The sequence below is a fragment of the Cheilinus undulatus genome, linkage group 17 (assembly GCF_018320785.1).
Source record: "Cheilinus undulatus linkage group 17, ASM1832078v1, whole genome shotgun sequence".
NCBI classification, from domain to species: domain Eukaryota; kingdom Metazoa; phylum Chordata; class Actinopteri; order Labriformes; family Labridae; genus Cheilinus; species Cheilinus undulatus.
The window spans coordinates 27225843-27370021 of record NC_054881.1 but is presented as its reverse complement, the minus strand read 5'-3'; the positions used below and the strand labels follow the sequence as shown (position 1 = coordinate 27370021).

Below are 144179 nucleotides of genomic sequence, written 5' to 3'. Positions count from 1 at the left end.
ACTGAGACATGTGAGATTAAATGTTCTTGTTATTTGTCAGAAATATTTCTTTAATGGTAGTAATTTTATACTAACACAAAAACACTAACTGTTAATGAATTTTTTAATCTGAATTAAAATATAAACAATAATCATTTCTAATTCTCACTCAGACAGATCTTCAACAAAGTATGCTGAATATTTCTCCATTCTCCTTAAGAAACGTCTGTCATCACTTATGGTGTAAATTTCGTTATATGGGTAAAATCAAGCTAAATTTTACTTTATTCAGATGAAATCTCCTGGACTCCTTAGTTACTCATTTATCTGTTAAAGCCTTGTATCTATCTGTTTCTGTTTCTCGCTGCCTCCATGAACCATATTTAAAATTTTACTGTCCCTATTGTCTTTTATGTCCGTTCATTATCAATAAGCGGCTATGCAGAGATTCCAACATTAATTTGTTCCCTGTAAACATATGATATTAAGGGAAAATTAACCAAATCATATTATAACATTGCGCACATCCATGGCTCACGTGGGCAACACAGAGACACACACAGCTGGAGTGCACACATAAAACAGAGCTGACGCTGATCCTCCATGGTCAGAGGGGAGCTTTAATGCAGGAGACGAAAGTTTAGGTATTTTGAAACTTTTGCCCTCAACAGACTGAAGTCTAAAGTCTGCAGTCTACCAGCATTTTAGCGTGCGTTTTAGAGTAGTGTGTGCGTGAGCGTTACAGTTGTGTGTCATATGCAGCATGAACGAAGATAAGGAAGAGAGGAGAGCGGCTTTGGTGCGCACAAACCTTCAAAGTAAGGGGCAAAAAATAAGAGCGACAAGAGATCATGATGGAAAAATTAAAAACCGAAGATTGTGCACGAGTCCTAAATCATGAGTCCAAGTCAAGTCTCGAGTCTTTTGCGCATGAGTTCAAGTCAAGTCTCAAGTCACTGATGTGTGCGACTTAGGTCCGTCCAAGCTGCAGACTCTTGTGCCCATCTCTGCCTTAAAGTAAAAAATTTAAATTTATATAAAAGATTCACCTAGTGAGATGAATTTGAGGTCACAACAGAAAAGTATGAGAGCATGCAGGAAAATATTTAGCTTGCATAAATCCTCACTTTTATGAAATATCCACACACTCTTGGTCTGACTGTGAAGCCACCAAATAAAAAAAAAAAAACAATAATAAGACTGATATTTACACGAATAGAATGTCAGCTGCAAACTTGCAATTCAACATTTATTCACATGTCTAGATCACATTTTCCTTGTTACTTGGCATTCAGCTAACTATACTGAACTTCTGCAAGATTCATAATGTGCAAGTATCCATCAAAAATGTTGTCTGGGATCAGGGACCATGATGTTTTGTATGTTTTATCCATATGAGGAGAAAATTGCCGGTGGGACTACAATTTCACATCCTGGTGGGGGTCTTCATTTGAGCTTAGCCCTCTTATTTAGATCTTGGGAAGTGCTGTGTCACCCTTAAATATTAATGTCTCATCTACATGCAATATACCTCTCTTTTGAGACAACTGACTCTACTATGTCAGAGAGGAGGGAAAGTGACAGTATTGCAGCAATTGCAGTGACAGCAACAAGGACAGAAAGTAAGTGCAAAATGTTCCTCTACAAGCAGATACCTTTATGTCACTGTGTCACTGCTGAAAGTCTAAAGGATGTTTCCAACCAGTATATAAATCATGTCCATTTGAGGGACAGTTATATGAGAAAATGGGCACGTGTTAAGTCCAATTTATCCTCCATTTGCTGCATGAAAATGGGTCCATAATAAAATGCAGATGTCACCTCATGTCAGTGACATTGAAGTTTGAGCTCATGTATGAAACACTGGATCCATATTTCATATATTCATCAGTGCTGAATGCATTAAACATTTAACTGACCTTATTTCCATATTATGGCTTATGCACTCACCTCCTAATTATCTGACCAATTTACTTCTTACCAGCTCTGTTCTCTTCTCCTTGTCACTCTCAGTTTTTTTCTCCCCTCCTGCCTTTTTCAGCCTTTTTTCCCTTTTATTCCAATGTCCTTCCCTTTCTGTCCTTCTCAACAGGAGCTTCGTGAAAAATTTTCCATTATAGGATGTTGACTCAACCCTCTCAATGGTCACATTCATACTTTATCCTATGTCATCACTGTTAAACTATCCATTTCAACACACCTGTTTGAAAAAAAAAGAAAAAATGTAGATCTGTAAACTAAAGCATTTTCTTTTTTTCTCTTGGCCTTATGCGCTATTTTTGATGCAGATATTGCATAGGTATAATAGGAATAATACACACAGGTATAATAAATTGAATGCACCACTGAGTATCTATCCATCTATGTGGAATAGAAGAGGTTTAACCTGCCTGACTGTTAATAGTATAAATTAGACTTAATTTCACTGAATACACAGAATTGAAACCCAGCTCTACAGGTCCTTTCTTTGGGGACCAAAGCCCTCAATAAGCCTGAATGATGCTGAAGTGGCTCTGCTAAAGCTAGGTCTAGAAGACAGTGGGGAGAATAAGGGTTGACGACAAACCATGCCAGATTGTTTTTATTGACTTTTCTACACTTCGTAATTGCATATAGCCCTGTGTTCTTAGAAGCTCATATCTAACATTGACATGGACTTTAATACTGTCTGTTGACTGGGGGATTTTTTTTTTAACAATGACACCCTTGCCAGTGCTCTTTGGTCCTCTGTTGCATTGCCACAGGACAGTGTACCTCCTTCCCTACCTTCATCCTTGTACTGGGCTGCTGTAGACTGTTATGATGTGTTTTCTGTGATATTTATGAAGTTATGATATTGCATGTTTGAATTTTTCTACTAAATTAACAGTTAGGGTAAGGGGTTTCAGTAAAGAGAAACTAGGTGATAGTGGTTCATGTAAACCCCTCATTTGCCTTTGGGATGATGTAATCCTTTCTTAAATTTGGTATTAAACATTTCAGTTTTCCTTTGATACCAGCTTTTCTCTATAATATATTCCATTGTGCCCTTGTTGTACAGCTGTGTTTCCAACCTTTTCTCCTGTATGACAGATTCTGTGCATAAACTCAGCCCCCGTTTTTATCACTCATAGTGCAGGAGGTTGCACAAGCTCTCTTGTGTGTGACCAACAGATTTCCATGACCAGAGCACCTGCAGCACTGTTGTGAAAGTGGTCGGATTAGGAGGATTAAATTATCAGTGCGTGTGATAGCAGCTGGCATCAATCAGAGCCAATCAGATCAACCATACTTTCATCCCTTTTTAAATGCAGTGCACACCTTGCTGGACCGACAGATTGGTAATGTAGAGGAAAGGCCAGCACAGACTCTCTGTCGAAGGAATCAGTCACAAACACCAACTATTTGTACTCAGGAGTTTATTTGTAGAGAAACAAAGTGATGTCTATAGTGCCTATAAAAAGTGTTCACCCCTTGGATGTTTTACCCTTTTACTGTTTTTTTTAAACCAATCATGGTCAATAGAATTTGGCTTTTTTGACAAAAAAAGCACAAAAAAAAAAAAACCTCTTTAAAAAACAGATTTCAACAAAGCAATGTTAATTAAATAAATATATGTAATAAAAAAAGTTACACTAAATATTAACCTTTTAAAGTGACTGACCTAATTCAACAGAGGCCCAGCCAATTAGTGTTAAAAGTCTTACATCTGATGCACTGGGGATCACCTGAGTCCAGTGAATGTGTCTCAAGCAAGCGGCAACCTCCGGTCCTGAAAATGAAGCAAATGCGGAAGTGCAAAAAATTGCAATACAGTGAGTGCCCAGTTGAGGCTGGCTGCAGGAACACTGGAAGTCCCGTCTGAACACCTGTTGCGGTGTTTCACGCTAGAAGTAAACTGGTTTACAGCCTGGCTCAAAAAACCAAACGTGTCTCATTAGCTAATGTTTTCATGTGTTCTCACTGTAGGGGGGGGTGAATTTTTTGTACCACAGTCGTTTAAATTATATTTAGAAGAAACCTCACTGCGGACTGATTGGCACATCTCATTTGATTAACAGATAGCTCGACAGGCAAAAGCTACATTTCTGTCAACTAGAATGCTAGCTAGCTAGCTGACAGGAAATCGAGCTTAGTGGGTGAGCCATTAGGTTGATCCAAAGTTCAGTTGAGACCGCGATTTCAATATGGAAGCCTCTGTGGATTGGCTTCCAAAGCAGTTAAAGCAGACGGCTGACTCCACACAGGGTTTGTCCAATTCCTTCTACAGTCTATGGTCTCAAGTTATTGTAGTATAAAGACACCTTTGTCTTGTCACCTTTGTCCAGTCAATGGTTTATCAGTATTCCTGACTACCATTGCTCCATGAAGACAAAAGACCACTCCAAGTAACTCAGAGAAAAGGTTATTGAAAAGTTTTAAGTCAGGGGATGGATACATGAATTCCAAGGCACTGAACATCCCCATCAGTTAAATTCATCATCAAGAAATGGAAGAAATATGGCACATGTATAAATCTGATCAGGCCGTCCTCACAAATTGAATGACTGCGCAAGATGGAGACTAACAAGAGAGGCCACCAAGACATCTATGACTACTCTGATACAAGCTTCACCAGCTGAGATGGGAGAGACTCTGCATACGACAACTGTTGCCTGTGTTCTTCACCAGTCAAAGCTTATGGGAGAGAGGCAAAGAGAAAGCCACCGTTAAATAAAACTCATATCAAATCTCTGCTAGAGTGTGCCAAACGGCATGTGGGAGACTATGATAAGATAAGATAAGATAAATCTTTATTGTCCCTGAGGGGCTTTGGTTTGCAACAGAAGTTCAAACAATCCATATACAACATCAAAATACATAAATATATACATGTTCTACATAACTCTCATGGATTTCGTCATGACAGATAGGCAGTGCAAAAAGTCCAACAATGTTTTATTTTGAAGATCACTTACCCCGTCTCTGTTTCAGGTTGGTGTCCTGTCCCTTCCCCCGTCATGTGCACACCTGCTCCTGACTGTGCCTTCCCTCACCTGTGTCCAATCACTCCCCATTACCTCGTGCATTTTACCTCTTGTCTCACTCTGTCTCGTCGCCAGTTCATTGAACATTATTGTCACGTACCAGCACTCTTTCATAGTTCCGTAGTCTTGTCAGTTCTGACCCTGTTTGTTTTCGACCCTGCCTTTTGCCTCACGTTTTGGATACCTCTGCCTGTCTGACTGTTCTCCTGTGTACCAAACCTGACTGTGATTAAACTACATTTTTTGGAACCGCCTTTTGCCTTGAGTTGTGCATTTGGGTCCTGTCTCTGGTTTAGTTCATGACAGAGGATGATGAGGGTCTCCCAGGATGGCCTGCGCCTTCTGAGTGGCCCATACATGAAAAACATGACCAAGATCATTCACGTCAACAACAACAATCTTTCTGCAGAGTTAAACGATATCTGCAGAAGTGGAAGAAAGTGGAAGAAAGTTCTTTGATCTAATGACCAAAATGTTGCATTTTGGTCATCAGACAAAATGCTGTGTTGGAGGACACCAAGCACTGTACCATCATCACAGACACACCATCCTTACTGTGATGCATGGTGGTGGCAGCATCATGCTGTGGTTATGCTTCTTGGCTCCCGACCCTGGCAGGCTTGTATAGGTAAAGGGTAAAATGAATGCATCAAGTTATAGGAAAATCCTGGAGGACAATCTTATACAGTCTGTCAAGAGAACTACAGCTTGGAAGAAGACTTATTTTTCAGCAAGACATTAACCTGAAGCCTACAGAGAAAGCTACACAGAAATGGTTTCAAGACGATGAGATAAATGCTCTGGAGTGACTGAGTCAAAGCCCAGACCTCAGTCTAACAGAGAATTTGTGGCTGGACTTGGAAAAGGCTGTTCACATCTAACCCCCATGTAATTGATGAGTTAATTTATTAAATCAATAAATAGGTAAAACATACAAGGACATGAACACTTTTTATAGGCACTGTACATTGGATATTTCTTACAAAGCTGATGCTTGGTAACTGCTGCTCAAAAGCACTGTGCCATTTATGTCAAAATTTGTGAAATTAAAAATAAATACATCTTGTCAAAATTTTAAATCTTCAGAATCAAACAGCATTTATTGACTGTGACTTCGTAGTTTTACATATTTTGACTCTTATAAAAAATACCTCTTACATATTTTATAAAAGAGCATGCTTGTTTGATGTAAGAGGGTCCAACTGCCCTTGCATCTAAACGTCATCTTCTGATTAACTGAAAAACCTTTTTATACATATCTTATCCACATTCTGGCTAGAGTAATGCCACTGGAAGCCACAAGAGCAGAAAGAAATCTTTTAACAAAATGACCCCTTTGCTGGCACAAGGTCATTGCAGTTTCTCCCCACTGCAATGAAAATACATGTCTGAATAGATGTATTTTCATGCACATCCCAGATGGAAAAATCATCCATGTGCTATTTCTGTTTTTTTTTTTTTAAATATTAAAACAACTAAAATAGCCAAGGGTTGATTATTTCCATCTGTTCTTGCCTTTGTGTTTTCCTGAATACATCAGAGGGGTCCTGTGTACATTGGGAGCAGGTGACCTCAGTGTGCACCTCCATTCTGTTGATAGAAGAGCTTGCATCTTGCAGGTTGGGGGGGGTCAAATCCCACTTGACTTGAGCTTGATTACACAGCACTGTGGTACACAGAAATACTGGTTTATAGAAGTAGGTTATGACCCCATAAGATGTAAGGTCAGTAATCTCAGTTTGTGGGGTCCAACCATTTAATTACAATGCATTACTTCATAAAAAGATACCCAAATCCCTTTCACACCTTTTACCTCATACAATAGGAAAAAACATTTCTAAGAGGATTGCTTTTGCAGCTTTTTAGTTGCTTTTGAATAATACTGTAATGGTGAACAATTCATGTATATTATTTGCAGTGGTAATAGAGGAGTAAAATAATCTGCATAGTAAGTGTAAAAAAGAAGCAGTCAGTACTAAAACACACTAGAGAGAAACCCACAGTGCCACCACTATAATCATGTTCTTACCCATGTGATGTTAATATTCATTATCTTCACTCCACGTCTGCTCACTGTGATATTCAGTTCACGAGTCAACCTTGCCTCCGGAGGTTGACATTACACTAAAGAGTTACCAGTAACTAATGAGGGACTCAGACAGCAGCTCACCATAGATTAGAGCCAAGGGTAACTAGAAAGGACACATGGTGATGACATCAAAAAGCCCTCTCATGTCCTTCTGGCTCCCTGTCCCCAACAGTCTACCACCCTTGAGCACAACACACACACTAACACGCTTGAAAACCTGTGCACACACAGGTAGAAGATTATACTTTAAAGGAAAAACTTGCATGCAAAACACAAAACAATCCCCCTATGCCTCCATGTTCCCCATTTCCTCTGCAAATGTTTCTAACTCAAACTATCTCAGCTGTTCTATTACTTCCAACCATACACATGCTATCTGACACTGATGTAATCTCATGTAACATTTGATCTCTGTTCATTTGTATTTGATCCGGTTAAATATGCATGCTTTAATGGGATGTGTAAGAACTTTAACACTGCTGAGTGTGCATTCTCAAAACAATTTAGCCTGGGTGTCTGTTCTCATGCCTTAATGTGGCAGTGTAGAGCCTGATTAAAATAGTACATAATAATTAGACAAGGTATTATTTTAGCTGAGATGTTTTTGCATTTATTTCCATGAAAACAAATTGCTATTGCTAATTGCACTATTGGAGTGTTGTTGCTCTACTATATCTACTAGTATATTATTTGCCATACAGTCATGGACGAAAATGTTGGCACCCCTGGAATTTTCCAGAAAATACACCGTTTCTCCCAGAAATTGTTGCAATTACAAATGTTTTTGGCATACACATGTTTATTGCCTTTATGTGCATTAGAGCAATAGAAAAAATTCGAAGAAAAAAGCCAAAATTGACATAATTTTACACAAAACTCAAAAAATGGGCCGGACAAAATTGTTGGCACTCTTTTAAAACTGTGGATAAATCATTTTATTTCCAGCATGTGATGCTCATTTAAGCTCACCTGTGCCAATTAACAGGTGCTGGCAATCTAGAAATCACACTTGAAGCCAGTTAGAATGTCTAAAAGTTGACTCAACCTTTGTGTTGTGTGCCTGTGTGTGTCACACCAAGCATGGAGAAGAGAAAGAGGAGCCAAGAACTGTCTGAGGACTTGAGAAGCAAAATTGTGGAAAAATATGAACAATCTCAAGGTTACAAGACCATCTCCAGAGATCTAGAAATTCCTTTGTCCACTGTGTGTAATATAATCAAGAAGTTTATAACCCATGGAACTGTGGCTAATCTTCCTGGACGTGGACGAAAGAGAAAAATTGACAAAAGAATGCAATGCAGAATAGTTAGAATGGTGGATAAACATCCTCAGTCAACTTCCACACAAATTCAGGCTGTCCTGCAGACTCAGGGTGCAAAAGCGTCAGCTCGAACGTTAAGCGCTATGGCAGGAGACCAAGGAGAACCCCAGTGCTGACAAAGAAACATAAAGAAGCCAGACTGGAGTTTGCAAAAATGTACCTGAGTAAGCCTCAATCCTTCTGGGAGAACATTTTGTGGACAGATGAGACTAAGGTAGAGCTTTTTGGAAAAGCACGTCATTCTACTGTTTACAGAAAACGGAATGAGGCCTACAAAGAAAAGAACACAGTACCTACAGTCAAACATGGTGGAGGTTCAAGGATGTTTTGGGGTTGTTTTGCTGCCTCTGGCACAGGGTGCCTTGACTGTGTGCAAGGAATCATGAAATCTGGAGACTATCAAAAAATTCTGGGCTGCAATGTAGGGCCTAGTGTCAGAAAGCTGGGTCTGCGTCAGAGGTCATGGGTGTTCCAGCAGGACAATGACCCCAAACATACTTCAAAAAGCACTAAGAAATGGTTGGAGACAAAGCACTGGAGAGTTCTGAAGTGGTCAGCAATGAGTCAGGATCTAAATCTCATTGAACACCTATGAAGAGATCTAAAAATTGCTGTTGCAAGAAGGAACCCTTCAAATCTGAGAGACCTGGAGCAGTTTGCAAAAGAAGAGTGGTCCAAAATTCCAGTTGAGAGGTGTAAGAAACTTGTTGATGGTTATAGGAAGCGATTGGTTTCAGTTATTATTTCCCAAGGGTGTGCAACCAAATATTAAGTTGAGGGTGCCAACAATTTTATCTGGCCGTTTTTTTGAGTTTTGTGTAAAATTATGTCAATGTTGTCTTTTTCCTTCGGATTTTTTGTCTTGTTCCAATGCACATAAAGGCAATAAACACATGTATACCAAAACATTTGTTGATGGCAACAATTTCTGGGAAAAATTATGTATTTTCTGGAAAATTCCAGGGGTGCCAACATTTTCGTCCATGACTGTATAGAAATATAATTTCAACAAACTGGTTGGAATGTGACTCATGGTGAGAGTTTAAAAACACTTTAATTCTTCTTTCTCTGTGTAGATCAGTGATGAGAAATTATAAAGGTTATCAATAACCTCACTTGCCTCACAACAGCAATGCCAGGCAAAATGAAAACAATCAAATATTTCAAAAATCAGTTTAAACTTATCTTTTCCCCCATATGTGAAATGTTGGGAAATTCCATCGGCACTTGTTGGTTATTTTAGGCACTGAAGTATTCTCTTATATCACTTTCCCACTAAAATTAGCGTGTCAAAGCAGGTTTTTTAAACGCGGGTAAACCCATTAACAATCAGCAAGTGACTCCTCTCCCATTGCCAGCAGACCCGGGTCTGATCGCCAGCAGACGAGCTTCGTGGCTGTTTTTTTCCTCTGGTGCGTCAAGCTGATGTCATCACGTCGGAGACATCATCATCAGCTCGCCGAAACACAGTTAAAGCCCAGTTCAGACCAAAGATTCACGAAGCAAGACGGTTCTAGAATGAGTCGCAGCAGTCTGAACTGAGCATTGCAGCTCAAATGAAGCCATCTGATGGAGCCGCCAGCAATTCAGCCTGTAAGTCGTAGAGAGCAGGTTTAAGAACGCAGCAAGCAGAGAAATGTGAAAAGGGAAATATAAATCTCATTTTGGAAGGCTATATACACCCATTGCAGCACGGCAACGAAATTTCACGGCACATATAGACACTGCAATGCTTCTCTAGCTCAGTCTTTCTATAACAAAGATATCCACTGAGAATAATAATGTTAATAATAATAATTAAATAATTAATAATAATGTTCTACTGACATATTCAGCTTACCCAGCTTTGAATTTCTCGTGGATTATCCAGTAAAGCGCAGCGCTTCCTACTTATGAGTGCAGCCAAATAAAGTTAAGGAGAACCTTTTCTAAACAATGTTTCTATTTCAGTTTTTCACATCTATCTGCTTCTTGGAAATATTAGGCAAACAGCAATCTTTTTAATGATTTAAAACAGAAACTTCAGCCTGCCAAACTCCTGTCTCCTCCATCAGCTGTCATTCAGCTTAACAGCTGATGGAGGAGACAGCAGAGTTTTCAGAATGAGCTATAAGGGTGAAAACTAAAAAAAAAAGAATATATAGTCATTTCCAAGGAGCAGACATGATAAAGGGAAATAGAAACAACTTTTTAGAAAAGTCTCTCATGCTCCAGCTGTGTTTTTACACAGAGGCGCTGCGCTTCCTGTGATAAACTACGAGAAATCCAAGGCTGTAGAAGCCTGACTTGTTCACGAAAAAATAATAGCTTTCAGCAGATACCTTCGTTAAGACAAGAGTGAGCCAGAAAAGCATTTCTGGGTTTATATGTGCCGTTAAACTGCACTGCTGTGCTTCGAAACCTCTGCCTATTCTGTCTCCTCCAGCAGCAGCGCGCATCAGGCTTTAATGTGCAGCAGATGAGCTGAAGTTTCTGTGTATTAACAAACAAAAAAAGAGGATTGATGTGATCATTTCCAAGAGGCAAATAATACAATAAATAAATAAATATAAGGTTAATAGATTATATCTTTTGAAAAGGATCTCTCTTTCCAGCTGTGCACAGACAGGACGCACGGCACTTTATGAGCTAATCTATGAGAATTTAACAGGCCGAATGAGCTAAATCTGTCCTTGGGGAAAAAAAAATTCTCAGCGGATATGTTCATTATGACATGGACATTTTTGTGTTTATATGCGCCATTAAACTGCGCTGCCATACTGTGAAACTTCTGCCTTTAAACTCCTTGCCTCCTCCATTACATCGGGCTTTAATGAAAAAGTAAAATAATAAAAGTTCTGTGCAACAACAACAAGAAGGATCTATGAGATCACTACAGGCAAGTAATATAAACATATTACTTGTATTAATATAAACATATAGGCACGTTACGCCAAAGTCATCCCGCGTTCACCTAGGTATGACGTTCCCACTGGAGCCGATCGGAGGCAAGCCGATATAAACCCGTGTCCATTGCAGGGTCAGTCGACGCGGGTCTGAATGCTGAATAGAGCCTTTCCCACTGCTGACAGGAGCCGATTGTTAGCGGGTTAAACAGGTTTTTCGGCCAGTGGGAAAGGGGTATTACTTTTAATAAGTAACTGAACTTGCAACAGGACGGAGCTCGACATTGAAGAACAACATTGAAATAATATTTAAGGCCAACCTTAATCTGTTTAAAAGCACACTTAGCATTACCTCACATTCCGAGATCCTATATGATAATAGCTGACTGTTATTTATCATATTAACCCTGGGAGGGAGAGAGGGAGGAAAGCATGTATGTGTCACAGACAGAGAGAAGAAGGAGACAGACTTCATTTGATCCTCTTTTCTAATGTTGCTCATTTTATTTAAGTGTAAAAACAATCTTTGACTATAAATGCCTTCCATTTTGTACACCTCATAAACATAATGTTTTTAGACTTAAAGCATTTTTGTGAGGTATGAAGAAAGTGCCTGTGGAGACATAAGCTCTGCTCATTGAGATTGTGCGTACACGCCAGCAATTGCTTGCATAATGTGTTTTTTAAACACCTGGTGGTAATACTGTATACTCCAGAAAAATTTGGAGAGGGTATAATGCATTAAAAACATGAATACTGCCCAATCCTAAAGAGAAACCTTTGATATGTATTGGAAGCAGCAACAGCAAAGGCTCAGTTCCTCCTGTTTTTATTCTCTTGTCCCAGGACTTCCAAAAGCAGGTGAATAGTTGACCTGAGTGATCTAGCTGGCCTGGTAGTGTAGGAGGTCAACAAAACTGGAATCAATTTAAAGTCCTAAAAACAATATAAAAAGTATAAAATCAATCCTACAAATACAAGTAGCCAATAGATAGGCTCATATTGGTGTTGAACTATTACATTTTCTTTTTCCAGTGAGATATGCAATGACATTTTGTAGAAGACTGATTGAGAGCCCCCTGAAGTTAACATCCTGTGCATTTAAAACCAGACTGAAACCTCTAATTAATTTAGTCGTCTTCAAGACATGGGTATAGCTAAGTGAGAACTACTAGTTTTGAATAAAGGAAGCTTAGACATGGTCTGAATTTGGACAAGGCAGATATTGTTGCTATGCTAAATAACATCTGGGCTAATCACTACACCAGTGGCAGCCATTACTACCAGTTTTCAGTAGAACTAAATCTCACCTGTAGCGCTCTTGCTCTCCTCAAATGATAACTGATTGATCAGATCCATTCTCAGATCTGACACGGTTGTTTCCAGTGGTGGGTAGAGTACACAGTTACAGTACTCAAGTAGAAGTACTCTTACTTAACAATAATAATTACTCAAGTAGAAGTAAAAGTACTCATAAAAATAAGTACTTGTGTAAGAGTAAATAAGTACCTCATTAAAGAACTACTCAAGTAGTGAGTAACATCAATTTGTGAAATTTATTAATAACGATTGCATTATAACATTTTGTTCAGGGGGAGTAATGTAAACTGCACATTGTCATAAATAAAGTGACATAACTTGCTAAAATAATTACACGAAATAAAAAAATGTAACTCAATACTCAAAGCAGCAGTCAAGTTATGTTTATCTTAATTATGAGATGAAAAATTCAATACAATGAGAAAAAAACGGACTCTCTCATTATAGCTATCTTATATCTACATGATGATTTTAATCTTGCATACATGAATTTGTACCTTGCAGTTCTTACTTTATAATCACATTATTTTATCATGTATTTATGATTTTTGACTATTTATGAATTTTCCTTATTTCCACTTTTGGCCCTTTTTTAATTTAATTTTTATTTTTGCACCAATTTATGAATTTTCATCCTGATTGTCACTCAACAAATTTGGCCAGCCAAACTGAAACTTATTAAAACCAAAGACAACTTTAGCCCACTAGCCCCATGTTATAACCATGTCAGGTATAATCACTGATGTAAGAGAAATTCCGCACGCACATGATAATAATATCACCTATGACTTAACTTTAAAAAAATGCCGTGTAAAATCACATTTATGGCAGAATTGCACAGGTGGTTGGACACGTGACGTAATTTATCACTGACACAACTCTGTCTTTGCAGTCTGCAAGTTAAAACAGAGATCCTAACTTTTACGTTTAGCTAATTAGCCGTGCAGTTAGCTTGTTTAGCTTACTTGCCATAACATGCCTTCTTAGATTTGATGTGCTATTTTTGAAGCTTGACATAGACATAGAAGGTAGCGCATAATGTGGCTGTTGTTCCTCGTCGCTTGAAAGGCAGAGTCTTGATGTTGGGCCAGGGATGAACATGCTCCTCTGAAGGAGACGCAGGTATTACATCTTCAGCAATTATCCCCAACTGTTAAGGGGGAAGGGTCACTCCTCTGTTTACTCTGTGGTGCTGAAGATTTTACCTCACGCTGCTGTTAGAGCTCAGCTGAGTGCAAAAAAATACTTAATGAAAATAAATTATAGACAAGTAAAAGAGGCGACCAGTATTGCTGGATGTAACAGAGTAAAAGTAGAGTTTTTCATCACAAATGTAACGGAGTAGGAGTTAAAAGTATTCTGCTTAAAAATATTCTCAGAAGTAGGATTAGAAAAAAAAAAAACTACTCAAGTACATGTAATGGAGTAAATGCAACACGTTACTATCCCCCTCTGGTTGTTTCAGATTGGAGCGTTGCAAGATGGATTTGCCTGATGACACACAATGAAGTCTGGCCAACCCATCTACTTTGCAAGGTTATGGAAATAATTTACTTTACTTATTTTTTATTTTTTTTAACAAAAATTGAAAAACAATGAACCTTCTGTTGGTTTTTATAAAATGGGTCCAAAAGGCTTTTTTTAGGTTTTGATATGATGCCTGCCAAATTTCACAAAAGTAGGAGCAGCGTGCTGTCAGGGCTGAATGGTTTATTTTTATAGGGGGCATCACTGAGCCATTTTGCCCACCCACTTACATAACACAAATGATCCTTCTAATTTCATGACTGGGAGCATTTCTAAATGCATACCTTGGAGCATAAATATATTCATTTACCCAGGATTCAGACAGTGTTTTAGCACAGTGTTTCTCAACCATGTTTCCTTGGAGCCCGATACATGTACCTAAGAAACACGGAGCCCCCACCAGAACACAAGAGAGAAGAAAATGTAACATATTCCTGTCAAAAATCAACATAGATTCTAACTGTTTCACTGATAAATCTCTAAAAAGACATATGCATGTTTTTTTTTAATCAAAAGACTTCAGTGTAAACCACTAAATAATTGCTTTATCATGATTTTCGTCAATATTTACTAATCTAATTTTGGCAGCCTGAGAGCAGACAAAGCCTAGTGCCCCTCCTAAGATTTTTGGCGCACCCCCTGGGGGGTCCCAGACCCCAGGTTGGGAACCAGTGTTTTAGCATATCTAGTCCTCAACAGGGCAATAGCTTCCAAAATATCAATGCAAGTGGAATGAAAAATTTAAGTACACTAATCTGCACTGGGGCCATAGTCATCACAAAGGGTGGAGGGCACACAGTCTATAAAATGAAAATAAAAACAGTAAGCGGTCCAAGAGTTTATCATACGCAGACAGAATGCAGGAAAGCAGATACCTGCCAACAGAAAAAAAAAAAAAGGCTAGTGATCAGAAATTAGTGCATCACAGATTTTGGTTTTGAAAACACATAAGTGAAAGGCAGTACAAGGTCCAGTGTGTGTCTGTTAATGTGTCAGGCCTGTGACTGAATGAATGAGATTAAATGAGTCAATAATATTCAAAAAGTCTTTTGACAAATGTTTGGATTCCAAGCATACAAAAAATATTAAATTCACAAACAAGTTTTAAAATGGTCATATTTAAACAAAACACTAACAAGGACATCTGATAATTATTTCATTAAGTCCTTGTTGAATTTAGGGGAACAGAACAGTACCACACACAGCAACAAGAGGGGAAAAGTGCATCTCAACATCTGAAGCTCAAAGCTTGAGTAAATGTTGAATGAAGTCTGTTGGCAGTGGAACGTGGGTTATATATATATATATATATATATATATATATATAAATTTGAGCCGGCTCACTGGGCTTCTCTGAGAAGTCAGAAATTAACTAAGCAAAACGTTCAACCACTAAAACAAATTTTTCTTTTCAGGAATGCAAGTAAATAACTATTCATTTGACATATTAATCAAGAAGTATTAATGTGCTTTACAATTTTTCAGTTTTTTTGTAAATCGGTAAATTTGAAAATTCATGGATAATAATAATAATTACATTTAAGCATTAAAAATATCATTTGGGTTAAGCAGCTTCTACGTATTGGTGTTCTAACCATTGAAGAAACATAAAAAATGATTTTGGTAATTACCAATGCTGTTAATTTAGGGCAGCTGTGGTATAAACCTTACTTTGGTTAGGGTTAGGGTGGTCTAATAAATTTGTTAAGCACTATATATATATATATATATATATTTATATAAAGATGCTTTCCCTCCACCCTTTGCACCACCTTTGGTCCTGGGGAGCTAAAAAATACACATCCTGGAGGAAGAAGTTCAGTTAAGGGGGTGTACTTGCCATAATAAAGCCAGGTCTCTTCACTAACACAAAATTCAAATCATGAGAAGTAAAGAGGTCATTTAGCAAGAAATTCTAGAGTATGACCTTGAATTTCAGGGCTGTGCAAAAGCTGAGCTCTGCACATGCTGACACTGATGCTTCACTAGTGGCAGAAACTTGTAGTAATCCACATCCCATCTGCAACCTTGCATTTGGTTAGGTGAAGATAGCATCATTGCACCAGATCCACCTAGCTGCATCCAAATACAGTCATCACTGTAGTATTAACATCATGACTGATCCAAAAGTTAGATGTAAACCACTGTTTAACAGCCAGATGATGGAAAACGTAAAGCGTGAATCTTAAATTAGTGAGCATGTGTGGACTTGTTTAGAGACTCTTCTTTCTAATTACATTAGTATTTTTCCCAGTGATTGTATTACCTCCTCTTCAATGATACATTAAAAAGACTTACATTTTTATATATTCTCTTAGAGCTTACAGCAAATCATACTAGTTTGGTGAGGCATTGCCTATTCAAATGGAGTTATATGCAAAGTGAGAGGTTGAGCATAGCATCAGTGGTGATTTTGGGCTGGCTCCCCTCCAAAATGATTCATTGGTCCACAGCCTTTCCATCAGACAAGAAATGCTGACATTGAAAAACTGCTGATCCCAAGCATAAGTTGAAACCAGAGCAGGACACATGTCTGGTTATCTGTTAATTGTCATTTTGTGGGTGTTTTAAACATGGATGTACATCTGAAAAACACATTTTGAAGCATTTATCTTCTGTTGACAAACTTAGAGTTTACCACCTCCCATCCTTCAGAGAACTTGACAAACAACCTGCCAAAATATTGTGTGCGCTTTTATTATAACCTTTCAAAACAACCTATGAATCTTTCCTCTGTGCAATGTTGCCTGGACATGCCAAAAAACCTGCTATTAGATAAATAAATATATTAAATATAACAAATAAATAAAAGAAGGACCATGTACAATGTTATAAAACTGAATAAGCATATTAATTTATCATTTGAGTTGTTGGCTATTTAAATATAACTGTGAGGATCTGATGAGTGTGATTTCATTATTGAACCCAGAATGCAAACAGGACAACCAGGAAGCAGTTAAAGAGGTTTTATTGAGGGGAGACTGGAAGTGGGGTGTTGGAGGGGGGAATCCACCGGTGAGAGGGCTCCAGCCGTGAGGTGAGGGCTTGAATGGCTGTGAATGACTGTGAGAGGCTCCAGATGTGAGGTGATGCTTAAGAGGCTGCGAGAGACTGTGAGAGGCTCCAGACATGAGGTGAGGGCCTAAGAGGCTGTGAGAGTGCGGCAGTGTGGCAGAGATTGGGCTGTGCTAGTGGCTCATGGAGGCACTGGAAGGAATGGAGGAGAAGGCAAGGTTAGACACACGTAAGTTTGTGGAGATCAATCACTAGAAAATTACTCAAAGCAACGCAAGGCACAGAGAGTCAGCCGAATACCACTGCCGGTGCAGACAGAGGACAGAGCTTAAATGCAGCGTGGTGATTAAGGTGATGAGCTGCAGGTGTGCCGGAGCTGAAAGAGCCAGCGCAGGAGGAGACACCCAATCTCTGTAAAGAGAATCAGAAGGCTTATGCACAGGAAGCGGTTACACATGAAGTTGCAAAAAAAAAAAAAAAAACTCAAAACCTCAATCACCACAAAAACCTTAGTATGAACACTATTTTGTAAACTTAGTTCCCACTGTAGAGTGATATAAACAATTACATCATCTATTGGGATCTAGATTTTAGGAAAAGTAATAACATAATGATGTAAAACATGTTTCTTACTGACAGGCTAAAGGCTCGTTTTTGCTTCCTGACCATAAGAGAACAGATCAGTGCATTTCAAACGATAAAACCACCATCACTTACATACTCTTGCACCTTTTTCAAACTGGCAGCACCTTTTGCTGCATACAAATGCTGCATGTGTCATCCGCTCCAACATGCAACTTCATGACCTTCATACAAGGCACAAGTGTGCTGCAGGTTTCCTGCATCTCCCTGTCACAGTCTGTCTGTCTTCATAAGTTTAACCACAATAAATCTTCTCACAAGTGACAATTGACCATATTACCAAACTGAGCTGGGAAGAATCCACAATAAAAGCATTCTGAAAGAATAAGGTGATTTTCTCGAAGCAAATGCTAAACCTGGCTTTTACTGTGAAAAGCATAAACCAAAGTGCACTGTGTTTATCTCCTTAAATGTTGTGATGGGGTGGAAACAAAAAGCTTCACTATTAGTATTGGAAGTTTATAGAAAAATCATTATCAAACAGACATATTTAAGCTTGTTACCTTCATCAGGTTAATCAAGAACAAACTGCAAACATATTCTAACAATGTGGACATAAATATGAGCTACAAGGTAAATATGACTCTATCATTTTCCTGTCTATTGTTGCAGAGAATCATGTGCGGCGCATCTTGAAAATAGGCAAGGCTTCTACTCTCTAGATTCTCTGCACGTGAGACAAAGCACTCACAAAGGAAGTCTGAAAACCCTGACTTGTTAACATGCAAAGGAAATGAAAGTCAAGCTGTGTCACAGTCAAGATGTGAGTCTCAAGCGCTGTCTGAAACAGGCTTTACACATCTGCTACGTTGGGGTAGATGTTAAAAATTTAATCCACTGGAGGTCCCTGTGTTTTTGCTGCTCCATCCTTCTTTCACCCAGCTCTTCTTTGCAGTTGTGTGTCTCTGTGCTCAGGTGAGCTAACGTTAGAGGGTGTTCATTAACTATTCAGACCCACTTTAATTTTTTCAGTTTTGTTATGATGCAGCCTGATGCTACATTCAAAAGAAATAGTTTAATTTTGGTGAAAAAGTGAAAAAAGAATTTTTTAAAGTTTTGCAAATTTATTAAGAATAAAAAAACTAAAATATTACACTAACAAAAGTATTCAGACCCTTTGCAAAATCACTTTGGACAGGTTCCTTCCATTTCTCTGGATCTTTGCCGAGATGTTTCTACACCTTGACTAGAGTCCACCAGTGGTAAATTAAAGTGATTGGACATGAGTTTAAAGCATTTAAACGAGGACAACTCAACATTTACTCTTCTTTTGCCATTTTAAATGCTGGTCCGATGAGATTCTGGTTTTGAATAATAAGCACTGAAAGTCCCTGTTCCTCATTGTACATCACAAAGAAGAATACTGTTAATATTATTATACTGTATTGTTTTTCAGTGAACGTGTTTATTTGAATTTCATTTTGACAAGTGCCTTCTTTTCTGGGATTCCCTTTAAGTTTTATGTGAATCATTATGTCATAAGTAGATGAATTATTCATAATCCTCCTTTAATCTGCATTTATTGACTGTCCATACAAATTTTCAAAGATCTGACATATCTGGTATGGTTTTTATACTAAAAGGCACTAAATAAGCCCTTCTTTTAAATAGATATGGCAGTCATTTCCATTAACCCACTTGTGTCTAAGACACATACAAGTCAACAGCATGCTTGTTCTCTGATACCACACAGCTACATCGTCTATAGCCATATAACAGGATATCAAAAGACTACACGTAGCAGCCGCCCAAGATAGTGTTTTATATCCACAATTAATAAAAGCTACTAAAAGCAGTGCTTTCTCCACACTGTGTGATTTCCAATAAAAGCTGACACTGAACACAGTCTTGCCAACTAGCTTGGCCCATAGCCACAGTACGTAGACATACTCACACCTACACAATTACACACACACTGATAGCGTTGACACATTCTTAGATCTATGGCCTGTCCCTGCACAACCTCCCGTGGTGCTAAAGAGCAGAAATAGAGCCGTTTTCACATCATAAAACCAGCAGTGTAACTGCACTGTGCTTCCAGGACTGATATTATTAAGCTGTGACATAATGAAAAACCCTCAGTGCACATTTAAAACACTGCCGGTATAACCAAACAGTACAAGAAAAATGTAATATATACATGGCAAGTATCATCAACACAGGTATTGTGCACCTTCACTCCAGTAATAATAAAAATTGCACCTGGTCAGTTCAATCTGAATAGACTCAAAGGTTATGACTGCAGCAATCTGAGAAAGTAAAGAAAGACAAATCTCTTTTTAAACAATTTTTAAAGTATAAAAGGAAAAGGGACACATATGATGAAGTTGGATTGGCAGGAAGGTGGGCAAGAAGAGACACCCAGGCTCTGAACAGCTGAGTAAAGAGGAGGAAGACAGAGAGATCTGTGGACAGGAACACTGAAAATAAAACCATGCAGGCAAAGACAGACAGACAGAGATAGATGCTCCAGGACAGAAACAAAAGTAGGTGGACACCCGCGTGGAGTCAGCATGCCAACAGAAAAACGCCGAATTGCCATTTTCATGGCAGGCTATCAGGATGGCTCATAGCAGGGGAAGGAAGAGAATGTGGCAGAGTAGAGATGGTGACAGACAGAGAAAAATGAAAACAGGATTAAGATCATACTGGGTTAAAAGAATGTGAGGTTATTGTTGTACTGAACTTACAGAGATGCACAAGATCCTTGCTTGTGTTGTACTAATTCTCCAATGCATCTGATAAATGAAATTGTGACAAATAAATACAAGTACTTTTTAATGCAAAACATGTCACATGTGAGCATCAGTGTTTAATGGGATTTGAGAAAAAAAAAATTAATTTAAATGAGCTGGCAGAAATATTTCTGCGTAAATTTGGGCAGGAAAATTCACCACTTGTGTCCACACTTAGCAGCTTAACAGGAAAAAGGGAAATGTTTTACAAGTTTTGTGCATGCGTGACAGCACTATTATTCTAAACACTATTACATTATTTATTTGGCAACAACATTTTCAGAAAATCACCCTCTTTTTCTACACTGTGTAATATTTTAATTGTATCATCAAGTGATTTATTCTGTAATGAACCAGTTTTGATTGCATACTTTTTTAAGTCCCTTTGGCACTCGAAGAAACACAAGAAGAAGAATCTATGTAGTGTCATGCGTTTTTTCAAACACTGAATGGCCAGATAGCTGTTTGTTTTGTAATAAATAATCCTGCAATTTTTCCCCCTCCAAATTGGTGTATTGTGACCTACAATCCTTTTCCACCACTATGCCAAAATCACAGCACAGCTCAGGGTCAATTCAGGGCTTGATTAAGAGAGTGAAGCAAAATAAATAAAGGACAACACAGGGAGGGGAAATGATAAACTGCAAACCCATGAAATTTTATTGTATAGAGGTAAAGAACAACTGTTGTGACAGGAGCACCAAAGGTCATAAGATGCCTTTTTTTATAGTGGACATTACTCATTTTCACATCTTTCACTGGAAGAAGAAAAAGTTTTTGAAGGCTGAATTCAATTTGCTACTTTTTTTTTTTGTTATTTCATAAAAACACCTATGCTTTTCCTTCTATGACAATATGTCTGCAGTGATAAAAAGGCCTTTCATACATCTTACTGATGAATTTATATGTTGGATGTCTTCGCCACAAGTGCAGGATATAATCACCATTTTCTCTATTTTAAATGGTCTTCAAAGCAGTCTGGGAGGTTGTTGTGAGCCTCAAAGTATTCAGCCACCGACTTGGCAGACAAAATATTTGACATAACAGTTCCTTGATCTTTCAGATGTTGCATCAGCAATGCCAGATTCAGGCAGAATGGATGTAAAGGCTTGCGTAATCATATAACCAACAATGTCACCCTTTTGAGGCGCAGAAAAGTTACAGAAAATGTTGAACATTTGGATTGTGCTGTTCCCACCTGGACAGCTCTGACTTGTAAATTGTAGAGTATCCATGTTTGTGCTAACAAGGACGGCATTAGTGATAAGTGTGTGGTCCCGCATGTTTGGCAACAAAATGCCACTGATGACACTAATTTAAGAATCATTTTCAGCTGGCTTGACATTTAATTGTTTTACATTTTATCTGTTACCAATGATGTTATTGTTCCTCAGTGCTTTTTTAGACAGCTGGCTTAAAAGCTGTCGTCTGGAAATTAAGTAGATAAGGTTTTTTGACACATGGGTTAATAGCTTGCCCACAAGATTAGAAACTCAAATAAGAACATGAGGAGGCGTGTAATCTATGTCATGCAGGGTAGTGAGACTACAAGGGTCACTGTCAAGTAATGTGAGCCAGGGCAAATGTTACAATGATTCTGACAGCATACGGAAGTGAAGATGGTTTGGCTCTTTTTAATGAACACATTTAAACTGACATTTCAACTGACAGTTTCCCCAACTCATGAGCTTGTCTGGACTTGATTAGCGCAATGCTTTTTGATGGGACTGGCCAACAGTTTACATACGCTGAGTTGACAAGTTATTGTCATTTGTTGGAGCAGACATATCTAATGATAAATTCAAAAAGACAGGACTAGCTCAAATAACTCTGCCCTTGGAAAAATATCAGGATGCTGTTTGTTTTCCAAGTAAGACTTTGCATCTTTAAATGCAACCCTCTTAGAGCTGCTAAAACTTGTGATAAATTCTTAATATCCTGATTTTAACCAGGGGGTTTCAGTGTCATCTTTGTCACATGGATTACTACGTTAAAATTCACTGATGTTTACACTAACAAAGAGGAAACAGGATTCCACAGGCACCTCTCTGCATTTTTGACAGTACTATTAATTGTCCCACAGGACATTTGCATGGTTAAATACCTTTTCTGTTAATAGGATCATTTTAATGATTTCATGTGCATATTGTTACCAGTACCACCTCAAATGTAAATGGCAAATAAATTGAGCTTGAACAGTGTTTATGGTCTTCTGATTACTCAAAATGCTTTTTATAACACAGGTTACACCCATTCTACACACACTGATGGCTAAAGCCATTATACAAATCCATAAATTCACATGCCACCTATGCAGCAGTGGGAGATATTAAGGATCAAGTGTCTTGCCCAAGGACACATCCACATACAACTGCAGGAGCTGGGGATTGAACCCCAGCAACTCACTTTGAGGCACGGCTGCCAAACTCATGAGAAAAGTTCTTTTGTCATCTGTCTTATTTGCCAGAGGAAGATCTTGTAGCTCATAAAGTTGTCCTCTTTCATTAAAATCATACACGGGAAGCTGAACAGCAGATCCAGTGTGCAGCTAGTGATTTTCTTGTCCTGGATGTCCTATTAATCTTGTAAATTACAATCATTAGCCTTAACACATTGTTATATTTTTAAAATTCTGGATCATTTTGCCAGTCTAGATTCCCATTTGGCTGACCTAAACTTTACAGCTTGCAGATGAACCTCTCCTAATCTGATCTTTCAGTTATCAATGAGGATCTAAAGTATTCCCAGGTTAGCTTCGATTTCTAATCTTTCCAGAGAGTTCGAGGTTTACCCTGGGCTGGCAAAACTGTTGTACTTGTCCAGCAAAACCTTCAAAGGGAGGTGTCCTGCAGGCATCCTAGTCAAATGCCTAAAACCATTTCTCAAGGATTATTTGGAATAAAAGGAGAAGCAGTTCTGCTTCAAGCAACCTCCAAATAAATGAGCACTTCTAACAACACATTATGTACTTTAAAAACAGAAACCATTTTAATCAAGAGTCATGGCAAATTAAGTTGTGTAGTCTTTTAAGTAGTGACTGATAATTAGTTTCATTCTCAATTTACTCTGTAGTGCAGACATTTGTTTTTTCAGGCATTGTTGCACACTGACTGAATACCAACGAGTGGCAATGCTAAACAAGAACAGGTACAAAGGTAGTCATCTAAAGGTGGGCAAGGTTTCAGCATTTGGGCAAGCATTTGACATATTGCATAGTGGTCCACTTAGATGTATTTTAAAAAATAGATGCTTAAAATACATACAGGTTAATTAGTTATATCTCATAGGCCTCGCATATAATGCATGGTCGTAGATAAGAGGGTGGTGTTATCTCTGCAGTTCTGTAGATAGTAAAAAATGGTATGCTGTGTATGAGTGGTGGGGACAAAACTTCTCTTTTTCATAGTCTCACTAGGGCACTGAGGAGTTCTACAAGAGCTGGTTGGCTGTCTAACAGGTTACCACCTGAGGGTGGAAAAAGTTGTCTTCAATTTAATATGCTGGCACACTGTGCCAAAAGGAAGCATTCAGAACAGATGGCTGGCTTGGTGGGCAGGGACAGTGGCAATTCTTCCATTTCCCTTTCAACAGCCTGATGCAATGCATTTCATTTATATGGTTGACACTCTTTCAGCCACTTGAGAGTGAGGGAGCAGCCCACAAAGCAGAAATTTTACCAGGTGCATTTTTACCTCAGTGAAATGGAGAACAAGAAGTTCTGACTTTAAAATTTTACCATGATTATTAGCAAGGCTTTTAATTCCTCTAAAATAGTGGATTTATTTTGTGACTTCCTGTAGTTTGTAGTGTCTTGTTTGAAATCTCCTGTTCTTTCACAGTTGTTACATCTAACTATTACCAGAATTATCAGCTTTTCAAAGTCATGAAGCCCACGAGTCATAGATGTACACTGACATGGATGTTATCGTCTGTCTTTCATTGTAGCCAAAAACCAAAAAGGAATGTCTAGGCCATCACTTCATTTCCCCTTTGTTCTTCATTGTCCACAACCCTAGGGTAATCTGCACATGTGCATGCACATATCTGTATTAGGTCAATGTTTTTCTGTTTCATTTGGTCTCATTTTTAAAAAAGTTTCCTGAATAAAATCTGATGAACAGAAAAAAAGGCACTGGGCACTGCAGGGCTCCAAAAGTCTAAGTTATTTATTGCACCAAAGTAGTGGCGTTTTGAGCACTGCTGCTCTTCATCAGACTTAAGTGACAAGTGTTTAGCACCTCGTTATGTAGAGGTGAAGGTAATCACATGAACAGTCTACAGATTCTTTAGCTCAATGCAGATGTAGTGTCTAGAGACGAGCTTCTTGTTAGATTGTGCAAATGTAGAATAGGTGAGACAAACCTGCTAGTGAACCTGGACGTTTGTCTGTGCCTGCACAAGGTGTAGACTTCTTTCTTTCATTTTTAACATCCTTTGAAAAGAAATCCAACATAACTCAGGCATTTTATTTTCATTTCAATGTATTTGACTTTAAATAGCCTAAATTGAAAAAAATGTTCAATTGAAAACATTCAAGTTGATTTTCTCCCTCCCATTATGCATGACAGCATGACATGGGTAACCCTCCCCTTTCCTTTCAGCCTCTCTCTTTGATCCCTCAATTGTCTGCTTATCTCCTTTTCATCCCTACATTTCTCTTCTGTCCTCTTTTATCGCTCTCTCTCTTTGGCTCTCCTCCTCAGTAGGAAAACATTCAGATGGGACATATCTCAAGTAGCATTTTCTATAAACATTCCTCCTTTTCTCTGTCCTATATGCATGTCTCCACCTCCTTTTTTATTTACTTCACACCCTGTTGAAGAGCTGTAATTTTTCTGGCCTCTTTTCATGGCCAGTTTTACTGCAGTTTATGGCTGCTTGAATAAAATGAATCATCAACTTGAAGAGCTACAGTAAACTACCTGACATCCTCCAACAAAGCACAGCACTTGATAGAAATCCAGTTACTTCTTTATATGGACCCAAAGTCATTCCCCAATGCTGCAACAAATCAGGTCTCATCCATTTGCAATAAATGAGTAATATGATTAAAAAAGAAATAAACTTTTTAGTCTGAATGTAGATTTTTTTTTAAATTGTAATTCCATATATGCATTTAACCATGATACACATCTCAAGAAATTCAGGCCTCAAGAAATTTAACTTTGCAGTTGCATTTCATTCACTGCTGCAGCTCTGTTTACTAAAGGGAGTCAGTCAGACTTATAGCATCCTGTGTGGTTGATGCCACAAGCAAAGCAGCAAACATTAACTTATGGAAACATATGTTAATTAATTTACACACAATGCGCTCATCGGAAAACCAACATTTGTACATATACACTGCTTTCCACATTATTAAGCAAATTACATTTTTCTTTCATTTTCCTAAATATTAAAGAGGTAAACACTTTAACATTTTTTTTTTCAACTGTACACTGGAGTATCTGACTGAACTATGATAAAACACATCAGTGTTGGTGTTATAGCTGAAATCTGCACCAAACTTATAAAAATCTGGATTTTACATCTGTTAATTAGCTCAAACAGACATCTGCCTTGAAAAATCTTTTCTGAAAAGGTGGGGCTTATGTGATGTAGAAACCAATTATTGGTAGGTTTCTACATCACAAACTCTATATGAAAGGTAGAGCGTTACCGCCTCTAACTGACTTCACCATTCAGAGACCACGCCCATCCTCTCCTGCACCTTCACTGTCTCGGCTCTGAGACCTCCGGCTTTAGTAACGCCGCTGCTGGAGTGAATAGACCGAACAGATAGTGCTCAGCAGACAACTGGACTCGAGTCATAGGGACTTGGACTCGAGTCAACTCAAGTTGCTAATTTGACGACTTGCAACTTGACTCGGACTTGGGAGGTAGAAACTCGAGACTCGACTCGGACTTGGGAGACAATGACTCCAGACTCGACTCGACTTGAGACAACATGAGTCGGAAAAATTGTAGCATATGTTTTTTTTCATTGTATGTTTTTTCACATGGATATCATTCTAGTATGACCAGAGCGGTCTGTGTGCACGCCGCACTCTCTAGCAGGTTCAGGCAGGCTCCCTTTTTTTTTTTTTTTTCATGTAAGTGAGAAGCACTGGCAGGCTGACAGCATGCATGCACTGTGATTGTAGCATGTCTTGCTCAGGCATTGTATGAAGAGCCAGACAAGAGACAAATGAAGCTCTTACCTCTTAGGTTCACTTTATTGACGCTCCATTCACTGTACACTCGGTCCGTCACCTATTATTGTCCCACACCTGACACGGTACACACATACGTTCCTACTACATATCCGCTTCTGTTACAGTGATGGTCTGTGGGCGCTGTGCACGCGGGTGTAACAAAGGCAACTGCTGCGCCTGCTGCTAGTTCGACTTCAGTGCCCAAAGTTATTCACTTTGCTTATAAAGACTTCCATTCTGATGGAAAACGTAGACATGCCAAATGCAAGACTTGCAACGCTACAATTAGCAAAAAAGAGGGCACCACGTCCAACTTTATCCGCCACTTGAGGACGCATGAAGCCAAGTAAGTGAAACCTGCAAACGTTAGCCAGGTAGCTAACATTACCTTAACTGCCCGACCTGTGGCCAATATGTAGCTAGCTAAGTTAACATTAGTAAAAGTGCGTGTGCGTGTGTTGGAATAGTCGGAATAGTCTGCATGCTCTTTTTGACATTGACTTTAGGAAGATAAGGTTTCTCTCTTCAAGATATAAACTTGAGTGCTTTTTGGGTGGGCTGGGGAACAATGGTGAGGGACTTGACTTGACATAACCTTGTGACTCGACTTGACTTGACTTGCCCACAACAGGAAAAACTTGGAACTTGCTTGAGACTTGGACCAAATGACTTGACACTCGCTTGGGACTCGGATCGGACGGACTTGGGCAATTGTCTGGTGCTCAGAACCACCATGGTCCACCACGACACTATAGCCTGCATCAGGGGGACTCTAGAGGGAAAAACTCCTCCACTTTTAAAGATCGCTATGTGGCAGCAGTGCTGTGGGACTCTGTCTGTGTCTCTCTCTGACAAGGGGACATCCTTGTCACTCCCGCCTCATCTGGAAAACCCCGTCCTTTTCCCCTCCCTCCTCTCAAAACCAAACTGCTCACTTTCTGTGCATTTTATGAATTACAGAGGTGGGTGGACTTAGCTCTGAGCCAGGGGTTCACTTACACTTTAATGCAAATGACAGAATATTTTTCAAGTCATCAGCTATTAGAGCATAATTCGAATGTTTTTGGACAAACGTCATAATGATAACCATTATTTTTTTTTAAATAAAAACCTCTAAAATGCACTGTTCCACATTATTAAGCAGGCCACAGGTTTCAAGCAATATGGGAAAGAAAAAGGATCTCTCTGCTGCGAAAAGCCTCAAATAGTGCAACGCCTTGGACAAGGAATGAAAACATTCGATATTTCTTGAAAAATTAATCATGATCATCGTACTGTGAAGAAATTTGTGGCTGAACACAGACAGATTTGTGCAGATAAAGGCATAATGAGGAAGGTTTCTGACAGATAAATTCATCAGATTAAGAGAGGAGTTGCTAAATTGCCATTACAAAGCAGCAAACAGGTATTTGAAGCTGCCTGTGCCTCTGGAGTCCCACCAACCTCAAGGTGTATGATCCTCCAGAGGCTTGCAGTCGTGCATAATCCTACTATTCGGCTGCCCTATCCAGTGCTCACAAGCAGAAACAGTTGCAGTGGGCCCAGAAATACATGAAGACTCATTTTCAAATGGTTTTGTTGACTGATGAGTGCCGTGCAACCCTGGATGGTCCAGATGGAGGAGTAGTTGATGGTTGGTGGATGGCCACCATGTCCCAACAAGGCTGTGACGTCAGTTAGGAGGTGGTGGAGTCCTGTTTTGGGCGGTAATCATGAGGATAGAGCTGGTAGGCCCCTTTAGGGTCCCAAAGGTGTGAAAACGATCTCGGCAAAGTATATAGAGTTTCTGACTGACCACTTTCTTCCATGGTACAAAAAGAAGAGCAGTGCCTTCTGTAGTAAAATTTTCTTCATGCATGACAATGCTCCATCTCATGCTGCAAGGAATACCTCTGTGTCATTGGCTGCTATGGGCATAAAAGAAGAGAAACTCATGGTGTGGCCCCATCCTGCCCTGACCTCAACCCTGTTGAGAACCTCTAGAGCATCTCAAGCTAAAGATCTATGAGGGTAGAAGGAAGTGCACATCAAAACTGCAGCTCTGGGAGGCTATTCTGACATCCTGCAAAGAAATTCAAGCAGAAACTATCCAAAAACTCACAAGTTCAATGGATGCAAGAATTGTGAAGGTGACATCAAAGAAAGGCTCCTATGTTAACATGGAACTTTGCCTGTTAAGATATTTTTGATTGAAATAGCTTTTGATTTCAGTAAATATGACCTCCTAATTCTGCAAATTCAATGAATTACCATTTTTAGTTCTTTACAACCTATAAAATCTTTCAAAACTCTGTTTTGCATAATCATGTGGAACATTAAAAAATAATGATTATCATTATGAAGTTTGTTCAAAAACATTTGAATTATACTCTAATGGCTGATGACTTGAAAAATATTCTGTCATTTGCATTAATATTTAGGAAACTAAGAGAAAAATGTCATTTGCTTAATAATGTGGAAAGCAGTGTAAAGTTCCACAATATCAGCATCCATTTAGAGAAACACAAAGTTGGCGTGTGCCTGAGTACCGGCACTGCAGTGACAAAACACTCAAGCAGCGGGCAAAACTTTCTGCCGATGAGCTCCAATTAGCTGCAGAGTTCTGACTGCTCCTCATCTGCAGCATTACCTGCCTCTCAGGAAACTGTGGGTCAATTTAAAAGTTCCAGGTGCACTCACATTAGAGACATCCCCTTCCAGTTGATTTATGGCTTTTCTTTACTAAATAAAAATCAAATATTTACCTCTTTGATTGCTACGTCATAAAAATGGCAATAATGAAAGAAATATGTAACTCATTAATTTATTTGACACTTCTGCAAATACATATCATCAGTTCTGCATCTATGAATGTGATACATAGTAGGCCAAGCTGTTTTGCCATCAAGGAGTTGATGGCATAACAGCTTGGATTTAAAATCATTTATGCCCAATTACCAGAAAATGATCTTATGGTTGTTTCAGAAAATCATTATTTAAAGAAACCATTTCACAGAGGTCATTCTGACTGCTCACTGTGCTGGCATCAGGACAGGCACAGGGTGAATATCAACTACTGTCACTATCACAGAGAAGGACTTAGGGCTGGACATGCCAGACTTAAAATATGCTTCAGGTCACATCCAGAGCCAGCTCCATAGCTCAAATCTTTTAGAGGATTCACATCAACACTTGGAAACCCTACACTCAGAGAACTAAGATTTCCCTTTATCACCATAGATGGACACAGCAAAACTGAACATTGGATTCTATGAATAATAATATTCAATATTCAAAAATAATAATATTAATGTCAAGGACTTCCTTTATACAGCATCATTGTATATCTGGAAGTCAGCGTCTATTCAAAACAGTGGTTTTCAAAAGTCTGGTGTCCAGGACCCACCATGACCTCCTCCAGAGAAATCTTGACTCAAATTTCTGAAAATGTCAATCCCTCAAATGTATTCAATGAAAAATGTTAAAATTGGGACCATGAATGGCAAATAAAGCATATCAAACAAAGAAATATTGAAACAAACATGCTAAAAACAAATTATTACAGAAGAGCGTGCATACATGCAACTAATATACTAAGTTTTCCAGACACAGCAAGAAAATTTGAAAACTTCTTGAGGTCTTTCCTTGTAATCATGGAAAACCAGCTGTGTTATTCAAAGAAAAGGAGACAAATAAGTAGAAATCACAAAAAAGGCATGTCCACTTGGGGCTTCTGTACATTGCAGAGTTTTTTTTTTTTTGTTTTTTTTTTAACTGAAACACCATGATTGACCCTTTCTTTAATTCTATCATCTATCTTCACTCCTAAAAAGATGGTTCCATCTTTTTAGGAGTGGGATTGTGTTGTATAAGGGTCATGGCCATTTAGAGAAACCAGCTGGAGTACCAGCATGGAGGCTAGGCTATTCATTAAGGCAATTTTACCACCTATTTAGCTAATTTGAAGAAGTGACAACATAAACAATGATGGGGTCCAACATTTAGAAAGAGACAACAAATGCAACCAAACTCAAAATGAATGATTTTGATAGTGACAATGATTTGCCATTTTGATTAGAGCGGATATTTTATGACCTAGACTGCAAAGAGGAAGAACGGCTGAGATTAAAAGAAGACCCAATATGCCAAAACAGAGAGTGTAGAAACTTCAGGCACTTGGAGGGCAGAGATGAGCTACCTAATGTGCATGGGGGTCGTGGAGTCTTTGATTCCAGGGAGCTGTATATGGTCAGAACAGTTATTCAGAACCTTATCTGGATTCAACCATCCAAAACTCTTTGCCAAACTGACTGGCAGTGTTTTATGGGCCATCTTTTATTTTATGAATTTCTCTTGAACAATAGAAGAGCTGGATGGAATCATACCTTCAACCGAAGTTTTCGACTGAAGTTTGATGGAATAAAATCCACTCTCTTTCCCTGCAGTTCTGCCTTTTTAAGATCCACACATAATACAATTGAATAGGCAAATATCTGTGACCATGTTAACATAAAAAGTCTTCACTTTCCTCCAAACCTCATGCTTCAGACTTACTTCTAATATCTTGACCTTAAAACAACCTTTACCTTGCAGCAATCTTTATGAGAACTTACCAGGGAGTGTTGTGGAAACTTTATGGACCCAGAAAACAAAGATGCCTCCTCATCTGTCCCTGCATCCCTGTCTCTTCTTTCAGCATAGACAACTCCCTTACCAACTCAGCATCAGTTTATTCTGTTAGGGGTACAGGCACTGAAAAATAGATGAACGACAGTTTTAACACTCAGAAATTCTGTGTATGTGCATGTGAATGTGGGTGCGTGTGTGTGGGTGCATGTGTATCACCTTTTATAAGAAGGAAATGTGTTTGATGCTGTGTGGTGTAATCAATAGTACAGGGATTTCAACAATATGAAAAAGTTCTTTAAAAAGTGTTAATCATATTGCAGAGCTCCAAAGAAAATCTATATATTGCTGGTGATGGTCCAAGTCCTCCTCTCTCCAAAATCACCACTTTACAGTGAATGACAAAACAGCTAGATTTTCAGATATAATTTAATACTGAATAGCCATTGACAGTATATTTTTTACACTTTAATTGCTTTGAATTAAACCCACTGACAGATGTAAAGGGTGACCGATTGCACTGACTTATCAAAGTAAAAAATGATAATGAAAAATGGACATACAAGGTATTGGCCAGAAGCCTGTGATGTATATGGATGCAACCAGGTATCTGAGAGATCAGGTTGTAAAAAACCTTTCCAGCACCAAGACCTCCAGCAAAACTTAGTGGCAACAGAGACTGAGTTTTCAGTGAGTTAAGTAAGGTGTGTACTAAACACAGCCAGTTTCCATGCCAGAACTCCAAGATGTACACGACGACTAACCCAAAAGACCAAGAAAAGTCAACTCCAATATGCTCAAAATCATAAGCCACAGAGGTTTTGGGATTCTCTTCTGTAGCGTGATGAATCAAAACTGGAACTTTTTGGCACAATGGATGGTGTGCCTGGAGGAAGAAGAATAGAGCATACACTGAAAAGAATACTGTGCCCACAAATAAGCAGGTTATACTCTGGGGCTGCTTGGCATCCTCTGGCAATGAAAACCTGCAGCGTGTGGAAGGCAATGTGGATTCATTGAAGTATCAGGAAATCCTAGGAGAAAATGTCATACCATCTGTAAGGAATCTGGAGCTTAGGTGTCATTGGACCTTCCAACAGGACAATGATCTCCTGAGTTGAAACCCACAGAAAATCTCCAAAGGGATTTGAAGAATGAGGTTACAACATGCAGACTAAAGAATATCACTGAACTGGAGGCCAGTGCATATTAGGAGAGGGCTAAGATTCCTCAGGAATGCTGCCAGAAGCTGGCGTCTGGCTTTGCATCTTGTTTGAAGCAGGTCATAGAAGCTTAAGGGTGCTCTGCTTAGAACTAAAGATGCTTACCATGAAGGGGTTGAATAATTTTGGGACTGGAGAAGTCACTTTAAGTTTTACTTTAAGTTGTATTTGGGGAAATCATTTGAGGCATGACTTGTGTTGGAGCTATTTAAAATTTCTTTGGATCGACTGGATCTGCAAAAAGCAGAAAGTCTGTTAATTTTCCCAATAAACCCGATTTGCAATGAGGGTTGGACTTATTAGAGCCTGAGCACCGACCTTGGAGCGAGGACCCTATTGTATCTGTAGGTGTTATTTTTTTGGCCCTTTGCGGGTTAGAAAGTGACAGGACCAATCAGCGTCGAGGGGCAGTACTTTCGGGCGTGGCAGAGTCATGATGCAAGCAAGCAGCAACAAGAGGCAGGTGCAATTATTACAGAAGACATTAGCGTGGATGCTATTAAAGCACCAGTTTCATTAGAACTTGACTACATTTTATCGTTAAAAGAAGAACAAAGAACAGCATTGAGTTTTTTTTCAAAAATGACAAAAGTCGTGTACTGACATGTCTACAGTCGCTATGGTTCACATGCAGTTCTGTATGGAGTTTACTCCTTCGGTAAGGGCGCAGCTTGGTAGGGGCTACGTCACGTTTTTTGTTGCTCTGATTGGACCGTAAAGATGGGACAGACAGAACGTTCATCCAATCACCCTTAAAGTTTTTTTTTTTTTTTTTTAATGCTTTGCCCTTTCCCATTCGCCACCAAAAGTGTTTTTCCAGATGGATGTGTAAAACACATCCATGTGGCGTGCCAGGTTAGTGCTGCCATGATCACTTCTACGTATTAACATATTCCTTTGTCATACTGCCACCTACTGTTTAGGGTCAGTGCTACCTCATGCACAATGTGCACTGTTTTCTTAATTTTTACCTCCGCCAAAGGAGGTTATGTTATCGGGTGAGTTTGTTCGTTTGTTGGTGTGTTTGTTAGTTTGTTTGTTAGCAACATAACTCAAAACGTTGTGGACGGATTTTGATGAAATTTTCAGGAAATATCAGAAATGGCATAAGGAAGAAGTGATTAGATTTTAGGAGTGATCCGGATCACCATCTGGATCCAGGAATTTTTTTAAAGGATTCTGTACTATTGGGAGATAGGGCTAATGGCGGAGGTCTGCGCTCTCCGAGTGCTTTTCTACGTAATTTAATGACATGCTTGGAAGGATCTATATGGTCTCTGCCATGCTGCAGCACACTGCACCTGTTTGCTTACACCTGACCATTCCCACATACTCACGGTTGCAACACACCTTGATATGTGCCAGGGTGTGAAGGCCCCCCAGTGCTGCTTAAAGCCCTAGTTTTGATTGCAACTGGAAATACATGTAATTTATTATTTGAGTTCACTCCTTAACCACCAGCATCAAGAACTTAACTTGCACTGGACCACTCCTTGAGGAAGGTTATCAAAGAGGCTTAAGCAAATGAAAATCAATGAAAAGGGGCACAAAATACATGTTAGTCTTTGAGAATTCTTCATAAAATCCTTTATAACAAGCTATGGCATTAGCTGAGTAATAACAAGGACAAAATTGAAACACAAAGGCATGAATGCCAGACAGATGATGAACAAGGGAAAGAACAAAAAGAAGTGACAGAGCATCTCACATATCATTGAAGACAAAAGGAAAGTAGAAGTCAACAGGGGAGCAGTGGAGTGTTATCAGGCATTCCCAGCCTCAGCAAACATAATGTAGCAGTACAGCAACAGACAACATGCTAGAATTCACATTTGCATTGAATGAGAGGCCTGCGCCAAGACCTGCTGGCAGAACATAGACCCACATGAGAAGAAGCAGAAACACTCCACTTCTGTTTCTTTGTAACCCTTGGCTTTGTTTGAAAGAAATTTAAATATTACCATAATTCACCTTCTTCTTATTTTTTGTCTTGTCTCCAGTGTATATTTTCCCATTCACTGTCATGTCCCCTTATATGATACTTTTGTCAAAAGCACAGATTGACAAAGATCTAAAGCTATTGCACTCAATAAACTTGTGTAAGTAACCGTTTATGGATTGAAGTTTTATGAAGTAGCTGCACTTGCTTTTCGACAAGCTGATACCCATGCTGTTATGTCCTTGCAGATGAGAGGTGAAGGCAGGAGGGAGGGCAGGGTGTTGAAGTGAGGCAGAGGGGATAAACCTGATAATACTTGTTTTAACGATGATGAAGACCTGCACATGATTTAATGAAAATCTTTGAAGCACTGACACTATGACAAAAGTATAACAGACATTATTTTCTCTACCCTCCATTGCAAAAGAAAGCATTTATTTTCACACTGTGATGTGTAAATAGAATGAGGGACATAGCAGCAACTTCCAGAAATGTGTGGAAAAATCATGGTTTTACTGACTTATCTTTACTTTACTGTATGGAACCATACAGCCCTGGAGTCATTTGAGGTCAGATTAAATCAACATCTAAACAGTACGTTTCTAAGAAAATAAACCCCCTAAAACAGGCCTTTTTTCTTTTGGTGTAAGCATGTAATGGGCTAAGTGAAGGAGAACAGTCATTCATCCTATCAGAATTTTCCATCGCTCCTGTCTCCAAGCTGGATCTTGCTTTACTTGTAGCTCTGTAATTTGTGTGCACTCTACAAAATTTCAGAGGGCCTGGACATCATTCACTGAGAGTGCATTTTTGAATGACAGTAAAATTAACCACTCACAGTGCCCCACCCCCTACATGGATGGGCTTTTTTGGGGGGATTGTTTTTAAATGAAAAGTTGTAATTCATTTGCAAATGAAAACATACATATGGCCTTAAATTTGAGTACAAACAGGTTTATGAGAAACATTTTAACTCGTGGAATTACATGTGATGCTTGTGGACTTTGTTTTCAAGTATTGTGATCATCAAAAAGTAATTTATTTAGAATCTATGAGGCTGCTGTGCCAATTTATTTTATATCTTCATTTGATTTTTATCTGCATTGCTGAAGGTGGACTTGTGTATGAGCACCATACTTTTTGTTACACAACTATAATTGTGGCATATAATAGGAGAGCACAGTGTGCTGGTGGGGCAATGCAGAGGGTCTATGTCTAAGAGCCACAGTTTGCTACTGCCTCTTGAGGTAGTTCAGAATCACAGTCAGAATCAGGATTGAGCTTTATTGCTAACTACATTTACACATATGGGGAATTCGACATTTTGTTTTTTGGTGCAAAAACAAATAGCAGAAGAATAAAAATAGTACAATGCTATAAACAACTGACAGGGAACATGAATTGAAAGATATAAAAACAAAAATAGAAATATATTAAAGTTATAATGTACTTTTAAACCTGAAGATAGCCAAAGTGCTAATGAACCAAAGTGACATCTTTACCTCCTCCATCTTTACTGACCACTTACACAACACATAATTCATGGTTAATCACTACAGATACTACACATTCACATTCAAATTGTAAGATAATAAAATATCCCTTTTCCTAAAAAACAAAATATGATGTTTTATAGTCCAATAAAAATGAGTCTGTACTCATATGACCAAACACTGGTTTAAGAAGAATTGTGGCTTCTGTTTTAGCTTTATTTGTAGTCTGAGTAGAACATTAATATATCAGCAGTTGTATGCAGGAAAGACAGTCAGTAGGAGCATAAACATGTAGATCACAATCTGTCGTAATTAAATTCAGGCTCCAATCAGCGGTAATCTGATGATGATATATTTATCCCTATGAACAGGTATCTTCATGCAAGTGCATTTAACATTCTGTTCTAGATCAATGATATCAACTTGAGTGACAAATATGCTCTGGGTGAGTCCGTGTCTTGAAAGCCAATCAGCATTTACTTTCCCAGACTGCATCAAAAATCAAAGCTCCAGCCCCCTTCAACAAGCATTTTTTGAGTTGTCTCCTGTTTTTGTGGATAGACTTGACAAAGTTAATATTTTTACTCCACAAATCTGCACCATGATGTTATTTTTTGGCTCATTTAAGACCTGTTTGTTGTGAGTAAATCACAGGAAGATCCATTTCTTTTTTTAAGTTTAAAGTAAAGCCTCTGTTTAACCTATTCATGCAGGTTAAAGTGAGACTCAGCAGAAACAGATGAATGGTTGTTTCTACCTGGATGCACTGAACAAAGAAATTAAGTGTACTTGTCAGATGTGTGCAGAGGTACAAATAGCATCTCTTTTGATCTGAACACATGGTTGCTTCCCATGTTGACTGAAAACAATGCAAATCAGAGAAAAGGAATTCTTATCCAAAGGTAATTTATGGCTGGAATTTCTGTGAAGTTGGCCACCATTCCAAGAGGCATATTGGTAGTTGGTGTGGTCCAAGATTGATCCATTAATAGCAACAACAAAAACTCCTTTTGTAGAGAAAGCAGATATCAATAGAGAAAAAAGTAACAACCGTCTGGAAATAAGTAATTGTGATAGACTGCTATTCTTTTCCAAGGCCAGTAAATTTAGAAAACTGAGAACCACTTGATGCCACATCAAGGCCCCTTCGAGGTTCATTTAGCTCAGAAGTGAGAGCAGAATACAGTTCTACAGAGTAGAAAAAGAGCTGGGAGCTTATCAAAATTTATTTCATGACTGCCTGAGCTCTCTTGGGTTGTCTTCTATGCTATGGATCAACAGGCTTTCAAAGCAAATGAATAGAAGAGGGAGTATGACTGAGAGAAATCAGAGGGAACAGAAAAATCTACAGTAGAGGAAGAAATAGTGTCCACACTAACATTTTCTCAAGCTGTACTGTGTGTGCAAAGCTAACAGTGACACATAGTTCTGCAAAGCAGACCGTCTCTAAAGTCAGGTGCCAGAAGAGAGTTCATGAAATTTATAGAATGAACCTTTGTGTAGTTTTATCTGACATGGCCCGCTGGTAACCTTTCAAAGCAGATGGATAAGCCCGTTTCCGTGTTTCTCTCTGGGAAACCCATCTTGCAAAGCTCCCGTCTGAACCGTTTGGGTTGATTAGAAAGTGGAAGGACCAATCAGCAATGAGGGGCAGTACTTTCGGGTACTTTCTGGTAACCTTGCAAAGCAGATGGATACGCCCGTTTCCGTGTTTCTCTCTGGCAAACCCACCTTGCAAAGCTCCCATCTGAAACGTTTGGGTCGGTTAGAAAGTGGAAGGACCAATCAGCAATGAGGGGCAGTACTTTCGGGCACGGCAGAGTCATGATGTAAGCAAGCAGCAACAAGAGGCTGGTGCTGTTCACTCTGTCCACAAAGAGAGGACAGCTCTTAAGTTCATTGAATACATTTTTTTAAACATTTGCTTTAAATATCAATAAATTTATATGAATATAGATTAACTCTATCATGCACTATATAAATATGATTTATTAAGAGATTAAAATGTGTAGTGTGCAATAAATCAGGAGATCACAAACGTTCAATGCGTTTGCTTTACTTCCTGTTCACTCATTTCCTCCCTGGGGTGCTGAGCTCCTGCACCCACAGCATTCCATAGACTACAGTTAAAAGCTGTGTGTGCGCATTCAATCCTCTCCAGTACAAGAGATAGGAGCTCTGTGGATGCAACATGACTGCGCTCCTGAAAGGATTACCACTCACCACTCGCCAGACACCAACAGGTGGCACCAGAGAAATACACTCTGTAATTTTAAAATCACAGAGGAAGTCATATGCCATTGCGGCTTTCTGCCAGAAATTGTGCCTGAGTTGGTCATTAAGCTCATGGAGAAATGCTAGGAAGACAGTTAGCAAAATGCAATAAGAAAACTCAGCTGAATGTTTAAGAATAAGGTCTCTTGAGAGGAGGACATTGGAGGAGAAACTAAATTAAATAACTTGGACCTGACCTGCCAGATATCAGGATGAAGCAACAAAGCTGTGACAGAGGGAGAAAGTACACTGATGACATATTAGACTAATAATAACAAGTAAGTAAATCAACCAATAAATAATATTTTTGTGTGTTTTAACATTTTTGCAGCATCCAGGTCTGGCATTTAAATTTTTTTCCTCAACCAGTCACCATTGAAGCAGTGACTACTTGAACCTTATGTCTTTTATAAATGTTTGTATTGAAAATAAACATTCAATTACCACTTTAACATAATATTGTCATGTATTGAGTTGACTTGTGATAATGTGTGATAAGTTAAAATTTTTAGTTGACTGTGATAAGAGTTAGCTACTTGTGGCTGCTGATGACCCTTATTATAGCCATCTTATTTTAATATTTGTTCAACAACCAAACAAATGCAGATGTTAAAAAATGGCATATTAATTTAATGTAACTCATGATGTAGTAATATCTGTTGATATACCTTACATACATCATATAAAACTGTGATTTTGTTGTAGCCCCCCCCCCCCGTAGAAAAATGCACCGGCCGCCACTAGTTCTGACGTGTCTATATTTGCCATGGTCCGCGTTATTATTCCTCAGTAGCTGCACACACGCACCTCAGTCATGGCTAGGTCACATGTTTTGTTGCTCTGATTGGACGGTAAAGATTTGACAGACAGAACGTTCATCCAATCACGCTACGAGTTTTTTTTTTTCCAAAGGCTCTGCCCTTTCCCAAACGCTGTATATCAAAGGTTTTCCAGATGGATGTATGAAGCAAATCCATCTGGTGTGTCAAGTTAGCCCGCTGGCATTTATCTGTTATTCAGTAAGAAAACATAAGTCTCTTTTGTTGTAACTAAAATCATATTTCACAGCTAATAGATATAACTTAGTACAATTTATTATTATTATTACTAGTAGTAGAAGCAGTAGTATTAGTGGCATTCATTCTAGATAAACAGAATGATTTATATCTGACATTTACATTAAACTGCAATTTCTTCTGTGATGTTTTTTAGACTTTTTTTTAAATTAACATATACTGTAGAACAGAAATAACGAGATGTGAAATCTTTAATGGATTATGCTGCCAAAGTGTCATCATAGTTCGAGCAGTTGAAATGATGGATTAGCTCCATCACTAGAATTTCAAACTAGGTTCACACACACATGCCGACACACACTTGCAGCCACAATGTATACTATATACACTTCAGAAAAATACTTACTTGAAAGCTGCAGATGCACACATGGCAACAAATACGCACAGTTTAAATCAGATGATCCAGAAAACACTCACACATGCACACACAGAACCTTGGCTGGTGGTTAATTGCTGCCTTATTAAGTCTCTCTAAGTTTGTGATGAGTCTATTTCTGAAATAGACTCAGTGGGACAATCAAAGAGTGATGGAGTAGAGGCAGAAAATAAACCCCACCTTCTACTTCTTCATTGCCTGGTCTGTCCTTTACCAATGATGACTACATGTATGTATGTTTTTCTATATGTATGTATGTATGTATGTATGTATATATGTATGTATGTATGTATGTATGTATGTATGTATGCATGGATGAATGACAAATGGAAACTAACACAACCAAATCAGAGGAGATTAGCACAGTGAAAGAGGGAGGTGTAAATGATGTGAGGATGAAGGGAGGGAGATTTATGATGAGGGGAGGGTTTACAGTAGAAGATAGTAATGGGTAGTAGAAGAGAAATGGCAGCATAAATTTCACAGATGTGTGAAGACAGACAACCAGAGTGACACACAGAAATGTGGATTCAAAAAAGCAGCTGTAAGAGAGAAGCAGATCATTTCAGGCCAGCTTGTAGTGTAATACCTCGGCGAGGGGGCCCCCCTGCAGAGCCAGTAATCCCCTGCCTCGACAAAACAGAAAATAGAGAAAAAGTTTTAGAAATGAACTAAATGCTGACTCCAGTGCCTCTTGGAAATAAGAAAGTCCAACATATTATTGGATTATTTAGCAGATTTCAGAGAGAGACAGGTCGATACTGAGGGTTTTGTTCAGTGAACATTGCACACTCTGACCTGCTTACTGGGATTGTGTTTGACTATTTTCAGCAAAGGCCACTTGCCAGAAATACAAGGAAGCTGCATGTATAATCTGCTCAGCAGTACAGATGCATTCAGGGCACACATGCTGTATGTATGTTGAGCAATAGCTTTTGTTCTATAGGTAAGTCATTTCATGTATTACACTTTCTAACTTCATAAAGAAATTTAACATTCAACACAATATCTAAAGAACAATAAAGATGCAAATCAGTGACACCGCAGCCTCCAGCTGGTAACCTGATTAGATTCTAGCCCACTTTTTTGCAAATATAAATGATTAATTAAAGGAAGCATTTTGTTGAAAACACTGTATCTTATAATTGCTTTGAATGCAGAATATGTAAGGACAACTTGACAGGGAAGTTTCCTTTTTTAAAAAAAATACTTCATCCCCCATTTGCATAACTGGGTACATTCAGTACCATCTATCATTATAATAGTGTGACATTAGTCAGCTAAAGGGCCTCTTGTCTGCTTTTATATGTCCTGTAGATATTTAATACCATTCGTAAAGTGACTGCTTCCCTAATTACATTTAGTTGAAGGAGAGGTTAATGTAGGAAATCCACAGTGTGGTTTGGTTAAACTGGCTCCAGGGCCTATTGAAGATTACTGTTTCCTTATGGATGAAAAGTATTTCCTCCAAAACAGTTTCTTGTCAGTACATCCTCATGAAGTATTGATGTTTTGTTGAGTCTCCTAAGAAGACTGTGTCCAGCCTCCCTAAGTACATGTTTCTTGCATGCAGAACAACTACTGCAAACCACTGTGGCTATACCAAGGTGAGTGGTTGCTGTAAGACTGTGCAGTCCTTAACGAAATCTTGTAACCATTAAGGTTCAAACACTTGGATGAGAAACTGAATGACCTCACTTTATAGAAACGAAACCACAACATCAACAATAATAATAACAATGATAACAATGTGACAGCTTTAAATATGTGCATGCCGCTGCCCTGGTCATGTACCTTTAACATTTAATACTTGTAGCTATGATAAAATTTTACTCTGTAAGAGTAATTTACAATTTCTCCCTCTTCTTACTTTATCTGTACATGAATAAAAAAGAGCAGTTTGATAAATGTGGTTGAAATTGCCCATCTGTCATCTACTAAGTGACGACGGAAAATCTTACTCTGAAGACAGAGGTCAACCGCCGCTAGGATGACCATTTGATAAACAGGCTTATCACACTGTGGCTTGTCCATGTACTTTGTTGACAGATTCTTTAAAGGCAATAATGGCTGTAGAGACATTGTTTGGTTCATGACCCTTTTTTAAAAATTGGCAAACTGCAATCAAAAGATTCAGAAACACTCTGTGTCCCTGGATCTAAGTTTTTAGTGAAAAGATTCAACAGATTTCCCTACATTGTAATAACTGCTTTGAACATCAGTGACTAAAACAAAAAAAAAAAATGTCTGTGAGAGCAGAATATCTTCATATCCAGAATTCCGTTCACTGAGAGGTCAGTGGCTTCTGTCATTTTAGATCAAGATATCTTAATTTTAACTTTTAAAATTTTAAAACAACATATCATTCAATTCATTGTTTCAGGGTGGGAAATTGGCATTCGCCACCAGCTTAATGCAGGTTTTTTTGAGACATGTTGGGTGAATTTGCTAAACCTACCAACCACTGGGGCAGGTAAATAAAAGTAGCATAACAGTGATTTTCCTACAGTAAATAAAAGAAACTGAATTCTGCCTTTCTGCTTATTCATACTGACTTTATGAGCTGAGCCAAGCAGACCTGCATGCTCACAGACCAGAGAGCCCATATACACCTAGCACAAAAAGTAAGAAAATTTGTGATCAGTAGGTTATTTCCTTGTTGTAATAATATTTCTTGGCAATAATTCTTATACCAAAAGCCTGGAAAGCCTGTTGATTGCACATTTGTCAGGCACATGCATGTGTGGGATAAACAGCAGAGTTGAGTGAGTGGGTTGCACCCATGAAAAATTGCCAAACAACTTATTCTGCCATTGACTCTTGTTTGGTGATGTGGATTGGATAATTGAAGTCAATTGAGATAAGGAATATTGGTTGTTTATAATTATTCAATTAAGAAACAGGAGCAGTCTGTGTGGCATGTGAAAGAACCATACACTGCCAAAACAGCCTGCCACCTCCTCCTCATGCTGGTCACCAGCCTGGTCACACACTGCTGTGGGATGGCATCCCATTCTTCAATCAGCATTTGTCGCAAGTCAGCCACTGTGGTTGTGTTGGTCACTCTGGCATGAACAGAACACCCATGCTGATCCTGCAAGTGGAGGAGATCAGGACTGCTGGTAGGCCACTCCATCCTCTCAACTCCCAAATTCTGGAGGGAGTCTCTGATAAGCCCCACTCTGTGGGGGCAAGCGTTGTCATCTTGGTAGATTGAGCTCGGTCCCAGACTGAAGATATGGGATTGCAAAATCTCATCTCAATATCTCTCTGCATTGAGATTGCTGCCAATGATGAAAGGCCTAATTTTTCAGAGAGGGCGATGCCACCCCACAGCTTCACACTACCTCCACCAAAAGACATTAACTCTGTGCAGCAATTGGCATTGCATTCTCCACGTATTCTCCACACTTTGACCCTATAATCCAGCTGCTGTGGGAAGAATCTGGACTCATCACTGAACATAATGTTTCTCAACATTTTCAGGTTCCAATGCATGTTGCTGACACCAGCACAAACAGGCCTGACGGTGAAGGGCAGTCATGGCAGGCCTTCTGGCAGCCCTATGATTTCACAGTCTAGCTGCATGCAGTTTGTCCTGGTTTTTCTCAGCCAGCTGTCTGCCATATCGTCCTGTAAACCTTGACCACAAATCTGTAGAAGACAGCCTAAGGTTCTCAAGTGCTGACAGGGAGAGGAGAAGAAACGGTCTTCTTGAGGTGCTGTCTTCTTGGAACACCCACTCTTGCAGCCTGTCTCCAACATCCCCTGTAATATGGAACTCTGCCTTCATTTTGGAAATGGTACTAGGGCTCAATCTGAATAATGCCACAACTTGGTTTTGACCAGCTTAAGGTTTCCCTATTGTACAGGCCTTATCCAGATCAGTTAAAGGGATACCTCAACATTTTGGCAAATTCTTCCATTACCATAATTCCTATAGTCTTAGTAATAGGTTTGTTACCTTCAGTTGTCGGTGCAAGCTGTTTTTAGATCGCAGCTGCCAAGTTCAGACCTGCTGTGCCAACTCAATGTAAGCAGACGGTATTCCGGCTTTCCCTCATCAAACTCATCAAATACACAATCCAACAACTCCAGAACGCTCTTGTGGACAAGTTGTGACCTGTACATTCACCACGCTGTGGTGATTGCATTACACGTTACAATTAACTTTCTTAAAAATGTAATGAGTTACATTACTTAGTTACTCACAGCAAAATTAGCTAGTTACATTACTTTTGCATTACCCTGTGTCACCTGAGATTTTCTGTAACTTAAAATACAATGCTGAACCTTACATATTGGCGCATTAGTGTGATATAATGTAATGGCACTATTTTATGCAGTAAAAGGAGTAACGATACATGAGTGATGTCAACACAAAAAGTGATGTTACAAGAGAGAACCTAGTGCGTCAGTAAGGCTCCCGAGCCGCACGCAGCTCTTTTGCCTTTGTAAGTGTCTCTCTGCTTCAAGTGGTTTATTGAGATATTTTTGTTCATTTTATCTGTTTTATCTGTATTTCCAATCACTTTTAACTTTTTAAGAATATCTTACCAACTTAAATGTATGTCATGTCGTGCGTCTATGGCGCAGCACATAATGGTGCTTTACTGTCTTGGAAACAAAGGTCAGGACGTGGTCATATCACAAGTGACACCTGAAGCGGGAATGTTGAGTGGTCAGTTTTTAATATCTGTTGTCTGGTTTAACACAACAAGAGGGACAAAACTAAGACAGGTTCAAATTTAACAGCATCAGTCAGGTGGGAAAGAGAGAAAGGAGGCCAAGAGATCAATAATGGGCAGTTTGAACCAGATACACGGGCAAGCACACATTTTATTGTTGTTCTCCACTCTGCTGCTGTGAAGTCTTCATTATTATTCATTATATTGATGAATTTGATGATGATTTAAGTGTTCTGGTGAGTAATAAATGTAAGGTATAGTGTATGATTGGGCATTTGTGTTGTAAAAGAGGAGATTGTTGATGTTTGTTTTGTGTTAATGTGGTGTTGTCCATGGTGCTAAATGACAGCTGTCACTTAGAGAGAAGGAGGGAGAAAGGCTGTAAAACAGCTCATTCCACTCTCGTGGATATTCTGAGTGATTAGCATGATTGTTCAGGTGTGTCCATCTGATTGTATTGTAGGTGCAGTCTATGACCCAATGATCATGCATACTGTTGTTTACTGAACGAGCAAAAACCTGTCTTTCCTACCGCATTCCTGTATGTGACGTACCTTTGGCTGATGTTGAAAATCGAGCTTTGGCTGCCTGGTGGGTGCCGGAATCATGCCGTTATCTTGAGCAGCACTCAGTCTACGGGGGTCTTTTCTGGCTTTGTTTAAGTTAGCTGCCTTTGCAGGTGTCTGGACAGTATTGATGCAGAGTTCACGGCAGCAGAAAGTTGTTTCTGGCCTAGTCACAGTTTACACTTCACTGTCACATTCTTGTCCTTTATGTAAACCAAATCCAGAGTAGTGTTCATATTTCCATGTGTCTAAAAATGTCCTTCTTTGAACCGCTTTGCCATTTCTCTCTTCCTCCTCAATGAACTCGTGCTAATGCGTCCCTCATCTGACCCTGCTTGCGCACATGCGCATTGTTGATGAGCATTTGTTTGAAAACAGATTGCTACCTATTTCTATTGCTACCATTCACAACAGTGATGGACGATAAACAGAGCAAGTATTTGGTGAGTTAAGTTTGATCAGTTTAATCCAAGCAGCATGAACAAAACAGTGATGTTATATAGGCTCAGGTTGCTCTGATGTGGCCTCCAGCTCTTCTGCAATTGGTCTTGTTTCTCTCGTATTCCTCTTCACAGTACCCCAAAGATTCTCTATGTGGTTCAAATCAGGCGAGTTTGCTGTCCAATCAAGCACAGGGATACCATGGTCCTTAAACCAGATATTGGCCCTTTTGGCCATGTGGGCAGTTGCCAAGTCCTGCTGGAAAATTAAATCAGCCTCTCCATAAAGCTGGTCAGAAGAGGGAAGCATAAAGTGCACTTAAACTTCCTTCAGACAGCTGTGCTGAGCTTGAACCTGATAAAACACAATGGACCAACACCAGCAGGTACATGGCTTGCCAAACCATCACTGACTGGAAACTTTACACTGGACCACAAGCAACTTGGTTTCTATGCCTCTTAATCCAGACTCTGGGACCTCGATTTCCTAATGAAATGCACAATTTACTTTTATCTGAAAAGATGACTTTGGACCACTGGGCAACAGTCCAGACCTTTTTGTCCTTAGCCCAGGTAAAATGCTTCTGACGTTGTCTCTGGTTCAAGAGTGGCTTGAACTTTCATTTTGTTTGGATACAGTACTCTGTGAACAACCAGCGTCTTTTGCAATGACCTTTTGTCACTTACCATCCTTGTGCAGGGTGTCAAAGATCATTTTCTAGAAATCTGTCAAGTCAGCAGTTTTCCCCATGATTGTGTAGCCTACTGACCCAGACTGAGAGACCATTTAAAGGCTCAGGAAACCTTTGCAGGTGTTTTGAGTTAACTAGTTAATTAGAGTGTGACTAACCTGACAACCTAGTTGGATTTGTTTTACACATCCATCAGGAAAACCTTCAATACTAAGCATTTGGGAAAGGGCACAGCCTTTGAAAAAAAACTGTGTGATTGGATGAATGTTCTGTCTGTCTTTATGGGCCAATCAGAGCAACAAAACATGTGACCTAGCCACGACAGAGGGGCGCGTGCGCAGCTACCGAGGAATAATACAAACCATGGCAAATATAGACATGTCAGTACATGACTTTTGTCGTTTTTGAAAAGAAAACAACTCAGTGCTGTTCTTCGTTCCTCTTTTAACAAACAAATGTCGACAAGTTCTAATAAAACTGGTGCTTCAGCTCCATGCTGATGTCTTCCGCCATAACTGCACCAACCTCTTGTTGCTGCTTTCTTATGTCGCGACTCCGCCGCTCTTCAAAGGACTGCCCCTCGTCACTGATTGGTCCTGTCACTTTCTAACCAGGCCCAAGTGGTTCAGACGGGAGCTTTGCAAGATGGATTTGCCAGTGAGAAACTCGGAAACGATCGTATCCATCTGATTTGCAAGGTTAGAGTGTGACACCATGAGTCTCCAATATTGAACTTTTTCTACAATATTCAAATTTTCGGAGATACTGAATTTTAGTTTTTTTATTAGCCTCAAGCCATAATCAGCAAAATTTAAAGAAATAAACACTTTAATTATATCAGTCTGTGTGTAATGAATCTATATATGAGTTTCACTTTTTGAATCAAATTACTGAAATAAAGCAACTTTTTGATTATATTCCAATTTTTTAGACACACCTGTATAAGCACATAAGAATAAAATGGTTATCTGCCTTTCAGTTAAGGTTTAGTTGCAGTTAAATCTGCATTTGCTCTTGGAGTCTTTGTTTGGCATAGTCCTTAAAGTAGCTTGTCAGCTGAGTAAAACTAGTACAACAACAACAACAACAACAACAACAAACTTGACAACTGAAATACTTTCATTTCAAACAGGTTTCACCGACCCTGAATCATTTCTTAGTGGTAGGAAACTTCCCAGTCTTTTCAGAGCAGGAAGCAGAAGCCTGGCGGTTACCAAAGGCCTGAGCGTGGTTGTTCTCCTTTTGTCCGTGATTATGCTGCAATTTAAATGATGTTTGGTTGAATTGCATGTTTGATTAATTGTTTCTCTTTTATTTTTTTATTCATCCATATCAATGTAGATTTTAAATGGAAACTGAAGTTTGTTTGGCCAAAGAAGAATATAGGCAAAGAATTGAGTTTATGGTCACCTTACAGAGACCTAAGACTATGAGTAAATCCCTGTTTGTAGTCTACTTCTAACCCTATGAAGAAGAAGAAGAACAAGAAGAAGAAGAAGAGGAGGAGGAGGAGGAAGAGGAAGACCCCTTAAATGAGAGAGGTCTGAAGTTTTGTATCATGCATTAATTTTATACAACAGGAATAAACTAATTTAAGTTAACTGATGCAGTGTTTGCATGATCAAATTTACATGACAATTTTTCAATTTATTTACATTTGTTACACAGAAAATCATCTACCCATCATCCATCAGCCAAAGTTATATTCAATATTCATTTGTGAAGGTTAGAACAGAGTTGTTGTGAACAGGGAGCAAAGATAGAGTAATTAGCAATGTGGTTCCTAATCCAACTGGAGGGAAGAAATGGAACCCAGGGCAGGCAGTACAGGAAGCAGAGGCAGCTCTAAGACATGCTGAGATTGTAGGAAATGTGCAGATTGGCCGGGGAGGCCTAGGGCTTGGCTCAGGCAAACTGGTGTGGAACAAAGCAGGAGGCTGGTAGTGGAGCAGGTGTGCAGACAGGAGAAAGTAGTGAGGTGTATGAAGGATGTGGCTCAGGCTAAGCAGGGACAGTAGATTAACTGGGAGGGTGTAGAGAAGAGGAAGAACCTGAGTTAGAGTATGGAGTATGGAGGATAGGGGGGTCAAATTCCTGTGAGGGGCTAACCATGATGTCCACTATCACCCCAGAAAGTAAAACACTGGGTTGACAGACACCCATCATGCCCATTTTGTTTAGGGGCAGCAACTTTGAGGCACATTTTGATAGGCTGTAAGATCAGTTTGTTTGCATGAAGACATGACAGGGTTTTGAAAAGTCTATTGGCAAGAATCAGGGAAAGAGGGCGGTTCAGTTTGTATGGGAGGGAGAGAAAGTTAGAGGAGGATAGTTTTTAGGTAGGCACAAGTCAGGACACCTAAAGGGTGCTAAGGACTGGGAGATACAAGTAGAAATGGGAGGGAAACTTGTTGTGCTACAGGAGATAGTTTGCACGAGTCTGAGGCCTGCAGATTTAGAAGCTGAAGCTGAACAGTGAGGATGGAAAGTTAGGACTCATCCAGTAGAAGTGGGGTGTAGAGGGTTTGTAGCAAGGTCAGCTGTTTCATTACTTAGCTGGGAGTGCAGGGACAGAATTTGCAAAAGACAGTTACGCCTAATTTCCACATAAGTATGTGATTGATGTCCGTATATATGTAAATATACAGGTAATATGCCCTGGGGTCCAACACAAGGAACTGCACTTTTTAATGCAAAAAACTACAGGGATAAAACAGGACTAATATAGCATATCAAGAAATAATTGCAGAAGTTGGTCAACCAGGAAAGCAGCATTTATTTCATATATGGCCATGTAAACGGCCAAATGGGCTAAGCTAAGCTAACCTGTTTAGTCATTCAAATGTTCATTTAATGTTAAATAACCCTTTTTTAATCTAAAATCCCTTCCAACTATTCACTTAAATGTTTAAATATATCTGACACTACCAAAATGATCTTACTCATCTTATAGGGATACTTCAACATTTTGGCAAATTCGCCCATTGCCATAATTCCTATAGTCTTAGTAATAGGTTTGTGACCTTCAGTTGTCGGTGCAAGCTATTTTTAGATCGCAGCTGCCGAGTTCGGACCTGCTGTGCCAACTCAATGTAAGCAGACGGTATTCCGGCTTTCCTTAATCAAACTCATCAAATACACAATCCAACAACTCCAAAACGCTCTTGTGGACAAGTTGTAACCTGTACATTCACCATGCTATGAAATAATCATGGAACATTACGAGACAGAGATGTTTTAAAGCTAAATGCAAAGCTGGAACTACACCCCAGACACGGCTGATGTACTGTGTCACTCCGCCCAGTGGTTTACTCAAGAAATAGTTCTTAGAAATAGTATTTGCTTCATGCATCATAATGTTACATAATTAAACGTTATTATTTCATGGTGTGGTGAATGTGCAGGTCACAACTTGTCCACAAGAGCGTTTTGGAGTTGTTGGATTGCGTATTTGATGAGTTTGATTAAGGAAAGCCGGGACAGAACTGGGCAGTGCCGATCTAAAAATAGCTTGTACCTACAACTAAAGGTAACAAACCTATTACTAAGACTATAGGAATTATGAACTGACTTCAGGTTGACTTATCTCTGTCAAGTCAAACAAATACTTTTTTAACAGTAATCAATGAATAAAAAATGTCAAAGGTAAAATTGTTGATTTTTTTTTGTAACCATGACAATACAGTTCTTAACTGAGTTTAAAGGTTTATGTTTGTCAGAGAAGGCTTTTTAAACCATAGCCCTTTGCTAGCTATGCTATGCTAAGCTTATATAACACAGACCTCTCAGTTAGCTTGATGTTTTTGGTTAAAAATTGCTGTGTAACATCAGTGCATGCTTTCCTTAGTTCAGAGGGTACAGGGTAGCCTGTGACAGACATCATCTAGAAGTTCAGAGGACCAGCATTTTTGAAGATAAGCTGTCTCACACTAGTTACCTTCATTGATAGTTTATCAGTTACAAGAGATTGTGTCTGTAACATTAGGTAGTGATGCTGGTTACTTTACATAAGACAAACTGTAAAGAAAACATTGCTGTGTCTGATCCTTAAGTTGGACTGGAATAACAGCTTCCAGGGTTGAGATCATGTTAACGTGCGACCCATCGCTGCCGTCTGACAGCCAAGAGGAGACTTGTGTCTTTTAACCAGGAAAAAGGATCTTCATTTAGTTTACAATGGAACTGTTTCCATGATGCAAATATATATTTAGCACATTATTGTGCAACACACACCCTGTGGCATTTTTTGTATTGGTCATCAAGTAGTCCAATGAGACCACACTGTCCTTTATTCACGCACACATACACACACAGACACAGACAAACAAAACATAAAGACTGCTTTAGTTTGACATTTCCCTTACCCCTAAGGATTTCAGTTGGTTCAAACTTTGGCCAAAGAATGCACTCTACATTATCAGGAAATGTCTAGAACCACTGCTGTTAATGTTGGCTTAATATTCTATCTATATGTAGTTGGGTTTATTGTATACATTTTTCTATTTGAGATAAAGGGCTATACTTGTGATATTATTCAATAAATAGTCAAATCTGGTGTTTAGTGGAACATTAAAGTCAACAAAGAGACTCTGAAATGCTCATATGTCATGGCTTATATCTTGTGTTTTCCTTTTTTTCCTTTTTTATGAATAATGTTCAAATTTGCCAGAAAATCCTTTCAGGGTATTATACAAAACTCAAATGTTCTTTTCTAAGATCAAAGTCACATGTATTTAAAAAAGTGCTAGTTCTATGTTATCGGGAAATCGAACCTTGGGGACAAACAATGACAAAGGCACACATGGATTTGGTGAAAAGGATGCTGTGAAATTGGTTGTTCTGGTTCTCTCTAGGGGTTGGATGTTGGACAGCTGTTATTTCTTTTCGGCCTAGAAAGACGGTAAATGGATAAAAGGTTTCCACCATGAATGCAGTTTGTATTCAGTCTCTGCTGTGAACAAACACTTTCAGCTGTTTTGTCAGAGCAGTCCTTAACTCAGCTCAGATGACAGTGATGGATGACTCATCTGACAGTGCCTTCATTGCACAGTAGATTACTACCTTCTGTGTGGTATTTGAAAACTTCATTTACTTAAGTGCATATTAAAGTGGAATAAAGAGTTAACACAAAACCCCTCTCTCCTACCTGCTGACTGACACTTGAACAGCTCACACATCTGTAAATGTCACTTGTCTTTCCCCTTGTGTTGAACTGATCTTGCACATGGCAGTGGTGCAGCGCAAGTTTAGTTTCACTTAGACATCCAAAGATAATTTATTCAGGAAGTATTCCTTGTAAAGTAGTTTTATGATGTCAAAGATGTTCTTGATGTGCTCCATCATAACTAACATGTCCTAGTTGTATTTAAGCTGAGTTTTTGCTGGAAGGTTATGCTCTGTTTTGTAATGTATCTGTACATTTCTGTATTCAAATAAGATGAATGCCTTCCAAAAATGCACAAGTCGCCTTGTTTATAAGTCATATAAAAAACTTTCAAAGTCTATAAGTTGAATATTAATTTTTGCCCTCAGTATCCATTGCATCTTTCAGACTGAATTCAAACGCCATTGCCAGATGTGTTATACACCATGTTCATGTGGAATGCAGCACTCACTTTTGGGTCATTAGAATGAGGCAATTCAGTTGCCTTCCAGCCAGCTTTCCTAGCTTACATGCAGCTTATCCAAAAAGCTCACTCCTGTTTGGCTGCATAAAAGCACTTCTGTGGGACAGAATAAATCTATCTATTTTATGTTTTAAGCTCGGAGTCATTCACCCTGGAGATTTAGATTGCTGAGCAAGCACAATAACACAATTGGAGTAAGATACCATAAATTCCTTAACCACTCAAATCTATTGATTCAGGAATTTGTCTAAAAACATGTCTAAGCCTGTCTGGGAGGTTTTGTATGTGTGTGTGCATGCTAAATACAGATTTCATTCTTTTTTAGAGAAATTAATAGTACAGCCCTGATTTTGCCTCCCTCACATAAAAGGCAGGGGAGCAATCCTGGCATTGTCCTGATTTTCTATATTGCACAGATGCATTTCTGCAGGCAAAAATCCCTCTCTATATTAACCTTGGTATTTATACTCTTTGTCAAAAGCTCTTTTATAAATCTCCAAGAGATGCAATGTAGTTTCTGCTCAGTTTGAGTTTACCCATCAATTAAATATTTCTGGATATGGCTCCATAATCTCAGACAGCTGCGCTGGTTTAAGCTGATAGGTTAGTGCTTATTGTCAATGACAGTCTGTCTGGAAAAACATCCTCCCATTAAAACAGAAAGGTACTCTGTGCTGGTCACATACAGCAGTAGAAAAAAATTCTCTAGCACGCACACTGCACATGAACACACTGATGCTGTTGATAGAGCACTTGGAAGTCCCAATAACTTGGTCACATATGCCATAACATCTGTCGACTCAGACTCCCTCTCACAAGTAGATAAATTAACAAAACCATGTGGGAATAAAATTCTAATCTTAAACCAATTTAGGGGGGAAAAAAACAGTCTTTTTATGTACTTTGTAGTTAAAAAGTAATTTAAAAATGCATCAAGAAAACCAGATTTTATTTAGGGTCATGAGAAAACACCACTAAAATTGAAAAGATAAAAAATGTGTTTTGTTTTCCTTTTCATGTGAAAATGTTTTGGATCCTGACTTTGATAAGACAGTCTGTTGCCCTTAGGCCCCAGTCTCTGAGGAGGGCTAAAAGCTTAGGATCTTATTGTGTGAATTACTCATTTGTTACTTTCAGCTAAAATGAACAAAATCATTGTTTTGGTTTTGCATTTGTATTAGTTTTGTGCTTACATTAGCATTTATAGATGCATTTCTACTTGATTAAACTGCCACAAAGTCATTAAGGCACACACAGTGCATAAAAAGTAAGAAGAAATTCAGTCAAGCTCAATGGATACCAAAAGCTCATTTTCAGTCATTTCAAGTCCCAAATGCCAGATAATGTTGCACTAGTATAAAAAAAAAAACCTTAAATACTAATTAAACAGAATATTTTTAAAAGGCTGATCCTTTCCTCACCTAGAATGACTCATTAAACAAGTATTTCATCATGTTTGAGTGTTTTAATTTTAGAGAGAAATAAACAGTTTACACTTTTTTGATATGTATAAGCTTTATTTGTAGAAAAACACAATGTGACTTTATCAAATATAAGACAGGTGTATCCTTGTTATTGCCCAACTCAATATTTGAACAACAATGATCCATCATCTTTGCTCCTCTTAAAAACACAGAATGCTGCTTTTGGTTTCACCCTTCCTAAAATCCTCTGTACTTAGACCCCCTCCTCTTAAAGGGATTGACCTATACATACCTACATATCTCTGGGCCATATACCAGACACAGTGTCTAAAACACTTAGCCTGTGCTCTGCATTCTGACCTTTCTTTTCAGACAGGCTGTGCCCCTGTCCTGATTGGTTTGCTCTTGGTGTACTGACCTTCACATTTAGTTTATGGTCATTTAGAAAAAGAAATCTCCTTCAAAGAATTACAGATAGAAACTTCTCCCCCCCAATATCTTCTCTCAGCTTTCAGATATTGGTTGAAAACCTGAAACACCAGACAGACTATTTCACATATCCATTGCATGGGATATATTTCACACCCCTCTGGGCAACAGCCCATAGTCAGCAAAGGGCAGAAACTTTCAAACAAGACTAGGTAAAAACCTAGTTTATGGCTGACCGCAAATGTGTGTTCTGGCGGAGTGACTTTGTCATGATTGTTAGTAGTTTATTATTTTTAGCCAAAGGTATAGTAAGTGGTTACCGAAATGTAAAAAGCTACGTGTTGCCCTTCTGTGTGTGTGGAGATGAAACCTGAGCAGCGTCATCCCCCCTCCTGCTTTCTTCTACTGCATCTGATTGGTTAAACACAGACACACATCAACTCAGCTGCAGGAAGAGAACAGAGGGGAAAATGCGCTCTCTGTATTCTTTGCTATTACTGCGCGAATGGAAGACAACACTACAGGAAAAGAGCAAAGAGCTCTCCTCTGCACAAGACAAGCTGTCGGTGTGGCTCGTTGCCCTGATTTCAACAAGAACAGCACCTAGGTCGGAGTAAACAGCAGCGGTCCTACTGCATCATCCAAGCTAACAGCTAACGCCGGAGTAAAACGGGACAAGCTCACCACCATGATCGGAAAGCCATGCCGAAACAGACCGGAAGTGGAGAGAGAACATTGTTTTCTTTCACAGAAAGCTTTCAGTGTTGCTGTCTTTGCTTGTTTTAATAAAGAAATGTCCAGTTTCGACAAAGTGCTGCGGTGATTAATTCAGAGCTAATTGCTCCTCGAGCAGCCGTTGTCCACAAGCATTTACACAAGTTACCTTTTCCCCCTCAACTATCACGTAGTCATGCCAAAGCAGGTCAGCAGAGGAGTGAAAAACATTTTTCCCAACATGAAAAGCTTATAGGGTTGTTTTATTCTTTGTCATACAGAAATGTGGCCCAGTTCTGGTTAAACAGAGGCTAAAATTATATCTGAGAATTTAGAGCAGTGGAGGCAGCCATTACAGGACTTTAAGCACAAGTAAACTCTGCCCATAGACCAACTTTGTATGTATGGTTGTAGTTAACACAGTGGAAGCAGCCATCATTGCCAGCATTCAGATATTGTCATGACCTCAGCGGTCAGCCAAAAATGGAGGAATGATTGGTCAAACATTCTGTCTCATGCATTATGGGCCAATAAGAGAAACAAAATCTACAATGCAGTAGGCATGTACAGCTGGGTTGTAAACTATAATACCAGCTCAGCAGGCAGCTGTTCAGCTGCTATCATTGTTCACCATCAGTGGAGCTAGTTGGTAAATTTAATACTTACCAAAGCTTGTCAGGAGAAGAGTAAAAATATGTCTTTATAAAGAAAAGGATTTGAGTTCTATTTTTATAAAGAAATGTCCAGTTCTGATAAAACTACTGCTACAGCTACATCTGATCTTTTCACCATTTGCCATTCATTCTCAGACCAGAAAACAGACTGAAGCTTGAAACTTTTTATGATGACAGACATGGAATCTCACCAATCCATCACCTTTGCCAGGCTACTTAAAATGATCTGCCTGAACTTTAGCAGTTTATTTTTAATCACTACTTTTACTGCTTATTATGGTCAATAATAATAATAAAACTACAACCAAAAGGAAAAAAGGCAACACCCAGTCTTTATAAATGTAATTTAAGCTTATTTTCAAAGCTCACTTGACAACTTAAGCATAGCCAGATGAAAGATTACCACTTAACAGACTCAATTCAAGGATGAAAGGCTTCACTGAATCATTGAACAGCATTAGAATATCAGAACAATAGAAGATTTATGTGTTAATAGCATAGACAGCATTGGAAATTTCAAGCTGAGCAGTGAGCTGCCCCCCTCCCCTGCACAACTGTCTGTCATGACAAGCAATCCATCATTCTCACCAAGCATCACCTGGGGTTCACCATGGCTAATACACCCCATCATCGCCCCCCTCTCCGTGCACCTACCTATAAAATATATCACAGCTATTTGCAACAATACTTCACAACTTGTCCCCTATTCTAAATTCTATTCAGACACAATTTATTAACATTCAAGAGCTGGAATTTCATACTTGGAAATTTTACTGTAAAACTAGAGTGAAGAAATACAGAGATTTCTACTTCACCTTGGAGAAGTTGTATTATCATATATTTCAAGAAATAATATGCAGAATTTTTTTCACAGGGTGATGGTCTAGTTTAAAGATTCATATTTATTTTACTCCAAACCCTGTCTGTGCTGTGTGGGATCCAACTTACTGCTTTAAAATAATATTCTTGCTTTGCAACCTTAACATCAATGTATTGCATTGAATATCTTTTATTTTTTTAATTGCTTGCTCACTCTGACATTAAAAAAAAATACTGAAGTACCTTTCTAAACTTAACAGATTGCTGTCATGCTGGCATTGTTAAAAAAAATCCCTCATCCCCAGCTAGTTCAGAATGCATCAGTGAGGCGTCCTGTTAAACAGATGATTTCAAAATCCTTAAAACATTTAAAGCATGTCTGGACTGCATTTAATCAGTCAAGTCAATCAATCAGTCAGTCAATCCATCCAATATTAAAATGTTATTATAAATGTTATGTTACTTTGACAAAGTATGAAAAAAGATTAATTTCTCAGACAGGCATGGTCATTTTTTGTTACCATACAACATTACCCATCAGTACTGTTTTCATTAATTTGTTTTCTTAATCTGAATTTTATTCATATTAGTATTCTATTGATATGTAGAGCTTTGGGCTTTTTGTACTGTCAGCAAGAGATTAGCATCACAGAGATGATAGCTTCTGGTCTGTGTCAATATTAGCATTCTCTTGTCTCTGCCAGTGTCATCTGCTGGATAAATGAAAACGCACATGAGCTGGTGTAATAAGCATCTCATTGAGATGAGTGAGGGGTATTGATTATGTATTGCTGCTGTTTGTAGAAGCAATTACCTAACACAGTATGGATCACAGTGTGGCATGGAGGATGAGAGTGCAAATTTTGAATGCTTTCCTTGAATGCATTACAAATGTTTGAAATGGCAGATTAGCCATGGTATAGGGACACCAGGACACTAAACACTCTCTAACAAAGGAGCAGTCAACTGTTGCAGAGGCAAAATTTGTCTGCTCCCTTCTTTTGAATCTGTGCAGCGAAGTGGTGACACAAATGTCATGAGAAGTGAAATGGGTAGCTCAACTAAAGCTCTTCTCGCTTTATGAACAGAAAATGACGGTTCATACACAAAAATAGACAGCACATAAAAGAAAAGACGAATTGACAACAACTGATCTTACTCTGTCCTTAAACCATTTTAGAGCTTTCAAACAAATAAAATGTTTATCATGTGATTAAATGCTGAATTTCAACAGCTAAACACAATTAAGTGCAGCTTAAATCACATGTTCAAACACATTTTCAACTATTTTGCTTTCAAAGAAGTTTTAAGGTCCATATTGACAATAGTGAAGCAATTCTAACAGTGCATGATTTGGGAATTAATGCAATGACATGTGTCTTACATTCTTGAGTTATGTTTTACTATTTGCATTAATGCTGCACAGCTATATCTGTGGTAGGAAACCACTAAGTTGGATCAGGCAGCTTGCAGAGGCTTTTTTTTTTTTAGAGACAGTGTTTATCACTGTTATACACATTGGTGTATACTCTAAATGTATCAATTCTTTTATTGGCCAAATTTCAAGTCAAGTTTTGGTCATGAGAAACATCTCTAAGTTTTCAAAATTAAGTTTCAAAATTGTGAAAAATGAGGTAGTAATATTTGCTCTAGGATGGCGTTGGAGTGTTGGTTGAGTGAACCAAAGCCACACCCACTTGTGAGAAATACAGTCCTCTAAAATTGAAAAAAAAAAAAAGAACAAAATAGGAAACAATCAGGTTTATGTGATGACAGGCAGACAGTTTATGGCTAAAAAGTCTCAGTTTCATTTTCTCATCCCATTTTTTTAACTTTTCCGGTAGGCTATATCTTATATTGGAGTCTTATTTTGACAGACTTGGCAGGAACAGAACTTGTCTATCATCATCATACTTTACTAAACTTTAGCTTTGCAACGCTAACAGACAGGAGGGATTCAACTGTGGCCGCTTGCAGAGAGACAGTCACAGCCTGCTTCTTTTAGTCATCCAGGACTAAAGACAAGTGAAATGTGGATTAAAACACACCTTCAGCCAGTAAGATGTTTTTCCTGCTGCATCTGGTTCAAGTAAAAAATAGGCAAGCACTCCAGCAATTAGCCTACCTTCTGAACTTAAGGGAACTTCGTTTAGATTGTTGCTGCCTAGCTCTGAAGTAGAGAAATTTGTTTACTCTTTTATGACACAAATTTTTTAATAACCTGTACACCAGTGTGGCTGACAGATTTTGGAAATTTACCTCACAATAAAAACAACACAGCATGTAGCTGGCTGTTAATTTTCAATGAATACAGTGATATCAGCTAACAACAGACTGAGATGAACTACCCTGTTTTATACTGTTGTAGTTTTAGGGGGGAGGGGTAAGTCCCCATAGCAGCTGGTGACAGGGAGGACTGCCATATTTGCCGTGCCCAGATTTAACCAAGTCAGGAAAGAGTTGAACAACTTCGTACCTCTAAATTCAATTTTCAGTCACACCTAGATCTCAATGTTTTTCCATGTTTACAGCAACCTTATTCCAACATTTCTAATGTGTTAAGACACAATTTTTAGATTTCACTTAAAGTGAAATGAGCCATTCCAAGGATCAGTGGTGTCCTTATTTTTCATCACTGTTATAGCAGGAAGATGCTGAGTTGAGTACAGTACAGCTTCTTCCCCTTTTACAGCATCTTAACCACAGTGCACAAAACAGTGTGCAATTAAGGCAGAAAAATAACTCAACAATTTTGTATACTACCACAACATTTTCCAGGTGAAAATTTGTTGTTATATTGTGTATAATTACAAAAAGTATTTAAATGTTAATTAACTAATTGTTGAATAAAAGATAATCAATTTCATAGCTTCATAAAGTTTGATGTAGTTACAGGGGCTAACAAAGACAATGAAGTAAAAATGTCTTTAAACTTAGAACTGCATCACAAGGACGAGCACAGCAGGCAAATAGATTGAGCTCCTGATAGAATGAAATAGTAAATGTCTAAAATTGTTTAAAAGAACAACAACTTTACAATGCCCTTTACGACCTTCTCTTCCAGAATAGCAGCTGAAGTGCTTTGGAAGACATTTCTGTTCTTAAAGGGAGGGGGATGGGCTAAGCAGCTCGCTCCTAAAGCAAAGTTTTGTGTCTCAGGTAGAGTGAAATCTGAGAGGGCAGAGAAGACTGTGAGGGCAAGAAATGGGTCGCAGCACAATTGCCCTGCCCAAACCTCATTCTACTCTAACAGACAATCTTTGACTCCACTCAGACTCTCACACATCCTCGCAGTGTAAATGAATGTGAGGAAATGAATCATTGGGCTCATTTCTGTCTTGCTCAAATCTTCCACTTGCCTCTGCAGCAGTCAAATCAAAGAGCTTTAAACCAGCTCCTGCAGTCTTTTAAACTTTCCTCAAACTGCCTGCTAGGAGGTGATACTAATGTCTTTGAATATGTCTCAAAAATACCACAGATTAACACTTGCTTACTTGAGTATTTTTCTAAAATACTGAATTTCTTATCATAACTGGGACTATCTTGTGCCGTTTCAAAGGTATCTTACTCCATTTCTGATCAACAATTAAATCTGTGTGCAAATTTGGCTAACAATTTTGAGTGAGTGTATCTTAGTTTTGCTTGCAAGAATGTCATTGGTTTCTGCTTAAGGGACATTGCTCTGTTTGAATAATTTGGCTTTAGGCCAGTGTGTATGAATTTCATCTGTAGAAACTGTCTTTTTGTTTTGCTTCTTTGCCTGAAATAACACTTTGATAACAGGGGAGTGGGGGAATCGGGGTTGGTGGATCTAACAGAAAAAAAAATAATTAGAGATGTAAATAAGTAAGTAAAAGGATGAATGAATGAATAAATAAACCTATAAATAAATAAATACAGCTCTTTGCCTGTCTGGTGCCCTGTTTTCCTTTGGGTGACCATCAAGGGTATTGTTCTTTTCTCCTAAATCTGTTTTGTATAATCTGGAGCAATGGTCCAAAGAGAGACTGTCACTAACTTCCTGTCTATGAGATAAAAAAGGGTTTTAAAGACTGGACTGCTGTAATTTAATGTTGATAAGAAAACAGCATAAGAGTTCAAGAGCAATCTTGCTTGCACTCCTGCTTCTCACCTGAAATCAGTCTCCAAATTCTGATGTCCTAACTTTTTTCAATTTCAAATGCTACATTACTCATTATATTTATTGTATATTACATATTGATTTGTCACTGATCTTCTTTAAGGGCAGTATAAAAGAGAACTTTTTTAAAGAGTTTATTACTTCTGCATCATACTACATGTCTCTTTTTGTGATATGTGTATGAAATTTGACAGTTTTCTGCCTTTTTAAAATCCTGTGGCCACATATCAATAATTAAAAACTGCTGTTGTTTAAAGACTGAATATAAATCCTCCTTTTTGTTCCAGTGTTTTATTTGTAGCATATGTGAAAATACTTTAACATTTTTTGAAGTTTACCATAAAAAGTACCACCCAAAAACCCAGTTAAATGACACTTGATTCTGTAAACATTCAAACAAGTTTCCTTGAAATTTCCATTATTTTTTTGTACAAGTTTGAACGATCCCCCCACCCCCATTCCCAAAAAATTACACATCCTCCAAATGTCCTTGGAAATACCTGAAAACCTCCAAGCAATTTTCCCCCAACATCCAATTCCCATGAAAGTGACAAAATAATTTCAAAGCCAATTTTCCTAAAACTTCCACGAAACTCCAAAATATACAAACATATCCCCCAAATTTGAAAATACAAGCAAATTCCCCTAACATATCCAAACAGCATGTTTTCCAAATTTTCAGCCAGTTACTTTCTGGACATTCCAGAAGGCTATCTCTAAGATTCTTAGAACAGAAATTATCACTATATATGCCTGGAAAGCCACAGTGTAATAATAATCTTATGTGTACATGCAGGATCTTTGGAGGTTAAGGCCAGATCCTCATACAGCTTTTATTTCTACAGGATGAACTTCACAGCTCACTGCATGCCAATACCAAATTATGGATTTTTGACAAATGGCAGAAATCTCTTTTTGTTTGTACCATGACCTGCCTTGCTTGACTTAATATCTAATATCTTTAAGACTAACAAAGGTAGGAGAACAGTAAAATATGTGTTTGTGTTTAACACAGTACAAGATTTTAATAAATTTATGTTGATAAAAACAATGATAGAGTTATTCCTCTGAACAATAGCTGCATTTGATGAAAACAGAAAGTAAAAAACAATTTTAAAGTTAAGGCAGCAGCTGGAAGCTGGAACAGCAGGCTACTGAGGGGATTGAATAATTAAAATGGAACTTTGCTTTGCTGGTTCGAGTGAAACAAGGCTTTCATGCAAACAGGAGTTTAACAGGTGTTATTGTTCAGTCAGACTAGAACAGAACATTATTGTTCGTTTCTACTAAAGTTACAAAGTTAAACCTGTCACAAAAATGATACACAACTCCTTCTTACACAGTACCCTAAAAAAAGACAATTTCGTAAGACTGTTTATTCAAATACTAGGAAACATTTTGTAAGTCTGTTTGACTTTGAGTTTAATGAGTATTTTGAGGATTGTTTTCTTTTCCCTCAATTCATGTGTTTATGTTAATCACTTTGACTTTGTTAAGCTTGGATCAGCTGTGTATCAAACAGGTGCTTTAGATGCTGTGTCTGACAGGTGCTCTAACCTTGATGTATGTTTTTGTGTCATCAGGCTTCATCTGCTGCTGGTGCGAGAATTGAACCATGGAGGAATTTGCTTGGCAGGTGTAAGGGTCATTGACTCTGCAGGGTCACTATATTGCAAGATGACAAACTGAGAGACATGCAGCCGGGTAAGGAGGCAGAGCGACAGACTAGCAGACAGTTACGCAATGATGCTGACAGAGGAAGAGGACAGAAAGGTTTAAAGATCAGCAAGGAGGCAGGCAGGTGAAGCAAATGATCAGCAAATCAGACAACCAAAGCAGACACACTGGGACATGGATGGTTATACAACAAGACAAGGGGTCAGAGGGATATTTAGACAGGAACAAAAGAGAGGGTTGACCTATAGGTGTTCCAACTTGGCAGGCAGAAAGAATGTAAAATCAGATGTGCCTGCACCCAGGGAGAAAGGAAGACAATGGGCAGATGGAAACACAGACAGGTACATCTAAAGTTAGATAAAGAAAAGGAGGTTGGATAGACTTGACAGCTCAGGGAAACTAAAGCTAAGAGGGAAAGTGCTTTGGAAAAAGTTTCTTAGTATCTCTTACATTTGTCTTTGATTTTATAGGAGGCTTCATTCATCTTCAATTGGAAAAAATATCACAAAATGAGCTTCAACTTAACTGTGACAGTAGAGAATGAGCTGAGAATTCTCTGTGTGCATTGATATGTTAAGATGTTGTCCTGAGAACAGTTTAAGCTGTGTGCCTTCTTTAGCTGCAGTCACTTACAGAGAGTAGACATTGGAATTCCATCATTAACCATGATTATGCTTTACGCTTCATCTTTTCTGTTATGCTGAAGAACAAACTGAAGAGGCAGTCCACTATTGGTTTTTGTATCCATGCATATTGCATTCTGAAAAACTGATGTTTTGGTCCTTCAAGCTGCTCAAGCACATTTTGATGTAATAAAAAGGTGCTGATATAAAGAACTATTGCATTTGCACCTCATGGTCTATGCACGAGAAGCTGCTTTTTAAGCATACTTATTAGGTATGCATAATGTCAACTTAAAAAGGCTAAAATAATATTAAGCAAAAATTATAAAATGTCTGACTAACCTCCTTTAGTAAAACAAAAAGAGTATTTCCTCCCTAGTTTCCCTAATGAATGTTCACACAGTCCTCAAAAAGTATGAATATCATATATGAAAGCCAGCAGGGAAATACTGTAACAAGAGTATGATGGTGAAAATAACTAACACTGTGAACTAAGCTCATTTCCTATGACAGAGGTAATCTTCACCATTTGTATTATTAAACTTTTTTCTTTTTTTTTTTATCAAGAGTTGAAATTAGAACGCTGTGACTGTGAGGCTTTTTTGAAAGTCCTATGCCTGATATCTCATTCCTCTGCACAGTGCAAAATTTAATAGCAAAAAAATGGAATTGGTTTTTCAGTGCAACAACAGCTATCATGGCTCTGCCAAGATGGACTCTTAAATCTCACCTTGAATGTTATGCTCAGTGCAATTTTCTGCTCTTTTGTTTCATCTTCTCCAGTAAAATATCTCTTGCCAGTACAGTATTTGTAATGCCCTGTAAGAGGCTGCAGCTGAAGCAGCTCTTGCATCGTCTGTCATTCCACACATTCTGTCCTCATTTACCTATTCTGCTTTTCTCATGTCCTTAAACATTCATTTCTCCAAGCTTCTTTCTTTGACATAGACATTTGTTCTTCCTCTCTCCCTTTTCATCAGCCCCCCACCCCCACCCCCCAGCAGTCCCTCCATTCCCATAAGCCTCTATGCTCCTCTTACCTCTCCATCACCTCTGCTTCTCTCCCAAGCTTCCCCACCAGTCCCCTCTGGTCACCACCCCCTCCTTCACCCCCTTCCTCATGTCAAATCTTCCTCTCTCTCTCTCTCTCTCTCTTCCTTCATGTCTATGCTCCTTTGAGGTCATGCTGTATCTGATCAATCAGCGTCATTGATCTACCAATATCCTGGTAGGCGAGCCTCTAATTTCAAGACAGACCATTAGCCAATCATTAATCTAGATCAGACAATTAACCAATCATCAATCTGGGCTGCTATTTAAACTGAAGCGTATGATTGGGTCAATAGTGACCTCTGGCCTATGGGTTACCACAGCAACATGAGGCCCATCAGTTAAACATGCCCCCTTCAGCAGCTGTTAACGATCTAATCAGGTGTCTTTAGATATGAGTAACTGAAACAATCTCATTAAGTGCAGGTGGCTGTCTGCTTTTCTACAAACCAGCGATGCACGTACACGCACATGGACCCACACACAATTCACAATTCAGGCCATATTTAAAAAAAAACAAATGAGTGAATGCAGAGAAATTACACCATGCTGACCCTGACAGGCTGACAGTAAAAGGAAAGTCCCTGTGAAAACATGAAGATGTGACATTTAACCCTTTTTCAGTAAGCCAGAAACCAAACAGTTGAGTTGCCTTGTATGCTTTTAAAACTAGCAGGTTGCCTGCAACACAGAAACACTGCAGTAGGAACACCTGTGTGATTCTACAGACTCCAAATAAAAGCTTTTTGTGAAATGCAGAGCTTTGCTTTGACTACGACAGAGATGTTGATTCATCTCTTTGATTGTTTTCTAAGCCAGGATGCTGTATTTGATTGCATTAAACTAACAGGCTTTAAGGTGTTATATGCAAACATAATTCCATCAGAGACTACTTGTATGATTATGCAACCAGCAGTACAGGTAAAAAAGGGAACAAAATTTAGAATGGAAACCTGTCTGAAATAATAGAAAAACGTATTCTAAGATCTATCTATCTATCTATCTATCTATCTATTTATCTATCTATCTATCTAAGATGTACAAATTACCCATTGATAACCTCTGTCCCTGACACTGCTGAAGGGGATGGGGGTAGGGGGTGGTTGGGTAAAGTGAGGACAGGGTTAAATCTCTTTGGAACGTGCGCAGAAGACCGCACTGTGGTGCTGGAGGTCTCGCCGGTACAAGTGTCTTTACATGGGTTGACTCGAGCCAAGCAGCGCGCGCGCCCTGAAAAGGTTCTTACCAGCTTGTTTAACCAGAGGAAAAACATTTTGTCCTCTTTTTTCATCTCGTGTACAGAGAAGGAGTGTGTTGACTTTGGTCTTGGTCTCTGGATGATAATGGAATAATTTTCCTTCGAAGGCATCAGATGTTTCAGAGGTGGATTTCCCTATTTTGGAATGTGTTTGATGCGCATTAACCCTTTTTTCCCGACACTCTCTCTTTGCACACTCTGCTTCATTTTTGCTGCCACTGGAATATGTGGATTTTTCACTGTTTGATTCGGAGACCTATTTAGCAACCACGATGCTTGAATGATGAAAATCTTTTGAGATGAAAAACAGCACTTTTCAGGATCATTTTTTGCTTGTGCGCGGCTCGTGCCAAATTTCGCGCCTCAGCAGCCTGTTGTCTCTGTCCGCGGAGGAACGCACAACTTTGCCGCGAGCTGGAGCAGGAGCTGAAGCGGGGGCTGCAGCCTGTCTGAGTGGTGCACCGTCAGGGCCACACGCAGGGGACGAGGAGGGGGACCAACGGGGCGGCCCCGGTGTTCGGCCGTTCTGTGGTTGGACGGGGCATCCGGTGCAGCTGTGGAGCACGGAAGGTGAAGACGGTGGTGATGATGATGAATGGCCTGGCAGCTCGAGCTGGCACTTGGATCTCGCCATCAGTTTGTTTATTTTTGTGCGCTCTTGTCTTTCTCCCGCCGTGCGCTCGCTCGCACCCACAGCCGTGCCAGGTGTTGAAACGGATCGGCCACACGGTTCGTGTTGGAGCTTTGCACGTTCAGCCTCGCTTGCTCTCTGCCACAACTGGAAACGGTTCTGATGATTGGGATGCAGATCGAGGTTTGATAGGGAGCGGAGTGGAGTTGGAAAAGCAGATTAAAACAAGTGCCAGTGCGCCTGGATATGGAAGTCTCAGAACTAGGGGGGCAGTTAATAGCCAGCGGGGGGCCAGTAGGAATAAGAACCAGGCACGGCTGCGGGAGGAGAATACTTCAAAGGAGAACCGCGTGTTCGTACCCCGGGACTCGGCCCTTCTCGCTGTCGAGGCACTCAATCGGGTCGGGTTGCTGCCATACAATTTGTCCCTGGAACTTGTCATGGCCGTGGGGTCTGGGCTCGGCGAACTACCCGCGTTCTCTTCTTCTTCTTCTGCGGGCAGCCCCGAGGAGGAGGACCCCTTGTCCTTTGTGGAGAGCGTGTGTCACACCGTCGTCGTGCAGGGGGTTTCCGCCATGATCGCCTTTCCACGGAATCGGGACGAGTTAGTCAAGTTGGAGTTCGTTTCTCTCGCGCTGCAGGTGCCTGTCGTCAGCGTTGTGCAGAGGGAGTTTACGCGCCAAAGTCAGGTAAAGAGCGAGAAAGACCGACAGAAAGTAGTCATAACTCAGTCGAGCTTGAAGTTCCCTTAACTGCTGTTAACTGCAGTACTTCATATAGTTGAGTCTGGGTCTTGCTGTAACAGATGTCATAGAAAAATACATCGAGATCTGATGAAAACGAGCTCATGTGACCTGATTGACATAGCGCCAGTGGCTCCAATTTCTAACAAAAGCCGCAGTACTTCCAAGTTATTGATCTTTTCCCCACGTGATTAGGCTTTCCTTGAGTTACGGGCCAGAAAATCTGCTTGGCCCAGAGTTTACAGACAGCTTCAAGTAAGGAACTGTGAGAAAGTCTCTGTCCATGGTGCTGAACTCTTATGTACACAGTGGGGGGCTGTTTGCAAAGAAGTGCACATGTATTCTTCTTTCCATAGACAAAGAAAAAGTGCAGACTAATTAAAAATATGTAGACACAGCACCACATGACCTTTACAGATACAGATACATGCTTTGTTTAGATTTACCCCCAGAATGTATACACAAGTAGAATTTAAGCTGTATGGTCAAATAAAGCACGGTTTTATGTGCGAAAAAAAAAACAGAAAAACATGGACACACACGTATAAAAATACATGCACACACACGCAATTGAAGCTAAAAAGCTAAAACCAAGTTGTGCTGACATCGGCTTTATTGATTTGTACAAATCTTGGCCAACTGTTATATCTGTACAAGGAAAAACTGATTATTTAAGAGCTTATTTGGAAAAAAAATTGCACAACATATTTAGCATTTGGCCTATTCCAGAGATGAAAGCACACTGAATGACTCACAGGATGTTAATCATACTGAAAATACCTAAGGCACTGCACCACTCTGATAAATAGTTCAAAATGATGATCACACCTGCTCTGTGTTACTTAGCTTTTGGCCCTAGGAATGGATAAAAAGTCAATAAATATTCACTTACTCAGAATTTGTATTGACTTGTTTGTTTTTTTTAAGCCAGCTATTAACGGTGAAGAACCCTTCACCAAGTCAAGAAATTGTGTTTGCTTACTCCCGCTCACCAAAGAATAAGCACAAGTCATCAAATGGTTTGGTGAGATCTTAGTCTTGGCGTGCTCCAAATGGACCTATCTAACTTTTTCACACTGATGTATGGTTCTCAAAATCAGTATTCTGCATGAATTCATATGAAATGTTAGAAAACTACATCTGGTTTTCTTGGTTATGGAAAGATTGGTTTTCTGTTTGATGGAAATCAACCTTGAAGGCTGGCAGAAGACCTGACGCTTATTCAATCAGCTTAGAGCTGAAAAGCTGCTTTTGTGACAAAGACACCAACTGAAGATTATCTTTAGAGTTTGCAGCTGGAAGGAGAGTGTAAGAAAACAAGTTAACAGTGTAAACACTCTAAATTAATCACTGGCATGGTCTCCAGCAATACCCAGTCTCTGAAAGGACACCTGCTGAGAGTGTTTGTGAGTGTTAAGTATTTTTGGCTGAGGAAAAAGAGAGGGGATTCAGAGAGAGAGAGAGAGAGAGGAAGAGAGAAGGAAAGATACCTGTGTGTACATGTGGAAATGTCTCATACAATTAAGTAGCAACACTGACAGAGACACATAGACAAATGATTTAGGGCAGCTGTATACTGTAAACCTTTTTAATTAGGTGGCACTTACAGGGCAGGTTCCGCATATAAATAGCTACTGACTAACAGTTGTAGTGTGTGTTTTTGACTTTGCACACATAACTATCCTTGTTGGAGCAAAGAGCATCACTGTTTTTTTCAACACACACAACAGAGACACACACATCTGAACCATTAGTTAGAGTGAAGGGCTCTGGGACGTTTGCCACCTACTGAGCTATAGTAATGTCTGTGTGTATGTATGTGTGTGTGAGGTAATATCTAATTTCCTGCTCTGTGAACAAGGAAGTATTTTACTGTATAGAGTAAGCAGGTGTTTAAAGTCAAAGTGTTGCAAAAACAGAAGTCGGTAAAGCAGATATTCCAGCAGACAAAGACTGACTGATTAATAGACAGATGAATGAATGAGGAGAAAGAGAGAGGCAGCGAAAATGAGTCAGAGAAGGACAGCCTTACAGACAAATTATACAGTTCTTGTTTGTGACTTTTAAAAATGGCTTAACTCCCTTCTGACGCAAACTAGTTTTGCCAGCAAATCCCAATTGATGTCTGGGAGTAATTTCTCCGGAACAGAATTTAAACTGTGGAAGCTTTTTGAATGTATTTACAGCATCTCATTACTAATTTGATGGCTTTTTTTTTTTTTTTTTTTTTTTTTGACTTGGCCTTGCAATATTAGGTATGGTAACTAACCTGAAATGCCAGTCAGACTGTTTGACATCATGTGGGAAACCTCCCATACAAAGTCATTTGGTAAGGGCAGGACTTTTCAAAGAAATCTTGGAAACAATTCATATGTGACATTTATAATGGACCAAGGGGACAAGACAAAATGAGGCATTTTGCACAGCTCTGCTAATCTGAAGCTTGCCATAGTTTATGAACAGAGGAGCTTGTTGGTGGATAAAACTCATGCCAAGGCCGGTTGGGAGAAAAGCAACATATTTGCCAAGAGAAGCTTTCAGTGTGGGTCTTTGCTCTTGTTTTAATGAAGCAATGTGCCCCTATTCTTACACCAGTACCCCTAAAATAAGGCTACATCTGAGCCAGTCACTCCACCAGCAGCCATTGTTTATACTGGCTCACAGTACAACTTCTAAACCTAGCGCTTATCTGTTGCGATCTCATGCCAAAGCAGGTTAAGAGAAGAGAAAAAAAAACATCTTATGTCACGAAAAGCTTTAAGTGCTGTTCCTTGCTCTTTGATAAAGAAATGTGGGCCAGTTCTGATAAAACTGCCACTCCACCATAGAAACACCCAAGTAAAATGCTACAGCAATCTCTTAGATCTCTCTTAGAACAGCTAAACCCCGCCTGTAGCTACCTCCTCTCCTCAAATGACGCTAATTGATCGTGTCCATTTTCAGACCTAGCACAGTCATTTCAGATTGGAGCTCTGCAAGATGGATCTGCCTGATGACAGACATGGAGTCTGGCCAGTCCATCTGCTTTGCAAGGTTGTATGGTAACAAATTATGGACTAAGCTTTGATGACCCAAATGCCCAGTTTGTTATGTCAGGAAAATAATGCATGACAAAATGCAGCATAGGGACCAAACAATTTACAATTGTTTTGTTTTGTCTTATTTGTTATTTTGTTTTGTATTTTTTTGTTTGTTTTTTATGCTTCATACTTTGGTTGTTAACATGTTAGAAATAAAAAAAAAACACAAACCATAAAACAAACAATAAATTGACCCCATTATAAAGAGTCTATGTGATATTCTGCTGTCTTTGATCAGTTGTCTTTAATCAGACTAACTGCCTCAAATTGAAATCTATCCCATGCTTGCTCACAACACTAGACCTTGTAAGAAATTAAGATACAGGAGCTTACTGAGATGTTGAAGCACTTATGCAAATAGCTATTCCTACTTAATCCAATTATGTACAAATGTATGCTCTTAGCATCAAAACATGTAGATATTTTTGTTAAGTTGAAGGGCATATATACAATCCTATGAGTAAAAATCTTATGTAGAGAGTGCAGTCTAGGGTATATACTATGTTGAATAGATAAAGATGGAAATTTAAAAAGATGAAAAATGATCAGGGGATAATTCTTTAGTCAAAATTAAGATGACCAGCCCCTGCAGACAGAGTCAGACAGTTCTTGATTAATTTTTGGGCATTTTTTTAAATAGAATTGTTGTGCTTGACTGAATTACCATTCAGTCCTACACAATGACTGGTTTAAAGCCAGGGAGTGTGAGGAAGGGAGCTGGCTGGTGGAGTTGATGCCATGACCGATCCACTTGCCAAAGCACACATTAATCTGTGAGGGATCCCTCAAGTAGCCAGCAGAAAGATTCTTGTGTTGATTTAGGAGAGTTTTATGAGTGTATTGTTGGTTTTTGGTTCGGTTATTCCTCAATCCTCTATGTTCTGTTGTTAAAACGTGCAATAATGCCCTCATTAATGACATTTGGTTAAAAAATTACCCTGAGGAATGTATTTCAGATTGTCTTTCCAAACTATAATTAATCATAAAGTGAATTCTGATTTGTCCCATGTAGAAGAAATGTAAAGATGGACTCTCTTTGTTGTCCTAAAGGAGAAAACAACACATAGCTCCAAGGGCTGCTCTAAATGCCAGCAAATGTTTGTTGGATGGAGCTGGTGCCCCCACAAAGTCCAGCTGGTAATTTTAATATGTTAACCCCTGGATGACATGCAATTGCTTATAGAATTCATGAAGAAGGCTGCCTTGGTGCAAACAATGTTTTATAGAAAGCCTATCAGAATAAAAAGTTACAGGGAGTGTAGTGTATTTTCTCATAAACATAACCCTAACACCTTCTCTTGCATGTAGCAATTTAAAATAAGCAAATTACTGGATAATAACTTTACAAATCATTTTTTCCAGCTACATTTTGCATTTATTTGTTTCAAGTCTCATAGATGTTGTAACAATGTGTGTGTGTGTTACTAATAAATGCAAATACCGTGGGTAAAAAGACCATATTGTTAAGATATCAAAGAATGTTTTATTAAAAATGCCAAACATAATCTGCATACATATTTTCAGCTGACCATGTCAGTAAGTTCTCTCTGTTATAATTTGAACACAGAGACACAAAATTAACCCTTCATTTTCCATATGTATGCTTGTAAATGATTCTGATTAGGATATTGTAGTACTTACTGTGTGTTCTCAGCATGCATTTATTGATACAGGTTGATGCTATCACTTTGCTTACTCAGGGGGTTGGTGTAATTATGTCCCTTCATAAATCAAGCTGGCAGTGACGTAAGGGGGTCAGGGGATGTAAGGCCAAGAGCTACTGAAATGTGGTCTAGGTATTAAACAGGAAAAAACACTCAACCACTTAAAATAAAAGGAAAAATACTGAGACCTTCTGAGACTCCTGAAATTTTTCACAAAAAAAAAAAAAAAAAGAGAAGCAGTTCTCTCTTTATGACTGCAAAGATGGACAGACATGAATACGTATATGTTAAATGTTCTGAAGCAGTCTATCTTCATTTGTATAGTGCTAAGTCATCACTAATGTTATCTCAAGACACTTTAAAAAGAGGGCAAGTCTAGACCAGACCCATCATATTTACAGCAATCCAACATTAATCTGTAATGTAAAGTACAATCATTCATCTCAGTTTGTAGACTCTCAACACAATTTCTCATTTAATATTAAGGCAGTTCATACCAAGCTGTTACTGGTTCATGTTATTTGGCCACTGGCACCTGATTCTGCTACTTCCTGCAGTTTACCATAAAGCAAGTTTTGCAGAGTCACTAATTAAAAGATCTTAAAAGATTCAGGAATGATGAGAAAGATGTGATAAGAGCAGGAGTTTCTGGTGCAACAAAAGCGGCATACCTTTTGTGTTTAATCAAGAAAACAGTGAAAAATGTCAGTTTTTGAAAATATTTTTCCTGGCTTTTTACAGTAAGACAAAGAAAGGGTTACAGATTTATGGTAATTACAGTGTAGAAGTGCTGCAGCTGAGGATAAATCCTTCAATCCTCCTGAGGGAGTAGATGAGGTGAGATTCTGATGCCCAGTAGAGTATATTACCATTACTTTCCCTGACACAGGACTTCTAAATCCAGAAAAGAAGGTGTATTGCTTTTGTTGGTGTTTTTGTTGAAGCAGTAATCTATTTGCTATTTGAATGTGAAATGAGCACATTAACAGGACTGATGATATATATACATACATATATATATTCTATATATATTCTCCCATTTTTTAATCTGCCAGTTTTCATAGCATACAATCTTTTCTAAGGTTAATGATCCAAACTTGTTTAACATTTTCTAAGTATGGTGTTGAAATAGGACTGCAGGGTGGACATGCTTATTAGGATAATTGGTGACGCTCAGTTACCTGTAGGTGTACATGTAAGTGTGCCTTACTGTCTCTACATGTCAGTCCAGGATGCAACCTGCCTCTCGCCCAATGGCAGCTGGGATTGGCACCAATACCCCTCCACCCTGGTTAGGACAAGCATAAAACAACTGACTCATAGATTATGTTAAATAGTAGCTTGACTTCTGGATTGGTTATTTGCAATTAGCATCACAGTAAGTCATAAAAACATGAAATTACAAATTGATGGTGATGTGCAACTCTCCTTTACAAGCAAATCCAATCCCAATCCGAGTAGATAGGCTGCAGGTTAATTCAAAGATAACTTCTTAAAATATAGAATGTTGTGCAGTGAATTAATTTGTCTCCTCTTAATCTGAAGTAATATTTTCATGGAATAAAAAAAAGTAAAACTTCAAAATTTCATTTATTTGGCTCAGGTCATCTGGTGAAGTAGTGGTGGCATGAGTGAAAAAAGGGATTATCCAAATATTTTTGTAAAAAAAAAAACAAAAAAACAAAAAAACTGAAACAGTCAAAAAGCAATCTGAAGCACACTGTAGGTTTTGCGTGTAATTAAATGTCTGTATTTTGCATGGTAAAATACACATTTTTAAAAGGCTAATATGTTGCTACCTTCTCAGGTCTTTATCAGGGCCTCTGTCAGTGGCTTGCACACCCGTGGAGAGTTACACTAATCAGATGATTCTGAGGATCATTCCCTTTTGAAATTGAGAAATGACACTCCCCTGTTTTTTAACCAATGGGCTTACACTTCCTTGGGGAAGGATCCTCACACTTACCTGATTAGTCCAACTCTTTACAGATGTGCAAGCCTCTCCTGACAAAGGCCTTGATGAAGACCTGAGTAGGTCGCAACACATCAGCTTTAAAAAAGGCATTTTGATTACACACAGAACATACTGTGCCTTGGATTGCTTTTTGAAGGGCAGTTACAGTTTTTTTTTTCTTTTACCACAATGTTTTAGATTAATCCCCTTTTTATTCATGCAACCCCCCTTCCCCAGATTAACTGAGTCAAGCAAACCCAGAGTTTCTAAAGAGCACCTGTATGGGAACAAAAAGGCCTAGCAGTGCTTCTTCTCTTTTGCCTTGACATTATTTATTTGTAATTTTATTACTTTTCTAATAAAAATGAAAGACTTGGTCAACTGTACAAACAGTTAATTTTGACATTGCTGACGTCTCCCTGAATAACAATCCCATCTGTCACTTGAAAAATTGCTTGGTAGGAGAAATATAAAGATTTTCTTTTGAATCTGTTATTGGTCCTTATCTATGATGTTTTACATTCCTACTATTTAAACATACTTAAATATATTTTTTAATTTTTTCACATTGGTGTGTTTCTGGCCACTGTGTGAATGTTGATCCATTATGTCATCTATATACCATCCTAAATGTTGTATCTTACATTTTAGTCACTGAAGGCATTTGATTGAGTCTAGTCACAACACTCTTGGACTAAACCATTTTTAAACATTGGCATTTAGTTAAATTTACATCAGTTATGAGTTTGTTAAAGACATTATACAAGTCTGCAGTATCATTGGAAATAGAAGCCAAAAGCATTTGGTTTAGGTTGCTTACTGCTGGTCTTTTTAACTCCTCAGACACAATCTGAACTTAATAGAGGGTATAAGGGCAGGCTTAAAGATCGCAATTCCTTTTCCCATTACCGTCAAAGTAAGAAGCATTGGGGGGTTAGAAACAGAACCGTTCTGCCGCCAGCTGGTCATGGAAGGCAGGCTCCATGGCATCAAATGCTTCAGTTCCCCACTGCCTCCTTTAAAGTTGGTGCCTTGATCTGACAAGGATCCCCCATGAGATATAAAGCTTTGGATAGACATCAAAAAGAACTCACCATCCATACTGGCCATCAGGTCGAGTACTGCTTGAGTATTACGACACTTGTTCAGATTGCCCACGCTTTTCTCTACCTGGTCCTACTTTGACAACACAGGTCTAAAGCAGTTTCCATTTCAGTCAGTTAAATGCAGTTCTGAACTGCATAAAATTTGTGAGGCAAATCTGGAAGCTTTAGAAATTCCAGTTGCCCTTTTTCCTTGTTAGTTTTGTTAATTTGATGCTTTTTCTCTGATTCCATAAACCTCTTCTGATTTAGGACCCTACCTTAAGCTCAGGGCAAAGTGTCTTAAGCATGCAGAAAAGGTGTCTTTCCTATTTTCCAGCTAATGCAGTTGTCAATTATGCACCTGCAGCGCTCATGTTCTTTTAGCAAATGAACCCCTCTTTGCGCCCATGGGTGTTTTTTTCTTAAAAATTGAGTTGTCAGATACAGAGCTGGTGCATTCCTATTTTGAGGGAACAGAAATCGACTGAAACTTTGTCGACCTAACACTGGTTAAAAGTCTAAAGTTTTTTGTCACAGTATTCTCATGATATTTAAAGAATGCATGCAACAGTTGGATTTAAACTAAATCGCTTGCATAATAAGAAGAGCCACTGATAGTGTAACCTACAGATATTAATACAGCCAGTCTAATTTCAATTACACAGGCATTAGAAAAAAGTCATGGATTCCTGCAGAGAAAATAAATAAATAAATATTATATGAGGTTTGCATTAGCAAACCTGTTTGATCCTATCAGTATTCATGGAGTTTTTAATAATATTTAAGCTCTGCTTATGTGCCTCATGCTGAAGAGTTCACAGAGTTCAGTTTTTATCACGTCTGATCAGAAATGATCAAAATGCTAAGTATATAAAATCTACCACCCAGGGTATCATACACTGCCCTGAGTGTTTTCAGTGGAAACAATGGAAGAAGAGAAGTGAGCCAGGAATGATGACTGATATTGAGTGTGTCACTGGAAACATGGAGATGGACACTCCAAAATTACTTTGCACTGTCATAAAATGGCCCAAAAGGGATGCAACTGGATCACTAGGACATTATAGACTGTAAGAGCTACAAACCAAACCAGGTATTGCACATCTTGTCTCATATTCTATTTTCCATGCTACAAGTATACAAGGTAATGCTGTTAAAAATGAGACTAATGCAATAGTACAGTGTTATTAAGCATAAATTACTTCAGTGTCTTTCTACTTTAATATACTCCCCACTCCTGCATCAACACACCGCTGTATTAGGGTCTTCCACTGACCAAAGCAGTGCAGTAGGTCTTCTTTGGACAGTTGTCTCAGAACAATGTCTTCCTTTTCTTTACTTTTGACACAGACTCAAAATATGTTCCTTTTAGCACAGATTTGGTTTTAGGAAAAAGTGACACAATGCTAGATCAGGATAATAGGGGGGATGATCAAGCACTGTGATTTGTTTCTGGGCCAGAAGCTGCTTCACCAAGAGTGTGAGCTGGTATGTTTTCTTGATGAAGAATGAAACCATTTTTCCAGAATTATGGTCTCTATATTCTGACTTTTTCTTGCAGTTTTTCTAAAACTTGTTCTTAAACTGTCAATTCACCATTGACTATGGAACCCACTCCTCAAGAATTATACCATTACTGTCAAAGAAAGCAATCAACATGGCCTTGAATTTGGCCTTGCTTCCCTTGCTTTCTTCCTCCTCTGTGACGATGGTGTTAACAATGCATTAAAAATTTGGGGGTTTCTTCAATTTTTTCCAAAATGTCTCCACAAATTTACTTACATTTTTCCCTTTGATGAGATGTCAGAAATTTTGGGACAACTTTGGCACACACTTCACTGTCATGTTCAAATTTTCATGCAAAATTCACCAAACTGTCTGTCTATGAATGGAAAACATTTCTGCTTTCATCCTTAAACTGAGTCTTCAATCATTTTGAAAAATTATTTCACTTTTTTTAATTTTTTCAGAAGGTTTTGATGTGCATGGGCACCCAGAACATTCATTGTCTTGGACATCCTCTCTGCCTTCACAAAATTTTTTGCGCCATTCAAGCACACGTGCGCATGGCGTGTAGTGTTCGCCATACCATAGATAATGTACAAAAGATTTAGCTGTTGTTTTGGTAATTTACAGAAAAAAAATCACAGTTAATGCATACAGCTTTTGAGCTAATAATTGTCCAGTGCTTTAGCAAAAGGATGTGCTCTTCAATCAGTAGCAAGCAGAGCAGTTGTGCATGAATACCTCACCTACCTAGCCTTTAAAATATAACACTTAGTTTGACTTTGAGCCACATGATTTTATCCTCATAATCAGTCTCATAGACGTACCTTGTATTGTAAACATCAGCAGAAGCCTGTTTGTGACTGACCACATAGTAGACATAAAAGATATGATGCAGATGACTCTGCCAGTTTACTTGTTTCTTGACTTACTAGCAAGCTAATTTTCCTAGTGAGTGTCTATTCCATAGCATTGTGGATAGACTTAGAACGTCTTATTAACAGAGCAAGTGAGGACAGATATTGTAGGAAATCTGTACTAACTACAGGTGTTGAACTGAAGTGCCTCAAAGGGACCATCCCCATGTAAAAATATTACAAATGCTGTATATAGATAGTGGTGTTGTGGTGCCTGCACAATATATATTCTCTCAATTTATACCAGGTTTTAGCGACCCATACAGAAAAGACTAATGACCTGTTTTATAGACTGCTCTTGCATATTTATTAACCCTAAAAATAGGCCTTTTGTAGTTGTGCATTGCATTGCATTGTGCACTCAGCTTCTGCTGCTTGACTTTAGGTTGTAGGGATGAGTAGGAAATTATGATGAGCTGAAAGACAGCAGCGTTGTCAGCTCCTTTCACATCACCAGATATCCCAGAGAACCACAAAGTATGACATGTTCTACTCTGCCTCTTATGGCTTAACCAAATTGACGTAACCAAACAAACAATGAAGGTAATCACAAGTAGTAGACAATTAGATGCAGAGATGGCCAACCATGCCTTTGTCATCACAGGAATCAAATGTGGCATGCTACTGAATGATGAGTATGCTGCATGACAAAGCCATGACCTTCTTCACTCTGGCTCTAATTGGCTAGTGCTTATTATTTCCTTCATTGGTTGTGTAACTACTGAAGATGTGTATCAGAGAAGAGTTTGATTGAAAAGGATGTAAAGGAACAGTAAAATGGTAAATGTTTGACATCACTCTAGCTTCAGAGACTTTACAGTAACTTAATATACTGTTGAAAGGTACAATAAATATATATTTACACTTGTTTAACATCCTAAGGTACAACAAAGATGCATTTTAAAATTTCATTTTAGAGCAAAACCAAGCATTTCATTCTTGGATCTTTCTCCAGTGGCTGGTTTTTCATGTAAGCACCAGATCACTGCAAGACTACACTCTTGTATCAGTCCAGGTGGTCAAAGTTGAAATCACATTCCATTACAAAGCCCTACTCAGTGATCTAGCCTATTAAATTGCTGGTTTTGACATAACTGAAGTTTCCTTTATAATTGAGCAGAGTTATGTCTCTCAAGGTCTTCAGTTTTCCTTAAATATACAAAGTACAAATAAAAATATAAGTAGTTTCTCTTTTGGTGTGAATAATGATATTCATAGGTGCAAGTAAGTGGAGGCTAAAACCCATTATATCTAGCAGAGTGTGTTTGTTCTTCAGGAACAAATTGAATTCTAAGATCGAAAGTGAAACTGCTGGATTTATAACCTTTCTGTCGTTGTGTTCTCTCTGCTCTACTACATCTTTTCTTCTTCCTGTTGCCCCATTTTCCTTTTCCATCCCAATTTGATCCACTCCCATTTTTCCTTAATGTTGCCCCACACCTCCATCTCAAATATCTTTCAACTGTCGTTATTCCCTCTTCTCTTTCTAACCTTTATCCATTTAATTTCTCCCTTTCCACTTGGTTGCAACCTACCCTTCATCCAAAACCACCCTCTGATGTTTTTATCCTCTTCTGCCCTTTGTAAAATGCAACTGACCCTCACCAACCCTCCCTTTCCCCATTGCCACTTGTTTGTCACTCTTGTTATTTTCACATTTTCATTCCCTGTATGTCCTGCTTGTTTGCTTAACCGTCCCTCATCTGTTTCCCACTCCCACTCCCATTTCCTATACTCCTCCTTTTACCCTTTTATCCACATTGTTTCACCATCTATCAAATCTGATTTTCTCCTTTAATATCCCGTTTCCAAATCACCCTACTTTGTGTCTTCTTCCTCTTTCATGCTTACAACGCATTTATCTTTCTTTATGTAAACTGTAACATCTGCTTGTCAATTTATCTCACATCACACCTGTCTCCTGTTGATAATCTTCTAACAGAATCCACTCCATTTCCAAATGGCGATGAGGACCGTAGAGGCTCCACCTTCTCGTCTCCTCTATTCCTTGCTGATGATGAATGGCTGGTGGGACATCAGTGTTCTTCTCTGCCAGGAATGGGACATAAGTGACTTTCTCCTACTCATTAAGAACAACACCCGCTTCCACTTAGGCAATCTTGTCAATCTGACAACCACCACTTCCACCTCGACTTCTTCTTCATCTTCATTATCTCCCTCAGGAGTGGCTTCAGGTGTTACATTAGGAATGGAGGCATCATCATCTGTGTCTTCTTTACCTTATTTCTCCCCTGCTGCCTGGTCATCTGCTTCTTCAGCCCTTTCCTCCTCTAAAATAGACCATCAGCAAGCTCTCATGCGACAGCTGGAGGCATTAAGAGAGGCCTCATCAACAACAGGAGTGGTAACATTTGGGTGTGAGATCCGAGAAGTGCGCCGCCTGTGGACACTAGCGAGTCGGATGATGCTCCCAGAGTTTCACTGGGTTTTGGGGGACAGCCAGAATGTGGCCGAACTGAGAACAGAGGGGTTACCACTGGGGCTACTGGCACATGGGGTTATGGGGTCCCCTTCTTTGGATCACTACGTTTATGACTCAATAGAGCTGGTTGCAAGGGCAGTGGGCACTGCAGCCCAGGAAAATCCTGCCCTGGCACTCATACCTGGAACAACAAACTGTATGGATGTACAACAGAGCAATGGAAGCTCGGGGGAATACTTGGCACGGTAGGCAATCATTTCAGTACTGAAGAGATCATTTCTCTTAAGGAGAGTGATTGATGATAATGAGGATGTTGTTGTTGATGATGATGATGATAAAGATAATGTTTTGACATTATTATACTGGTACAATGGCATATCAACTATTCTTTTAAAATTAGGAAACCAGACACAGTTCCAAAACTTTAAAGTACTGGCTATAGCTTTAATGAGTTCACATATTTTCAGTCTGACAAATTTCAGTACATTTCATCACAGGCTCAAATTTTTCAAAATATATTGTTTTATTGATTTCCATGTGTTTTAGGTAGTGTTAAATATCTTTTATATGTAGTTGATTTTGTCTCTATTGTACATAGTTGCACCTGGTTGTGCCATTTCTATCATTGAATGTTAAAAACATAAACGACTTTGATTGGAAACAAAAACTTGATGGGGTCATCCCTAGTTTCTATCCAGAATTAAAATGTGCAAGAAGTCATGTTTTTGGCCACTTTGGGGTAAAAGGTTGTAAACACAGCATGGACAAAAGGCTGGTGTTTTAGATTTGTTAGTAAACAGTTGTCTATTAGCCCAGATGGGTAAGCATTAGTATTCATCCAGGACAATGCTTCTGATTGCCAAGCCATTGTAAATCCAATAAGCACTCTGTTTTGTGGCTATATGCATAATGTAATCCGATGTCTGTTGGCTGGGTTTTTACAGCTATTTGTGAAAAGCTCTTGTTTTTTCATTTTCATTTTAAAACTGCTAAAAAAAAATGGGGCTGCTTGGTGGTGCAGCAGTTAGCACTAATGGCTAACAGCAAGACGACTCATAGTTCAAATCCTTGTTGGACAGGGCTTTTCTGTGCATGCTCTGGTTTTCTACACTACCTATAGCTTCCTCTCACTGTCCTAAGACATACATGTTAGGTTGATGTCTCTAATTGTGAATGTGATGTCTGTTTGTCTCTGTATCTCCACCCTGTGATTGTCCAGGGTGTGCCCTACCCTTTGTCCAATAGCAGCTGGGGTTGGCTCCAGCTCTCCATGTCTCTGCATGGAAAAGTGATATTGATTAAGGCTGGATGGGTTGTGTGGTAAGAATGAACTAAAACAGAAAGTTTCTTGCAGGAAAACGGTGAGCCATCAACTTACACACCAGTGAAGTCCTTTTAAGCCTAAGACTTCACTGTAGTTGGGAATTGACTTTGTTTCATCTCCAGCCAACAGACCTCACGGTACACCCCCCTCCTCACACCTTGTGCCTTTTCTGTGCTGTTTACATATGTCACTCTGCTTTCTGTTTGTACCTCATCTGCTCAATTATTTTCCACTGGGAGAAATGACTACTCTAACTTAATACAGATGTTCAGATTCCACCCCTCTAGTCACTCTGTATTTTGCAGAAAAACACACACATGCTTGCATCAGCACTCAGCATATTCGAAAACATACACTCAACACTGCAGTATGTGGAAATTGATAGCGTGATGAATAGCATTTAGTAGCAGCATATTCTACAGTTGAGCCACTCCATTTTGCTGAGATATGAGTAATGAAGAGTGTGTAATCACACACTGCTGCATTACAATATGAGTTTGACCTTTCCACTGAGATTCTCTTTAAATACCCGAGTCAGCAGAATGATTGCCCAAGAAAGACAATTATTTGATTATGTTGAGCTTGGAAGGGCTAAAGGAGATTATGTGCTGATTGTGTTTACAATTTTTTGGTTCAGTTTAAGCTGCTTATAGAGTGCTATAAGCAGAGTACTATTAGTCAGTCCATGTTTTCCTTCTGTCCAACAGAACAAGAAGCAGGTGTCATAGGAACTCTGCCAGATTTTTAAGAGCTCTGCTGTTTAAACTGTGAAGACAGGGGGCTTTATCTAGGGAGGGTTGGTGTTCTATGTTGGATACTGGTTTAATTTAGACTGTTACATTCCTGGGATTCTAAAAAGCACACCTGGTCCAGGGATTGACAGGTATATGATAGCAAGTGATTTACTATTGTAAGCTATGGATGCTAAGAAAAAGCAAAGGATGTTTGCATGTATCCTGCAAATGTTAATAAAAGGTGTTGTATCTTGATGTTTATAAAACCTTGAATAACTTTTAAAACATAAATAGTATCCTCTTGCTGTTGTGCTATTTCAATGACACTATTCAAATCTCTTATGGAAGCTCCTAGCAATCCTTTAGTATGGGTAACATTTCATTGTCTTTAAAGATTTAATCCATGCCAGTAAATCCAACATTGAACTTCTTTTTATTGATTTTTTTAATCATTTTTTTCTTATTCATGCATTCCTTAGCTGCCAAGGCTAAATGCTAAATGCAAATTGGGTTCCCAGAATGCTTGTGACAGGTTATCAACAAATGGCAGGCAGTTCTATCGTTGCATCATTCTGTGTTAAACTGCATGTCTGACTCAGCAGATCATGATGGAGAAAGCCTGATTTGCTCATAAAAGATAGAAAGAGAGACAGAGAGCCTGTGATGTGGCCCTCTGTGTCACTGCAGATGGGAACTGGTTTGAAAATAACTCAAAGCTAAAATAAGGAAGCACAAGGACTGTGCTTGACTGTGCACCACAGGGTTGATGTTTAACAAGCTTTTTAAGACAATAAGTCCAGGCAACACAAAATGGTTTAAAATATCTGAGGGCTTTAAGGGTTGAAATGCAAGATTTCCAGTCTAAGGCTACTACAGACTTTGTGTTTTTCACAGTCTTACAGGTTTCTGGCATGCTACACATGCGATCCATGTGCGACATGGATCTTATATGACATCAGGGTTGATGTGTGTACAATGACAACTCTCACTAAACAAGGCTGAATCTCAGGCAATGACGTACACCCATATAGTAATAAGCGTCCTCGGTGTGCATCATCCTTCTACGCTGCCAGAGCTGTGGTAAATAATGAAGTAAGGCATAAACAAAGCTGTTGTAATTGTAGCCTTCATATGCTTATAAAAACATCTGTGATCAAGATTTTCCTTCTTGTTGGAATCCCATAAACTTCTGCATTTTAGCATCGTCTCCATTCTTATGCTAACCTGTTTGTTAGTGCCAGTGTCACATTTATCGTTATGTCATTGCTTGCTGCATTCCTGTGGAGTGGTTTGTCAATGTAGGTCGTAGCAGCAGGCACATTTTATCCCAGGCTTTCTTTGGTCACAAGAGCATGACAACTGCCTTCTGTCAACCTGTCTCACAGTGCAATGTAAGACCTCTGTTTTAGAGCCACGACCAAAGATATTACCACGATTGGTCATCTGTTGTCTGGGACAGCCCAAAATGGCACGGTGTATACCAGGCTTTACTCTCTGCCATTGCCAGCTCTGCCTGCATCAGAACTGTGCTCTTGCTTTCAATCCCACCACCCCTGCACCTGTCAACCCTGATGAGGGGTCTCAGATACTATCTGCAAGGGGTGATGAGGTCAGAGCTTAGATGCCAAACACAAACTATTTTCTGCTGCTGCTATAGACGTTTCAGTCAGTAACAAACCTGAGTTGTCTGACTGAATAATGCCTTTGTAAAGCTGTGATAGTGTATTTATGCTATTGGGTTAATAGTTTTGAATTACTGTTCCTGTGTCTCTATAGCTTACAGAGATTAGCCATAAATTGAATTTGGACTGTGAACACCATTTATTTCCATTTACTTTACTATTGTATTGTATGAAAAGGGGTTGTGTGTGTAGTTTGATAGTTTAATTTGGTTCCTTTTTCTGTTGATTTTTAAAATGATGATGCCCTACTCAAGAGATTTCCATTGTTCAAGCTTAACACAAGACAAGCATTACAGATAGAAATCTAAACAATCAGGATGTTTCAATAGCCACTATATTCCTCAAATTTGCTGAGGCTCAAGGGCTGTGGATGGCCGGAGGGAGTGTGAGAAATATCAAAGAGATGAAGGTGTAGCGAAAGGCTGAAGTTGACCTTCCACAAGTTCTGCAGAGGAAGAAGGCAATATTTGCACATGAAAGTTGCTGAAAGTCAGAATATATATATATTGGAGGCAATTTTGTATGATTTTGCTTCAGGCCACTTGGACATTTAGACCCAGGAGAAGTGCTTAGATACATTAAAGTTTGATATTATTCTTTAATAATGCTATTTTTATTGAGTCTGAGTTCAACTGGGGATCTAGGGATGCCAGTAAGATGGATGGAAGTGTAGAAAATGACAGAAAAAAATGCATACAGTGAAATTTAAAAGCAGGTTATGACCACCTGCAGGTTCATGTTAAACAGTTTTTAATTTGGAATGACGTCTGTTATCCTGCAATACTGAAAAGAAACTACACTGATAGAATTATTCTTCACTGCTGAGGGTTTTAGGCAGAAAATTAAAAGCACCTTCAAGAAGATTTTGCATTACATCATCTTGTCTGTTAAATGTTTGTTTGCCCTTGGGTCTGTGAAAAGAGAGACAGGTTTTGTTGAGAAGGAAGCTTTTATATGAAAGGTGTCTGCCTCTAAAACAGCAGCTAACAAAGGAGGCAGTAATGTTACAGCTGTTCAGCACAGTTTATGTCCTGCCCCAGAGTCTTCTTCTGCCACTCTGGCACTTTATAAGTGCTCAGGTGAAGGTCTGCAGTAAACAGCGTGCACAACTTGAGTGAGTAACAGTATGGCACATTGGATAGAACCCTTTATTTGATACAAGCAATCTGTAACAGTAGGCAATGCTGCAACACAGAGAGTCAGAAATAATTTGACAAAAGAGAAAAGAGACAGAAAATACAGTCAAGCAGTGACATCTTGAATGTTCATTGCTTTTGGAAAAAAAATGAAAGTATGGCATCATCTGTGTTTCTAAAACACAACTGTTTGCTTTAGGTTATCCAGTAAGGTGTCCCTTAAGTAGAAATCAACCATGAAAACACTTTTAAGACCTGCTGTAGGAGAGAATAATAAAAGCAGTCTTGTTGCTTAAGACTTATGGAAATGAAACGGCACAAAACTTACAAGAAGCAATAACACAGCTAAGATATAAAAGCTGATTGATCTGCCTGATTTCTGTAAAACTACTGATATTACATAATAGAAAAACGATAATCTACCATTTTTCTTGTTCTCAAGGCCTCTTTTCACAATTTGCTTCTGAAAAGGCAGTTGTCAAAATTATTTGATTGTAAACAGCTGACATTCAGCAGACTCTTTCTCTTACCTGATTTATCATAATCTTAACCCTAAGACTGCCTGTAAACCCTTTAGGGAATCCCAGTCCTCCCAGTTGAGAATTATTGATTAAAGCCTTTCAAATCTATCTATCATGGTTTCAAAGATTGTCTTTTTCTCTGTGCCTGAGTGAGGGAATTGCCTTTGGTTGGGAGGAAAAGCTGTCAAACTAAATGTTAAGAGGATAAACTACACTGCATGAGGCCAGAAAATATTAGTCAGATTAGAAACAGATAGGCTGGGACTGCTCTCAGGCTTGACACTGGAGACCCTTAGGGAAATTCATGTTGTGATTATCATGAATTTATGGTTAAACCAGGCACACTGGCCAAGCAATCAGTCACTCAAAACTTGACATAAGTGACGACATCAGAGGTATTTATCATTAGACAGGTGGAATGTTGAGGGATCATTGCAGTTGAGGGACTGCTGAATGCTGAACCAGTCTGAGTGTAGATAAGAAAGTAAGGAACCATGTGGTGGAAAATACAGACAATTGGAGGATTTACTTTCCTATTTTTGACTGTCAGATATTCAACAATGGGATAAAGACTTTAATGGAGATGGAATGGAAAAACCAAAAAATAATCTGTAAAAAGAACAATCTGAAAGGAAAAATAAATGAGTTATGATAAGAAATGAAACAAATTCTGACCCTGAGAACCAGTATCGAATTGTGAGATTCTTAAAGATTCACATCTCTATTGTTTAATCCATTACATCTTTCTGTGATTTACTAATTTGAATTAATCACAAGAACTTCAAATATGTCAGATTATGAGGGTATTTCTTCTTCAGGTGACCCTGCGGACACCTTTATATGATATAACTTCTTCCTAATGAAAATTTAATCACATATCCATGACATTCCTCATTCAGGTAGTCACAACTATAGTGTAAATGAAGACAGAGGTGATAAGCCAGTACTGCAATGTATTGCAAGGTGCAAAAATGGCCTGGGTGTGTGGAACTGGATTTTTCCTTTCCCCTCATGAAGATAGTTTTACCATTGATGAAAAATTAAAATGTCCCCAGGTCAATTTCTTTCTGCATTTTCAGAGTATTTACAGACTAACTATACTAACATGAATAAAAAATGATACTTGAAACATGGTTAAAAAGAAAGAATCCATAATAATGTAGAAAGATTTGCATTTGATTTTGGTAAATTGGATGATAAATTTATTAATTTATTACAAATGAGGTTAATCAGTTACCGCTGGCTATTCTGCATGGCAGATTACTTAATATCTAATTTCCTTCATTTCCATCTCTTTTCATTTGCCATGTCCTTGCTTTGATTCAAGAAAGATACATTTAGTACAAAATATATTATAAATTTGGCATAGTTAGTCGAACATAATGATAAGAAAGCAACAATTTAGCCTCTGCAGAATCAAATGATATATTTAAGAGCTCTGACAAAATATTTTACTATCCGCACAAGTACAAATACTACAATGTCCCTACATCTTACTCAACAGATGGACTGTATTCCCTGAGGAATTTCACAAGGCATACCACATGGCCCTTAGCCAGAGAGCTTCACTGCTGAGGTGCACAGTTGCCTAGTCAAATACCATAATGTTTTTCCTAAGACTTACAGATTAAATCAGTGAAAAAAAGTAACAAAGGGTTATATGGATTGCAAACGAATGTGTTACATTCCTTGTTACAACAAAAAAGTAATCTGAGTACATTACAGATTACTTTGTAATGGGTTACCCTCATCACTTAAATAGACATACAACATTATTTGAGGCCTGCATGTATCAGAATTAAACAAGTATGTCAGAAAATAGTACATTCTGCAGTGTGTTAAGAGTTAATGCTCTCTGCACAACCCTAACACTTAAAGACCCTGTAAAGTGAAATCCAAAGTTTTTGTCTTTACACAGTAGATGTGTTGGAATATGGTTGCATGTGAAACAGAACATGTGAAAACACTGAGATCTACATGACTGAATTTTGGATTTAGACCGTTAGAAAGTTTTTCACCTCTTTCCTAGCTTGGTTTAATTTGGGCGGGGCACATATGTGGGCCTGTGATGTCATGAGCCCACAGTAGGGAATGACCCCGTCCCCCTAACTCCAGTATAAAATCACAGAGCAGTTCATCTCAGTACAGTCTGTTGTTAGCTGATGTCACTGCCTCTTTTGAAAGTTAACAGTCAATTAAATGCTCATTTTTTTGTTAATTGTGTCTAATGAATGAGACGGGACCCCATGGTGTGTGTAGACAACAAAGCTTTAGTGAACAAGTGTAATACAGGCATTGTGGGTTCTGTAGTCCCTAATGCTACACCTCCTCCCATTAGCTTAGCATACAACTTTTTAACAAAAATCCATTTTCATATTCTAACTCTGAACTGGCTCCTTTTTCTCTCATGCTTAACATATAACTGAACTCTCACAGTAACTTATAAGTCAAGTCTCTTGGGAGCTCTTGAAACTCTGCCTGATCGAGTGACAGCAAGTTGCTCAGGAGGATTTCCTGTGGCTCTCATGCGCAGTCTGTTTCTCCTAAGATTACCTCTACCAGTCTCAACTAAGTATGACCTTGGTATGTTGGCAGATCTTAAGACAGTTCCTGGAGCTTCCTCTGTGGTGATCCACACTTTTTGTCCTGATGTGAGGTCTGGAAGTGTTCTGCAGAGGTGGCATAGGTTGTACTGTGCCGCCTGCTTACGTCTTCCTTCTTTATCCATCCTGCGAAAAGCCTGCAAGTCTGGCCTCTTAGGATCCAACTTATTTGAAGGCTGGGGTACTGATGTGTGCAGGTTCCTCCCCATCAGAAGCTGCACTGGTGAGAACCCATGCTTTAGAGGTGTGGCTCGGTGTGCCTGCAGTGCTCTGAGTTGATCGTTGACCTTTTTCCACAGACTTTTAACAGTTTGTACAGCACGTTATGCTTCTCCGTTTGCTTGTGGGAAACGAGGACTGCTTGTAATGTATGTAAAGCAGCTCTCCTGAGCAAATGACACAAAAGTCTTGGAAGAAAACTGTGGACCATTGTCGGATACTACAGTCTCTAGATAACCGTGGCGAGCAAAAGCTTTCTTTGCAGCCTGTACAGTTGTCTCAGCTGAAGTGACTTTGAGCTCTGCTACCTCAATGTATCTAGAAAAATAGTCCACAATAAGAAAGTATGTCTTCTTGGACCACTCCAATAAGTCCATCCCCATCTTTTGCCACGGTCGGTCTGGAACTGTGGTCTGGATCAGTGGCTCTCTCAGACCCATAACGCAAATCCACGGGGTCCCCCCGCAGCTCACCTTAGGTGGGCCCTTGTATTTTTTTTTAATATTCAACGGTATGAATAAGTCAGCTCCTCCTCCCTGGCCAACCTGGCGCAAGGGAGAGAGCAACAGCACTGCTCACAGAAAATGACTGAGAGGGGATAAAAAAGAATTGGCTGATCATCTAGTCTGACAGTATTTCTAATTTTACCAGTGAATAGTGCAGCACAGAAGAATTCAGTGTTTTAACAGACCAGCACTGTCTTATAAAAGCACTCTAACATGCGTTAGCCGCACAAGGATCCACTGGTCTACGTGGATCATCACTGCTGTCTTTATTATGAACTCTAAATTTATCAGAGCCACGTCTGTTGGAACCTTCGTTGTGAAAAAGTTGTTGTTGCATATAAGCTATTTAGAATCCATGTTACTCAACATTTAAATGAATAATAAATTATTAACATTTCATCGACTGGAATTTTCACCTCAGACACAGGACTTATGCACATTGCGCACAACAGGTTTACCAAAGATTATCTGGCACACACTGTTAAAAACAAGATGACTCGTGCGTTTCAAATAATGGTTTTATCTCCTATTTGTCCTCCTGTTAAATGCATATAATGTATGCTCTCTCTCTTTCTGTCCCTCTCTCTCTCTCTCAATCTAGGCCTATTAAAAGTCAGGTCCAATCGGCCGAACTCTTATTTATAGCAAAGCTTTTAACAAAAATAAAAATATGTATTTCTTTATTCCTGCCAACAATAATGAGAAGCACCAATGTCCACTAAGCACGAAGCAATAAAGCTGCACAAGAAATTACAACAGCCCGTCAAAAGCAAAATGCAAACAGGCTTTTGCATCACAAAGGTTCTGGAATTCTCAACAATATTATAGTCTGTATGAGTTAATATGCAGGCCTGTTACTGCATGTAACAATAATGCACAGGAAAACAACAGCTATGCACAATAACTCTAATAACCTCACTTAAACTTAAACAGGGAAATGAAGCCTACCTTTAGATGTTTACTCAGCCAGCTTACACACCTTCATGGAGCATTGTTTTAGTTGCATTAGCTTTCTGAGCTAGTTAGTCCTCTGTACAGTTTGTAGAAAGTCCGTTAGTCTCTTAATTTCCATTAAACTGCTGACATGGTGATTTCTGAACCAGTCTGAAAGATGAAAAAACTGCGCTCTTTAGAAACGAGTATGGTCTTGCTGCTGCAGCCGTTTAGGGGTCGATTATCAGGTTTTCATGCAGAGTTTCATTCTACAAGCTCAAGACTTTCCTGGACTTAATGGTGGTTTTGAAGAGAGTTTAGCTCCTGATCTGGTGATGTTGCTTCTGGCTGAGTTTGAGTGGCAAGTGATGTTCTATGAGTCTGAGATCATGACATGTGTTTGACAGCGGCACCTGCCTGGAGGTTAGCTAAACTTGCTGCCGTCTGGACCCCCAGGGTTTGAGCCATCAGGATTTCCACCAACATTCACTAAAAATAAACCTCAAAACTTCTCTCTTTGCTTCAGAAGTCCTTCCTCCTTTGCAGCTGTTCTTTTAATGCTAGCTTCCAGATAATTTCAGTCATTTGGACATCCTGCTGTATTAGCTAACTTCTTTGAAAAAACTACCAGTAAGTGTGTGTCAGCAAACCGGGCTGTGATTGGCTCATGTGAGTTGAGGTGGGAGGCGGGAGTTGGATGAGGCTGTAGGTGCAGATTGATTGACATGTCCGTCCGCTACTTAGTACTTACAGGGGGCAGACTGTACCAAGCGGGGAGAGCTGTACTTGGTTGCTCTGTATAATTCCAGATGCCCATACCACTGCGCTGCAGTGGGAAAAATCCAGGCATTCAACCGGTGCATATATCTGTTATCCTAAAAATTGTCAGGCAAGGGCAGGGCCCTTTGGACTGCGGGGGCCCCCCCGCCCCACGGGGGCTGCGGGGGTAAACTTTATGGCCCAGGGCTCTCTGTACTGCATTCTGTGTTTCTGGCATACTTCACATTTATCAATTGACTCTTTGATGCAGGCTGAAATTCCTAGCCACCATACTGATTCGTGTGCTCTGGCACGGCACTTGTTGATCCCTTGATGACCTTCATTGAGTTTATTCATAATGTCCTCTCTGAGTGCTTGAGGTATAACAATCCTTTCCCCTTTCATGAGAAGGTCTCCCACAAGGTACAGATCTGCCCTGGCCTGCCAGTATGGTGCAACATCAGGTCTCAGTTGGTGTTCTCTGGCCATGCAGCTAAACAGTAGTGTGCCACTGCCTTGCACGTGTCATCTGTTGAGCATTTTTGATGTCATCTAACTGCTTTTCTGTAATGGGAAGTGAAGACACTACAGCATCCACGAACACCTGGACATCTTTTTCCAGCTGAAGGTCATCAGGGGACAGGGTTTAGTCAGTGGAGCTCTTGACAGGGTGTCTGCTGTAATGAGATTCTTCCCTGGGACATGTTCAATGTCATAGCTGTACCTCAGCAGCCTTAGACAAAATCTCAAGACTCTGGGTGGTAGATCATCCAAACCTCTGGCACTCAACAGTGGGACCAGTGGCTTATGGTCCGTCAGCAGTGTAAAGTGCAGACCCAGCAGATAAGAGGTTAGTCTTTCACATGCCCATGTCACTGCTAATGCCTCTTTCTCTATTTGAGCATAGCGCTTCTCTGTTTCTGTGAGACCTCTTGAGATGTATGTCAACGCTTTCCATGAGTCATCTGTCTGTTTCTGTGTGAGAACTGCACCTATTCAGTATGCAGGTGCATCTGCTGCTACTTTTGTTTCAGCTGTGGGAGAATACTGAGCTAGTGCCTTGGGTGAGCTTAGTCCATCTTTCAGTTGCTGAAAAGCTGACTGTTGAGGTTCTCCCCAGACCCACTCGTTGTCTTCTCTCAGCAGGTCCTTCAGTGGCTTGGTGATAGTAGCTAGCTGTGGGACAAACTTACTCAGATAGTTCGCCATGCCCATTAGGCGCCTTACATCCTCCACACACGTCAACCCTGGCATGTGTTGGATAGCTTTAACTTTGTTGGGGTCTGGTTTGATACCTTTTGCAGAAACTTTGTGACCAACAAAAATTATACTGTCTTTGGCAAATTCACATTTCTCATTCAGAGTTAGTCCTCCATCCTGCATTTTCTGTGGCACGCATTGCAGCCTGCAGTCATGCTCCTGTCTGTTTCTTCCATACACCAACACATCATCTACATGACATATCACGCCCTCAAAACTTTCGAACACCTGTGACATTCTCCTCTGAAAGTGCTCCAGAGCGGATGCAATGCCAAAGGGAAGGCAGTTGAAGAGATATCTCCCAAAGAGGGTAATAAAGGTTGGGAGAGGGCGTGACTCAGGTGTCAATGGAATATTCCAGAATCCCGATCTGGCATCTAGTTTGGTAAACACTTTTGCCTCTGACGTGTTCAGTCTGCTGGTAGAATGTGGCGTTCTCCCTTCACTGCTGCGTTCAGTGGTGTGAGATCCACACAAATACTGAGTTTGTCTTTTACTGGTTTTGGAACAACAACCATTCTTGAACACCATGGTGTTGGTTCAGTCACTTTTGATATGACTCCCATGTTTTCCATTCTGTCAAGTTCCTCGCGAACTTTGTCTCTCATGGGTTGAGGCACATCTTGGTGTTGAGAGGGCGTAGGGTGTGGCTCCTGGTTCCAACTCAATGTGGTATGGCTCTTTTAGCTTGTCTAGCCCCTGGAACACAGCTGGATATGCTGCTTTGAAGTCAGCTTCAGTCTTAGCTACTGCCACCTCGTCAACTCTTTGTACTAGTCCCATAGCCTCTATTGCAGGTAGACCTAACAGTGGCTGCATAAGTCCTGATACAACATACACTAAATGACTTGTAGACCACCCTTTTACTGTCATTTTGGTCTGAGTCCATTTGTAGCTGTTCTGACAGCCTCCTGTCTTTTATTCCAACTATAATTCGGCAGGGTTGCCAACTTTGGCTTGCCAGCTGGAGTGAGATTTTGTTCATTATACATGCGCGCACTCAATGATGGCGACGTATTCGGACTCATTTCACCATTAGGGTTTAAAAAGTATGTGTCTTACACAGGCCCTAACACACACACACACACCCCCACCCACCCGCACACACACACACACACACACATAATAGCAACAACTATTGAAGTATATGAGTGTGATAAATAACAATTTACTGTGCTTCGTTATTTGCTAGCAAACCTTGAATAAAAGTAGATATGGACGGCTGAGGCCATGCTCAGAATGCCATAAATTTAATTGGGGATAAAAACTTGTTAGGTCGGACACTTCTGAAATCTTAGATGGTATTGTGAGCTTAGTTCACCTGCGATGGTCTCATTTCTGAAGACTGTACCTGAGTCTCATCATCTTTATTCTCCCTCTCTTCTGACGATGTCCCATTCCTGCTGCCTCTGTCTGCTAGCGCCAGTCCCTCGTCTCTTTCCCTCTCTCTCCCCTTCTTAAAGTATTTCAGTATGCTCATCTGCAGTAACACAGTTGGTAAGTCTTTCTTCAAAACATGCATTGTGGCTACTTTATCAATTGCACAGAAAAACTTCCTACTACCCGAGCAAAAGAGGATGTTTGGTCACATTAACGTAAGCTAGCTAATGCTAACTGTTAGCCCATTCAGCTATTATCCTTTGTACCTTACAGAGCATTTATTCCAGCAGTACTCAACCTTCATCTGCCCAGGAGCCACATTGTCTTAAAAATACTATTGCAGGAGCCACAATCCAAAACCAGGCATTTGATGATCAAGCTATCCATAGCTGAAATAAAACAGTGAACTGGTGGATTATTGTGTTCAATGTGATGAAATACAGAAAAATGTCTGTACAGAAGAAAAGATATTTCACTGATAATAAGCATATGTTTTTATTTATATAAGCTCCACCTGGACTGAAGTCTTTAAAATATCAGAATGTGCTGACTCAGAGCTATAAGGAGCTTTTCAAAGAGCTGATGAATCATGGGAGTCTGTTTGGGTATTTATTTCCATATTTTGACATTTACTGTAGTTCTGTGACTCTGTTAACTTAAAGTTATGCTTTCTATTTTTCCTCTCATTATTATCGTTTTTAGCTAAAGGGGGAGGGTCCCCATAGTGGTCTTTGCCCTGGGCCTCCGAATGGCTAAAACCGACCCTGCCTCACACCTGCAGCCCCCCTCACAGATCCTTCTGTCAGTTTGTTGCTTTCATTTTTCTGTTTCTGCCCTTTTGACAGTATTTATCATTAGTACGTTTAAGCTCAAATAAACCATCCACGTTTGGAAAAGTTTTACTCAGTTTTACATTGTTTTAAGATGTGATCCGTATGTGTTTGGCTCGTTGGTGATGATGCGCATCACAAAAGTCATCATCAAATATGAGCATGGGAGAGCATCGGCAGGAAGTGACTGAAGAAATGTGTTAAAACGAGGCATTAGAAGCTTCACCTTGAACACGAGACAGGACAGGACACCTCTACTAACCGACGGAAGAGACACGCCACCAGCGGACTTCCTCTGCGCTCTTTTACGCACGGTCCTCCGTCTTGGGCGCACCCGACATAAAACACAAGTTTTGATTTGAATTTGTAAGTTAAAGTCTGTCTTCTGTATGTGGACTTAGATTTATTGATATGACTTATTGCAATGAGTCTTTACCGCTGACAGTTTTCATATTTATAGAGGATTTTAGGAGGATTTTCTTAAAGGAAGCCTTAAAAGAGCTGCAACTGGTCACTAAAGAGCCACATGCGGCTCGAGAGCCGCGGGTTGAGTATCACTGATTTATTCAAAACAATTATTATATAGTTTGTTAAGCCCTGGGTTCCGCTGTATAATTAAACCATGACATAAGACGCAGACTAATTGTTTACCTTGGTATAATTGCTGCTACGATCTGCCCCTGTTCTGAAGTGGCTGGACGTCAACTCCCGCCCCACTGTGCTGTGATTGGCTAGTTATTCACAAGCCTAGGGTCGTTAGCTTGAGTAGCCGTCCAGTCAACACCGGGATAAACATTGCCCACCAATCAGAGAGTAATCTGAGAGCGCCAAAGCATTTGATTCTAGCGTGAGAATAGTTTGAGTGGCGTGTGAGCGTGAGACAGGAGGAGAAAGCGTGAGTCACACGCCAGAAGCGTGAGAGTTGGCAACCCTGAATTCGGTCTCTTATTAGTTCCTGTTTGACCGTTCCAAAGCTACAGCTTTCTGTTAGCTTGTGTACTGCTGTAATGAATGCCTCAGCAGTCTCGCCCTCTTCCTGACATCTCATGTTAAACTGTGCTGTTTCAAAGATTATATTGTGTTTTCCCGCGCAGTGTTGCTTGAATGCAGCTTTAACTTCATTATATTTCTTTTTTTATTTTCATCAGACAGTGGCAAAACCCCTAAAGTATCATCTGCTGCATCACCCATAGAGTACAGGAGTGAGTTTACCTGGTACTCTTCTGGCTTGTCTTTTAATCCAGATGCAACATGGAATCTTTCAAACCGTCTGATCCACCTTTGCCATTCTGACGGGTTTGAGAAGTCAAACAGCTCTGGCTGCACTATCTGTATAGCTACCACTGCCATTCTTCCAATTATCTTGTTGTTTTATGCACAGGAAAACTTTTACATGGTCCATGTCTCCTCTTCTCCCGCTCTTGTGTGTCTCTCCCCCGCCTGGGTACTCCGTATCCTAGCAACTCACAGACTCGTTGGCTCTGTGCTGCAAGCCGTGTTCATCGCTGATTTTTCGGCAGTTATATTCCGGTGCTATGTCGTGACAGACGTGTCTTCTCACTGAGAAAATATCCATAGCTTGAACACTGTTGGAGAATGAAGATTCTGAGTCCTTTTTCACTCTCTGACACCATGTCTAATGAATGAAACGGGACGTCATGGTGTGTGTAGACAACATAGCTTTACTGAACAACCTGGAAGTGTGTCATACAGGCATTGTGGGTACTGTAGTCCCTAACGCTACAAATTGTGAGGTAAATTTGCCAAATCTATCAGCTTAAAGCATTATAACAGAGATTTGAGCCAGAAAACGTATGTTGTCTCCATAGACTGTAGAAAGAATTGGACAAACCCCATGTGACGTCAGTTGTCTGCTTACAATGGGCGGACTCAAACGGCTCTTGAAGCCAATCCTTGGAGGCTTCCATATTGAAATCGCGGCCTCAACCGAACTTTGGATCAACCTAACAGCCCGCTCACTAAGCATGACTTCCTGTCAGCCTGCTAGCTAGCATTCTGGTTGACAGAAATGGAGCCTCTGCCTGATGAGCTATCTGTCAATCAAATGAGACACGCCAATCAGCTTTCATCCTAAATATAATCCAAACGATATGGTACAAAAAAATTCACCCCCCGTACAGTGGGAGCACAATAAGACACTAGCTAATGAGACATGTTTGGTGTTTTGAACCAGTTTATTTAGTGTGTCAAAACCGGCTGTGTCCAGATGGGACTTCTGGTGTTCCTGCAGCCAGCCTCAAGTGGGCACTCGCGGTATAGCAATTTTTTGCACTTCCGCATTGGCTTCATGTTTTAGGACCGGAGGTTGATATCTTGATGGGCAGTCTATGTGTACTAAGAGATAACTCTGACACCATTTTTTTTTTTTTTTTACGTTGTAATCTGTCCAAAGGCATGAATAAAATCCCCCTCACAGTAGTCTTGAAATGCTCATCAAACTAGTGCCTGCTACTTTTACATTAATATGATACTGAAAGTGAAATTGTCAGATACCTGGATTGTTTTGTTTTTTTTTTACAATGTTTTTGTAAATTTCTGTATTAAAACAGATGAGAAATGATGAGATATTTAGCCATTTATTGAACAACAGTACACAAGTGACGATGTCAGTGAAAATAACTTTATACCAAGGACCCTTTACCATCTTTTGTCTACCAGAAGGGCTGTGCCTACAAAAAGTATTCACACTCTTGGATGGTTTACCTTTTTATTTTATTTTGTTTTATTTTATTTTATTTTATTTTAGTTTAGTTTAGTTTAGTTTAGTTTAGTGTAGTTATCAGTCATGGTCAATATAATTTGGCTTTTTTGATTTTTTGGCAGAGAATGCCACCTTTGAAGAAAACTCATATCAGATCTTAACAATAGTTCACCAAAAGGCATGTGGGCAAATCCATGAGGAAGTCTGATTAGACAAAAATAGTGCATTTGGTCATCAGACGAGACACTGTGTTTGGCTTACATTTAACGCTGCACATTGTCATGACCACACCATCCTCACTGTGAAGCACCGTGGGGGCAGCATTAGGCTGTAGGGAGGCTTCTCAGCAGCTGGCCCTTACAAAGACTTGTAAAGGTAGAGGGAGAAATGAATGTTTCAAAGTATAGAAAAATCCTGAAGGACAATCTTATTCAGTCTGAAAGAGAATTACGGCTTTGAAGAACATTTATTTTCCAGATAGACATAGACCTGCCACATACAGGGAAAGCTACACAGAAATGGTTTAAAGACAATGAGATAAATGTTCTGGACTTTTAAAGAGCTGTTCACACTTGGTCCTTGTGCAATCTGTCAGAGCTTGAGCAGTTTGGCAAAAAAGAAAGGAGTAAAATTGCTGTGTGTAGATGTGCAAGACTGACTGACACCTATCCACACGGACTCAGTGCTATGATTGCAGCTATACTCTACTAAATACTGACTTGAGGGGAGTAAATATTTATGCAATCACTTATTTTGCATGTCATTTTTAATTTAATAGACATCTGTTTTCAATCTGACATTAAATCTGTTTTTACTTCGAATTTAGTCAAAAAAAGCCAAATTATATTGACCATGATTGATTTATAAAATCAGTTAGAGGGTAAAACATGCAAGGGGATGCATTTGCAGGGCACACCTCCCAAAAATGGTGTAATATGACGAAAGGTATCATAGCACACATAACAAATTGGTCTATTATTTGTTTATACTCATTCACTTATAAACGTGTACCTTTTGAGCTGAACACAAGGCTGATAAACTGGCAGGACTCATTGAAAGGCACACATAGCTCTTCCTCCTCTGCTATCAGTTTCTCTCTGACTTTTTAGTCCATATTGCAGACAGGCTGGAAAAGCTAAGTTTGCACTGATATGTTGTGGAAAATGGGAGCCATGTTGAAATAGCCCTGTTTGTCATGATGGAGAACTCCTTGAAAGCAGTCAACCAAAAACTGTCAAAAGTTAGATCAGCAAAGCTTAGCTCCAAACCACCGTCTTGTCTCAGTTCAGTAAGTTGCTCTTACTCCTGCAAAGTCGTGTCCTTTCCAAAAACTGCTACTGAGCTATATGCGTCCCTAACAAAATCAAAGAATTCAGTGGAGGTTAAAGGGAATAGAAGGATCACTTCTCCTTGAGAGTCTTTACATGTTTTCAGATTATTTCACACTGTGCTGCAGTGTTGACACCTCCTTGCCATTTTTGGGTAAGGGGGAACATGTCGAGGTTGGGCCTTTCCAGATGTTGTTTCCAGAGGTGTATCTTTGAACAGAATACGGTGATTTTGTCTGTGTTTGTTAGCAGATTCTCCTTTTGGCCTTGCATTCATGTGTTCAGGTCATTCAGTTGCTGAAATATATCAGCCATGTATGTAAGCCTTGTGAACCACTTGCATGCAGCTTAGCACCATCACACCTCTCATCAGTTGAAAAAGGTTTTCAGCTCATCCTGTAGCTCAAGCACTCGGGTCAGATTTCCACAGCGCTACAACCATTGCACCTCTGTATGAAGCAATAAGGCCTTGCCCTCATATAAAGATGCAAATAAGCAACTTTTCAGAGGGCTTGTCTTCTCAAAGTTTACCATGCTCACAACATCATCTGACACGCAAGCTATGTCCGCTGATAAAGTCTTCACAATGAGTGTCTTGCAGTGCAAAACACAGTGCGTTAAAATCACATCTGGGTGCTTCTCTTGTGTTCTGTTAACAAAGCCTTTGGTGCACTGAACCATGGCTGCTGCTCCATCAGTGCAGACACTCACGCAGCTCTCCTATTTGAGTCTTCCTTGTTCAAGATATTCAGTTGTGACCTGAAAAATTTCCTTTCCTGTTGTTTTCTTGCAGTGCTTTGCAAAAAAGAGTTTCATCTGATTACATCTCTATCCATTAAGTGTGCATTGGCCAAGAGTTGGGCATGTCCCCTTGCTGTATGTCCACTTAGAAGCTTGCAATGTGTATTTCCCCCTGATGCAAATCTTTTGCAGAACAAGACTTTCAATGCCAGAAATGTCAGCAATTCATTGGGAAGTTAGTTAGTTTGGCGATTTTATTTTTTTAGCAGAGCCAAGCATCTTGTTCACAATGAGTTGCAGGTTGAGCCACTATGTAGCAAGCTTTGAGAGCTCTCTCAGACACATTTGTGTTTTTCCTAATTTAATTAATCTGGTTCTGATTATTATGCTGATATTTGGCCAATTATAGGTGTAGGTATTTTATAATACCCAAAAGTATACTACTTTTGCTCTACTCCAAGTCTCTATTTTCACTCTCATTGTCCTGCAGACAACATGATCTGATTGGCTAGATGTCACATGAATACCAGTAAACCAACACTTAGGCCTCGGTGCCACTGACACAGTGACTGTATGGCATCATTTTCTGTTTTCCTGCTGCTACTGTGTTGCTCTGTGCCATTTTTCATGTCGATAGAGTCAGGGCTAAATTGTGTATTTTTGACCATGCAATTTTCCTTTTGCCACATTTTTTACGTTTTGTACATCATAATAAACATCAATCAATTCCAAATTTTTTGTTGCTGGTCTCACTACTACCAATTGGAATCAAACCTGAAAAAACAATATCAGGAGATCTCTAATAAGGAGGATCCAGAAAGGCACTTTCATTGCACTTTCTTGAACATTAGGGCACGCTTCCTCTTCTAAGTCCACCAGCGTTCCTCTGTGCTTGTTAATCCTTTCCAAGATTTTCTATTTAAATTTAAATGGAAATCAGAAAAGTTTAACTCAAGTTATGTAATGCAACTGGAAATGTGTTGATTGCAAGAAACAAAATTGATTTACATTAGAAAACTCAACTTTTGAGTGAGCATACTGCCACCTTGATCCCATTTTTCTCCTGAAACAATCTTGACAGCGCAATACCAAATTTTTTACCAGAAACTCTCAGCTCTTCTGCTGCCTAAAATTTAAGGGCGGTTAAGGGCTGCTAACACTGAATTCTTTGAACTGAAATACTTTAAAAATGCTCAACCTCTCTGGAATTTGCCAGGTTGAATTGAACAGTTATTGCACTACATGTATACATCAGACCTCCCATTTAAATAGTTCAAGAATTATGCAACATATCTGACCCCAAGACATAACAGCAGCTTTTACTCTGACAGGCCACTGGACAACAAACAACCCAGACTTTGTTTATCAAAAAAAACCAACCTAATAATACTTTGCTGTATGGCTTGTTAGGATAACACACCTCCAAATTATTGTCTTTAATAATGTTTTTCCTCCAGTCGCCTTGGGAACAACCATTTCCTTGAGTACATGCTGTCACATTCTAGTGCATTATCAATACTAAATAAAACCCTTAGCAGTCTAGCTTACTCAACCCCAATAGCAAAAAATGTTAAATATTTCAGGTCCTATCAAGTATTTACATATTCCTCAGAAGCTGACACATCTCAGATATCTCTCCCTGTCTCTAAGTGGGCAAAAGACCTCTCCATTAGTAAGCAAATTAGGGAACTTAATCTGTGAAAAGGAGCAAACAAACAAAAAAACTTCATTAAGTGTCACAATATTTAATTACCAAGTCATGGAATACTTAACTATTGATAGATTGCACTAAACAAATGAGATTTTCTTTTAAATCATTAAAAAAATAAGACCAATGCACCAGTGTTAACTTGAAAACAACTTGACAGTTACAAAGCATGCATGCTGGGGTAGAAGTTGTAGACAAATTATCTTGTGTACTGAATGGCAACATCCCTTTCATTTTTAGATAAATTATTGTAGAGGGTTAGTTAGTCACTTTTAAAGTGTTCCTCTCAAAGCCCCTCAAGAAGCATGGATATAATTTACCCTCAAGAATGTAAAGCTGAGAGAAGAGAGTACCGAGTATGGGGCTTAAGCAGTGATAACAAAGCAGTGAGAGACAAAAATAAATACAGAGAGACATTCTCAAGTAAATACTGTAAAAAAAAAAGAAAAAACTGGAGATGCAGTTTCAGATAAACTACTGGAGGCACCAGTTCTGTATTTACAGATAAGATACACACGGAAAAATTTCAGCAGTCTATCATATCTGTTTTTTCTCCCAGCCAGAGATAGCCCTTTTGGATAAGAATCATTTCATAGTGATGCATGCCCACCAAAGACAAGAATAATACCCTGATGTGCCAGCCAGCTGAGCAATAAAGATATAAAATGCTTTAGAGTCCCCTTGAGGATCATATTCCCTGAACCGATGTTATTGAAAGACTTTCCCTCAAAATGGTTTCAGTTGGCCTTCAAAAAGAAACAGAATTAACTTGATTCTGTACTAAGTGCTAAGAAAATGCTACATAAAATAAATGTTTTAATGTTTATGTTATGTTGATTTTTTAAAGACATACAGTGTTTGAAAATGCAAGTCACTCAGGTCAAGTGCTCAGTGTTTAATGTTCAATGCACTCTGCTCAGGTTCCCTCATCACTTTAACTTTAACTGACTACAAGGCCAATGTCTGAAAAACACAACATTGTTATTATACACTACCTTATCTGACACATTTATGAGGAAAAAACACAAGAGGTACCTGACCTTGAGATGAAATTCTGCAGTATAGATGTGCTTCTCTCAGATGTCATTGTTCAGCTTAGAATTCCATCAGCTCTTCACTGCTTCAGATGTTATTAGTTTTCTATTTCTTGGGGAACAAATGAATCATGTATCATTGAATAAAAGTTACACAATAGCTTTTAAAGAAAGTGTGGAAGGTTCTGCAGCTCCAAATATAGGGGAAGTCAAGTTCTTGTGTGACAGTCTGTGATCAAACAAACTTTGATGCTTTATTTAAAACACTCCTCAGAGTGTACCTGCTCTGTTGCATTAAATGTCAAGGCAGAATATTGTCTTTCCCAAGTAAGAGCAAACTGGACAGCATTGTCAGCGTTGGACTGGTTACAAAAGGGGTACTTATGTCTATGTTGCTTACATGACAATATACCTTGAATTTATATAAAAGCACACACACCCAACCCCCCCCCCCCCCCCCACACACACACACACACACACACACACACACACACCCACACACCTACACACACGTATATATATATATACATAGATGCCGATTTGCACAGGGTTAGGATTACATGTGGACCTCTGTGTGAGCTGGAATGTAGTTGATATTTTGCTCCAGAATTTTGACTCTGCAAATCACAGACATGGTTGATTTGCATGGGACAGACTTCCTGCATGATTATTACAAATTTCAAGAGGTCCCTTGGTAGTACTTTTCCTGTGCAAATATGGCTTAAAACAATTAATGCAGGAGCACACCCTCACATGCTCTCAGAGACAATCAGTGTCACAGCGATGTCTTTGATTGGCTTATCCCACCTTTACATGACACCTACTACATTCTGTTCAGTTCTAATTGGTTTTTGTAATCTACAGTAACAGCACTACATTACCCACAATCCTGGAGTGTCAAAGCAAAGTCTCTGGTTGGTGAAGCTGCGAGTTTTAGCTGTGGGCTGCTACGATGTTAACAGTTGGGGAAATAGTGGGCATTACTGTTTAGCTCTGTGGCAACAACAAAGGGCACCCATATGTCACAGGGCACCAAATCAGCCAGAAGAAATAAAAAGGATAAAATCACTGATGCTTTTGACCTGTAGAGGGCAGTTTCCATATTTTAAACACTGAATTGGATTTAAATACTTTGTGCTTGAAGGTCAAGATTTGGGTCCTAACTGATCAACAGTAATACTTATTTTACATATAAATAGATTTTTATCCGAAAAACGTGGTCCAAGGGTTTTCTCAATGTGCAAGCCAAGCATACCACTTTTAATACCACAATGCCCATGGTCACTAACAAAAGGAGCATTTGCTTTTCATACAGAGAGTGTTGGGCATGAAACTATACTGCATCTAGCAGGGCTGAACTGGCCATATGGCATACCGGGCAAATGCCCAGTGGGCTGATGTACTGTGGGGCCGGTATGATCTATTTCTTTCATTTTTTGCTAAACATCGGCCCATAGAGCAGGGGCAGTGGCCCATTGGCTGTTTACTTTATAATGACAGTTTATTGACCCAATCACCTGTCCTAAAGGTCCATTTAACGCCCTCCCCACTCTGCTCCAGCTTAGAAAGTGAAACTAAAGTGTCTGGAGGAAACAAAACTAATCGCAAAAACAGTTGGATTACAATTGGATATGGAAATAATCATCAAATTAGAACAAAAAACTGTTGAGATGCGCAAAACTTGTGAAGACTCTGCAGTCCTTGCAATAGAAAGTCTGATGTTGCTGCAGCTACACGTGGAGGAGGAGAGGCAGGTGTGTGATAGGTATATCATGAGCATGAGGAGCACGAAGCAGTGGGTGAGTGAACTCTGTGAAGTATCAAAATATGGGCTAATAAACATCATTAGAATGTGATTCCACTTTATATAGAAAACTTAAACAGTTTGAGATTAATGGCTCTCCTGTGATCTGAAGAATGGCAAAACCCTCTCAACATGAAATTACTCAATTAGCCTATTAGCATATTTGCCTATTTAGCTGATTACTTATATTTTGTTCTTGAGTTTAGAAAAAAGGCTGGTATGATTGCTGAACAGTTCAGTACTGACTTATGAGATGTATGGGAGTAGAAATATAAAAAAAAAACCATCAAATGGTCATTAAAGCAGAGGAGCTTTTCATGAAGTATTTAGCATCAAATTTGTGTTAATCAATATTATTCCAGTAAATCTACTTAATTACATTTCTGTAATCATTTGTAGTAAATAAAAAAAATGAATTCAGGCAGAGATTTTTCAAAATAAGGGTATACTTTTTCGGCATTTCTACTTGATATGGTGCATACTCACCCTATTGATATGTCGTATACTCACCTCTGCCCATTAGTAGTCTAAACCATGTCATAGTTAGACTTTTTTTTTTTTTTTTTGCAGCTGTATGTAGTAAGGGGGACAAAGCAATGTATGTAACATTATGTTATATATTGGCCTGCTGTGAGGGGCTGAATTTCCTCCCCAGTCCAGCCCTGGCATCAAGTGAAACTAACAATGACACTTGCTCTGTGTGTCACATCCCTATGAAACAAGTAGAAGAGACCAATAAAGTGTCCCAAACATCCAAGACAGGAATGTCTGTCCTGTGGTTGAGTCCATTTAAACTCTATTATCCAAGGCAATTAGAGGAATTCAATAGTTCATTAATAGAGAAGTCAATCAGGATCAATGTAATGAGAAACTTTGAATTTTGATTATGTGAGCCCCACACCAGTGTAGTCCCATCAGTCTGTTTTTTCTGCTGTCTTGGTCATGCATCAGAGAAAATGAACTGTCAAAAGAGACATGGAATAGCTGTAACTCTGATGCACTCTACACTCACATTTGCCATTTAATTATTAAAATCATATCTATTTCTGAAGCATGTCATGTTTGTTGCACGAGTTGAATAGAGAAATGTTTGAGTGACTTTGTATGAAACCCTCAGACACACCTATACATCTCCCCCATGCTATTTTTAGAATGATACAGTCTATGACTTTTGATTCCAACAATGAAACACGCTCAGAGGATATTGTCTTTGCTCAGCACAAACTAAAATGTGACCTTTTACTGAAATGTTACATTTCACTTTGAATACCTAACTTCTATCTGCACTATCAAGAATGTTTAAGCACGTTTCACTTCCATTGTGTTCAGTGAGGGAAAAGGCACCCACTCCATGTACCTGAACGTTTACAAGCGACAGCCAAGACACCGACCTTCAGACACACTAGTTGAGCTGTCAGGTTGACTTAACCCCTGTTAAAGAAGACAAGGTGGTGGGAAGAGAAATTTTCTGGTGAGCAAGGTGACACAAAAGAGATGTTCAGTGAAAAGGTCACATCATGTACATCACTTCCTCCTGGAGGCATGTGGAAGAGTTGTATTTGTTTCTGCTGCACAGAAGGGATGCCTGCATTCTTTCTTCTGTCCAAACATATCCACTCCAACAGACAAGTGTGTGTTTTCTGTGTGTGGGTGTGAGTGTGTGCATCTGCTCTGGTATCTGACACTCTCAGACAGTCAGTGGCACGGCTCAGTGAGAGAGATGGCGTGAGCACTGTACCATAGCCTGCCTTATCCTGTCACACACAAATGCACACTTTTAACAGCAGTTAAGGCCACTGAGATAATATGTCTCTTTGATGCACAGTGTGTCATTAAGCTGATATTTTTCAGTACACTTAAAATATAATAGCACATCTACAGCTAGAAAAATACTAAATATGTTAAAAATGCATTTGTCCAGCTGGACATTTTAAAAAAGCAACATAATTTAGAACAGTCCTTGTTGGCTGTGCAAGACTCTTACACAGAGTATTCTTATTTTTATTTTTTTTTATCTATAGGCCAATTAGTGTCTTATCTTTACTGTGAGATATTAATTGTTTAGTTGACATCCATCAGTTTGTTAGATTAGTCATTTTTATCTTTTATTTTGTAACCTTTCCTGCTTCAGCAGCACTTCCATCATCTTCCCTTTTTGCCATATTAACATCACATATCCCTTTGCAGATGGTAGTTTCAGTGAGTTCTCAAGAGTCAACGACCAGAATTAGCGTAATAGCACAAAAGAACCCTAAGGGAGGGAGAAGAAGACGAGCATGTGTTATCCCCAATTTAGACAGCTGTTTCATTCTTCTTCTTTATGCATTTTGACTCAGTACTTGGTGTCAGATAGAAACACTCAATCTTAGATGAGTGTTTCTCAAACTTTTTTAATGTGACACACTTTTTACTAGGTACAAGACATCCTGACCCAAAAAATCTGTTGTCCGTACATTAAAAATTATCAAGTCTACCCTCTGCACCGTCTTTGGGCTGGTTTTTAGATGATGCCTGGGGCTAGCTTGGCTAACTTTAATGCCAGACTTACTCTGGTCCTGACCTGGGACTTTCTGTTTGATGAGGCTGGAAGAAGCTACTTCACCTGGCTTTCTGGCCAGGAAAAATGTTTCTTTTTTTAATAGCCAAGCATCAGTAACTGCGACTGTAGCTCTCTATCTAGTGACTGGTAGAGCCTTGTTTTCTGTTTTAGTATGGTGGACAGGGCATTACAGGTTGGAGCCCCCATGTGGCTATGATGTGTGCTGTAGACATAAAAGTCACATAGTATGTTCATATCGTTAGCCTCATAGCATAATTGCCTAAGTCATTTTCTGGCTAAATTGTGATATCTGCCTAACTCTACTCTCCTTACACTGCTGATTCATTGTACTTAATGGGAATTTGAGAAATATTTAAATTTGGGGAATTTGATTGAAAATTGGATTGTTTTTTACATTTGTTTGGAAGTTTGGGGAAATTTGGTTTAAAATGTTCATGGGAATTTGCTAAGAAATGTGAGGGAATTTGCTTGAATTTTTCCAAGAATTTCCATCGAATTTATGGTGAATATTTTTTTTTAATCTTAAGGCTTTTCAGAAGGTTTACTGAAAGGTTTGGGGAATATCTGAGAACATTTTTGGGGTATTTTTAAAAGGTATTTTAAAAAATGTTTAAGAATTATCAGATAAATTTTGGCATGTCTTGGTAATTTTAGAGAATTTTGTTTTTTTTTTTATTATATTTTATTATTATTTATATCTCTAACAATTTTAAAGGACCTCTTTTAAGACCTTCAGAACTTCTAGTGGAAATTTAGTTCATACTGGGTGTAAGATTGAAACCTTAGAGTTCATGGTATTTGATAGAATCACAATTAACACCTAGAAATAGCCATGCAGTTGTAATTATACAAGTAGAATGTACCTAAAATTAATATGAATTTATAATACATCAGAATGTAGAGTTTTGTTGAGAATGTTTTCTTTTTTGATATGGCTGGATATTTGTTCAGATCCCTATAATCAAATGTAAGGCTTTTTTTCTAATATAAAGAGAAGTATTAAAAACCCTATGTGGGCAAAAGATTATTACTAGTATTAAAACTGAATGGCAGGAACATAAAATGGTATTTTATGCAGTAAAAGTGATTTTGTATCCCAACAGAGACTGACACGCAAAAACAACCGTCTGAAGACAGAAAATAACTTGTTCTCTAACAACATCTTCAATATAAATAAAGCAGATTACAAAGACATAGAGGATAGCAATTCGCCAGACGCCTTAATAAGATAATCTAAATCTGGATGAGGAACTTTTATATCTGGAACTTATGATTGCAAACATAACCCTTTGAAATTATCTAGTTTTCTGCATTAATTTGTCATCAAATGTGATCTGAGCTGCATCTAAGTCTCAAGTATACACAACACAATATGTTCTTAACATAATACTGCACAAACAATTCTGTGTGTTTATTGCTGCTAGAAAAGTAAGTGAACCCTCAGGCTATTGACTCTTCAGAAAAAGAGTTACACACCTGTCTAGGGGGAAGGTGCACAACATGATAAACTGAGAACAAAGAAATATTTGTTCCCAGTCCCCAAACTAACAAACAGAGTAAAAATGCAGATATTAACAATAATTTATTTACAGTTTCTCAAATAAATGGCTTTTACAATGATTTAAATGAAATTCTAAGGATACAAACCAAAGAGGGACTAGTTGCACTTAAATATACAATTTATCCAAAAGATGTAAATATTGAAAATACCAACTAAAATCAGCAATATTTAACAAGATTAATAAAAGTTACCACAAAATCACAGTTTCTCAAAATCACAAATCTATTTTTTGGAGGCTGGGAACAAACGATGGTGCTGTTGTCAGAGATGCCACTGAGTGAGCCAAAGGCTGCCAAAGGATGTTCAACCAGTTATTTAATCCAGGGTTCACTTACTTTTTCCAGCAGCACTGTTCATTTGTAATAGCTGCATTGAATAAATACTTTAAATATTAATATTTGTGTGGTATTAAGCACATTGTGTTTGTCTATTCTTGTGACTAAGATGCGACTGAGATCATATTTGATGACCAATTAATGCAGAGAACTTGATCTTTTCAAAGGGTTTGCATGATTTTTCTTGCCACTGTAATTTGAAAAGAATAGATTAATTTCTGAAGAATCAAACTGATAGAAATCTAGCCATATGCTAACAGATCAAATCAATCACAGTGAGTCCCCAACTTTGAAGGTACCCATTTTAGCACATCCAAAGTCCTTAAGGGTATGTACTATAATCGCCAAAATCGTTATCCTAGCATTGACTGATAGACCACTTCTTTTTAAACGTGTATATATTTTTGTCTCTTTGCTTATCAAGATTTTATCGGTTAAACTGCTTCCAACAATGCAGGATACAGACAGCACAGGTTTCTAAATTTGCTGTCTCTATCAAGGTCAACTGAAATTATGAAAAGAATAAAAATGATCTTCCCCCTCTAACGCTTCTGCTATCCTCTGTTCTCTTATTTTCCTTCCCACATTCTCCTTCCCCTGTTTCCCCCTTTTGTCCTTTCATTTTATTTTCCCTCATTTCATTTCAGATTTCTGTCCAACACATCATTTGAGGGCCAGAGTGGTTTTATATCCAGAGACACTAACAGCCAGAAAATCATCTCAGAGTCGCATCACTACATCTGGTCCCTTCAGCTGGATCCCCTTGGCCAGCCAACCTGGACACGCCTGGGACGCTGGCGAAGGGGGAACATTCTAATGGACCAGGGGGCCTGGCCAAGCCATCAGGGTTCTGGGGGCGGAGGTGACTGGCGACGATCCACAAGGCTTCATATGCGGGTGGTTACTCTGGTGGAGCACCCGTTTGTATTTACCCGTGAGGTAGATGGGGATGGGCTGTGTCCAGCAGGCCAGTTGTGCCTCGACCCTCTCACTAATGAATCTTCAGTCTTGGAGAAGCTTTTCCAGAACCTGGCAGGACCTAATGGATCTGTTCCAACAGAGCACAAGAAGTGTTGTTATGGATACTGCATTGACCTGCTAGAGAAACTGGCTGAGGACATGGGATTCACTTTTGACCTTTATATTGTTGGTGATGGGAAGTATGGGGGGTTCAAAAATGGGCGGTGGACAGGATTGGTGGGGGATCTGCTCAGTGGTGCTGCCCACTTGGCAGTGACGTCTTTTAGCATAAATTCAGCTAGAAGCCAAGTTATTGACTTCACCTCACCCTTCTTCTCCACCAGCCTTGGAATTCTGGTCAGTACTGCTCTTTTTCTCTCTTTTCATTTTTCCTCTGTCTTTTTAATGTAGGTCTTTTGTTATATGTCTCACTTCTGCAACCTTTTTGCCACTTTTCTGCTTTCTGTCATTGACCTCACCTCAACTCTCTCCTCTTGGTATGCTGGTGGTCACTATGGCAGAGTTTTATTACTGCAAGTCTTGCTTTTTTTTTTTTATTTTATTGCAATTCCCTATGGTTTAGACAGGTGAATGTACAGATTGTGCACTGACCCCTTTATAACTTTATCTTACTTCCCTGCTGATAGGCTGATGGTGAAAATAACTCTACCCTCTGTATCTTAGTATGCCACTGTAGTAGAGGATGCTCTTTTTTTATTCAGAGTACACTGTTCTGATCAGTTTGTTTTATTTTATTTTTGATTCAGTCAATAGTATCTCTTTCCCAGACATCATGGCACACATTTATTGGTATATTTGCATTTGCTAACAGTGCACTGTTGGATCATCAAAATCATTTTTGCCCAATTCATGCTAGGCCATTAGATCAGTGGCTTATTGGTGCAACAAGCTTTTGTTAATTATAGAATCTCATCCTGCCGCTGTGCCTTTTTTGTACCACTCCTTATCTTCCCAAGCTGAAACATATGATCGTTAGCTGAATTGCTGATTAGTACCCAAATGCAACACTCACACAGCTTCAGCATATAATAGAACAGATGGTTACACAGTATAGAGGACACTGAAATGTATTCTAAATCCTTCTATGTGATTTTTTTTCTTTTTTTCATTACATCCTCTTTTCACAATTTGTACAGCCAGACAGGTAAGATCCAAACGCATATACAGATACAGGCAGACTTTTAAAATTGTACATGGATTATATGACTTAAAGGAAGGATGTGGAAAGAGGAAGTGGAAATATACTAAAGTATATTGTGACACTTCTTTACAAAATGATGTCTCTAATTTCTTATTTGTTTTCCAATCCTGTGCCACTTCTTGTCCAGGTTCGGACTCGTGATACAGCAGCCCCCATTGGTGCCTTCATGTGGCCTCTTCACTGGTCCATGTGGCTTGGCATCTTTGTCTCCCTCCATGTCACAGCAGTTTTCCTCACCCTGTATGAGTGGCACAGTCCATTTGGCATGACGCCACGTGGGCGCAACCGTGACCGGGTGTTCTCCTTCTCATCAGCGCTCAATGTATGCTATGCTATTCTATTTGGGAGAACAGTGGCCATCAAGCCACCAAAGTGCTGGACAGGCCGGCTGCTGATGAATCTCTGGGCCATCTTTTGTCTGTTCTGTTTGTCCACCTATACTGCAAATCTAGCTGCTGTCATGGTCGGGGAGAAAACATATGAACAACTGTCAGGGATACATGATCCAAAGGTACAGAATCAAAAATTGTGTGGTATTCCAAATGACTTGGTTAAAAGTTTGATAACGTCTTTCATTTAAATACTCATTTTCACTAATGCTTAAACCTTTTTAGATGAGAGGATTTCACATGTTAGATGTTTTCTTTTCTAGATGTTATTTTGAAGAGGTTGGGATTCTATTATTTAATTCCTTGCATCAATCACGACTCAGCAACATTTGGTTGGGTCTAATGACGGTTGTAAGAGTGGTGCCTCATGTTCAGCCAAATCTCATGAAACTATTGTAATACAGACCTGCTCATTTTATTCTTAGAAAACAAAAATAGAACCAGAGCTACACATGATATAGCCATAGGGCTTGTTTACCTTTAGAAGTAGCATTCCTCATTATTCATAGATTATATAGAATTTAAATTGTGAAGTGTGATTAATTGAAATTCTAAATTGCAAAACTCAAACTTTTAAGTACAAATCAACAATGTAAAGCAATTAATACCAGTGACTTCATTCTGGATGTAAAGAAATTATTATTATTATATTATTATCTTAAGTGCTGCAATACAACACCTGCGTAGTTTAAAGCCATGATTTTCTTCAGAGAGCTTTCTGTGTGAAATACAGAGTTTATTTTTTTCCTTAGAGGATAACAGTGTAACATATAAAAAAAAAGTGCACTGACTGAGTAAAGCAAGGTTAGCAAAGAACAGTCGAACAGTTCTACCAGTCATCACTCTAGTTTGCATAATGTGAGAAACTAACTGGAAAAATAAATAGAAGTAAATGAGAAATTCCTCACCTAAAACAGTCTTAATTTGTCGACCAAAACTAGGACTGAAAATGTTCATCAATTACTTTTTTATCCATGAGGAAGATTAGACAAAAACTTCCTAAAATAGATCTCTCAGGACAAAAATTCTGACAAAGGGTAAGTTTCATTTTTGTCAAGGAGACTAAATGAGACTAAAATGTAGTTTAGCTTTTGTTGGACATTAAAAATCCATAATATGAGAGAGCACAAGCTGTTAGGTAGGTGAATCTTTTGGCATTCAGCTTTAGACTACCAGGTTTTGCAGGGTGCCTAGAACACACACATTGGATTTGCATGAGATTCAAGAAAAGAGAAGGAATGTTTCAAGTCAGGACTTTTTATTAACTAAAACTGGACAAAGATGTATTTCAGTTGTTGTCAACTAAAACTAGACCAAAACTATGAAGGATAGAAATAACTAAAATGTGATATAAACTAGAAGGCTTTTCAATCTCAAGAAAAGAACAAGTTTAATATAGCTAGCAAAATTAACACTTCTGAAATTAAATATATTGAGTAAGATTAAACACTAGAACAAGATTAATCATCCAAAGATGACCTTGACTGCAATGCCCTCAAAGGGACAGAGGGAGCACTTACAGTACAGCTGAAGTGACAAAGTAACAGAGTGTGATTTATGCAATCAAAAGATTAAAATGTTTTAAGATAAGACCTAAATCTGTTTGAACATAGTGATAGATTGATACTGATAGCCCTAGTTAATGAGATGTTGTTTTAAACTGTGAACAATGATTTGAAAATTATTAACTTATTAACTTAACTTTAGCACAAAGACAATATATTTAATGTCCAAACTCATTTAAGAAAAAGAATATACACAACATTCTGAATTTGACACCTTCAGTACCCCAATACTCTACATTTTCTTTTGTGGTTTCAAAAAGAGAGAAAGAAATAAAGAAGCTCCTTTAAGCATCTGCTCCGTTTGTCCTTCTCTCTTCCTGTAGTCACGTTGGCATGTGCCAGTGGAAGGTAAACATTCTGTGCCATTACACGCGCATTGTTAGCTTGTTAAGCCAGTGAGATGTCAAAGAGGACAGCAGGCCACTGTGGAATTATCCCCATTATGATGGATTTTTGGATGAAAGGGACAAGAACAGCATCCTGGTGAAACAAGTTTAAAAGCTCCATTTGCTTTCATTGAATCAGCTTGACGTGTGGTCTTTATCTGCCATTTTTACAACCGCCGAGTGGAACGAGTGGCTAAAGGGTTTTAATATTTAGTAACTCAAAAGTACTCTAATGCGTTAGTTTTAGAAGTAGGTAACGCAATAACGTAACAAAGTACTTTTCTCAGTATGTAATGCAGTAATCTAACAAGTTAGTTTCAAAAGTAATGCTACCCAACACTGTAAATTGAACATGATTATTTCAGATTTGCAGTTGTTTAGTTGTAGAAAGTTCTGGGCCATCCAACAGTTAATATCAAACAGGCAGTCTTTTACAGCAGCTAGGCTTCTAGGGTCCCCAGGGTTTAGGGGCAGGTATATCTGTGTGTCGTCTGCGTAGCAGTGAAAGGGGACTTTTTGATTCTGAATTATTTGACCAAAGGGCAGCATATAAATAGAAAATAAAATCGGACCTAAAACAGAACCTTGCGGTACACCACTGGTAAGAGTCGAATTAGAGGAGGAGTGGTTACCTATGGTGACCACAAAGGTTCGTTCTAAAAGATAAGAATAAAACCAGCTAAGTGCAGTGTCCCTGATGCCCACCCAGTCTCTGAGACGCTCTATTAAAATATTGTAATCAATAGTATCGAATGCTGCACTGAGATCTAAAAGGATTAAAATGGCTCCCTCCCCTCTATCTGCTGCTAAAAATAAATCATTGGTCATCTTGAGGAGGGCCGTCTCAGTGCTGTGACCTGCTCTAAAACCAGACTGGAATTTCTCAAAGAAGTAACTGTGAGAGATAAAAGATAAAAGCTGTGTTGAAAAACCACCTTCTCTAAAACCTTGGATAAAAAAGGTAGTTTTGAAATAGGTCTAAAATTATTAAATCAGAGGGGTCAAGGTTGGGTTTCTTTAAAAGAGGTTGGACCACAGCGTGTTTAAAAACAGAGGGAACTACACCTTTTGCTAAAGAACTATTGATTATTGAGAAAATACTGGGTCCAACCATGCTAAAAACCTCTTTGAGAAATTTGGTGGGAATAACATCAAGACTGCATGTAGCTGTTTTCATCTGGGCTAAAATCTCAGATAAAAAGGACAAGGACACATGCTCAAAACTACTAATATAATTCCCTACTTGTGTTTAAAATATAGGTTGGGGGTTTAATATTGTTTCTTATGCCCTTTACTTTGTTGTTAAAATAGACTAAAAACTTCTCACATAAATCGTTTGAAGCATCACTAAAATGAGAAGGGGAGGGGGTGGTAGTGGACTCTAAAACCTTAAAACTCTAGGGTTAGAATGATGAGCTAAAATTAAATTAGAATAAAAAACTGCCCTTGCACCTTTAACTGCTTTTTGGTAGCTTTTCATCGCTTCTATCCAAAAGTCAGCATCCGTGATGGTGTGAGGGTGTGGCATGGGTAACACACATCTGTGAAGGGTGCTGGAGTAACATATGCTTCCATCCAGAAGATGTCTTTTTTTGGGGGACAAGTAAAATTCTGCATGGATTACGACAGCTTGGCGTAACAATAGGAGTGCAGGTACTGGACTAGCCTGCATATAGTCCAGACTTATGTCCACTAAAAACACGTGGCCAGTTGTAAGGCACAATATACAACGACCCAAGCAACTTAGGATGTACATCAAGCAAGAATGAGAAAGAATTCCACTTTCATTATTTATATGTTATTGTATTTACTCTCCTGACATGTACAGAGAGTTTGTGGAAGAAAAGGTAAAGTGATAGGCACACTCCTGTCCCCAACTTTTCGCTGAAGGTTGCAAATTCAGGGGGAAAAAGTTTGGCAATAAATATCTCATGAGTTTGGGCATTTAGATAGATAGATAGATAGATAGATAGATAGATAGATAGATAGGAAGAGCTCTATTTAAAGAAAAAGACAATTAATGTAAATGCAGACTGGATACTTTGAAAGTGTTTTAGATTTTAATTCAGCAGAAAACTCTTTAATGGAACCACTTTTGTAAAAGCAGGTGGTCTGAGGTAATCAGTGTTTTTTTTTCTTTTAACTTTCCAACTCTCCAAATCAGAAGAGTGCAGGGTTATTGAAAGTTCATTCTAGCAAAAGAAAAAAAATGAAAAGAAAAGAAAATGAAAGAAATACTATTAATAAAGACAGAAAAAACAACTGATGAAAACTAGTAATATTAATACCAATCAATATTTATGCATTTTGAAAGCATTCTAAAGGTAACTTTTGGGTTCATTCTTCTTTCTTGCAGTTGCACCATCCCTCTCAGGGATTTCGATTTGCTACAGTGAGAGAAAGCAGTGCTGAGGACTACGTCAAGAAGAGTTTCCCTGAGATGCATGAGTACATGAGAAGATACAATGTTCCAGCTACACCCGATGGCATTCATAATCTCAAGTAAGGCAATGTTATACTATAAATATTGCCACTGACATTATGCATTCAGGTACACACACTTATAAGAGGGCCTGCTCTGTATTTTCATCACTGTAGTCATCACTGAGCCTGGTACAACCGTCATCTGTCCCTTTTATATTTAGTTGCTATTCAATGAGTTATCTCTTGCTGTCATCATTAAGAGGGTGCAAAAAAAAACACATCATCTCTAAAAAAAGGAGTAGCTGTGCCTGTCCAAGAGAAAACAACATTTGGGGAAAAAAATGCTGTCATTCTCCACCACAAGCTTGCGTGTTTGCATTCACATCTCACACTCCTCCTTACTCTGCCATTGCTGTCATCCTAAGCCGCTTCAACATTCAACTGGCATCCCCATGGAGCACAGCAGAATATAGTGAGAAAAAGCAGCTGGAATGCAGGCCTAGGCAGGATAGAACGCAATTTCAATGGACGAAACAAGATTTTTTACTGAGCTTGTGAAATGATTAGAGGGTTCAAGGGAAAATGTCATCTTTAGAAAATTGCAATTGGTGAACAAGACACCATACAAGCACTGAAATGTAACTTAGCATAAGGTTTTCTTCTCAAGGGAGAAGGCAAGAGTTACAAGATACTGTATTACATCCTATTGTTGATTTAATCATCCACTGCAAAGTGCATCAACCAAACATTGAATATTCAGATTTTATATGACAATGCAAAAAAGTGTTAAAGATGCTTTCAAGGTTAAGATTAACACAGTGTTTCAAGATGTAGTTATTTATGTTTTACCTTAACAGCTCAACTGTTGTTAGAGATTTTACTTTGGTCAATGACATAATCACATTTTTATCATGACATTATTATATTCCTAATTCCATGCACCCATTTTTATTATTGTTTCTAGAAATTGATGACAATTTTGAGGTCTGTTTATTCTTCCTGAAACCCTTAACTGTATCCCCGGAGGGTTGAAGGTTGTTAAAAAAATGAGTCATGTTAATTTAATAACCCAAAACAGATACTTCTGAGTTAAGAGAACGTAAGTTATGTCCATAACTATGGATCTATGAGACCGAACGAGGACCGTCACCACGGTCTAACCATGAATGAAGCCATTCTTCTACCTATCTCGAGACCATAGTATCAACAAAGTCACGTGACTGACCTTAGGAGGCTGGCCTGAGGGCATATAGTACATCCGGGGAAGACGCCTCTTCCTCTTGCCTGGAACGCCTCAGCCTGTTCCGAGCGACAAGAGATGGTGACGGTCCTCGTTCGGTCTCATAGATCCATAGTTATGGACATAACTTACGATCTATTTTGACCTCACTCAGACCGTCACCACGGTCTAACCATGGATGAATCATGGCAATAAGGTCGCGAGGAACTTAAGATTCTGCCTCGTCATTATGTTCTGCGGCCGACATGAGAACAGTGGAGCCGATCGCTGCAGATGTCACACTGACTCTGTAAAATCTAGCAAAGTACATGGTGAGCTCCATGATGCTGCCGCACATATGTCACTGAGGGCCACTCCCCTCAAAGCTGCCCATGAAGTGGCCATAACACACAAACAGCTGAGTATGTGCCTGTCTCAGCTGTCATGTCCGCTCAACATACGCCCTCAGTGCCCGTACTGGGCACAGTGTGTGGAGAGCTATTCCCCCTTGACAGGCTGGTTCAGGATGAAAAGCCTCCAAATCAATAGCCTGGTTCACAGCCTGAGGACTCACTACCTTGGGTAGGAAGAATGGATTTGGCCAGAGAGACACCCTGGCATTCCCAGGTTTCCATCTTAAACATTCATCACTCACAGAGAGTGCATGTAGCTCACCCACCCTCTAAGCCGAGCACATAGCTAAGAGAAAAGCTGTCTTATGTGACAGAAGTTTAAGAGATGACTGTTCTAGTGGTTCGTATGGGGCCCCAGCTAATGACCTCAACACCAGGGGGAGGTCCCATTATGGGGCTCTCAGACACCTGCCAGGTTGTAGACGGCTGGCCCTTTTGAGAAACTGGGACACCAGAGGGTGCTTCCCCATAGAAAGACCCCCTACTCGCTCATGAAACACAGAGATGGCTGCGGTGTAAACCCTCAGGGTGCTAGCTGCCCTCCTTGACTCCAAGAGAGCCTGGAGGAAGTGGAGCACTGAGGCCAGAGGGCAGGTGACAGGGTCCAGTTCTCTGTCCTGGCACCAAGAAGAGAACAGCCTCCACCTCTGTTGGTAATTGGTTCGTGTCGAGGGTGCCCTGGCATTGTTTATGGTCTCCAAGACAGCCTCACTCAGATCCTGAGAGGTGAACTGAGGAGGGGCCAGGCCCACAGCTGTAAGATAGCTGGGTTTGGATGCCAGATTTGTCCCGCTGCCTGAGAGAGGAGATCTGCCCTGAGTGGAAGAGGGCAGGGTTTGCCGGGCACCAGGTGAAGAAGGGCTGGAAACCAGTGTTTCCTTGGCCAGTGGGGTGCTATCAACAGAATCCTGTAAGCCCCCTGACTGACCCTGGTCAGCACATGGGTAACCAGGGGTAGTGGGGGAAAAGTGTAAGTAACCCTTCCGGCCACTCGTGAGACAGTGCATCCAGGCCCAAGGTCCTGCTCTGATAAGTCAGGGAGAACCACTCTTGACAATGAGTTGTTTCCTGTGATGCAAAGAGATCGACCTGCGGTACACCAAAGTGCGCCCACAACACTGTCACTACTTGTGGGTGTAGCCTCCATTCTCCTGGGGGCGGCCACGACCGGGAGAGGAGATCTGCACCCCTGTTCAGGACTCCTGGTATATGAACCGCCCTGAGGGAGGCCAGGCGTGGGAAGGCCCAGAACAGCAGACTATGAGCCACCTTGAGGCATTGGTGAGACCTCGTACCCCCCTGGTGATTTATATGATACACAGTGGCAGAGCTGACTGTCCTCACAAGGACGTGTCTGCCATCTATGAAGGGTAACAGGGCTCTTAGGGCCAGATGAACAGCCCTGAGCTCCAGCACATTGATGTGTTCCTTGTCCCATGGGGGTCTCCAAAGACCCCTCACCATCCTGCCTTCCCACACTGCCCCCCAACCTGTGCGTGAGGCATCTGTTGATACAAGCGTCCACCTGGAAGGCAGGTTTCCCAGGGGGACTCCCCCTGTAAGTGTCCTGTAGCTCCGCCAAGGACGCAGGGCTCTCAAACACGCCTGTGTTACAAGGAGCTTCACACGCCTGTCCCTGTGTGGGTGTAGTTTGAAGGCATTCAGCCACCGTTGGAGTGGCCGGGCCCTGAGAAGACCTAGTGGAACAACCACCACTGCTGCTGAGATCAGTCCCAGCAGTCTCTGAAAATGGACCAGTTCTAAGCGTCTGCCTGCACGAAATGAGCGAAGGGTCCCGAGAATCTTGGTCACCCTCTGGGGCGTCAGAGATGCCTTCATTGTGACCGAATTCAGACACAACCCCAAAAAGACTGTTTCCTGCCGTGGCTCTAGGTTGCTCTTCTCGAAGTTCACCTTGAAGCCAAGTGACTGAATGTGGGTCAGGACCCTCTCTGTGTCCTGCATGACCTGTTCGCGAGAAGCTGCGCATATCATCCAATCGTTGAGATATGGCATGATCTTCAGCCCTGCCCTTTGAAGTGGTAGCAGGGCCGCCGCGACCACTCTTGTGAAGACCCTGGGTGACAGAGAGAGGCCGAACGGGAGAACTTTGAACTCATAGGCTTGGCCTTGAAAGGCAAACCTGAGAAACTGCCGATGCTCCATAAATAAAGGGACGTGGAAATATGCGTCTTTGAGATCGATAGTGGTAAACCATTCCCCTGGCTCCACTGAGTCCAGGATATGCTTTGTGTGGAGCATCTTGAAAGGTAAAACCTTCATGTAAATGTTCAGGCGCCTGAGGTCTAGGATGGGGCGAAGCCCCCCATCCTTTTTGGGGACCAGGAAATATGCTGAATAAAAGCCAGTGTGCTGTTCGTTCAGACTTACCCTTGCAATAGCGTCTTTTTGAAGCAGTGCCATGATTTCTTTGGCCAGAATGCTTGCCTGGATTAGGTCCTTTACCGTTGTCACATGGACCCTGGAAAAAGGTGGGGGCCGCCGCCGAAATCGAAGTCTGTAGCCCCTTTTGACTGTAGCTAGGACCCACGGGTCTGAGACAGTCTTCTCCCAGCCTCCTAAGGTCAGTCACATGATTTTGTTGATACTATGGTCTCGAGATAGGTAGAAGAATGGCTTCATTCATGGTTAGACCGTGGTGACGGTCTGAGTGAGGTCAAAATAGATCACATTCTTAGTTTAAAGTAAACAGTACCCAATCACTTTAAGATTTTTTTCTAATTGTACTCAAATTATTTTACAATCATCTCTTAATCTGCATAGTTGTCCCAAGATGCCTCTGGGCATTATACAGTTTTGTACCGTGAATGTTGCTGATTCAGAGGAGTGCTGCCTATGGGGTGCAACCACAATCTACAATGGTTAGTATACTGAACATAACAGTTCTCGAGTACAACAACACTAGGCATGAATTTGGCCAAAAAATCAATATGGCGATGTATTGTCATGCGCCCCTTGTACGAGTTTTACAAAGGCAATATGGCTGTGTACGCTGTGACGGCAGTTTTAACACATAGGCCTACATCACCCATGGTGCAGTTAGCCAAAAAAGCCAGCAGATAGCAGCAGCCATAGACTTGCAGCCCCAGCACACCTCTCCTCAGACCAAAACAACTTGGTACTTAGATCGGGAACATGGATAGTGTTTATCCAAAGGCAGCTGGCTAAAAGCAAAGATACTGGAGTATTTCGGATTTCTTCAAACAGCAGATAGTCAGAAGTTGAACACGACTCATGCAAGTTAAACACTACAGAAACACCAATCTTGATCAACACAGGACACCAGGCTTATTAGCAGTTAGCAACAACAGCTAGGCTTATTGGGCTAATCAGTGTCATCCCAACCAGCATTGAATGATGCTGTAAACTCAGTTTTCCTCAACTTCTGATAAAATCATGAGCAGCACTAACCTGGCATACCAGGTGGATTTGTTTCACACATTCATCTGGTAAACCACTCATAGACAGCATTTGGGAAAGGGCAGAGCCTTTGAAAAAAAACTTGGAGGGTGATTTGATGAATGTTCTGTCTGTCAGATCTTTACAGGCCAATCAGAGCAACAAAACGGGTCCTGATAAGAAGTGAGAAATAAAAAGGCTATCTTAAAAAGGCTTTGTAGAAAATGTAATGAATTTGTATTCAGGTAGGCCGTAGCTGTCATTAAACACGAGCTGATATGTTAAAACCTTGCTGAGAGTGTTGTGCCCTAATATCTCACCTCTGTGTGACAGGCAGGAGTCAAAAATGCAAGCAGAATGGTTGAAATTTTTCTGACTGGCAGTAATATTACTGGCAAGTGACCAAAAGAAGTATGGAAAAGTGTCTACAAGACCTACACAATGGAGAGATTTTCCTCTTCCCAGTGATTGCTGTGAAACTACCCTTTGGAAGCTCTACAAAGAAGCAACACAAAGCAATTTATTGAAATCCCCTATTGTTGTGTTAAGTGTTTCTACAGCATGTTTTTGAAATGTTTCTCAATTATTGGACCAAATTTATTACAAATTTCAAACACTAAACATATAGTTACCCACATGTGATGTCTATGTCATGTTTTGTGTCCCATGGTTAAAATTGCACCTAAATGATAACCTACGTACCTAAAACCTACATGATTAGGGTTAAGGAAGATATCAAATGTCAGATTTTGAACAAAATTTCTACATTAACTTTTAGTTGTATGTATGCCTTGAGTCCTGGAGCCTTTGCCAAAGTTTCTGAGCTGTGAAGGTGATGAACTTCCTCCAGACGACCCCAACCCTCATTTGTTATCAGTCTTAGTACTCATGTTTCTCATTGCGCCGGTCTTTCAAACAATATTACAGTTGTTTGTGAGTCTGGTGTTGACTATTTTATGTGTCTGTTTTAGACATAGAGGGATGCGACAAAGTGATCTTTCTTCATGCCTCTATAACAGAACAGGCAGATAACAGACTGGTAGTTTTCAAAGTTCTACTCCAAACTTTTCCCATTCCTTAAGGTCAAAGGTGTGATATGAGGACAGAAATGGAAAGAAAGAGTCAGCATAGCAGACAGGGAGTGAGGTGATCATGTTAGGTTAAATTTTTCATGTGCAATTCAGAGGGTTGTTTTAAAAGTCTAGCTTTTTGAGATGGCTCCCAGCAGGAGGTAGTTTTCCTTTTGCTGTGCTAGTGCTAGGGTTTTATTTGTCATCACCATGCATGACTACATCAGTTCCAGTCTAGCTATTGGTTTGCTTGTCCAGTCATCCATCAAAGAGTCACCCAGGGAACATTTCAAATCAACAGTCTACTATCATCACAAACACTTAGTTTGAAATGCTATATTTTAGACTGTGTATATTATACTGAACCAGTGGTTGACTTGGTACCCGAAAAATTGTCAGCATTGAAATTTCTCCGTAGTACAAGATGTTGTGTTGCAGAAAGCTGTATAGTTGGCACATAATAAAGCTGAGTTTCAACTGAACACAAAGAATAAGAAAATCCCTAAAGTCTCTGTGTGTGAACAAACAGCTTGTTTGTTGTTGAATAGAGAGCAGGAAGCAAAGGTGTCACCTATTTGTGCTATATCTGCATTTGCACTTCCAATATATCTACTTTCTCTGTGTTACAGGGCTGACCCTCAAAAACTGGATGCTTTTATCATGGACAAAGCTCTGCTGGATTATGAAGTCTCCATAGATGCAGACTGTAAAACACTCACAGTTGGAAAACCGTTTGCTATAGAAGGTATCACATCAATCAAAACTACTATACATCACGTCTTTTTTAATAGTCACTTAAGATTCATTTATCCTTTTCAAGGTAAGAATGACCAACAGAGAAAACTTATTACAAGGAAAGAGACTATCTCACACACCATTCCAAAACACAGCTGTATAAAAATAAGGCTAAAAAGGGAGCACATGAAACACTGACAAGTTACAGAGATACATAAAACAACTTCAGCTCTGGAATAGCAAGTGGGTTCTGTAGTTACACAGTTTTAGTTCACAGCTTTGAACTCTCTCAGGCAGACAAAATCATTAAATTGTGGTGCAAACTGTTTATTTTATTTTATTTATTTTTTCATGATAAGGGCAAAAAAGATAAAAGTGGCCCAACCAAATTCAAACCTATACAGGGTACCTCATGTAGCTGGGACCTAAGTTGATGATCTGTAGGAGACTGAAGAAGAAAGGCTTACATATTGCTGCTGTGTCCTTATGCTTAATGAAGGCTGGGAAACTGCTTCATAAAGAACAATGTAAAGAGTGTGGAACTTTAAATTGGGATTAAAATCCAGTACATTTACAAGATTTACAACGAGATGAGTTGAATGTTGTGACAGAAAGCTCTGTGACATTATGAAAGCCTGTCCACACCACTGCAAATGGAAAAGACACAGTTTCATTTCAATAGCACTCACTCTGAAAGTTCCTTTCTTTGGAGAGTGCTGTTTTTTTGTATGTGCAGAACTGCACATACACTAACATACAGTCATGGACGAAAGTATTGGCACCTCTGGAGTTTTTCCAGAAAATACACCATTTCTCCCAGAAGTTGTTGCAATTACAGATGTTTTTGGTATACACATGTTTATTTTCTTTATGTGCACTGGAACAACACACAAAGCAGAAGAAAAAAAAGCCAAAATTAACATAATTTTACACAAAAGTCAAGAAACCAATCGCTTCCCATAACTATCAACAAGCTTCTTACACCTCTCAACTGGAATTTTGGACTACTCTTCTTTTGCAAACTGCTCCAGGTCTCTCAGATTTGAAGGTGCCTTCTTGCAACAGCAATTTTGACATCTCTCTATAGGTGTTCAATGGGATTTAGATCCTGACTCATTACTGGCCACTTCAGAACTCCCCAGCGCTTTGTCTCCAACCATTTCTTGGTGCTTTTTGAGATATGTTTTTGGTCATTGTCCTGCTGGAACGCCCATGACCTCTGACGCAGACCCAGCTTCCTGACACTAGGGCCTACATTGCGGCCCAAAATCTTTTGATAGTCTCCAGATTTCATGATTCCTTACACACAGTCAAGGCACCCAGTGCCAGAGGCAGCAAAACAACCGCAAAACATCTTTGAACCTCCACCATATTTGACTGTAGGTACTGTGTTCTTTTCTTTGTAGGCCTCATTCCGTTTTCTGTAAACAGTAGAATGACTTGCCTTTCCAAAAAAGCTCTACCTTCGTCTCATCTGTATACAAAATGTTCTCCCAGAAAGATTGAGGCTTACTCAGGTACATTTTTGCAAACTCCAGTCTGGCTTTTTATGTCTCTTTGTCAGCACTGGGGTTCTCCTCGGTCTCCTGCCATAGCACTTCATCTCATTCAGATGATGGTGTGGCAGGGCAGCTTCACAGGAAGTATACATACAAAAATGCTTTGTCATCTCAGTGTTGTAATGACTAAAATATCTGATTGTGAGAGAGCAAGACTGTCAATTGGGCTGAATAGTTTCTTAGCAAAAGGTTTATCTGAAAAACAACTGATACAATAATTTGCAAAATTCAGGCAGCATGTACAGCATTATGTCCACATAGTTTAATGCACTTGAGGGCATAGTTTGAATGAGTAATTTTCTCGTGGCTTATTATGACAGGCCTAAAACCAAGCTACCAAGCTTTTATTTTTTCATAACTAAAAGGTGACATGTAAAAACAGGTAACATTTCACTGTCTAACAAATGCTGGATGGCTTTAGTGATTTTTGACTAATTAGGTATCTAGGAGAGTTTTAGATCAGATTACGCACTAGTAAGTATGACGTAAGAAAGTAACCTGAGCTCTTGCACCACAACAGTATTCACATATAGATTTTAGTATTTTAATTATCAGTACATTTTAGAGTTCTTTCTGCCTGGCTGCAATTGACAACCCTTTAACTCAACAATATCACATGCGCAACTTTGAACAGTTTTTAATCTTTAAGCTTTCAAAAGCTTTAGATCCTCTACTGTCTGTTAATCTCTTGTCCATTTAGCCAGCCTCTTCCTCCCTCTGTGAAAACATTCCCATGGCGGTTGTTTCCATTACAGGCCACCATAGTCCCAGATTCCAGCACTGTTCTTAATTACTTAATGCACGCTTAAGCCTTTAGGATACACATCGTTCAGTATGCTTCAAAGGAAAGCTACTTCTGTAATTGGCTTTGGCTGAATTTGTCACTCTTTTTGGCATGATAAAGAAAACCTGAGTTTTAATCACACTTTCTCTATTTTAGAGTAACAATGGCTTCTTCCAATAAGCCCCAGTAAAAATGACCCAGGCTGCCTGTTTTCTGCTGTTGTTTTCCCTTTGTTCCTTGCACAGCTAGAAGCCAGTGATTGAAAATAATGGCAGTATATGGAGGTGAAGTGAAAATGATTTTGCTGTTGTGACAGAGGAATAATGACTCTGTCTATTTCCACTGGCAGGTTATGGGATTGGCCTCCCTCAAAATTCTCCACTCACCTCCAACTTCTCTGAGCTTGTTAGTCAGTACAAGTCAGATGGCTTCATGGACATGCTGCATGACAAATGGTACAAGGTTGTGCCCTGTGGGAAGCGCAGCTTTGCTGTGACTGAGGTAGGAGCAGCACCGCCTATCACATACAACGTCACACACTGTTATTGTCATGTATTGTACATATTACTCCTGGCATTGAGTTTGTTTCTATTTCTGTCACCGGAAACTCCTTTGGTCAAAAAAAGAGGTGTTTGGGATTTTTATATTAATGCTGCTCAATTTGATTTGTTATACATTCACTATTATTAATATGAAAAGGAAAAAAATGAGCTTTACTGGGAGTATTAGTGTCTTAATGTTAGCCTGCAACCTTTCTATTCAGTTTCCTCTCACTGCTTTCATCATCCCTTTCTCCAGCCAGGCAGGCAGCTGTTTTCCAGCACAGAGCAGTTATAGTTACCAGCAAATGAGAGGCAGACGGTTAGTTACTAGGGCAGATACTTCCCCAAAGATATGGAGAACAGAGTGAGATGGCTTCTGTTTAACCAAAAGAAACACAACTCTGAAAGATTTCGAGCAATGGGCAGTTTTTGGTGGATGTGTTACTAGGCAGCTACACACATCTGTCCCAACACCATTGTGTTTGCATCTTGTTACATGAACCTCAAGAGGCAAAAAATTAGATCAGTTATTACAGTTTTAGGTAAAGCCACACACTATGAAAATGTCATGCCACTGTAGAGGAACAGTTTGTATTGTTACTTGTTTAAAGAAAAAATAAGTATGGGGGTGGCCGGAGCTCAGTCTCTATAGGGGCTTGGGTTTGAAACTGGAGGGTCGCCAATTCAATTTCTGGTACAGACCAACAAAATGGAATTCAGTATGGTTGCTGAAGAGAGGTGCAAGGATTCCAGAACACTGCCAAGGTGCCCTTTAACAAGGCACCAAACCCTGGCACTTGTTGCTGTGCTGCCCCTCTCTCTGATACCTCATTCTGTTTTTGCAATGTACAGGTATTCCTAGCCCATTAGTGTGTTGCAGGTTTGAAAAATAGAGTTTAAAAACTTGAATTTCCCCTCTGGGTTTAAAAAGTGTGCCTTGTGTTGAATGCAAGTTGTAGTAATTTGCCAAAATACAAAAGGATATTTTGAATTCACTGGTATTAGTTAACACTAAATTTGCTGATTCACACCATTAAAACTAAATATGTTGTTGTGTGTATTTACACAACACAATCTGAGTTAAATTACATCAAACATTGATAGTGTAAATACTGCATTAAAATGACACATTTTGTGTGCTAAAATTGGTAACACAAAAATTTGGATCAAATTTGACACTAATAGTGTAGTCCCTGATCTCCCTCGCTACATGTGTTAAAATTTTACATGTGTAATTTTTGACACACCTCTTTTTCCAGTTGCTTGTTATTGACAAATTGCAGTTGAGTTAACAGTCATGTTTTGGAGTTGCATGGCATTGCTGTTTACCTTCCCAGCACTAGCTTAGTGTTTAGTTGCTTCTTACTACTTCAGACTCAGGCACCTGACCACATGCTGCCAACCTCGATGTGTCCCCATAACTTCTGTCCTAGAGAGTACAGGCTCCATTGTCCATTCTGATCCTTTATTACTGAGCACTTAGCTCTGTGAGCAGCCTGGCTGTCTCTCCACCCAGCTGTGACTCTGGAATCCCCAAAAGTGGCTCCTTGCTTAGCACCAAGTGCACAGTCCTTGTTATCAGACATGAATTAAAAACTTACTTCCGAAAGGAATTCGTGGCCCTTTTTTGCCCCATCTCTTCATATATTTACTCTTCTCTGTTCAATTTTTTATTCAACTTTGCAAATGTGTGACCTTTCTGATTTCAAAGGCATTTAACTTCTCCTCCCTGTTCATTATGATGTCTAATTAAGATGTACTACTCATGTTCACACTTGAATGACAGCGTTATCTGAAAACCTGATGCATAAATGTGAACTACTGGGTTGATCTGAGTTGCAGCAGCGTGTCTTTGCATTGCATCTGATTCAGAGTAGCTGAATCATTGTACACTGTGTAACAGATGGATGTGTTACTGATGCTATCAACAGTTGCAACCATATAAATTGCTGCAGGTACATTTCATTTTGCAGAATCATCCCCGAAACTGCCTACAGTCAAGGCAGTGAAGCTGCTCGGACATGTTATTTTTTTTTTCTGTTTGTCCTTTGATTTTACAAGGAATATCATCAGTTGTGTCATGCAAAATCCATAGCATATATATTGCACGCTTCAGCATGGTAAACTCATTTTATACAAGTGTTTGAACTGCACATTTCTTGCCTGCATACAGCTCCATCTACACCCAGCTATTTTAACAAGAGTAGTTGTGTTTTGGCACGGTAAAAATGTGCTGTCAATATGAACACTGGAAACATCATCAGGAAATACATGTGATGTAGGTATTATGAATTTCTTACTAGGCTGGCTCAGTTCAGCACAGCTCAGCATTTTTAAGCAATCTTTTATTCCGATGAATGACTGCTGCCCCAGCAGCAAGCCTGGGATTTTGAAAAGAAGAATATCTGATGGATTGGCTCCCATAAGGCAGCCAAACTCTCTGGCATTTAGCCATTTCTCTGTCAACCCAAAGAAGATGATCCCATTCGAAGTAATAAAATCAATACCAATAGATGACATATTATTCAATTACCTAACATTAAAAAGGCCAGATTCAACATAACCAAGAGATAAATAGAGATCGAAGTGAAGAAGACTTTGTGCTTTATTGAAATCATTGATAGATTTTTGCAGGAAATGTGTGCATTTAGAAATTAATGCAGTGAGCAAAGAGGTTTTAACATAAAAGTGGAGTTCACATCGTCGTGAAAAATAATTGCTCTATAGGGTCTAAATAAGGAAGGGTGTGCTTTGCCAAGACTGCTAGTATATGTGCCTGAAAGTGCTGTTTCAAGGAGTGCCAATAACTGTAAGAAATGTTGGGGTGGCTTAAAACACAATAACTTACACTGCTTCATACTCACTGGAGCTAAGTCTTAGATTAGATTAATGTCATGTATCCTCAACTAGCTTGTCTGTGAGAGGATAATACCACAGAATGTTTTATCTGTTCCTATCCAAATTAATTCCTACAAAATTTCCTCCCCAGCAGTCAGATGAGACAACTAGCCCCCACTCTCCAAAATTTCATTATAGCTAGCTCGCCAAGTCACAATACTGCAATGAAGAGTTTAATCCATCATGCATCCAACATGACTTTATAATGCAATCATTGCAGCAGCTGCTGTATTCCTACTCAGCAGTAAAAGGGTTTGCATGAAAATGCACATCTGCAATAAAAAAACAGATGCTCAATAAGGAAAAGTGTGATAGTACAATCATGGATTCATTATCTTTTCAAAAACTATTAAATCTTAAAGTCTTTTTTTAAAAATGATGTTAAAATCAGTTTTTGCAAAGGCATTTAATCATAATGATTTTATTTTATCCTAAAAAAAGATTCAGTTTGATGACAATTATCACTTGCTTATAGAGTGAAAACAACCCTGAGCATTATTCCCCTTGCACTCATTTCTTGTAGTAAGTGCTTGCAACTGCAAACACAGGGATTGTGGTTTTAAAAAGTCAAGGGGCAGAAAAAGAAAATCAACATGTCTTAGAATTATAAATGCAGGGCTCTGTCTATGCATGCTGATATTGATGGATTTTTTGCCCCAAAAATGTGAGCAGGTGAGTCCTGATGTCGCCCGATATCGGTGTAGCAGAAAAAATAGGCTATTCAGTCTTTATTGGGTAAAAAAAAAGAATATGTTTAATGCATATTCATTATCAAATGCTGGCTGTAGAAACATGTTTGCATGCACTAAAACACATAAAACTGTCTTTCCTCAGCAAAATAATGATCTCAAAACCAATGCAGTGCTGGTATTATTCCCAGTAAAATTTTATTGCACTATAATAAAAAGGAGCAAATTGTAAGTAGCAATATAATATCAGGAATAAATTAAACACCATGTTAATGACAAAACAGCAGTTCATTTTAGTTGCACTTTCACTTTTGCATTTCATACGATGCACTTAGTACTATGTCCAAAACTGTTTAATGAAGTTTTCATGCTATGATGTGGAAATCTCAAGTGATACTTTGATGAATGTGTATTTGTCTTGTTGTGTCACAGCCTTTGGGACCTCAAATGATCTTTTTCATTGCTCATTTTGTCCTCAGACACTGCAGATGGGTATAAAGCATTTTTCCGGTCTGTTTGTGATGCTCTGTGTGGGCGTGGCCTTATCTCTGCTGACCACGATAGCAGAACACATTGTGTACAAGCTGGTGATCCCAAGGGTCAAGGAGCCACGCTTCAAATATTGGCTGCACACTAGCCAGGTATGAAACACATGCTCAAATACACACATTAACAACACAATTTATTCAATCAACCATTGGCAACATGAAAATCTCATAAATGAAATTGCTGTCATCAAAAGGCCTGGCAGCAAAGTGTACTCACTAATGCAGTTATATTTTTAGACTGTGACACATTTTGTCATTGCTGTTTTCCCTTTCTTTCTCTCACTGACATGCAGATCACATACAGTCTGTTTAGTTCCCATAAATAACAGAAAATCATAGTGAAAATGACAAATTATTGGCTTTAAGCATGTGAAAACTAATACGTGACTTGTTTTCCAGAGATTGCATCGGGCTCTCAACTCTGTCTTCAGTGATGACAAACTACCGACTGTTACCAAACCTGAGAAGAGGTACTAATGCCAAATTTTTGATTCAGTTGACTTAATCAAGATGACAAGCTGATTATGGTAATATATTTCCTATTAAATGTAATATCTTTTAAAAGATTTGATCAGTGTTAAATCCCATCCCCAAATGACTGACCTGAATGGAAATTGATCTCAGTTGTGTTTTAATTATTCATGAAACATTTAGTCATTTTGTTTTGACTTGGGGATTTAGGCTTATTTACACTCTTGTCACGCAGGGGCACATTAGAAATGGGCTTGTGACTGACTCAAACAACTCCTCAGAGAGTGGCACTGTATCAAAGCACTGCCCCACATGCCATCTACTTTACTGCCACTTAGAATCTTTGGAATAACATCAGCCATCAAAATTATAAAAAGTACATGCACTAAATCACCGGTATCAACTGATCATACCAATAACATATTCTTCATGATACTAATACATTCCAAAAAAGCACAGACATATTTCTAGCAGCAATGTAATTTTCTCAAAAATAGACAGCCCATTGGCTAGATTAACAGGGTGGGAATAAGTGACATCAATTAACATTTAAATGGCTGTTAAAGGGCCTATTTCTAATCAGAAACTGGATAGAATGGTCAGTCTGTTGGAAGCTAATTATATCTAAAAGAAAATGAGGAAATAATCTCAGGCTAACCTCACGGAACATTGTTTGGCTCAGTGGGTGAGAGGGAGCAAGATTTAGAAAAGCATGAAAGCTTCTTTCTGGCTGGTTTCAGTGTCTTTCCAAATGTTGTGTGGTTCACATCGGTTACATAAACCCTTTCTGTCATTTTGACACCACTGCTTTGGTGTCCTGGTGTAGCCTCCCCTGCTCTTTTGGTCACTGCTCACACTGCAATGTTAAATGTCACATTTGGTGCTTGAGATAAAAGTATCTGATATAAAATGTGCAAAGTGGGAATTCTGTTACTCTTTTTGAAGGATTCTAAGAAGAGATCAAAAAATGTCTCAAGCGTTTGCTGAGCAAATGATCTTTCTCTATTTGAAATATTCAGAGGTAATATATTTCACATCTCTTGCCTACTTAGCACCACATGCAGAGGGGACACTCAGGTGGGGCTCTCAAAGTGGGGATTAAATACACGTAATAATTATGGAGCCAAGGCCATGTGAGGGATGCCTGTTGTAATGAGGATAGATTACCTACCCCTGCATAATTGCGCTCATTCAATCAGGCTCTTCTGCTCTGTGCCTGCACGCTGTCTAAGAGTCAGGAATTATTACTGTCATATTGTCAGCATGCAGCAGAAACGTTGTGTGTCAGAAATGTCTATTTTGCAAACGCTGCACTGAGAAAGCATGATCCTCCTATTTGTGTGTGGCGGATTTACACAAAATAACCTCCAAGGTATATTCATTTGTGATACCAGCCAAATGCATCAGAAAAATTCGTAATTTAAACCTGTCAGTGAGGTAGTACATAACCAATTGGAGCATATTGCTTAAAATTTAATTGGCTTTAAATGACTGCTTAGGAAATTAAGTAGATTATGGGTCTATCCTTAGTGTGCTAATAAGGTTGTTGCTGCAAGGCATCAGAGAAGTGTCCGGCTGAGAGAATTATGAGTAGTGTATGATATCCTAAAACTGTCTTCGATGTCCAATTAAGATCTAGTGATTTAATATCAAACACACTGTTAGGATCACGTAGCTGGAAATAAGGCCGTAATCATTATCCATGCTAAACTGATAGAAGGTGTCAGTTCTCATCCTCATCATATATCCTAATAGCACCTACAATTGAGTTGCTTTATTCCTCTTAATGCAGGGGATAAATGGGACAGGGCTTCCTCCTCCTATTCTTCTGTATTCATTGAAAAATACTGTCACAAAAAATTAAGGTCCTTATTTCAATAAATTTGTTATTTTTAAATACCAATTTGATGTTTGCTTAAAAAATGTAACTCCCTTGCTACTTTTAGTAACATGTGCATTTGTATTATTTATTAGTTCCAAATTAAATTTTACCTTTTTTTTAATAACGTTTGAGCTGCATGCTATTTATGTAAGATACAATTTATAGTAAAGTAGGCAATAACTTTGAATTTACTGAATCAGCTTCTACATTTTTGATACCTCACTTTCTGGAGCGCATATTTTCCCTCAAGAATTCCCATTTTTGGCAAGCAGAGCATCTCTGGTGCAGTGAAATGATTGAGCAGATATTTTGCTTCAGTGTTTCAGTTCTGCTGTTTATTTTTGTATGGCATACTTTCAAGGCAATCTGAGAGGAATTTAAACACAATGGAAAGTAGCTATTCTACTCTAGTGTGACACGAGAACTATATGTGCTGTGAAAAAAGGATCACTTCCTGATTACACATTTGTCAAACTTAAATGTTTCAGATCATCAAACAAATTTGATATTAGACAAAGATAACTCTAGTAAATACAAAACAGGTTTTAAGTTATGATTTAATGTATCAAAGGAAAAGGCCATCCAAATCAAAACCCCAATTTGTTAAATTAAGAATTACTATGATTAACCAAATTTTTTGGAAACTGAGTTCAATTTCATTTGCCACACCTGGGCCTAATTACTGCCAAACCTGTTGAATCAAGAAATTATTTAAATAGAAACCATCTGACAAAGTGAAGTAGCCTAGAAGATCTCAAATTCAAGCATCATGCTTCAATCTAAAGAAATCTAAAAACTACTCGGCCGAGAGGTCTCACATGAATGCAAATTCAAAACGCATTGCAAAAAGAAAAAACACAACGATATTTGAGAAAAACACAAAAACAAAAGTTCACAACACAAATACAAAAACTTGCTGCAGCACATGAGTACAAACACTCAGCGCTGCACATGGATACATAAACTCGGCACAGCACGGAGGCAAACAGATTCCACAACAGCACATAAATACAACAACTTGGCGCAGCAGATGCAAATAAAAAGTCACAACGGAAGTGGGGCCGTTATTAGCAATGGACTGGTTTCATCAAAGCGGGAACCTCTGAAGGCTCTGGATACAACGGCCATGACACCGGCAGTCACAACCACAACGCAAACTGACTGAAGACATGCTTGGATGAGTAATTAAAGTAAGTAAACATTGTTCGTTCGTCAGCTCCACTTCTTGCACATTTTATTTTGTAATCAATAAGTTTTAGAAGTAATTTAAACCAGCAAACAGCGCGGACAGCTACGTTTGGGGTCCGATATGCATGACGTAAGCTGTCAGACGAATGAATAGATTCGATTAATTTGATTTAGGTAGTTGTTTACATACATATTAAACTGTACAGGAGGTTACAGTTATTAAAAATCACGAAAAACACACTACAAATTACATACTGTGAGTACAGAATTATTTTGAGTAGTGGTGTTGTATGTAACTTTATTGCTAACGGCTGTGTTTACGTTTATATAAACATTTCTAAATCTTTGGGACTCCAGAGAAATCGAGAGCCATGATCCACAAATGGAGACAACTTCATCCTGTAGTAAACCTTCCTAGGAGTGGCCGGCCTACCAAAATTACTCCAACAGTGTATCGACAACTCATCCAGGAGGTTACAAAAGAACCTAGAACAACATCTAAAGACCTGCAGGCCTTGCTTGACTCAGTTCTAGTCAGTGTTCATGATTTATGAATACAATACTTTTTTTTACATAGGACCAGTTTATTTGGATGGCTTTTTACCCTTCAGAGATTAAATCATCATTGAAAAACAGCATTTTGTTCCCTGGGCTCTCTTTGTCTAACATTCGAATTTGTTTGAAGGTCTGAAACAGTTAAGTTTGACAAATGTGCCAAAAAATTAGAAAACAGAAGGGGGGAAAATAGTTAAAGAATAATAGATAATAAACTAGATCAATAGGGCAGATTCCATGTTTGTCATCCAGCAAATCCATCTTCCAAAACTCCAGTCTTAAACAATTGTGCCAGGTCTGAAAACTGATCGACCAATCAGTGTCATTTGAGGAGAAATAGGCAGTAGCTATGGGCAGGGTTTGGTTGTACTGAAAGAAGATAGCTATGGCAGACGCCAGTGGAATGTTCAGCTTGGATGTAGCTATAGTGTCAGTTTTATCAGAACTGGACTTTTTTAAGTAAAAAGCAAAGAACAGCACTGAAAAGTTTTCATAATGGAAAGATTTTTTTCGTTCTTCTCCTGTCCTGCTTCTGCATGAGTTTTTGATGGTTAGGGGTTGGGTTTAGTGATACTGTAAGCCGGTATATACAATGGCTGCCACCAGTGTAGCGATTACAGCTCGCATGTAGCTTTACTTTAATGGCAGGTTTATCAGAACTGGACCTCGTTTTTTTTTTATTTGAACATGAGCAAAGAGCCACACCGAAAGCTTCTCTTGGTGAGGAAGATGTTTTTGCACATCTTGTGACCAGCCTCGGCATGGTTTTTATCACCCAACAAGCTCAAAGGTTTATAAACTATGGCAGCATCTGCTTTGTCTTGTCCCTCTGATTGGCCCATCATGAATGTGATGGACAGAAAGTTTGTCCAGTCACCTTCTGAGAATTTTTTTTAAAAAGTCATGCCCTTCCCAACTGCTTGGAACGGGAGTTGTTCCAGATGAACGTAAAATATATGTCCTATGCAATGGATATCTGAGACAGTCTATCTGGCATTTCAAGCTATAAGGACACTTCAGTCACATGCAAGTCCTTCTGGTGCACCTGCGTCCTGCTTGTTTAAGGACAGCCTTCTTGCTCAGGCTGTGCATATGTCTTTCTGTGAATGCTGATAACAACATCTGTACTGACAGATGGGGTGGGAAATAGTGGTCAGTGGTGAAATATTCAATTCTAATTCAGTTCTGAGGATGTCACAACTGACTGCTACAGGTAAACATCAGCTTTCCTATTTCCAAAGCTGCACAGCTTGACCTGAAAAAGTAAATATTTCATTAAGTTGAAAATAGTCAAAGCTAGGGGTGTGATGGCATCTCGGCCATATTCAATATTTCTAAAAACTGTCAGTACACAGACGAAGCAGGTATCATGACAGAGTTTGATGACCTGTAAATTGAGCTGTAAATTATCATAGTAGATGCTCCTACCACTTTTAAAACAGGTTACAGCTTATTTGTAATCCATTTGGATTAGCCCTCCGCTCCTCTTGATTCAGGCTTCATATGATTTGCAGATCTGTAGAAAGTGTATCATCATAGTGTATGATAATGTACACTGCATCTAAATCTCTGTGCAGAGTCTCAGCGAGCGCAGTATTCATTTATGTCTTTTAAATTAAAATTGGCACAAAAAGGCAAGAAATTTGTGTTTGTAAGATTATTTCTTTGCTGTAACAATGCGTCTTATGCCATTGGAAAGCCTGTTCAATTCCCTTTTAAATGGTGCCATGTTTGTAAGGAACATGCATTTGTGGGATGAGCAGCAGAGTTGAGTATGTAAGTTGCGCCCATGAAAAATGTGCCAAATCTTCTCTATTATTGCCAAACAGCTTCTTTTGCTGCTGTTGACTCTTATTTTGAGCTTCTGGTACCCTCATGTGCTGACAATCTGATACCTGATTGGCTCCACAGTTGATAACACAGCATCTGTAACATGTTGCAACACCTTCAGTATTACAGTTTTCAAGGAGTTGTCCACTCAATAACCTCTAGATCAGTGATTCCCAACCTGTGGGCTGGGGCCCCCTGGTGGGCCACAAAGGTATTGCAAGTGGGCCACCAAATCATTTCCAAAACAGTATGATTTGTGTGTGTGTGTGTGTGTGGGGGGGGGGGGGTGTAATTATATAAAAATAAAAATATACAGAATAATGTTTCAAAAGTTAAAGCTCAGCTACGTTTAAAAGGATATTAAAAATGTTCAAATATTCTTTTCATTATTTTGTTTTGTTTATCCTTCAAGTATTCGACATGTGAAAAGCAAATGAGAGACAGGAACTTTTGGGGGCCCAGCCCACAGGTTGGGAATCACTGGCCTACAGCATTTGGATCGTAGGGTCAAAGTGTGGAAGACATGCTGATTGCTGCACCAGTGCTTTGGTGGAGGCAGTGTGATGGTGTGGGGAGGCATCTCCCTCACTGGAAAAATTAGGCTCGTCATCACTGGAGGCCATCTCAATGCAGAGAGATATCGATATGAGATTCTGTTACCTGTGGCAATCCCATATCTCTACAGTATGAATGAGCTCTGTCCTCCAAGATGTCAGCAGTATCAGAGACTCTAGGAGGTGAAAAGAAAGATTTGGCAGATTTTTCCTGGGTGCAACCCACATACTCAACTCTGCTGCTCATCCCACAAATGCATGTTCTTTACAAATGTGGCACCATTTAAAAGGGAAATAAACAGGCTTTCCAATGTTGTAAGAAGCATTGTTACAACAATGCTTCTTACACCGCTGGAAGCATTGTTACAACAAAGAAATAATCGTGTAGTATTGATATTTCAGTGTGTAAAGTTACTTCGATTGAAACAGGGCATTGACTTTTCCATGTTTAATTTCACCATGTTTTTATCAGTCATGCAGATATATGCAGGTAGCTGTGTATAACTTTAATCATAGATGTAACATTACAGCCTGCTAACAAAATGTTTGATCCAGATGCAGAAACATTATGAAGATTCTAGTAGAGGTTTTATTAACAGTATGATTTCCATTTTGCATTTGTTAAGTTGGTGTCACTGACGTCACTAACAGATAATGTTATTGATATGCTGCATCTTTTTCAAATTACACTCTGTTGTGATCAGCTTTTTATAAGCACCACTAAAGTTGCAGCAATAAACTGAAGGAATCTGAGGATGTGATACACTTTTAAAGTGCATGGAAATGCATTTTGATTTGAATAAAATGCTCAGCTTAAGTCATGGCTACCCAAGAAACAAATTATATATATATACATATATATATACATACATATATATATATATATATATATATATATATATATATATATATATATATATATTCGATGACATCCACTGCAAGATTATCTTAGTTAAAACAGTTAGACTACTTCTCCTGTCATATTTGTTAGACAAGTTTTGTTAAAAATATTGCAAAATCTTGTCCTTTTTTTAAACAAATCCATGTTCAGGTATCATCTCATCTCCAGAGCTGCGTGTATTATCACACCCCTTGAATTCTTTATTTCATACTTGTGACTGAATACTCTTTCAGTATAGAAGGTTTCAAGGACATTTGTAAAACAGCTGCATATAAAGAAAATCAATATTTATGAAAATGTAAATGAAGTATATAAGATATATCCTAACAAGAGGAATCTTGTGACCAAGTAAATGAGAAGAAGCTTGACTAGTCATCTTGGATATTATGAGGAGGAATCTGGAATAAGTGACATGTGGAGGAGGGCTGTTGCCTTTCAGTGAAAGGGAGCTGAGATTCTTGGCTGAAATCAAATTGTCTCACTAAGTTGTGAGGAAAACAGTTGATTATGAGGAAGTGTCTTTAAGCTTCATGGTAGAGTATGTATAAACAAAGTGGTCTATTTATATTTCTGGCAGTAATGGGAAAACAAAAGTGAACTTTAAAACATATTAATGCATTCTATTAACAATGCCCCACATAGTGTGAATAATCAAAGCACAGATACTTTTTCTAAAAGAGTGACTGTTATATCAGACAGATTTTCAGAAGAAAAACAATCAAAACAACCAGTGAGGAAAACTCTAATGATGTGAAGGACATCCTGACATTGCAGAAAAACAGATTTAAAAGTCATCATGCACAGCATCCAACTTGCCAGCACTGCATGGTGCATGGTTCCCTCTATGACCTTGATATCATTTTTTCTTATGGGAATCTCCGCCAGGATAAAACAAGGGAAGGAAAAATGAAAACCTTTTCAGAGAAAAATGTTTTTAATTTCCTCAGCTGTTTGCAGAATGCATACACTTAGTGAGTTGAGAAAAAATGCAGAATGTCAATGGTTAAAATGCCATTCATACATCCAGTTATGCTTAAAGATTAGCCTGTTGTTATTTTGTGAATATCTCTCCACTGTGTGAAACTATGTGTTGGTCTGAATAAACAAACATACAAAACCCCATCTGCTAGCTAATGTGCTAATTTAGGATCTTTTAAGAAATCTCTTATATCAATCAATTGTTGTCAGGAATGGCTGCCTATATATATATACTTTCTTTTCTTCATTCAGTTTATCTTAAAGGATCTCTGACTCAATCTCTGATCCAGTTAGTGGCAGTTAAAATAGAGACGGTCTTCTGGCTGATGGTGTCTTCTATCTCGATCGTCATACAGTCATATAACATCAGCACTCAGATGTTGCATGGGCATTGAATTGTACACAGCAATATAAGAACAGGGCATTTTAATTGAATGGAAAGACTAAAGGCTCTGCCTAAATGAGAATTATTGTTTGCAGAGCAAGTTTCAGGGCAGCTGCAAAGTGCCTTCAAAATGAGACACAACAAACCAGAATTTATTTATTAAAACAAAATGTATGTAAACAATGTATGAAAAGCAAAGCAAAAGCATAAAAGGGTTCAAGAGGAGAAATTTACAGATAAAAGCATAAAAGCAAGTCTGCAAAGGTGAGCAAATTATTTAAAGCATGGCGTTTTTATATTCACTAATGGCACAAAAGCTCAGCCAGAAATTGTTTTCAGTCTAGACAGTGTAACACCTACTGTGGGCCATAGTGAGATAGTGTGGCTGCAGTGATTTTGCTGTAGAACATCTGTGCCTTAAAGTTGAAGCACTTATATATAAAGTCTTCAGAGATACTGACATTTCTGGTGATTATCTTAAGTATTTAAGATTAACAAATCTCTTTAATGTAAACCACATTACAAATATTCTTCATTTTACTGCAGCTGTGATGTAAGCACAGGTGCCTTCTTAGATAGGATTCTTTTATTTTCTTACATTCTGGCATCTCTTTTGATGTTTGAAGTATCTCATTAAAGTCTTGTCATTTCCTTTAACGTCTTTTATTTATTCAAGGCATTTTCCTGTTAAGGTTGAGTTTACATGCTGAAAAACTCTCTGCCATACCCCTTTAGTAAAAAACATGGTTATTTATCATTTTGCTTATATGTCCCATGAATGTGAACATTTTCTAAATAGGAGAAACACTGAAACTTGTACTTGAGTATAATACTCTAGTACTTTTTCCACCTCTGTTGACTACACGGAAGCACATACTGAGAGAATGATTCCACGTCACATCCCTAAACAGCTGCTAAAAACTCCAATATCTCATGGTCAAACATTCCTGAGTTGATTTTAACTCCCAAAGTGTAATTTTAACTCCTTTCTAATTCAAATGGTCTTCAGTGTTGGAGATATTTGACAGTTTTGATCCACCACTGTGAGTCCAGTTTTTTTATACAGTCAATTAATGTATGCTCCGCACACTTTTTTTTTTTTTTTTTTAATCTCAGGGGATGTGTGGGCTGAGTTCTCAATTATGCCCTTGGGTAGAGTGTTTACACATGTTTAGTTGTGTTGGGATGTTGCTGGATGTACACTGCTCTCTGCTGGGGCTCTTTTGCTCATATTTCTGGTGGATTGTTGTTGCTTTTGATGTGAGGCACATCTGCATCTGCTCCGTGGGTGAAGTTAACCACAGAGTTAGAGTACCTTAGTGCCTTGCTATGAGGTTGACTCAGATTGACAGATTATAAAAAAAAAAAAAAGAAGATGTTACTGCAGCTCTGTCATATTGTTAAATACTGAACACTTTCAAAAGTGTAATTTAACTATATGCAGTGTGGACCTATATAAACACTTTTATAGTGTTCAGTTTAACCACATATGAATTTACTGTCAATTTTGCTGTTAACTTTAGAGGTGTGACACTACCTGAACAACCCAGTTGGAGATCTGTTCTCTTGTTGTTCTTGCCACTGAGGAGAGACCATATTTTACTGTCCAACTCCTCATTAGCTACTCATCATTCAAAATTAAAAGTAAACTTTCACTGTTGCTTGATTAGATTTATAGAGCAGTAATTTTAGTTGTACTCGCGTAAATTTTGACCAGAGTAACTGTACTTTTAATTAAGTGCCATAGTCTTTTTATTAGTACTTTTTCCATGTCTGCAATCAAGCAAAGGAAAAATGTCATGTAACCACTGACATTGATATTTGTGGTGCTGTTAGTGCCTGACACTAGAAAAAAATCTGTTATTATAAAGCAGAACAAGTTGAAAGAATACAACAAACTTAATTTAGGTTTTCTACTGTAAGGTGAAAACTTTCAAACTAATGAGGTGCAATGATTGGGGCATAGAGTAGGTCTCCTCAAGTTCGACTATAGTGATGTGTAGAAGGAAGGACTTGCACTGGTTGATGACTCATGATGACACGCCATCATATGATATCCAGTCATGAATTCAAGATTCCATTGCTTTGTTCCTCTCTTCCTGTGACGGCTTTGAACAAAAAATGTAAAAGCTTTGGCTGGAGGTACAAGGTGACTTTATGTTGCGGGGATCCTGTCACAGTTTGCTTATTGATCTAAGCACAGCTGGAAGTGTCAACTTGGCACCCACTTCTTCGTCCTGGCTTTAAATCAAGACAGGTTTATACATTTTTATATTTACTGTTGCTCATTATGCACAAGCATATAAACCTCTGTTTTATTAGTTGTAAAATATTTTTTAGTTAAATATTTGTTTTTATAGTCCAAACTTGTGCTAACTCATCATCAGCTTTTTAGCTGAGCACTTAAATCTGCAAACAGAACTTCAGAACTCAAAGATGAGTAGTTGTTTTTTGTGAACAACATGAAAATCATCAGAGTTACTTGAAAATGCAGAACACCCATTTTTAATAGGCAGCAGAGGACTGGATGTTCAAACCCACTTACCAATAATAACAATAACAATAATCATCATCATCATCATCATCAAAATCATAATAATGATAATTGTTGGTATTGCTGTTTTTATCTGGTCAGTGGTTCTCAGTTGCTTCTTGTTACATAATTATTTGCTGTAAGAACATAAAAAAGGGGAAAAAAACAAGACAAATGTTAAAAAACTAGGACAGGGAATCAAACAGTTACTCAACAAGTCCTTCTGCTGCATGAAGCACAGGATTTGTCAAGTTACGCAAGTTCAAACCTTGAATAACATGGCATGGGGGCTGCTGTGTCAAACTGAGACACTCAGACCTCAAACCAATATTACTGCCCTTGTAGCTCATTAGCTAAAAATTGAAGGTAGAGCTCCATGTTTGATGGGCGGTGTATTATTTCTAGTGCCAAGGGAAATTAATTGGACCCAAGTTTGATTCTACAAGTGAGCCACGTCAAGAGCCTTCTTTTTGTCTACCTACAAATTTTGATTAGCTTTTTAGTTAAAAGACCAGGTTTTACTCTGATTATAATTCAACAAAGAGATGACAATGACCCTGTTGTAAGAGATTTCAAACATGATTTATGCAGACATTCAATCAGCACTCATGACAAGGGTAAGTGTGCTTGAACTTAACTAATGAATTACAATCAAGTTGCCTTAGTATCACTCCACAGCATTTATTGGTTATAGTTTTTTCTTTCTTAAGTTTGCAATATAACCAAAGCACAAACTAGAGATCCATGCTAAAATATTCTGTAGTTCTACAAAGCCCCTGGCTACATCAGAAAGACACTGCTGACAGCCACAAAACAAAAAAACAAAAAAACAAAAAAACAAAAAACAGATTTTGCAAATAAAATTAAGGATTAAATTGATCTTTTGCCCTACCTGCAGAGTCTAGTTCTCAAAAGGTTATTAAGAATCATGGCTGTCTCAACAGTATTCTGTATATCAGTGACATCATCACTTGGCCTTGCAAGGCTGACAATGACAGAAGAAGTTAAAAAGTTATATCCTGTACAGTAAGATCTGATGCAGTGCCTACAGCACTGAGTCTGTGTGGATAGCTCTCAATCAGGCTTGCAATTTCTAGACACTGCCACTTTACTCCATTCTTCTTGGCAAAACTGGTCAAGTTCTATCAAGTTGGTATAGAGATAGGGCGTGAACAGCCCCTCTCAAGTCCTGCCACAACTTTCTATTGGATTGAGTTCTGGGCTTTGACTCAGCCCCTCCAGAACATTCCCCTTGTTGTCTTAAACCATTTCTGAGTAGCTTTCACAGTATGCTCCCGGTCATTGTCATGCTGGAAAATCTTCTCCCAAGTCATAACTCTCCTGCAGACTGAATAAGATTGTCCTCCAGGGTTCTTCTATATTTTGCCGCATTCATTTTACTCCCTACCTTTACAAGCCATCCAGGGCCAGCTGCCAAAAAGCATCCCCACAGCATGATGCTGCCACCACCATGCAGTACCTTGTAACTCCTTCAGAGTAGTCATAGGTGTCATGGGGGTCTCTCTCACTTCAGTCTCCTTCTTGTGCAGCCACTCAGTTTTTTTTTGTGAGGACGCCCCGATGGAGGCAGGCTCTTGAGATCAGTGTCTTGGAAATGTTTTCTATCAACCTCATGACTTATACTTTTTAATAAACATTTCTGATTCTTGGAGTGTTCTTTTGTCTTGTATGGTGTATGGTAGCAAGGAATACTAATTAACCAGTGACTGGACCTTCCAGACACAGGTGTCTTTAAACTACAATCACTTGAGACACATTCACTGCAATCAGATGACCTCCATTCCTCTAATTATGAGACTTCTAGGACCAGTTAGCTGGACCTCTGTTGAAGTAGATCAGTCACTTTATAGGGGGTGAATATTTATGCACTTATTTTACCCCTACATATTTTTATTTAATTGAAATTACTTTGTAGATATCTGTTTTCATTTTGACATTAGTTAAGAGGGGTTTTTTATTTTTTCTGTCAGAATGTTAAATAATATTGACCATGACCAATTTATAAAATTAATGAAAAGGTAAAACATCCAAGGGGGGGACTACTTTTGATAGGCAGTATAGTTACTACAGCTTAAATAAGAGAAAAAGATATCAAACAACATTGGCAGGACACACTAAGGGATAAGCAGGAAAAAGAAATTTTTCATTTAATGGAACATTCAGGGAGAAAATTCGTTCTAGTATTAGTACTTGGCAAGCACTCACTTGTATCCCTACAAGATCCCTGATGTGAGCCTTGTAACAATAATGTTTGCAGCTGTCCAACTGTTATGGGAAATGGTCTTTAAATAACAGTTGATTAAAGTCTCGTTTTTCTGGTTTGTTTGTACAACATGAATGAACTCACACAGTATGTAATCCAGAGAACTCTACTTTCAGACTATGCACATTTTTCCACACTAGTATTATTAAGCATAAAAAAGGATTACCACCTAAAATTTCTCTATCCGTCTTGTCTTTAGGTGCAATGAGGGAAACAACCAGTCAGCATCTTGGAATCCCGTCGAGCCCTCCAACTGCAACAGGCGTAGGGTCCTTCCACAAGAAATGCAGAATGACTTGGAACATCAGACCTCACAGGATCTCCCTCCACCACCACCCCCATCTCCCCTGCCTCATCCCCATTCCCTTCCCCTTCTGGAGAAGCACCTTCCCATAGTGACCAACTCCAATGGTCGCTCAGACCTCATAGGGCGGGGGCTGGGCCAAGGACTTGGGCAAGGACAGGGGGGCTCTGGGCAGGGCATTACATCAGCACAGTGTCGGGGTTTGGGTGTGGGGGACTGTGGACCTGGTCTGGGTTTAGGTCGTAACCCACTGGTTCAGGAGCTGTCTGAGCTAGAGGGGCAAATCCTTGTAATCAAGCAGCAGTTGCAGTCAGCAATGAGACGGAAGAGGGAGCTTGAACAGTACCAATCAGAGAACCAGCAAGCAAACCAGACTGCACCCAGTCAGCCTCCCATGCACCAGTCTAACCAGTTTGCTCAGTATACCCAGTCCCACCAGCAGACTAACCAACACACAAACACACTCCCTGAGTTTTGAGATGTTCCACCTTTGTTCTGCCCAAAGAAACATGGTTAGACATGGAACTAGTTTCCAAAATCTGTAACCGGATCCCTGTGTGGATTTGAAGATGGATCTTCAGCAAGTTTCAGGAGGTAACCTGAAAACTGAACTAAAGTGTTGTCAAGGGAAAAGATCCTGTGCCAAACTTTCAGGAATGTTGGATTTGCTTGGAAAAGAGGCACTTGATATAGATGAACCAGAGACTCTGATCAAGTCTGATCTCACTAGCCTGTTGCAGTTACTGAAGAGCTGTGCATATCTTCACCTTTGATTCACCTCTTTCTGATCCTTTTGTTCTTGCCTTTTACTTCTATTCCTACTTCTATCTACTCCATCCTCTTGACCCTGATGTTCTTTTCCCTCAAGCCTTTTCTCTTCAAGGGTTCAGATTTCCTAGCCACGATGAGCTTGAATATAGATATGAAGAATCTTTGGTATTCACGCTTAATGGCCTAATTCCCTCGAGTCTTTAGTTAGGACTCATTGATCACGTAAATGACCTTAAGCTGAACCAAGCCAGTTAGATCTATAAGGTGTAATGTCTTACGGAAACCTTGTACCATTTTAAAGGGGAAGGTAAGAACTAAATCTAGAGGTACTTGATTGGTTACCATTGATGACCACATGGTTTTAATGTTGATGCAGCTTGGCTCAAGTCCTGTCATGTCTAGTTAGCCTTAAGGGAGTAAATGGAAAAATGATCAGCACTGATCACAAAAAAAAGCAAACATAAGCAGGATATATACATACAAAGTCATCATCATCAAGAACATCCTGCATCTCGGTTGCTGTTATGTTGAGCAACAGGACAAAACAAAGTCTTATTTTAATGATCACTAGATTTTGTCCCACACTTCATAGATGCACTTCTAGTTTTTTAAGGAAAGCTTCACCTACAAGCCATCAATTAATTTGTCAGAGTTTAATGGTTGAAAAGTTTACCTTCTACACAATGGCTAAACTCTAGTTATGCATTATAATTCATCTAGGAGTTGTCATTTTTACAGTCAGGGATCCAAAAAGCACCTTTATACTTACCTTTCTTAAGATCACACTGGTGCTCCTGTAATCTCAGTTTTTGGCAAAAGTTCACTCTAAGAGTAAAGGTAAATGTGGACATACAGTCACTGAACTCTGACATCTTATTTGGGTATGATCATTGAAAACTGCAAGCACTGAGCAGTCCCTCTGTGATGAGACCTGTTTTCTCGCATTATTTCTGTTTGCGTTTGAATGTGTTCTGTTATTAAAAATGTACCTCTCCTTTGCACTTAACTGAGTTAAAACGTTTCTTCTTTCTCCATAAAAAGAAAAACTTCAAGTTAAAACTCAATATTTAGTACATATTACCAAATATAATGAGTCATTTGAATGCCTAATAATTAACTAATTTTAACTTTTACCTCCCTAATCTTAAACTACCAGTAGGAAAGTTCTGTCTCTAAAGAGCATAATATTTAGCAGGAAATACTTCTGTCAGAGGACTCTAAAGAAAAAAATGGATTTATGGTTGCAACAGACTCCCATAACTTAATTCAAGACCATTTTTTGGGTTTTTCACTCATAGGTGACATGCTTTGCAAGAGAGAAAAAGATGAGCCCATACAGATCACTGGATGACATCCACTGCATACCAACTAAACTCTGGCTTAGTATTTTTGCTGAAATATTCTCCAAAGTGGGAATTGAGATTCATCTGCAGCTACCCATTTTCTTTGACTCCAACAAATTTCATTATGTTTTAAAAAATAACACAACTCAGCTGTATACCTAAACAACTTACTGAAACCTCTGCTTCAAATCTTAAAAAACTATTTGGTTGTTGCTCTGTTCTTCCCCTGCACTGCCAGGGGAACAGCAATTTGGACAGGAAGGTGTACTTAAAAAGCAGACCACATGGCACGGTCAAATACTGCCGAACACACACAAACAGTCTCTATTTAGCAAGTGTGTCTGCAGGGTAAGCGCAGGCTGTCACAGCTGAAATGAATACCTGACAGAGCAAAAGAGCAAGTGCACTGGCTGAGGCGTCAGTTTTCTTTGTGTTTGTGTGTAAATGCTTCTCTTCGTGATGACACAAACATCACTGAAGTTGCAGCAACAGTAACAGGATGAATCAACAGAAAAAAATGAAATAAGGATTTAGCATATCTATTCTCCTTCTAATCACTTTTCTGCATTCATGTGGGGTTGGGCTGGGATGTGGTGTTCGAAGCACAGACCTGCATCTCAGGATGTGACATTTCAGTGACAGACCTACAGACATTACTTTATATGGACTGTTTTACTCATAGGTTTGCTTAAAGGCATTTCTTTCAGATCTATTGACAAAGACAACTTTATGAGGCATCAGATGTCTCATTTTTACAGAACATTGCTGCATTTGTTTCACAGAATAGTGTATTAGTACACAGTGAAAATGACTTCTACAATTTACTAATCATGTTTGAACATATATTTCAAGAAAATTTTAAAGCAAGCAGGTTTTACTTCAAACTGATCCTGCATTGGGGAATCTGTTAATATAATTTTTAGGCTTACTGGTCACTGTCCTCTTTACATGAAAAAATAACAAATAGAGTTTTTTTTCTAGATCATCAAGCAAATTTCTCCCGTTTCCCTTCCTGTCAATAAAAACTAGACGATCATTATGATAAATATGTAACCATTAGCAACCCATTGGAAGCATGACTTCAAATCTTTATTCAGGGGACAGCATGATCCAGTTTTGTTGTGAATATATAATGCAGTTGCTGATGTGGCTG

General features: G+C 39.1%; 1 protein-coding gene across 1 annotated transcript; it reads left to right on the top strand.

Annotated features, from left to right (window-relative positions):
- The first annotated feature begins 64349 nt into the window (after nucleotides 1–64349).
- On the top strand, nucleotides 64350–141390 carry grin3a (glutamate receptor, ionotropic, N-methyl-D-aspartate 3A). The gene is made up of 11 exons (XM_041811182.1): nucleotides 64350–64355; nucleotides 64990–65841; nucleotides 78044–78789; nucleotides 106872–107541; nucleotides 108534–108917; nucleotides 113103–113248; nucleotides 119922–120037; nucleotides 122720–122871; nucleotides 126979–127140; nucleotides 127447–127517; nucleotides 140808–141390. Exons 1-11 carry the CDS (start codon nucleotides 64350–64352, stop codon nucleotides 141388–141390), a joined length of 3888 nt encoding a protein of 1295 aa, XP_041667116.1.
- The last annotated feature ends 2789 nt before the right edge of the window (nucleotides 141391–144179 follow it).

Coding starts and splice junctions, on each gene's coding strand:
- grin3a (XM_041811182.1), top strand. Junction 65,842..78,043: donor AGTTTACGCGCCAAAGTCAG/GTAAAGAGCGAG, acceptor ATCTTCTAACAG/AATCCACTCCATTTCCAAAT. Junction 78,790..106,871: donor TCGGGGGAATACTTGGCACG/GTAGGCAATCAT, acceptor ATTTCATTTCAG/ATTTCTGTCCAACACATCAT.